Source organism: Pleurodeles waltl, chromosome 6 (genome assembly GCF_031143425.1).
Source record: "Pleurodeles waltl isolate 20211129_DDA chromosome 6, aPleWal1.hap1.20221129, whole genome shotgun sequence".
Classification (NCBI taxonomy): Eukaryota; Metazoa; Chordata; class Amphibia; order Caudata; family Salamandridae; genus Pleurodeles; species Pleurodeles waltl.
Genome location: NC_090445.1, coordinates 939,051,485 through 939,195,663, shown reverse-complemented (window position 1 = coordinate 939,195,663; position 144,179 = coordinate 939,051,485).

The following is a 144,179-nucleotide window of genomic DNA, read 5'->3' as shown; positions in this document are numbered from 1 at the left end:
CACAATGAGTGAAGCTGAGGACTTATGCAAGGCTATGGATCATGTTAGAAATTTTTAAAAGGTTGGCCCAAAGAAATATTGTTATCATCACCCCTCAAACCATATGCTCAAATTGCAAGTGAGTTGACTATTGTAAAAGGCATTTTTTATGTGGGCTGTTGTATGTGTCCCTCCTTTGACAACTCATTTGCTACTCACCAGAACCACCCATGAAGGTCATCTAGGTGTGGGAGGACCTTCAAGAAATTTGAATTATATTTTTTCTGGTCTTCCACTCAAGTATCAACATGGATAGTCAACTGCAACATGTGTCTTTTATCTGATAAACACTGGATGTCAAGTCACACTCCTTTCGGTAATGTGCCATTACCTTGAGAAGATTGGTATAAACTAGCTTTGGACTTTGCAGGACCATTTGATCTTTTACCACATGACAAAAGATACCCCATTGTTTTAATTGACTACTGTTCTAAATAGGTATATTTTGAATTTGTACCTGCTCCAAACACCATGGCTCTCATGACATTTGTAACAAACTTTTGGAATTAGAGTGCCCACCAAAATAATTTGTTACAGAAAATAGAACACACTTTACTTCTTCACAAATGAAACATTTTATTTCATCACACCATATGTAACACTTGCAAGTTGTGCTGTATTCACCTTCCTCCAATGGTCTTGTAGAAAGAATTAACCAGTTCTTGAAGGAAGAAATACAATCTGTACTAGCAACAAGTACCCTGGTTAGAAGACCTTTTGAAACAAAAACCTTTGACATATTTTACTACTCCACACAACACTACTGGCATTTCTACTTTTCGGTTATTAGTACATGTAGAAACAAGATGTTCTCGTAATGTAGCTATGCCTTTAAAGTATCAGGGCTATTTTCTTACTTAACCGAAGTGATGTTTTTAATTTTCTTTTTTTTATGGGGAAAAGGATGTAATGATGTAATATTACTTGGTTCTATGTTTATGTTGCTTATCATCGTATAGCATTGTTATGATTCAATAGTAAGACTAATACCGCTTGTTATCTTTTAAATTCAGGCATGTGCATGCATTCTCACCCTGTGAGTTCCAAACGCTTCTGTTTGACAGTTGCTGCGGGAAGTCGCAGGAGAAGGATCCTCCAGACTGGGCTCCCTTCAATAAACATTCTGGAGGCAAATTTAATCTGTACCTCACAACCAGCCTCTGACTCTCACTCCCAAGCTGTCCACCCACCCCTGCCAGGCCTTCTCTGTCCTCTCTCCCCTCTGCCACTGCCCTCGTTGTTTACCTAGTTTCCCATCAGTCTCTTCATTGCCCTGTGTCTATCTCACCCTGTTTATCCTCTGTCATTCCAGCTTCTTACTATCCCTTTCACACTCTATTACTATTCTTTCAGCCTCTCTCTCACTGTCTTTCAGATCACCCCCCTCTGCCTGTCTCGGTCTCAGCCCTGTAGGCTGAAAGCTTTTTAATGTACGAGCAGCTGGCCTGCTGTTCTCACGTGTTGGTCAAGTGAAGTATGATTGCTAAGGATTCCGCACTTGGATTCTTCCTGAAAGGAACCCCCAGTGGCTGGTTTAATAAAAAATAATCTCTGCCAATTAGACTAAATGGCAAAAACTATTTATTATCAGACCAGTGGCTGGGTGGAGAAACACTTCTATTTGGATATGGCAGTGATTAGTAACAGTTTGTTGAGGGCTATTCAGCCCTGTTACAACAGAGTTCTTTAAAAGGCTGAGAAAGAAAACAATCATGAGCCAAAATTATATGTTTATAATGCCAGAATAAGTGAATCGATACATCAATTACATTTCGGAATATGGCTAAATCATCAGGAGTTGAAAGGTCATGTAGAGCAAGGAATGTCCTGAAAACACCCACTAGTATGAGTCATATGTGTGAATGCTGAATTTTTATTAATTAATTTTTATGTGCTTTGAATTATGAATCTGCATAGAATTTGATTAACCTAGAAAAAAAAGGTGCGGTTTGGAAAACGTGCCCACTCAATTGGCCACTATTAATCACAAATTGTCTTTATTAAACGCTTATTAATATTAGTTGAAGTATTTACATCAAGAAAATGTAGCATTGTGACGTATTACTGAATTTGCATTATGTATTTGTAGCATTGTGACGTATTACTGAATTTGCATTACGTATTTGCTTTATTAATTGTAGGCCTTAAGTTAGCGAGGATTACCACATGACCTGGGACTGCCCCCCAATCCGAACGATATGGAACTACATAATAACACTGCTGACGGAATGGACCGCCAGCGCGCTCCCCACGACACCTGAAATGTGCCTACTGGGTATAGGCCCCTGTCCCAAAAACCGGAAGCATACATTCAGATGCATAGCATTGGCACTGGTCATGTACAGACGCCTCATAGCAATGCACTGGAAAGCCCCGGCCGCACCCCCCTGGGATTGACCTGTGGCGTGCTGAGCTGTTGCGGTGGGACAAAGCCGAGACGCAGATGCTGCAGCTCCTGATAGACAAGGGGATCCCAGCTAAGGGTTTAAACACTTGAAACTCCTTTGTGAAAACCATAGAAAGCAAAGACAACGCACGACCACCATGAATATCTCACGTAAAGTTAACCCCCGAGCGTAGCTGATAACAATTAAGTTAACATAGCTAAACACCAACACAAGAACTACAAGGACGCACCCCGACAGACGAGCTCCCCCCTTTGGTTCCCTGCTGGCCCGAGTCGGCGTGCCGTGCGGCGCGCCCGCTGTCCCCGGGGTCGGCCGTTTGGGAGGCGACTGGGATCAGAGGCCTATTTCCCTCCGTGCTCTCCCCCTGCTTGCCCCTCCCCCTTCCCTCCTGCGCGCACTATTTGGATCCCCGCTCCTCCCTCCCTAGCCCTGGGTCCTCCTAACCCCCCCCTGTTCGTAGATTCTCACTCCTTCAAGGCTGATTAGACTAATGTTCCCCCCGGACCCTGCCCCTCTGGCTCGGCGCGCACCCGTGGGAATGCTGCCGCAGTTACATGGGCGGGCAATAGCGACTACACCTGCTCGAAGATGTTGGGGGTGACAGGCAGGGGCCGTGCAGAATGTGCCTTTACTTGCATTGTAGCATGATCACCTGTATTTCTTCTTTATGTTTATTCGGTGTGCAAGATAACAATAAAAACATATTAAAAAAAAAAAAGTTAGCGAGGATTGGGCCTAGTTTTGCACAGCCTCATGTTAAGCTATACTGTTCAAATAAAATTTGTGAGAATTGTATGTCTAGAGAAATTAGTTCATGTATTGTTTTCACTGAGTTGACCAAACGTTAGCGGATATCTTTAACTTTCTCATGAGAACTGCTTGATAGAAGATCGTGTACTAGTTATTAAAACAATGTATAGTTTAATGCGTGAGAAAGCAATGTTCCCAGGAGCTAACAATGGATCCCCTGACTGGAGTACGGGTGGATACAAAAATGTTACCTGACAAGCCTGGCGGAGGGAACAGGAGAAGAGGAGCCAATCATCGACATGTGAAAGACAGTTTAGTTATATCTTAGATTTAGAAATAAGTCCTTATTGGATTAATTGTAAACGTACGATTCTTTGACCAATGGCAACGTTGAAGTTCTTTAGACAATTTTAACTTAGCCCGACTGCACAGAAGGAAGTGGGCTCATTCCTATTTTTATTTCCTCCATAGAGGCACTTATTCTTTTCTATCTGAGGAGCTGAACAGTTCCTAATGATTTATTTTCTATCTTAACTTTATTGCTTAGACTTCCAATGCTGAATGATGATCCCTAAATGTTGTTTTCCTAATGGTTCAGATAGCTTAGAGGCCCCACTTCTGAACCATTCCCTTTAGTGGCCCGTTGCTGATGCTGACCAAACTGATGTCCAACTGATGAAGATAATCACAGCTCCGTATGATCTGTATGAGGAGAGGTGTAACAAAATGCTATTGTATTTGATGTAAATTGTCTTTTGTTTCTAGGTACCAACTACTATTTTGATAGTGTCTAGTTAGATGTTTTCCAAATTTATGTTGACTAAAATTGTTTTGCATGAAGCCCAAACATGCTATTCTAATCAGAAGTTTAGTAAGGGAAATCCTGATATGTTAACAGGTTGTTAACAAATAATTGATTTTACTCGGTTGCTGAACCTAGATGTATGCTATTTCTATTTTGAAGTTATTCTTGCTATTTATTTGTACTGTGACTCTTGAATGCATAGTAATGCATGCACTAGTCAAACTGAGATTCTTTAGAAGATTTGGTTAACCAGTTTTGTTCATATATGTATACCAGCTCGTTTTGAGACTGATCTACATGATATTAGCATTGTTAATGTAAGGAGCTAAACTTTCTAACTTTACATAAAAGTGACAAATGGATCATGATGTGTGAGGATTATTGACTCCAAAGGTTATTAATATTGTTGATTGATATTGTTGATGATTTTTGTTGCATTTGGGATTTATGGTGGGAATTACTCTAAACGTAGTCAAAAGATCCATCGAAACAAACGCGTCCCCTCATAAATTAAAGATAAGAAACCAAATAAGGTCAGATGTGCTAAAAAATGTGTGTCCTTCTCAAACAAGGTAACAACACAATAGTACAACTGGATCTGCAGAGTTCCAAAACAGAAGTAACTTGACCAAAAACGTTAGTGTTATGGGCCACCATTTTCCTTTCCAGCATCCCAGAAAGGCAACTTTTGCCCTGTGCTCACAACATTTTTTAAAATATGACCAGACAATCCCATCTCATGACCTGTAGGCTAGGCAGAAAGTAATCTAAGCGCAGTTCAGAAGGGGAGTTTGCCAAATCACGCAGTACTTCAAGACCTACTAACAGTGTCATCTTAAAAAATGTTGGGGGCCTGAGCAAGACATATTTTGGGCCCCCTCTGCTTCCTAACGTAGGAGCATGTAAGTGAACATGTACCCGCTAAAAAACACTCTGCCCACAGGAAACAAATGGACAATTGCTGTGCGGTAATCCTCATCCTTAACCATTGACAGACTTCAAATGCTGCAAAAAAACTTGTACTTAACTTGTTGGCACGTGTGACATTTTGGGACTTGAGAAATCAATTGAAATACATAAAAAAATAATTAAATTAACAGCACATGTCTAGAAAAGTGACAGTTTTTGCTTAGAACACTGGAACTAATCCACATTAAAAATAGGTACTCTAAAATTGGTTGGTAATAGAAAAGTAATCTTAGCAGAAGTTAATTTGTACAGAGACTTGTAGGATGGAGGCTTCTCAAGATCCACTGCAAAATGTATACAGCCCAAGGGGATGTTTATCATGCAATTAAAATAATTTGAACTCAGTTTCTGGACATGCCACAGGGGCACCGCTACCATTGGTGCAGAAGGTGCAATGGGAAGAGACACCAGGGAGGATTCTACTTTACCCCAAATTATAGCCATTTTTGAAGAGGACCACATACTCATTTTCAGTTACTGAATTAAAGTCAATAGCACCCTTGCTGTGCCATTGGAATGCGCACACAGGAGTTGAGAAGGACCTCAAAATGCAGAATCACTCAATCAATCAATCAAACAGAATTTATAAAGCACAGCTAATCTCTGGATAGGTTATCCAGGGGTTGCAGCTCTCGGCAGCTCATTGGAACAGGCAGTCCTTGAGGTCCCTAAAGAATTCTGGATGTGAGGTGATGGTCTGGAGTTGCATGGGGTAGCTGTTCCAGGTTCTTGCTGCTTTGTGAAAGAATGATTGTCTTCTGCTTCAGTGGATGCGAGGAGTGTGGGAAAGTGATAAGGAAGCAGAGTGTAGTCTTTTCAATGGTTGATAGAATTTCAGGAGGTGGTTAAGCTGAGCAGCTAAGCTCGGGTCTGCAACTTGAATTAGCATCTCTTCTGCATGGGAAGCCAGTGGAGTTGCCTGTGATATCGGATCATCAGGGAAGGTCAAGGATAAGTCTGGCTGAGTTGTTCTGTATGGTCTGAAGTCTTTGTAAGTGGTGTGTGAGGATTCCTACTTATACGATGTAGCCTTAGTCAAGCTGGCTGGTGATGAGGGCCTGTGTCACGGTGCATCTCATGGGCAGGGGTAGCCACTTGAAGATGTTACGTAGCATGTGCAGAGTGAACAAGCAGACAGAAGAGACGGCATTGAACCGTGACTTCATGGTGAGTCTGTCATCAGTGATGATTCCTAAGTTTCTGGTGTGATCAGATGGAGTAGGTGCAGGTCCTAGTTCTGAAGGTCACCAGGAGTCCTTCCATGTGTTGCTGCTCTTGCCAAAGATCAGAACTTCAAGTTTGTCTGTTTTTAGTTACAGACAGTTGTCTTTCATCCAGTCAGTGATGCCTGTCATGCATCTATGGAAGTTAGTTTCGGTGGTGGTGGGGTCATCGGTGAGTGACAGGATGAGTTGTGTGTTGTCTGCGTAGGAGATTATGTTGAGACCCTGGGATGTGACGATGTTGGCTAGCAGAGTCATATATGAGTTGAAAAGCATGGGGCTGAGGGATGATCCTTGGGGAATCCGCATTTAATATCTTTGGGTTCGGAGGTGAGAGAAGGTAGGTGGATCCTCTGGGTTCTTTAAGTTAGGAAGGATGTGGTCCATTTGAGCACGTTCCCTTGGATGCCAATGTGGTAGAGTCTCCTTATCAGTGTGTGGTGGGACAAGGTGTCGGAGGCTACCGAGAGGCTAAGGAGGATCAGAGCTGCTTTTCCTCTTCAGTCGAGGAGGGTTCGAATGTCATTGGTGACTGTGATCAGGGCAGTCTCAGTGCTGTGATTGCTGCGAAAGCCAGATTGGGAGGTGTTGAGTAGCTGCTTCTTCTCGAGGTATGTCATGAATTGCTTGTTGATTATTTTTTACAGTACCTTAGCTGGGATTGGGAACAGGGAGATTGGCTAGTAGTTTTTGAATACGCTAGGGTCTGCTGAGGGTTTTTGAGGAGTGGTCTGACTTGAGCATGTTTCTAGGCATTGGGAAATGTTGCAGTGGTGAAAGAGGTGTTAAGTAGAGTGGTGAGTTTGTGAGATTGAAAATGTGATGCAGGCAAAGAATTTTGGGGTCTCCTGAGTTAATGAAGTTCATGGTGGAGGCTGTGTCCTGGGTGGAAAAGAGGTTCCAGGTGGAGAGTCTGTGGTTGGTGTTCGTTGTGATGGTGGTGTATCTGTTGATGCTGTCCATAGGTGTATGTTGAGGTTTGAAGTTTCTGTAAATGGTTACAATCTTGTTGTGAAAGAAGTCTGCGAGGTTGTCGTACAAGTCTTGTGAGGGTGTGATGTTGTTTTTGCTAGCAGCCAGGTTAGAGAATTCCTTAACAATGTTAAAAAGTTCCTTGGTGTTGTTGCCGCTGGTTTTGATACGTGTGGCTGAGGCTGCACTTTCTCTTGCTGTCAGCAGGTGGTGGTAGAGGTTGAGGGAGGCTTTGAAGGCTGGCCTGGTGGAGGGGTCTTTGGTGGTGCTTCATTTCCTCTCCAGCAGTTTGCTGTCCCATTTAGCTGTTCTGGGTTCTGGGATGTACCAGCGAACCTTTTGGAAGGGATCGCTCTGGATGCTGCTCTTGATAGGGATGATGCTGTTGGTGCAATTGGTGATCTAGGCATTGAAATTCTTTACTCCCTGTATGAGGTCGGTTGCGGGCTGAAGATGTTGAGGGTATCCATCCAACTGGTCTCCGAAATTTTACTCCACCCCCGGTGGGGGGGTGTTAGTTTCCTTGGGAGTGTAGATGCAGGGGACGGAGATGCTGAAGTGGATGATGGAGTGATCAATCCATATGAGTTCTGTGACATAGCTGTATTTGTGGTGGCTGCTAGGTGTGAAGGTGGGGTCCAGTGATCCCCCCACTGATCAAATCAATTCTTCTACCCTATTAGTTATTCCATCTCCGGAAAGCTCTTGTTCTCAGGCCGATTCTCCTCCTTTGAAGAAGAGGAGAGCTGGGAAAAAGCCTAAAAATATAAAAAAGGCCTTGGGCCCTAAAAAGAGATTACCCACCCTCCCGGCTTTAAGTGACAAAGCCCCAGTCTCCTTGGTTTCCTCCCCTGAATGTCTTCTGAGCAAGGATGCCCCTGAAGACTTTTCAAGTATTATAGACTTGACACTCAAATCCTTTTGTGCAACTTTAGAGGCGAAACTTATCACTTTGATTACTAGGAAGCTTGATTGCTTTTGTAATAATGTGACCAGTACTCTATCTAATTTTTTCAAGCCAGGATTATTAAGTACGGGAATATCTCATAGCCAAGAACCGGATTATCAAACCATCCCTCCTTCTACCTTGGCACCTCAAGGAGCAAGTAATCCTTCGCTTGATCTACAGGCCGTTCCTGGCCAAGAAATTTGAGTTGACGACCCTGCACAAGGGTTGACAAGGGTAGTTCGCTCCTCTAGGTTGCAAGACATGGGTCCAAATAAATTTACAAGCCATGCAAATTCTTTACATTAACCCCCTGATTGCAATCCGTATGTTTTGGTTCTCTCAAATGTTCCCCTTTTGGAGAGTTCTAAACCAGAAGATACTCAATCCCTAATTAGGAAAGCTGGTCACTGGTTGAAATCCAACATTAAATCTAATTTTTATCATAATGACAAGATTCTTATGGCCCGTAGAGTGAGGAGGGTTGGATACTCAAAGAAAATGGAGGAGGGAGATTATGTTGTTTTAAATTTTGCAAACCCTCGTTCAGTGGACTATCTTTTGACCAACTCGGAACAATGTAATAGGTCATGTAATAGGATTCAAATACATCCCCTGTGTCAATTGTATGACCCCGTGCTCCTACCAAATCGCATTGTTACTAATTTAAGAATCCACAGACCGGACCCAGAAAGGTCCCAATTGCAGGTAAATGTACACACTAGCAATCGGTTTTCAGCTCTTAATTATCTTGACGAAAACGATTGACTGACGGCTTTGGTCTACCCCTGTTCCTCTAACATGGAGAGATCAAAAGCTAGGAATGTCTACAATGAATGTACTTGGCACACAGGAAAGCCTGTATTGGACTTGTCAATTCCCATAAATACTAGAGTTTTAACTTTATGTCCTGGGTCTAGACCACTAACCCTGCTTAGCTGGAATATAGCAGGGCTGCGACCCAAAATTGACAATTCAGATTGGAGGAGCTTTATTTCTTCTTACAACATAATTTGCCTACAGGAGACCTGGTCTAAAGGCACGTTCCTTCTGAATGGTTTTACTTCCTTGTGTCAGCCGGCAATAACCTCCCAAATAGGGAAATAGCACGGCCTTTTAGTTCTTGTTTCCTTACATCTCCCGCTTTTAAACGTGTCCTTAATCTGGTCTTCCCCTTATTTCATGGTTATTTTAGTTTCTATTAGCGGACAAAAAGATATCTTAATCTTAAATTTTTATAATAATATCCCTCGGGCCTCCTTATGGGTCAACTGGAGGAGATAACGGACCTCATAGATTCATCAAATGTCTTGCAGAACAGCGACCTAATTACCCTATGGGTGGGCGACTTCAATACTCCTCTGTGTAGCAAGAAACACATGGATCTGTGTGCCTTCCCTGTTGAGGGTAGAGAGTCATTAATCCATTTCAATCATACTCCCGAAGGAGATGCCCTAAATTTTTTTATTTGCAAGTTTGATTTGGTACACGTTACAGAGAAATTGCCTGCTGACGCCTGTAATGTACCAACCTTCACAGGGAATCTGAAGGGGATCATTATTGATTTTATACTTATTGGCTCCTCTGATTATTATTTAATTCAAGAATTTAAGATCACACCTCACTGTGCCAGTGACCATAATCCCCTTAGTATTATTTTGGATTTAAAAATTAACCAGGTTCCTAAGAACAAAAATTTGAGAGCTTCTACTGTCTATAATCCAAATTGTGGTTTACGCTTAAAATGGGACAAAATAGACCCTAAAATCTTTAACCACGAAATTGTAAGAAGTAGGTCTGACTCTATTCATATGTGTTTGTCCCAGCAGCTAGATCCTGAACGTATAGTTCGTGAATTTGAATCTTTAAGTTCTGATATCTCGCGAGCTTTAGTGGTGGATAGGCCCCTGAAGGGGCCCGTGGCCCACAGATGGTTTGACTCTGTGTGCTCATCTGCCCATAAAAAACTTAAGGATGCTCTTAAAGCAGTTCCCCTTTCCCGCCAACTAGTTAAACTAGCTAGAGCCGATTACAAGGCCGCCCTTGAAAAAAGGAAATCTGAAATTAGGTCTAATGCCTCGGATGAATATTTGGCTGCCTCTGAGCTGAAGGATTCTTCTAAATTTTGGAAAGTGATAAATCACTCTTACTTCTAAGATAATAATACTAAGGCTGATGATTGTCATATTGCAGAGGACGTCTGGGTTACTCATTTTAGGAAAGTTTTTTGTCCAGGAAACAACGAGAACCTGCATATAGAAGATAATCCTACTGCATATTCTATTTTAGACCCTAATACTAAGGCCTTAGATATTACCTTTGATCTCCATGAGGTCTTAAGCGCCATCAATCGATCAAGGCAGGGAAAGGCTCCTGGCCCTGACGGGGTTCCCGCTGATCTTTTCAAATCTGAAATTGACCTTTGGGGTCCGCTAGTTACAAATGTGTTGAATAGCGCGGTAAATAGTAACGTACCCATCTCATGGAAATCGGCTATTATTGTTCCCATCTTCAAAAAAGGAAACAGACAAGATCCCTCCTGTTACAGACCCATTTCTCTTATTGATTCGACAGCAAAGATTTTAGGAAGTGTGATCTTATCCCGTTTAGAACACTGGGTGACCGAGGCCCAGATTTTATCCCCTATTCAACTTGGTTTTAGACCCGGTGTAGGCACAGTTGAGCAAGTTTTAAATCTGCATCTGATACTTAGTAAATATGTGATAGTCAAAAAAGAGTACATTCATATGGCATTTATTGATCTAACTAGTGCCTTTGATATGGTTAATAGGTCGAAGCTATGGCAAACTTTGGGAGCTTTAGGCTGTGATACGTCCCTTTTGGAGCTTATTAAACGCCTACACAGATTTAACGGTTTCTGTTCAGTCTGGTTTATATGGGCAGAGCTCTCCCATTCCGTCAACAAGGGGCGTAAGACAGGGATGTATCTTAGCGCCCTTTCTTTTTTTGATATACATAAATGGGCTCTATGATTTACTGGTAAAACATGCAAAGGATGTACCAAAGATGGGCCAGAGACCACTTCCAGTTTTATTATACGCTGATGATGCTGTTTTAATTGCTCGTACCGCAAATGGGTTACAGGGACTTTTGGACCTATTTCAATATTTTATGTCGAACCTTGATCTGAAAGTAAACTACCCCAAGACTTTTGTTATGACATGTGGCCCACGTAATACAAAGTCTAGACAATTTATTATGGGAGGACATATTTTAAACAAGATGAATAATTTTTGTTATTTAGGCATTCGTATGAGTTCCTCTCTGTCTTGGAAGATACACATTAACTTCAAGCTTCAACAATTGACAAGGAATAACGAAGCGATTTTTCGCTTTACTAGTAAATTATGCCACGGACCCCCTGCACAGATGAAAACACTCTATAACTCCAAGTGCGCTGCAGCAGTCCTATACGGGACAGTAGTTTGGGCTACAACAAAATACCCTCTCTCCATAGCGATGAAAATAAATTCCTGCGAAGATTACCGATGGTTCCAAAATGTATAGCAAATATCATCTGCCATGAGGAAATCGGCCAGCGTTTTCTGGAGGACAGGGTCTCCATTGCTCCTCTACTTCTCTGGATTAGATGCTGGCTAAACCCTGCTGCAAAACTTGTTCAAGACTGCATTTCTGATTGCCTACAATTAGATAATTCAAATAGGATTCCCTGGCTTCTGTTTCTGCAAAACTCCTTTGAGAAGCTAGGGCTTAGGTACATGTTTGACGAACCCCATTTGTTAACTACAAATTCTAGGACTGTTATGAACTTAACTCATTCTGAGCACATATCAGAGCTGAGATTTTATAGCTCCTTGAAACTGAAATCCTTCGATCCTTACACTCGGATTGTGACTGCTCCATGCCTTGAACCCTATCTGATTTGGTTTTCAAGTTTTAGAATAATTTCTCTTTTAACACTTTTTGGATTTAATCTAATTCATTTTAAGGTAGCCTTTCCCGAAACATGTTTTTGGAAAAAGGATCTACCACCCTGCCCCTGTGATTCCAAATCAAATCAGAGTACCTCGCATTTTCTTCTTTTTTGCCCTCTTTATGCTGCTCCCAGAAGGGCTTTTATCCTACCCATTTTACGTCACCTTAGACCTATCCACTACAAGGAAGCTCTATTATATTTCCAGAGATTGCCAGATATCCAAACTTGTCATCATGTACTAGATTTTGTTATAGCTTCTTTAAGTATTAGGAAAAGGTATACTCTATTTTAAATTCTTATATGTTTGTGAAAGTCTATTATTTTGAGATAATATCTGTATTTTTTGTGCTTTTGTGATTTTAATAATGTTTAGTATATTTATCCGCTATATGTTAAGGGGTTTTAGATTGGATGTTCATATGGTGTTCTTAGAAATTGTTTTAGAGTTTTAACTGTGTTTTTATATTATTTATAGATCAGTAATATGTGTTCTGGTTTGCACTTTTATGGCAATTGCCGAATAAAGTTATTCGACCGACCGACCAATCTCTTGAGAGGTGCAGCCAGCCTCAGATCGCAAATGTATAACTCTGGTATATTGTCACTAAGGCTCACACCGCCCAAAGGGCGTCGGAGAGCACGCAAAATACTATAGTATTTTCAATAAATCAGCGAGAAAACTCTACAGAGGCCTACTTCTGCCTCCCCCTCCAGTGGCAAATTGCACCTCTTGACTCCAGCATAGTGGCATTGAAACAGCAACTCAGCATGTAGCTAACGATACCAGAAGCTTGCAAACTCCTTAACCAGCTGCACTATCGCCTCCCTCTAAGGGCTGTAGGCAGTTCCTGAGGTGGAGTGAGAACCCTGGGCAGCAGTGGAAGCGGTCTGTGTAGCACAGATGCAGCCTGTTGTACCCTGGCTTCCCACCAGCTCCCTCTTTAATACTTACTGTGGGCAGCATGAAGCCCATTACCCGCGAGGCTTCATCTAAAACCCTTGCAGTCAGCAAATCTCTGAAAGCAAACAGAATGAAAAGTCTGACTCCTTTACTGCCAGGCAAGCAGAAACCAGACTCAAAAAAGGACCATACGGACCATATGGAAAATCCACAGGATAAGTCAAATGCCTCTATGATGCCTATGCCATCCCCTCTAGCAAACTCCTGCACTACTCAACTAAAGACAGTGTCGGCCCGACTACCGGTAAGTCGGGGTCACCCATCACCCTCTTCAGCTCTAATGAGGGGGGATCTCCCTATCTTTCTCTTGACAATGGGACGAGACTTTCATTTACAAATATGGAGATCTCTGTACCTCCTGCTCCGTCTCTTGTCGAGGCTCAGCTTATAGGAAAGCCCTCCTATCCCCTGTTTTCAGTATCTAGTAAAATGGAGGCAAAGAAGAGAAGAGTTCCTCCATGGCTGAGAAAGCACTAAATAAACAAATCACCAACAGCATAACAGCTTCTATTGCGTCAGTCTCTCACGATCCTTCCCCCCCTGGCATCTGAATTATCATTTGATAGGGATGACAGCAATAACAACAGGGCTCTGCTCTGATTTCGAATCGTCTACACTTGGCAATATCGACCACTCCGTCTAGTCCGATGGTCAAAACCATGCCGAATCAGATTTCAAGGGAGTTCCGTGACCTAAAAGTATTGCATGAAAAGGCCCACAAGAAAACCAACAATCAACTAGCCCAACTTAATTCTAACATATCGCATTTGCCGACACAGAACTCTTAAGTGGAACAGAAGGTCTCTGACCTTGAAGACACTCACCATGGACATGCAACGGTGGCAAGTCAGACCCAGGCCGAGCTTGAGGAACTCCAATTTAAACTGGATGACATTGAAAATCGATCTAGGCATTCTAGTTTGAGATTCGTCAGAATATCTGAAGAACTAGAAGCTGCATCCTCAGTTGCAAAGTGATAACAGACTTAGGGGCATATTTATACTCTGTTTGCGCCAAATTTGCATCAACCTTTTTGACGCAAATTCGGCTCAAACCTAGCACTATACTTATACTTTGACGCCCGACCCCGCGAACGTCAAAATTCAACAATGTGCATTATTTCTGGATGCGGGAAACCGCCTTGCGTTAATGACATGAAAGGTAGGCGTTCCCTTCCAAAAAATGACTTTAAGGCATGTGCGCCTTATTTATACTCCTGCGTCATTTTGACGCACAGGAGAGGGGGGGCCTTAAAAAATGGCACTCAGCCTGATTTGCACCGTTTTTTAATGCCTGGGTGAGGTACCATGTAAGCAGTCCATAGGTGCCCTTCCCTGCCCCCAGGGACACCCCCTGCCACCCTCGCCCACCCCTGGAGGACACCCATGGATGGGGGGACCCATCCGATGTAAGTACAGGTAAGTTAAGGTAAGTAATTTTTTTATTTATTTTTTAAGTGGTGTAGGGGGGGCTAACTTGGGCCCACCTACATGCCACTGTGCCCAATGACCATGCCTCTGTACCCATGATGCACAACCCCCAATCTTCCCTACGCCTGTGCTTCCCGGTTAGAGTCATTCTTTTTACTTTATCCAGCCTGCAGCGCCGGCTACCGTCAATCCATAAATAAGGCGCCCGCCTGGTGCATTGGAATGGCATGAGCCGTCAGTAAATTTTTTGACGCAAACCAGCGTAAAATATGGGCCTTAATCCACTAGTTCATTATTCCTGACAAGACCACAGTTTTTCCAGACCTTACCGTCATGCGAGCCCATAGGGTTCCTTCCGCACGGTCCCAGAATTCCAAATATCCATGCACTATCTTTGTCAATTTTGGTGACTACGGGATAAAGGAACAGATTCTATCTCAAGCTATTAAAAAGAGAACATTCAAAGTGGAGAGTGACTTCTCCTTCTGGGTCTTCTCTGACATGTCAATAACTACAGCATGTTGATGCCATGAATTTGTTAGCCTTATTGATGATTTTAAGAAATTGGGGGCCCCTGCTGGCATAGTGCAACTTGCAAAACTGAAGGTTTTTCATAAGGGCCAGGCCCATATTTTTCAAAGTGTTCAACAGGCAAAAGACTTCCTTGCCTCCCTCAAGAAGTAATGTTGGTATTTGGGACATTTTAAGAGCAAGGCAAGATGTTATTAGGTCGTTAGGCAAGAGGTGGCTCATGGTATGGTTAATATTCTCATTGCAGTATTGATCTTGTATGCATTCTCACCGGCCTACACTTGCTATCTTCTCCAGACACAGATCTAATAGGTGACATGTCAGTGCACTCCTATCAGGGGTTCGGAGGGTATTACACTGGGGGGGGGGAGGTTGGGGACACTGGGAGGGCAAGGCTATGACAGGTAGGCCCTGTTTTATTGGGTGGGGAGGTGGGAGCACTTGGTGGCTGGATCCCTGCACTTGGGCGGGTGAAAAGAGCAGGTCACAAAAACAAGGAAACTAGTAACCCATGGTCTAGAATGAGTATGCTGAGAAAATTTGGTATGTTAAGGATAAAAATCATCAAGAGTATGCTTTGCATCCTCATTAATAGGTTGTAAGACCAGGTCCAGTGCCAACAGGCTCTTAAAAACTCCAATCTTCTTACAAAATGAGTGATAGTCAAACCAGTACATTCTCTTCTGGGATTTTCAAAATTGCTCAGGCAATGGGACTGGGCTGAATAATTCACATAAACTTAGAGCAATACTCAGGTGAATTGTACTACAGGAAACTCATTTTAAACAACAGGCAAACTGTCCTAGCATCCCAAACTTCATTCCTCATTCCTTTTTTCCCAGTCGTCCGTGGTGTGGCAGTTCTGTTCACTCAGGACATTCAAGAAGAAGTTCTCGAAGTCCATTGTGATCCTCAACCAAGATGGATGGTAGTTAGCATCAAGGTAGGAAGGCAACTAGTGCATATTACAAGCTCCTATGGCCCCATAGAATTTGAAACTACCTCTCTGCAAAGTCTCTACAACCTTTTGAGCACACTTCCTGGCCTCTTGGTAGTCAGCGGCGATTTTAATGTAATTCAAAATACGAATATTGATGCCTCACACAAAAATCGTTCACAAAACAAGCCGCAAGCACACCGATTTTTGACAAATTGTATCCGCGATCCGGCTCTGCAGAATCCTTGGCGGCTGGACTATCCACAAGATCAATGTTATACCTGTTTTTCAAAAAGCTTTAATTCAGCATCAAGGATCGATTTCTTCTTAGCATCTCATGCCTGGGATAGAGCCCGGCTCTGACATAATCGTCCAACCCCTTTTTGGATCACTCTGTTCCCTTGGTTCAACTATCTTCCTCTGATTGAGAAAGACCCAGGAGGTCTTTAGACAACTTTTATTAACCAATGAAGGAAGGACCTCTACTCTCAAAGCATCAGTTGCCGAGTTTTTCACTAGAAATCAAGCAACTGCATCTATCTTCGCTATGTGGGAGACATGTAAGGCACATATTAGAGGGGAAGCCATTGCTTTTAATGCCTTTCTTAGAAAAGCCCAAAAGGAAAAAATAAACAGCCTCCAGCAGGAACTCAATCACGCCATGCGCCTGCATCAGTCACTCAACGATCACAAGTCGTGGACTCACCTCCATGATGCTAAAACCCAATTGAATAATTTTTTCTTAGAACAAGAGATTGTTAATCATAATACATGTTTTTAGCCATACTACAAAGAGAGTGAGCATGTAGGTACATTTTAGGTGCACTATATGAAAAAAACTTCAGAATGCTTCTTTAATTAAATCAATTTTTGACAAGTCCCAGGGTCACATTGTGGACCAGGCCAATGAGATAGGAAAGGTGTTTCTAGCTCACTTCACAAATATCTATACTCCCAAGTCAGCTTCATGTGAGGAGCTCATTAATGAATATCTCAAATCAGTCTCTGTACCGGGTCTTGACCAAGAGCTACAAACTGCACTGCTGACGCCAATCACTATATTAGAGGTAGCAGAAGCCATTAGAAACTCTCCAAATGGCAAAGCTGCCGGGGAAGATGGTCTTCCAGTGGAGTTGTACAAAATTCTGTCTGAGCAGGTTGCAGCAATACTAGCCGCACTCTTTATTGCAAATACCTAATGGAGAAGAAGTACCTAGTTAATTTACCTGGGAAGTCATTGTCAGCTTCCTTAAGAAAGACATGCCTAGTAAAAAACCTGATTCTTATCGCCCTATTAGTCTTCTTAATAATTACTATAAGAGTCTTATGAAAATTTGGGCAGCTCGCATTACACCCCTACGCCAGGGTCTTATTCACCATGCCCAGTGTGGGTTTCTGCTGGGAAGATTTATCTCCACTAACACAAACGTCCTGCTCCAGGCAATTGACTATTATTCTATGAATTAAATAAAAGCAGCTGTAAAAATGCCCGATGCGGAAAAAGCTTTTGACCTTGTACAATGGAAGCTCCTTTTTGCAATCCTCTGACAATTCAAAGTTCCAATAAAATAGTCAAATTTTTCTCTAACCTTTACCAAGGGGCAGAGGCCAACATCTTAGTCAATTCACAAGTAGTCGCTGAGGTTTCGAAACGGCATGGTTTCCTGCAGGGGTGCCTTTTGTCTCTGGACCTTTTTGCTCTTTTTATCGAGCCATTGGCTTCTGCTTTGAGGCAGGATAACTCTATAAAACCCCCAATGCCAGGTGTGCCCAAGCTAAAACATTTTGCGGATAAGGCATATTTTGTACCTTGCAGCTGATTAGCAGAATATTGAGAAGGCCTTCAGCAAAATCCAAGCATTTTCCAACCTGGGAGGCTCTCGGATTAATAAATCTAAATCTGAGGCATTGCTCTCTAATGCTCAAGACTCAATTTTGACAGCTGAGATGCAAGTTAATTATCGGACTCCCCACCCTATCAGATATCTTGGCATCTATGTCACTCAAAGCATGTCTGACTTTTACTCGATGAACTATCTCCCCACTCTTAAGAATGTACAGACTCTTGTGCTTAAATGGCAGAATTCACCATTAACGATATTTGGCTGCATTACCTTGATCAATCTGATGATACTACCTTTATTCTTATTTATATTTTCTAAAGCTATGATCAAGGCTCCCAATTTTTTTTTCAATGATATTAATCTAATGTTACGGGCATTTATATGGCCAAACAAAAAACCTTGCACTCAGCTGGAGACAGTTCAGTTTGCTAATGAGGTCAGAGGCTTAGCGTTTCCCCATTAAAAAAAATATTATGAGGCGATTGGATGGATTGTAAGTACTGCCTCTACATGTCACATTGACTCGAACTTCTATTTGAAACAGATGCTTCTTGAAAACAATATTCATCTATCTCATTTTCTTAAAATGCCATGGCTCCCAAAAACATACCAGATATAAGATCCCAAACCTTCTCTGGTCTAGAGGTGCAGAACTCCAACAAAGCTATCATTGTACTTGGTTCCATCCAACTATTTCCCTAAGATAAGCTGTTGCATTTGGGCTTCCTCTCGCTACCAAAGTTCTAAACAACTGGGAAAATATGGGGTTGAGAAAGCTCCAGGATTTTCTAGCAGGGGGTAGTGCCATATCATGGCCGCAACTCAAAATTAGCAATCCAGCTTTTCCAGTATGCGTAAGCTTTTCCTATTTCTAGATACTTCACTTCATCCAATCACTTAGTTCTGTAGGCCAGTATTGAACCGAATCATTATCTTTCAGAATTACACTAGCCATGTGGGTTCTGAAATGGACAGGGGTAGGTAACTGGTACAGTATCCTTCTAGAAGAATTGCCAGCTAAAGCTCTCCCTCCTGCACTAGACTAGTAGCTGTTACAGCTTGCATGATTGATCCCCAAACATGGAAGCACTATAATAACTATTCCTCCAAAGCTTAAATTTTAAAAGATGTAATTTTTCACAAAGTGAATGCTCTACTATACTACCGCACAACTTAATAAGATGGTTCCATCGATTTCAAGCAACTGCTCCCAATGCCATTGTGAGGTTGGGGTTTGGCTTCATGTCTGTTATCTTTACCCTGCTGTCACTACTTTTTGGGTAAAAAATTTCCATTCGATTATTTCAAAACCTCAGGTAGTGCTAACACCAGAACAGATGGGGGCACTTTTTGGTATATCTAATCACCCAGGGGTGTCCAAATGGGCAAAGCAATACTTCTTTATTGCAACATTGATTGCAAAATCCCTGATCTTACAACAATGGAAGACCCCCCAACCTCCATCATATGATATCTGGGAAAAGAAAATGAGATCAGTCCAAGCTAAAGAACTTCTATATTCACAAAGAATCGGGGCCACACGGAAATATCATTCTGTATGGGAAAAGACTTCTTCATCCTCAGTTTGATCCAGAATTCAATCCCAATCCAATGTACAATGAATTAACACGACTTCACGAATTTCTAAATTATTATTACTATGTAAAAGAAGCGCATCAAAATTTAGCAGAAACTGCTGCATTGTATTGAGCTTTATGAATATTTCGTAATCTTGATTTGTAATTTTGATGCCTTAATGTCATACTTGCTTGTATATGCCCAATACAAATATTTAAAAAATAAAATAAAAGAATGTGGGGATAGGTAGGAGGCAGGAAAAGCAGATAGCAGGCAGGAGCAGGTAGCTAAGGGGAGCAACAGCGATGAGAAATGAGGGAAACAGAAGAAAAGCAGTGATGAAAAACCAAGCGAAACAAGGTAAAAGCTGTGATGAAACAAGGGCACTAAGAGAAAAGCAATGATGTCAAATGAGGGAAACAAGTTAAAAGCAGTGATAAATAAAACAAAGGAAACAAGAGAAAAGCAGTGATGAAAAACATGGAAACAGGAGCAAGTAGAAATGGATGAGACAGTGAAAAAGGGGAACAAAAGAAAAATGCAAAGTAAGAGCAATGCAGAAGCAGTGGGAGGGCTGGGCCTGGGACCTTCTCACTGGGGTCACACTGCGACCTCCATTATGTAGGACCTGGGAGGAGGGAGGAGCACTAGGATGTGGTGGGTGGGGCTAAACAGGAGGCAGGAAAATAGGTGGCAAGTGGGAGCTGGTGCCAAGGGGAGCAGCAATGATGAAAAATGAGGGAAACAGGGGAATGCAGTGTTGAAAAACAAGGTAAACAATAGAAAAGAAGTAATGAAAAAACAAGGGAAACAAGAGAAAAGCAGTGGGAAACAAACAAGGGGAACAGTGGGAAACAAGAGAAAAGCAGTGGTGAAAAAGCAAAGGAAACAAGAGTAAAGCAGTGATGAAAAACACTGGGAGCATGAGCAAATAGAAATGGATGACACAAGGAGAGAAAATGAAAAGAAGGGAAACAAAAGAAAAATGCAGAGTGAGGGCGATGCAGCAGCAGTGGGAGAGCTGGGCCTGGGGCCTGCACAATGGGGTCCCGCTGCGACCTCCATTAAGTAGGTGCTGGAGGAGGGAGGGGCGCTGGGTTGTGGTGAGTAGGGCTAGCTGGGAGGCAGGAAAAACAGGCAGCAGGTGGGAGTGGGTGGTCAAGGGGAGGAGGAGTGATGAAAACAGTGGGTAACAGGGGGAAGAAGTGATGAAAAAGAAGGGAAACAAGAGAAAAGCTGTGAGAAAAAATGAGGGAAACAAGAGAAAAGCAGTGAGGAGAAATGAGGGAAATGAGAAAAGCAGTGATGAAAAATGAGGGGAAACAGGAGCAAGTAGGAAAGGATAAGACAAGGAGAGAAAACAAAATCAAGAGAAACAAAAGAAAAATGCAGAGTAAAGGCGATGCAGCAGCAATTGGAGAGCTGGACATAGGACCAGCTCAATGGGGTCGCGCTGCGGCCTCCATTAAGTAGGTCCTTGGAGGAGGTAGAGGCTAGGCAGGAAAAACGGGCTGCAGACGGGAGGATGGCGAAGGGGAGCAGCAGTGATATAAATGAGGGAAACGGGAAAGCAGTGATGAAAAACAAGGGAAACAAGAGAAAAGCAGTGATGGGAAAATAAGGGAAACGAGAAGAGCTGTGATGAAAACGAGAGAAAAAAGAGAAAAACAGTGGTGGAAAAATGACAGAAACGAGAAAAGCTGTGATGAAAAAGAGAAAACTAAAACAAGGGAAACACAAGAAAAATGCAGAGTAAGGGCGATGTAGCAGCAATGGGAGAGCTGGGCCTGGGAGGATGTTTTGTAGATGTGCATGGTATGTCCAGGCCATGCTCAATGAAGGAGGTGTGGGTTGAGTCTAGGGACAGTGCAACACAATTATCAATAATATGACTGTCCATTGACAGTTGTATTGATAGAGCGTTACGTCCTAATAAATTACCTGTATCTGGACGCTCTTGGGTCGATGAATCTTTTGACCAAGTGGGGCTCTCTTCACCCGAGAGTAATCAATTTAATCAAATCAATAATCAATAACGAACATAAGCAATGCCCTGATCAACATAACACTTCACAATTAATCCAGAAAACATTTAGACGAACCATGACCTTTCGGCCATGAATAACCACACCAGTTCATTCAAAGTTAATGAATTTATTTCCCTATATTAACAAAGCTAGCACGATATAAATGTGTCTCAACACCAAATGATATATGTAAATGAACATTAATAGCTGTCCATAACGGCGAAAAAGATGCAATCTATGCAGCATTTGAATAACAATGCATTCGATAATAGCAACGCAAACCACTAAAACTATAATCTGTAATGGGCTAATTGCATACATTAGTCAGCATAACAAGGTCTCAAATCGCATCGTGCATCAAATGAATCCTCATCTAACCTCAAATTAGCATCTGCATGTGGGATTTCATGCAAAAACAATTTAGCAACATTAATTTGGAAAACTCCTAACTAGGGCTCTTATCAAAAATCAGCAGTTGGTTACCTAAAAAGAAACACAATGCAATTGTACATTTTCCTTTCATATTTACCAAATTCAATCAGCATTCAAGGAAGTCTTCGTCTCACAGGTACCGGTTTCGATCAGCATGGGACGGGGGCAAAGGGGGCAGGGTGGACGGGGCAATTGCCTCACAGCGGCAGGATAAAAGGACAAAACTACTACTTTATGCAAAGGGGCAAATCAAAGTTAAAGTCTCTAGGGCGAGAATTACTTAAAGTCTCTTTCTCTCGATTAGAGAAAGCATCAAAGTCTCATCGAACATCAATTGGCATCGTAGAAGATGGCAAAGTGACGAGGTCGGCAAGATGGGCCATAATGGCTGCAATGTCCTGCAAATGGCGGGTAATGGCTAATGGCTAATGACTGCAATGGGTAATGTCCGATGGGTAATGTCCGATGGGTAATGTCCGATGGGTAATGTCCGCTTTCTTCTTGTGCACCAGGTTTAAATAAACAACAGTTCAAATCCAGTAGGGTCTTCCATTGGAGGGTTCATAGGTTGGCTTCAAATTGTCCAATCAAAAACAACAATTCACAAGCTTCTACCTAGGCATACATTATCCTTGGAGTCGGGAACGTAAGTTGCAACATATTTTACCAATTAACTCACTTTCAGAGCTTCCATTGTCTGCACCTGCAGATTGACCTTGGAGCAAAGAAGAAGATGCCAGGCTGGCACGAAACCTTAAAGATAAGCATGTGAACCGATCTCACTGGAAAAGTACAGCTTCAAGCAAGAATACACGTTTTATTAGCACATTAGAAAAACACGAGCATCTAAACCGTGAGACAAGGCAACTAGGCCGAAGCCTCCACTAAAGTTATGCTAAGTTAAAACATTTCAAACAAGCAAATCATGGCACACGGTTACGGTTATGTCAGATTAGTACAATTCTAATACATCACGTTATATAAAGCACGCTTATAAATGTTGGCGAACTACTCTGAGGGCACATTTGTCCCCGTACAATCTTTATTAGTTCGGTTAAAGTCACACTTGATTATTGCAGCACTACGTTTATGCGCTAATAAATGTAAAACCTTCATTTCTGCGTCATCAATCCCTCCTCTGATGACTATTTGTCATCACACAAAACTATTCCCACAAATTTTATTCCATTAAAATTCTGTCAGTTCTCTTTGCCTTTTAGTTCCCCTTGTTCTTGCCTTGTATTCTTCTGCCATTCTTTTCATCATTTTCCCTTCCTTCCTTCTCTTAATTCTTGCCATGATCATTAGTATTCCCCTCTTTATTCCCCAAATCCCAAAGATGCAAATTAGTACTATTAGTATTCCCTGTATTATTTTTAGTAATATTCCATTCCAAATGCCACCAAGCCAATTTCCCACTGAAGCAACTCCCTTTCCAACCTTCTCCCAAACTCCTGGTTCTTTCAATTCCTTCAAGTCTGCACTCTCTTTTGTTAGATTTGCAAGCATTGTTTTAATCTTCACACTGTTGTCTGGTATATACGTGCAACAGTGACGCGCACCAAGCATTTTGCAAACGCCGCCATCCTTTGCTAAAAGAATGTCTAGGGCAAGCCTGTTTTGAAGAGTCATAGCTCTTTCTGCTGCAAGTTCAGCATCCATCAGGATTATAGCACCTGAAAACTTTGTCAACATGTTATCCACTATAGTAGACAACTTTCTTATTTTGATGGAATTCAACACAACTCCCAATGAAGGAATCATGGCTCCAAATATATCTCCTACCACAGCAGCTGCGGTCTCTCTTTTCTGGATACGATGAGATCCAGGCGTCTTTGGAATCACCGATAGGTCATCCAGTTGATAAACCTTTGGGAACACTATACCCAAATAACATCTCCCCCACCATCCCTTTGGAAGACGATAATAGGCATTATGCCCACAAATGTAATATACACCAGGTATGACAGGGTCAAGTCCGTTCAACATGAATGTCCATTTGGCCTTAAAGATAAACGTATGTTTACATTCACTCGCTCCCACGAAAATGTTATCATAATAAGATTCACCACGATATATACAAAATTTCCCTACATGCCAAGCGTCTAAAGCTATTTTTCCTTGTGTTTTTATTGCAGCAAAAGCATAATTATCTACTGAAGTCCTCTTACTTAGCTCTTTTTCTAATTTCGCAATCATTTGTGCCCTTCTATCATCTGTGCGATCTAAAAAGCTTATTTCTACTGCTGAGAGCGAGCAGGTAAGGTTTTCCCTATGAGCGTGAGCTGTTTCAAAAGGTTGCATTGGCTCGAAAAATTCCCTCATTATTTTAGCATCCCAATCTTTAGCAATCTGGCTTAGTTGCGTTATTATAGGAACATATGCAAAGGTAACATCATAATTTGAGTAAAAATACTGTATGTTAGTTTGACCATAAAATCTAGAAGTTACTAAACTACATGTAATCCCATATGTAAGAGGCATGTGGTGATAAGTCACCCCTTCCGTTACCGATGTCGGTATCTGTGTACACACATAACAATCTTTCGCATCCATAGTCTCAACATATTCTGTTAGTAGGCGATAGAAAAAATTATACGAAAGTTCCTTCTTATCATGCAAGTGTCTCTCATCTAATTCTAGTCTTTTCAATGCGGTTAGTTCAGTGACAGTAACAGGAGCAGAAGTAGAAGCATCAATTTTCTCATTCTCACCCTTACCACGCGTTGCAAGCACTATTGCCATTATTATTAGTACACATGCAGTTATCAAGCCTATACACGCATATTTACAATATTTCACTCTTCTGTTTTGTGTAGCGTACTTAGGGCCTCATTATGACCCTGGCGGGCGGCGGAGGCCGCCCGCCAGGATCCCGCCCTCCAAATTACCGCGCCGCGGTCAAAAGACCGCGGCGGGTATTACGAGTTTTCCCCTGGGCTGGCGGGCGGTTCCAGTTAAACCGCCCGCCAGCCCAGGGGAAAACGACCTTCCCACGAGGATGCCGGCTCGTAATCGAGCGGGCGAAGTGGGAAGGTGCGACGGGTGCTACTGCACCCGTCGCGTATTTCACTGTCTGCAAGGCAGACAGTGAAATAAATTTTGGGGCCCTCTTACGGGGGCCCCTGCCGTGCCCATGCCATTGGCATGGGCACGGCAGGGGCCCCCAGGGGCCCCGCGACCCCCCCCTACCGCCATCCTGTTCATGGCGGCTTTCCCGCCATGAACTGGATGACGGTAGGGGGGGTCAGAATCCTCCATGGCTGCGGAGCGCGCTCCGCAGCCATGGAGGATTCCAATGAGCAGCGGAAAGTCAGCGGGAGACCGCTGACTTTCCGCTTCTGACCGCGGCTGAACCGCCACGGTCAGAATGCTCATTGGAGCACCGCCAGCCTGTCGGCGGTGCTCCCGTGGTCGGTGGCCCTGGCGGCCACCGGCCGCCAGGGTCAGAATGACCCTCTTAGTCATGATCTGTATAGAATCAGAGAGCTAGAAGCACCTATAAAGAAATGATTTAGCAATTAGTTACAAAGCTGAACGAGCGCAATGTTCACACAGTTTTCTTCAGGAGCCCAGTCACTTATCGGTTAGCAGCATTCGTCTCAATTCGGCAATAACTCAGTCTTTTATCAGTTAGCAACGTTGTCTCAAATCGGGTTTAAGAGTCAATCAGGTTATCAAAGTCTTATCAAGTTAGCAAATGTCTCATCCGGTTTAGCAATGTCTCAGCTGGTTGTATCACGTTAGATTATAGCAAGCAATGTCATTTATCACCTTTTCAATCAATAGTGTCCATAAAACTTTTCTTTTCTATTGGTATCTCTTCTTCTTCGTTCTCGAGGCTAAGAGATACAAATTCGTCGGTCCAATCGTCACTGACTACATATGCTCATTCTGGACCGGAATATCTCCTGTTTGGTATCCTTTTCCTTTTCAATTTTGCATCTCTCTTTGATTCTGCCTCACTGGTACTTTCCTCTTTGGCCAAGTCTTTTTCTTCACTTGATGTTGGTACCACGACAGACACTTCCTTTCTTTTCTCTTTCACTCTTGGCCCTTCACTGTCGTTCAACGTTTCTCTAGTTCTTAGTTTTACTGGTGATATACTTGGTCTTCTCTTTGCACTGTGTCCACTTGATGGACCTGCGATCTCTTCTAAAGAAGTTTGAACAGTTTCGTTCTGTTCTGCCTTGTCCCCTCCTTCTGGGGAGTCAATCAGGTTTTCCTTTTCTTTTTCTGTACCGTCTGCTTCTGGGAAAGCCCTCCTCTGATCAGGCTCTCCTGCTTCTTCACCTCTTTCGAGCCCTTTGTCACCGTTACTTTCTTCAGGCTCTTTGTCACTTTCAGGTGCTTCAGGCTCTTTGTTACCTTCAGCTGCTTCGTCGCTGTCTGAGGTTTCTCCTTGGTCTTCCCCAAGTGAATCGTTTTTTTCGTCCTCAGAGAATATTTCTCTCTCCTCTATTTCTGCCTGTTCGCTTCTAGTTCTGTTTTGCTCTGTCTCAGCGCTCGGCACTTTGTTATCAGGTACTGGCAGTTTCAGCGCTTCAACTTCCTCATCTGTGGGACACAACACTTTCTTTGTGTGACTGGCGTGAATCCAGTTGGGAACTCCTGCACACTTCACAGCGGTAGTGGTCGTCAGGATCACTTGGAAAGGGCCTTTCCAACGGGGTTCCAGACACGACTTCCTCACGTGCTTCTTTATCACGACCCAGTCACCTGCTTTCAGTGTGTGTCCTGGACCTTGGATCGGTGGCAAGGTGGTTGCTTCCACCTGGTGAGAGAAAGAGCGAACCACGTCAGCCAGACCTTTGCAGTAGTCTAACACCATATCATCTGTAATATTCAAAAGCGTGTTTGCGGGAACTGCAGGAAGTCTCATGGCCCTGCCCATGAGAATTTCGTGCGGGGACAATCCAGTCTTTCTGTCAGGGGTGTTTCTCATTGACATTAACACCAAAGGCAATGCGTCAGGCCATTTCAAATTTGTCGATGCACATATTTTCGCCATTCTTGATTTCAGTGTACCATTCATTTGTTCCACCAGTCCTGAGGCTTCAGGGCGATAGCTACAATGCAGTTTTTGCTCAATGTTCAGCGCTGCGCAAAGTAACTTTATCACCTCGTTATTGAAGTGACTTCCTCTATCTGATTCTAAAGAGATCGGGAATCCGAAACGTGGTATCAACTCCCTCAACAATAGTTTTGCAACTGTAAGGCTGTCATTTCTACGTGTGGGGTATGCTTCAATCCAGTGACTAAAAATGCACACAATCACCAACACATACTTCAGACCTCCATGCACAGGCATCTCAATAAAGTCCATCTGCATTCTGCTGAACGGGCCACTCGCCCTGCCAATGTGGCTCATGTTCACAACCGTTCCCTTTCCTGGGTTCATCTGCTGACAAATGACACAACGATGGCAAACTGCTTCTGCAACTTGACGGAATCTGGGGTTAAACCAATCAGTTTTGAACAATCTTATCATGGCATCTCTCCCTAGGTGAGCCTGCCCATGATAGAACCGCGCTAGCTGCGATAAGAGACTATTTGGTAAAACAAATTTTCCTTCATTTGAAACCCATAACTCATCTGGTCTCCTTGTACATTGTGACTTAATCCAGGAAGCTCTTTCATCCTCCCTGACGCTATTCTGTAATGCTTTTAGTTCATCCATTGTATCCACGACCTTCAAGGCAAATGCTTCAGCTGGTTCGAGCTCTGGCTCACTTATCAAATTCCATTCATCCCTGAGCAATATACAGTTCAAGGCACAAAATCTTGCGACTTGATCCGCATATGCATTTCCCAGGGAAACATAGTCCTGTCCTTTTGTATGAGCACTACACTTTACCACTGCAATTTCGGCTGGCATCTGAATGGCGTGTAACAATTCCCTTATTCTCTCCCCGTTTTTCACTGGGGACCCTGAAGAGGTCAGGAAACCTCTCTGTGACCATAATTGCCCAAAGTCGTGCACAATTCCAAACCCGTACTGACTGTCAGTGTAAATGGTAACCTTCATCAATGTAGACAGTTGGCATGCTCTTGTAAGGGCTACAAGCTCTGCTACTTGTGCGGAATAGACTCCTTGGAGCCAGGACGCTTCCACGACACCTGTTACAGTACATACAGCATATCCTGCTTTCAATATTCCCAACCCATCTCTTAGACATGAACCATCAACAAAAACAATTTGGTCATTTTCATCAAGCTTAGTATCCTTAATATCAGGTCGGGGTTTTGTGCAAAATTCAGTCACCTGAAGGCAGTCGTGCTCGACGTCTTCAGCGTTCTCAATTTCAGCATTTTCACCGGGAAGCAAGGTTGCTGGATTCAACGTAGTGCACCTTTTCAGCTGCACATTCGGTGAGCCCAGAATTATTGTTTCATACCTTGTGAGTCTTGCTCCAGTCATGTGTTGCGTTCGGGAGCGGGTCAAAAGTATCTCAACTGAGTGAGGGACCATGACTGTTAATGGGTGTCCCATCACTATTCCTTCACTCTGAGTGAGGCTGATACTAACTGCTGCTACGGCGCGCAAACACCCTGGCAGTGCTGCTGCGACCGGATCCAAAGTAGCTGAAAAATACGCTACTGGTCTGTTTATGCCACCATGGGCTTGGGTCAAGACAGACAAAGAACATACATCACGTTCATGACAAAACAATGTGAAAGGCTTTGTGTAATCAGGCATACCTAAAGCTGGAGCCCTGCACATGCATTCTTTCAATTCAATAAAAGCATCCATCTCATCTCCTTTCAGCTCAATTTCATCCAAGGCATCCTTCTGGGTCAGTTTCAGTAAAGGCTTTGCTAGAGTTGAGAAGTTGGGAATCCACTGGCGACAGTAGCTCACCATCCCCAAAAACTTCCTCACCTCCCTCCTTGTCTTTGGTGGACTCATTTGAAGTACACTTGTTATTCTTTCCTTCATTATTCTCCGTGACCCTTTCTCTATTTGATGACCCAAGTATTTCACTTTCTTCTGACAGAACTGCAACTTTGAAGGAGACACCTTGTGTCCATTCCTTCCCAAATGGTTCAGTAGAGCAATGGTGTCGGCTGTGCAGCCACTTTCTGTCTTAGATGCAATCAGTAAGTCATCAATGTACTGTACTAGGGTTGACTCGAATGGCAATTCTAACGCTTCCAAGTCTTTCTTTAGAATCTGATTGAAAATTGACGGTGACTCCGAAAACCCTTGAGGAATTCGACACCAACTGTAAACTCTGTCTAAGAATTTGAAACAAAAGAGAAATTGGCTGTCCTCATGAAGAGGCACCGAAAAGAATGCTTGTGACAAGTCGATGACTGAGAACCACTCGGCATGGCATGGGACTTGAAACATTATCACAGCTGGATTCGGTACTACAGGGCAGCATTTAATTATGATGTCATTTATTTTCCTCAAGTCCTGCACGATTCGGACCTTTCCACTCTGCTTTATTAGTCCCATGATTGGTGAATTACATGGACTGCTTAACACTTCTTTCAGTACTCCCTGTTTTACAAACTCGTCAATGAGATGGGCGACTTTCATGAGGGTGTCTTGTGCCATGTGGTATTGTGGGGTCTGGGGAAAGGTTACATTGGGTTTTACGGTCACTTTCACTGGTTCCACTCCTTTCACCAATCCCACCTCTTTTCCTGTCATATCCCACACTTCCTTTCCGACTGTTTCCCGTAATTCAGCTGGAATATCTTCTTCAGTTATCATCGGAAAAAGGTTAATCAGAGGATATTCTTCATCGACAGTTTCCATCTCATCCCCTTCTACACTGTCCTCTTCTTCCCCATCACTGCTCGTCTGAATTCTAATTCCATCGTTCGAACACATAATCGAACATCCCAATTTGCACAATAGGTCTCTCCCTAACAGTGCTATCGGGCTTGAGTCACATACCACAAAACTATGTAACCCTTGATAGTTACCAATTCTGACTTGTACTGGATCTGTGATTGGCTTCGTCAGGTGCCTGTTTGCTACTCCCACTACTTGAACTGTTCTCCCTGAGAGTGGCAAATTTGGTACTTCAATGCTCCTAACAGTTGAACGTGTGGCTCCTGTGTCAACCAAGAATGAAACACGATGACCCATAACTCTTCCCTCCACATACAGACCCTTTTGATCAACTTCCAAGGATGCTGCAAGCACACAATTTCCCTCCTCATCTGAACTTTCAATCTCCCATACATTGTTTATTCCATTCTCACTGTGTAATGGGAACTGTTGTACTGTGCCATTTGTATTCATCACCTGACCCGAGACCTGTGGAGGAACCATCACTTGCTGCTGACTCACTGGTGCCAAAGGTATTTGCATTTGCTGATTAGGTACCATGGGAAACTGCTGTTGCATTGGCTGCATTTGCGTCATCTGCATACGGGGCATCTGCATCTGCTGCGGCTGCATGGGCTGTAATCCTTGCAGCTGATTTATGGTCTGAAAATTTGGGTTTGGACCTCTCATTTTCGGTCCCCTCATTGTCTGGAATGCATTGACATCATTGTTTTGCTGACCAACACCTGCACCTTCCTGCACCACTATCGGGCACTCGCGTTTCCAATGGCCGACGATTCCGCACACGTGACACGGCATCACCCTTTTCATTGCCTGCACACCATTCGGAATCGCAACAGTGTTCAAATCCGGACCATTACTCCCAAAGCCTCCTCTGCCTCTGCCTCTCGCCTGTGACTGAAACACCATATATCCCTGCGGCTGCGGCTGCGGTATCTGCTGTTGGAACCCTTGCAACCCTTGCAAACCTGTCTGAGCTGCTTTAAGTTGCATCATCATCACTTTCTCTTTCAACCTTTTCTGTTTCACTTCAATTTCGTCGCTACAGTATTTCGCATAATTCAACACCTCATCAATAGGTTTCGACTGCCAACAAATCAAATGCGTCTTTATCATCTGACTTATCTCTGGTCTCAGCCCTTCCACAAATCTAAACACAAAATGAAGCATGTCCTTCGCCTCTATTGTTTCCGTGCCACTGTAGTTCTTGAACGCCTTCAACAACCTCTCATAGTAACCATGAATCGACTCTTTAGCCTCTTGGGCAGTCCGATCAATCTTCTGCCAATCCACATTTTTCGCGGCAACCTTCGTCTTCAAATGCTCAATCACCTTATAGTACAAGCTCATTACCATAGGTGATGGTGCACCCGTATCCCTGTCTCTCTCTGGTTCACTTGTCGGCCAACCTACAGCCCTTTTGCAGTCTTCCCACAAATCTGCCGGAACCACAATCTCAAAGAGGGTGTTCAGGTCTTCCCAAAGACATTTTGCAAGCTTCACAAACCTATCAGTCTGTTGATACCATTCAATCGGTTTCTCTCTCAGTTTGGGAAAATCATCCGTAAAAGACTGAATGTCGCTCCTGTGCCACGGTACATGTATTAATTTTCCCCCTGCTGTCTCCCTCATTGGTAACATGGTTATTGCATCACTACTCTGTGATCTTTTCTCGTTGTGCTCTGGGACACTGTCTTTCCTCTTTTCCTTTTTCTTTGCCCATCTGCTTTCCCATTTGTCTAAGCACCTCCACACTTGTGCACTCTGCAGCAATTCTCTAAGGTGCGTGTTCATGCCTGCTGACCTCATGTGTTCAAAGTCTGTGGTCCCGAAATCCAATCTATAGCTCCTGCTCAAGTGTTTTGTCTTGTCTATCTCAACCCCGTTTTTGTCAGCTATTTCTTGCAACCTTCTATGTACCTTGTTCACTTCTCTCGTAATCCTGGGACATAGATACCTCAGCTCTTCTTCCGAGTAGGACTCTAACCTATTCAAACCCATAGTCCCTTCCACCAATTCTTCTGCTTCCATGTTCAACCTAACCTTATTCAGATAGTCCTCTCCCTTCCCACTGGCTGAGCTTTGTGTGGAATTCAGACTGTCGAACCACTGTGTTAGCTGTTGCGCATTCAACCCCATCAGTGTAGCATTCACATCGACTGCCATTGATGGTTGCGGCAACTTTTCAGTGTTCGATGATAGCGGTATCATCAGTGGGGGACTCGACCTCACCACTGTTGACTGAGCACATATGGGACTAAACTCCATCAAGGACCCAGATCCAGTTGGCAGAGCCGCTATCGGAGTTGTCTCTGGAGTGTTTTCTATGCACCTCCTTTCCGTCCCATTCTGCACCACTGATCCTTGACCGCTCATACCTGAGTTAGGCTGAATGTACAAAGGTACCGGTGGACCTACAGTAATGGGTAGGGATATCGCATCTGGGTTCTGTCCATTCCCCAGGTTCTGAGGCATGTTCATTCCCACACTATGGGTCATCATTGCCGGCATGCCCGTCTGACTCCCCGTCATCTGAGCATGTGCGGTTCCCCCCTGCATCTGCTTTTGAGGCATCAAAAGCTGGGTTGATTCAGCTTGTGCCAATGTTGGGTTGCGACCATTCTGTACTCCCATTACGGTTGGATCTAGAATCATTCCCGTACTGTTGTCACTGCTGTAGTACCTTGGGACCTGCGGCTGATAATTTTCTGCTGTTTTCAATATAGGCACATCTGGATATATTCTCCTAACCTGCGGTATCTGCGGGGTGAACAGTAAACTCGGGTCCTTAGATCCCAATGGCGTTTCTGAATTCGGAGTTTCATTATTCTGTACCGGTGCCGGAGGGGCAGAACTGGTACTTGGACCTTGTTCACTCTCTGCATAAGGTGGTGGACGGTCGTTCAGCAATTGCATGATGAACTCCTCATCCTCTGACTCGTCTTCTCTCCTTAACTTTTCCTCGTCCTCTCTATCTTTGGAACACCTCCTGTTTGTCTTACAGGTAGCTTTCTTGCCTGTCGCCTCTTCTTCCTTAGCAATTGCGGGAAACAATTTTATCCCCTGCAATATATCTGACCTCCACACCTTCTGTGCATTATCCCACCTAGCGTCCGCTAGTGTCTTTTCTACCTTTCTTATCCTGGCCTCGAACTTCTTTTGCTGTTGCTGTCTAGCCATTAGTTCCCAAACCGCTAGAGCCTCAAACTGTGCTGGCCTTGGAGTTACCTTCATGTCGTACATCGCGAATCTCAAATTCTCTAGGATCCTTATATTGAATGTCCCATGGATCGGGAACGCTACGCTCCCATTTCATTTTCTCATCTTTTATTTCACAAAGTTTGTAATCAATAAGTGACTTTAATTCCCGGAATACTCTTCGCTTGCCTTTCCCCTTCCAATCGAGCCCCACGGACTGCGTCCAATCCGTGCGCGACCCTTCTCTGCAACCAACCTATCCCAGCGCGGCTCCTAGTGACGTCACACTCACACACACTGCGGCTGACAAAGCCTCGCGGCTTGTCCTCCTTCACTCAGCTCCTCTCGTAACAACTTCTGGCATGTATCGCGAGCTACCAAATAATAATAATAAAACAGATCTGTCGGTTTACTACAGGAAGGGTAACACAATCGCTTCAGGACCTTAGGGATTTTTCACTAGCCTCGGCAGTTATTCCATCTTTCTCGGTCCCCACTTTCGCAAGCAAATCTGACCCGCAGACTCTGCTCTCAACTTGTCAGTGATCTATTCTAGTGCACTTAGAATTTGTCAAAGCCCGAAGTCGAAGTTTTCTTTCACTCCCTTAACACACGTACCGACTCGTTGACCACGCCCGGTCAACCTATTAAACCGACCAGACCACAACATAAAACAAGTGTCTCATACACTTTTCAACATACTCCGGAGTCTCTTGACCTTGCAGGGCCCGTCTCAACAACAACAACCACGTGGACCTTTTTCTGCACAAAGCGCCACATGCACATGAAGTTCGACGAGTTCCCTACTCTCACACTCGGAGTCGCACCTCCGCTATTCTCTAAAATCCTCGCAACCTTTCCAAACAATGTGCGGCAATAAGCTGTGCAAGCGCAAAACCCTGACTTCACTCATACCGTCACTAGTACCGCCAACGCCGATTTCACACCTCCATTCTCTCCATTTGCAAGCTCCGAGATCCCGGGAAAGTCGCGGGGGACTTAGGGCATCATCATTCTCTCAATCTGTTTTACCCAAGAAAAGTCTAATTCAACACCATATACTTCTCGAGTGGGGTCTCAAAGAGCGCAACCGTTACCTCTCGAGCGGGGTCCCAAAGGGCGAAACCGTTACCTCTCGAGTGGGGTCCCAAAGGGCGAAACCGTTACCTCTCGAGTGGGGTCCCAAAGGGCGAAACCGTCACCTCTCGAGTGGTGTCCCAAAGGGCGAAACCGTCACCTCTCGAGTGGGGTCCCAAAGGGCAAAACCGTCCTCTGCTACCATCTACTGATAGAGCGTTACGTCCTAATAAATTACCTGTATCTGGACGCTCTTGGGTCGATGAATCTTTTGACCAAGTGGGGCTCTCTTCACCCGAGAGTAATCAATTTAATCAAATCAATAATCAATAACGAACATAAGCAATGCCCTGATCAACATAACACTTCCCAAAACGAAGGGGAGCAGCAGTGATATAAATGAGGGAAACGGGAAAGCAGTGATGAAAAACAAGGGAAACAAGAGAAAAGCAGTGATGGGAAAATAAGGGAAACGAGAAGAGCTGTGATGAAAACGAGAGAAAAAAGAGAAAAACAGTGGTGGAAAAATGACAGAAACGAGAAAAGCTGTGATGAAAAAGAGAAAACTAAAACAAGGGAAACACAAGAAAAATGCAGAGTAAGGGCGATGTAGCAGCAATGGGAGAGCTGGGCCTGGGAGGATGTTTTGTAGATGTGCATGGTATGTCCAGGCCATGCTCAATGAAGGAGGTGTGGGTTGAGTCTAGGGACAGTGCAACACAATTATCAATAATATGACTGTCCATTGACAGTTGTATTGATAGAGCGTTACGTCCTAATAAATTACCTGTATCTGGACGCTCTTGGGTCGATGAATCTTTTGACCAAGTGGGGCTCTCTTCACCCGAGAGTAATCAATTTAATCAAATCAATAATCAATAACGAACATAAGCAATGCCCTGATCAACATAACACTTCACAATTAATCCAGAAAACATTTCGACGAACCATGACCTTTCGGCCATGAATAACCACACCAGTTCATTCAAAGTTAATGAATTTATTTCCCTATATTAACAAAGCTAGCACGATATAAATGTGTCTCAACACCAAATGATATATGTAAATGAACATTAATAGCTGTCCATAACGGCGAAAAAGATGCAATCTATGCAGCATTTGAATAACAATGCATTCGATAATAGCAACGCAAACCACTAAAACTATAATCTGTAATGGGCTAATTGCATACATTAGTCAGCATAACAAGGTCTCAAATCGCATTGTGCATCAAATGAATCCTCATCTAACCTCAAATTAGCATCTGCATGTGGGATTTAATGCAAAAACAATTTAGCAACATTAATTTGGAAAACTCCTAACTAGGGCTCTTATCAAAAATCAGCAGTTGGTTACCTAAAAAGAAACACAATGCAATTGTACATTTTCCTTTCATATTTACCAAATTCAATCAGCATTCAAGGAAGTCTTCGTCTCACAGGTACCGGTTTCGATCAGCATGGGACGGGGACAAAGGGGGCAGTGTGGACGGGGCAATTGCCTCACAGCGGCAGGATAAAAGGACAAAACTACTACTTTATGCAAAGGGGCAAATCAAAGTTAAAGTCTCTAGGGCGAGAATTACTTAAAGTCTCTTTCTCTCGATTAGAGAAAGCATCAAAGTCTCATCGAACATCAATTGGCATCGTAGAAGATGGCAAAGTGACGAGGTCGGCAAGATGGGCTATAATGGCTGCAATGTCCTGCAAATGGCGGGTAATGGCTAATGGCTAATGGCTGCAATGGGTAATGTCCGATGGGTAATGTCCGATGGGTAATGTCCGATGGGTAATGTCCGCTTTCTTCTTGTGCACCAGGTTTAAATAAACAACAGTTCAAATCCTTTAGGGTCTTCCATTGGAGGGTTCATAGGTTGGCTTCAAATTGTCCAATCAAAAACAACAATTCACAAGCTTCTACCTAGGCATACATTATCCTTGGAGTCGGGAACGTAAGTTGCAACATATTTTACCAATTAACTCACTTTCAGAGCTTCCATTGTCTGCACCTGCAGATTGACCTTGGAGCAAAGAAGAAGATGCCAGGCTGGCACGAAACCTTAAAGATAAGCATGTGAACCGATCTCACTGGAAAAGTACAGCTTCAAGCAAGAATACACGTTTTATTAGCACATTAGAAAAACACGAGCATCTAAACCGTGAGACAAGGCAACTAGGCCGAAGCCTCCACTAAAGTTATGCTAAGTTAAAACATTTCAAACAAGCAAATCATGGCACACGGTTACGGTTATGTCAGATTAGTACAATTCTAATACATCACGTTATATAAAGCACGCTTATAAATGTTGGCGAACTACTCTGAGGGCACATTTGTCCCCGTACAATCTTTATTAGTTCGGTTAAAGTCACACTTGATTATTGCAGCACTACGTTTATGCGCTAATAAATGTAAAACCTTCGTTTCTGCGTCATCAGTATATCAAACAACACATTTAATAATATCATAATATATGACATTTATTAACAGTATAAAAACTAATAAGAAAATAAAATGTACGCAGCATCCAATACACAAAGCCCGTATGTTTGTCACGCATGAACTCACAATGAGAACAAGTAGAAACTGATAATCGGGTAAAGTGAATGGTTTTAACACTGCAGCGATAAAACCAGAGAGGCTGGATTGACACTCTAGTTAATGTTCACAAAGCTATAAGGTCAGTGCCATCTTTACGATGCTAGTAAGATATGTTTCATTGAACCCTTTAGATCAACTTTAAATTTACTACCCCTTTTCATGAAAATTCAAGCCCTCATGATGCCATATAATATTGAATTATACATTACATTTTTCAGAAATGGGGAAACACAAAAACAGCTGAAGCCTTAAGCTGTCTGTCATCTGACAGGCAAGTATTACCAACAAAAAAAACTTGAACAACCACCAAAAATTTTTTGTTTTTGTGCCTGTGTTTAGATATGCTGTTTTACATCTCTTGCATCAACACAATTCATCCGCAAGTAAATGTCTAACCAACCTGTTCTTCTCATTATAGGAAAGGTATGTTATGGGTGATGTGAAGGATGCTCAGTGGTATAGTACATTATCTTAAAATTATATGTGCACATACTGTTTGGAACTGTGGTATTAATTACAGGGTATATGTGATCACTATTAATTCCAATTGTATATATGGAATATTTGCTGCACCAAGAAAAATCAAAGTACTGCTCTGAAGATTTTCGGCATTCCATCAAGTGAGATTCGACGATTTGCTCCTTAAATTTCTTCCTCTGCTTTCTTCTGTCTCTTCTCCTTCTAGGTCTAAACGTCTCTGACTAGAAAGAGGCCTCTGAATCTGCTGAGTAAAAGAAATGTGACAGGGCAGTATAAGGACAGAATGATAAAGAGAATGGTATAACAGGAGAGGTGCAGTTGAGGGAGAAGAAAGGTACAGATAGACGTTGAAGTAAGGGGAGATGTTTAGAGAGATGGGAGTTGTTGATGAGGTGGCGTGGTAGAGTGGGGGACATAATAAAAAGACAAGCATTGAAAGAAAGATCGGGATATTAAATATTGAATATTGAAGCAGAGGGAAAGAAGAATATAAAAGAGTGAATGTGGGGAGCAGGTAGAGATAAGTGAGGTAGAGGGATGGACACTGAAATAGGCTGAGTTGAAATGGAGAAGAGGTGCAGAAAGAAGTGAGAGTGGGAGGGAGGGGAATTAATGATAGAGTAAAAGAGGTGGAGAAATACCAGTAGGGAGAAAGAAGTTAGGTAATGAAAGAGGTGAGAAGAAACAGAGGTAGAAAGAAAGAGGGAGAGGTGAAATGATGAGGTACAGAACAAACAATGTGGTAAATTGGAAGGTTAGATAGTAAGAAAGAAAGAGGTGGATAGAGTGAGTAGGTAAGGTATGGAGAGGTAGAGTGTTGAGAGAACTATTTAGAGGTGAGGTGTAGCGAGATGGAGAGAGTAATAGAATGACGAGATAAAGAAAGATGAAGTTGAGAGTGGCAAAGTCAATGGAGGACAGATTCAGGTATGTCAGATGGAAACCGAGCAGTTAGGTGCAGGTAGAGAGATGAGATAGAGAGGTATGAGTTTGACAGAGGGGCTGCTGAAAAGGGGGTGTAGAACTAGGGCGAAGAGAAAGTTAGTAGAAGGTAGAAAAAGAAGTGGAGAGAAAAATAAACACAGAGATACACAAAGCTGAGCAAGGTTAGGACAGAGGTCATAAAGCAAGTGTTAAGTGAGGTAGGTAATAGAGGAAGATGGAAAGGTAGATAATAATAATAATAAGCTAATGAGCTAGGAATAGTAAGAAAAATATTGAGTCAGAGGTAGAACGCGGTTTTTGTCCTGTTCAGTTTACCAGAAGGCCCCTTGAAAGGCGGGGGCACCAGCTGTTGCATGCCATGCCTTAAAACAGCTGTCTATTTTTAACAAAGTTCTAAGGTTTAGGGAAGGGTAATCCTTACAAAGACCAGCACACACGTAGAAAGGAAGAAACACAGTGTGAACACAATGCGGTGTAGAACATTACAGTTACACAGTATTCTCAAATGTTTGGAAAGGCTGATGGACACAAAACGGGATACTAAAACAAAAGCAGATTGTGATGGCCTGGCAAAATTGCTATTTCGTGCAGTTTAGGTAACAGTTAAGATATTCGAGTTTCACGAAAAGCTAAACTGCATAAAGAACATACAACAAACAATGGGAGTCTCTAGAAGTGAATTTTGTAGGGGGGCACACATTGACAAAGGCTCCATATGCATAAATACACACACACACATATATACATACGTTTGCTAAAAAAAGTTTTTAAATCTGACTCTGCATGGATATATATATACAACTCTCCTTTTCTCTTATATATATATATATATATATATATATATATATATATATATACACACATATCTATCTAACACATAATGTAGTGGTGGTCACCACTGGGTAGTTACAGTTAAGATTGTGCTTCCATAGGAAATGCATTTTATGGTTTGCTTATGTATTTTAGCGCCGTTGGACAAATCTTCACAAATGTTTGCCAAGAAAACATTTCACCTCAGCTCCTTCCTGGAAAGTTTCAGGGTGAGCTGTTAAGCAAAGGCTGAGAAAAAGGGGGAGATCCCAAAACATGTTTTCCCCAGTGATGTTTCCTGCAACTGCCGCCGCATAATTCAAGGGGAGGGGATGACCTGGAACTACAGGTGAAACATTTAAAAAAAAGAAAACACTCACCTCCGCCACCCGTCTCCCGCCGCTGTTTTCTGCTGTCTTGCTGCTCTTGGGGTGTTCCAGCATTCGCTGGGACACCACCACAGGCTCCCCAGCAATCCTGCCACTGCTTACATGCTAAACATAGCATGTAAGCAGCTTCAGGATTGGTCTGAGTGACAGTCACTGCCGCTCAGACACAAGCCTCGGGTCTGTGCTGTTTTTCCAGCCCAGCTGTGTATACAGCTGGGTTAGAGAAACCTAAGTGGGCAAGTGTGTTTGGCCAGCCTCAGACAGCTGGCCAAACACAGATGTGCACTCAAGGCACTCTCCCCTCCTCCCTCTCCCACCTCCCCGAGGCCCAGCCCCTCCCTGCACCTGCTAGCTGAGCCAGCAGATGAAAAATTATGATGAAAAATAAAACAATAGCAAGCTATCATTTTATTTTTCATCTGCTGCCTCAGCCAGGGGAGCGATGCCCCTCCACCACTGCGGAGGAGCCGGCCCTGGATGTTTCTATTGGAACTTAGACACAGCTTCAGCCCAAACTATTGAACGGATGTCTACCAAGTTTGGCACAAAGCTAGATGTTGGTCAAGAAAGAATGATTTTTGTGTTTTGGTGTAAATTCATTCAGTAGTTTTTGAGCAATTATTGTTCAAAAATTTCCTATAAATTATGCTGCATGGGATAGTGAGGCAGGCAGATCTTTTGGAGAGATCTGATTGGCTGCCACCAAATCAACAATGTGGTAGCCACCATCTTACGACACAGGACTTAAACCCAAGCTCTAACAAAAATTTAAAAAAATAACAGAAGGGGGCAGAGTAGGGATCCCCTGATCCCCTAGGCCTGGTGCCAAAAATGATTTTGTTTTCAATTTTACCACAAATTCATGGATTATCTGTAAATCAATGGTAAAATAAAAAATAAAAAAATCATGAGCTCCCGCTTTTATTTATAAACTACAACACCCTCGGGGTGGGCCATGACCCGAGGGGGTGGTGTACATGTGAGGGGTTTGGGGGTGTGTGGCTCCCATCCCCAAGACTCTAAGAGGCCCCAGGGACCTCATCTCCCTGTGGCCACCCTCCCAAGCCTAAAAAGACCCCAGGGACTCCATTCCCCATGGCCCTGTCATTTATAAAAGAGAGGGTGTGTGCTGCTCCCCTCCCCAAGCCTAAAAAGGCCCCAGGGACCCCATTCCTTAGCGGGCATAAAACAAATTAAGGTGAGGAACATATGCCCCTCCTCCCCCAATCCTAAAAAGCACTAAGGACACCATCCCTCAATGCTGAGCCATATAATGGCCCAGGACCAGCTCAGGTATGGTGTCCTGCGGTCCCCAACCCCAAGGACACCATCTATTTCCATGTTCAATAGTGCAGACAGGGAAAGTCCAATATTCTCCCACTGGGTGGGAACACAAAGCTGCTCCTGCCTAGTAGAAGAACATATCTTTTCACACACTCTATGGCAGGGAAAAGAGTAAACTGCTCTCACCCCACCATTGGGTGGTAGCAATGCTGGCTCCAGCTGCACCCAGGATGGGTGCAAGCAGGCAAGCTGGCGGGTCTGCAGGGGTTCTCGCCCTTCATCTGTAGCCTCCAAAATGGAGTCAGCTGTAGGGTACCAATTATAAAAAAATAAAAAAAATCCAGCTCCTGCAGGAGTCTGGAACCGGTGGGGCCATGGAGGCCATTGGGCTCCCCCTGCAACGCCCAAGGAACAATAATGGTCAGCAGTGCCCCTTGTGGACAACAGGACAGACCTTATATAAACAAACAATGCCGGCTCCTGCGCGGCCCTGAAACATGGTGCTACTTGGAGAGAGCTGGGTAGGTCGCAGGCGCCCTGGGACTCCCCAGGGGCCCACTCATAAATAAAATAGTGGGTGTACCAGGTGGGATCGGGATACCCAGAAAGTTGTTTTTTTAGGCCGTGTGGGGATGCAGGATGTTCTGCAGCCCTCTAGCAAAATAAATAAAAAATTGTAAGTCTTCTGGAGAACTTACCATACTTTTTAAAGCATTTACCCAGCTGGAGCTCTACAGCTGGGAGTACAGCTCCCTCTAGGAGCTGATATTATGGTTGTGTTTTATTTGGCCTGAAGATGTATAAAAAATACAAGGCTTTCTTGTGGTTGTTTTTATGATTGGTTTTTTTGGGCTGAAAATTGTTAAAAGGAAAATTTAGAGACATGACTCTGATTATTTATTTTCACATTTTTCACCCATGAAAAATAATAATAAAAAGTATGTAAAAAGAAAGAGTCATAGATGTGGTTTAAACAATTATTAAATATTTGTGTGTAATCAATTGTAGTAAACATTGCATTGTGCATATTCTCAAAATCTTCACTTGGTTAGAATTATTGGTGTATTTTTGAAGACGATTGATAGATACGCTTTATATATAAAGGGTTGGAGCAAAGGGTTAGGGAGAAGGAGGTTGACAGGCATCAGGAGGAGAAGGTGGAGGAGGAGGGTTCAGGGAGGGGGATTGGCCCTGCAAGTAACTATAACTCGTTCCCTTAGGCAACTATAACTCATGCCCTTTGCCATGCACTTCTAGTCACCCCACATATTACATCAATCATGACATATTCTATGATATCATTGATAATATCATTGCAAAATTGTCAATTAAATCATTGATAACAACACTGTGCATGATGGGGCATGAGATATAGTTACCTTAGAGAAAGAGTTATAATTACTTTAGCAGGTGAAATTCAGTAGTTTTGCACATTTAAAATGGTATGTTTTAACTGAGGAGGTGAGAAAAAACACTTGAGTACCCAGAGTACAAAAAAAAGTCAGCTTACTGTGCTTCTCCAGAACCAAGAAGAGAAGCAAAGTGCAATGTGCCAGCAGAATATGAAAACAGCACACAACTCTTAAAAATTAAACTTTTCAGGGCCCCCCATAGCAGCGATTCCTACACAAGTATGAAATGAATTTAGGATGCCACAACACAAAAGTCAAGTGGTACGTGCGTGCACAGAGAACCTCAGAATGTAGAAAGGCTATCCGCTACGTGTCCGCACCATTGGCCAGAATGCATAGAGTTGAGGAAAAACACTAGTGCGCCCAGCACAAAAAAATGGCGGCTCTTAGTATGCTTTTCCCAACCCAGGAAGAGAAGCAAAGTGCAATATGCCCATAAAATATTAAAACAGCATAAAACACTTTAAAATTTAACTTTTCAGCTCCCCTCCCCTGAGAAGCGATTCTCACACAGGTATGAAATGTATTTAAGATGTCACAACACAACATTCAAGCGGTACACACACAGAGAACCTCAGAATGTTGAGAGGCTATCTGCAATATTCAGAGGCAAACCTGTTTCTGTCAAAAACAAATACTGAAAATCAATCCAAAAAATGTTATGCCTCCATTCTTTCAGATCACCACAAAAAACATCTATACAGCTCAAGCCACGTCCCTCAATCTCTCTCTGAGGTCAATTGTGAAATCTGTTGTTCCATTTCTTTGCTTTAAGATGTCATTCTTTTATCATAACACTGAAAATTCCTCTTCTTCAAGTAAAGCTGGAAATAAACACCTTTTGAAATGTAATGCATTTTGCTAATGTTTAACCGACTGGTCTTCTTTGACTTTTTAAGTCTAGCTTGAAAGCATAGCTGTTATACCTTATGTAATCAAAAAGGAGCTTTCAGGAGGACTAAAGAGAAGGAATGTGGCCCCGATCAGATGTTGGTTCATCTGAGTACAGCTTTTTGTTTGTCAAAAACTGTGTGCTCTCACAGATGTAGTGCTTACCCTCCGAAAAGCTATAACATTTTTTATTCAACCACTTGAGTCAGCACTTTTTCAAGCAAAGCAATTGTTTGTGACCTTTCATGCTTGCACATGCCACCGTGTTGGATTGGGCTTGCCCTTTAAGGCCAAAGAAATGCCACTACCATGCTATTAAACAACTGAAGATAATTAGACAATTGTGTTGTTTGTTCTTCTCTGGTTGCCATTTGTTACAGCTTATGCTCAATACAGCAGGGCTTTCTCGATTATGGTGGCAAGCCAATCACCAAATGTATAGGCTAGATATGCTGATTATAATTTGTTATGATAAACTCAGTAGGACTTATTTATTGTGAAAAGGATGTGTTAAAGTCAGCAGACATTTAAGGGTGGATTGTTATTACTCTATTAAATTCTACAGAGTGGTATTTTGTTTCACAGAATCTCACAGTTTACCATAGTAAGCAAGGGTTGTGGTATTAGTTACCCCCCTCCGACAAGGTGTGGGGATAGGAGGGTTGCACTGTTATAATACTCACTAGTAGTTTGCTTTGCCAAGTGTAATGATGTTTGCTTTTCTAATTTTTAGACTGCATGCCTGATGGTTGCTTGTTGGAAATTGTACTCTCAATACAGTACAATGCAGTAGGCCTTAGTTGGTTATGGAGACAAGTCAAGGATAAAGGTTATAGGCCTGACTAGTTCACTTGTAAAAGTTACATTGGAAACCATTGGTCTGATTTCTTTATTATAAAGCATTATTACAAAAGCAGTGGCTTATTTATTGTTAAAGCATTTATTAAAGGCAACAGAGATTTAATGGTGGATAGTTACCGTGTTACAGGCTGCAGATGGGCCTTTCGATGCATGCAATCTCATAGATTGCCACAGTAGACTAGGTTCTGGTGTTCATCATCATCCCCTTTGACAAATCAAGGGGGAATAGGATTTTCATTGTGATAATCCTTTTTAGGACCTTTAGAGAAAGGAATTCTATTGCTTTTTCAAATTAAATTTTGTATTAACAAACCATGGAGGAATAAGATTTTCATTATTATAATCCTAGTTACGACCTTTAGAGAATGGATTTATATTGTTTTTTCAAATTTAATTTTGTACATATTTACAATTTTAGAATGGTACACATGATGGTAGCTAGCGTATGCAAACTTCCGAGTGGCTATATTGGTTATAATGTCAAATCAATGGAAAAGGCTATAGTCCTTATTGGTTCATTAGGAAACGTTTTTCAGATTTCAAAGGTTTGATCTGTTTATTATGAAAGGTTATAGGTTAAAAGGAAGTGAGTAGGACTGATGTACTCATAGTAAAAGCATGTGTTAAAGGCAATGGGCTTTTATTGGTGGATTGTTCTTACACTATGGTCAAAACCAGTAAGCAGGTACTTTGCTAGGTGCAATCTCACAGATTACCGTATTAGGCAAAGGTTTTGGTGTTGATGACCTACTCGAACAAAGCATGGGGATAGAACATTTGTAATGTAATAGTCCATGTTAGGCACTTGTGTGAGGGATTTTTTATGTTTGTTTGTAGATTTGCACATAGGCGTAGTTTTATAACTGTGCATTTCATGGTTACCTTGTGGAAAGCTTATGCGCAATTCAGTAAGTCTGCGGTGGTTATAATGCACATTCACCAGAAAATAAGTGCCATTCAATGCCAAGACTGATAGGCCGCTCTGTCACTTTCCTCCTTTTTCTTTCCTTCTCATCTTATTATTTTAAGAGCATACTCCCGCTCCCGAGGCAGTGCTAACAAGCTGCTTGCTTACCCTTCATTATATCTGCAGTGCACCACATCCTACAAGGCCACAGTATTTAGGCCAAGCCTCTGTCATGGAATGGTATTGTAAACATGTTTCCTATTACACTGTTCAAAGATGGCCGAACACATTGGTTCTAAACATGCCTGCTATGCTGAAACCTCTAAACAAAACACCATGTGCAATTCTATTGCAAGACATCCACCTGCTGATTTGTCAAATTGTATTTGTTATTGCAATCATGTGTCTGCCACTTTTAGGTGGAAGCCTGTTTTCTTTCTCTACTTTTATTCTTTTAATTTATCTTGCATATGTTGTTGGGTTTGTGTGTAATGTATTGGGTAAGTGGGTGAATGCAAGCATGAGTCAGTGGGTGGATTAATGGACAGATGAGTGCTAACATGAATGACAGTGTACAAGTATGACGTCTTATTTACTGCCTCCCCCCATCATTGATTAAAAAAAGTGGTTTCATTTAAAGGCCAGAACTACTGTATTGGCATTGCCAGTGCTTATTTAGGGCCTGATTTAGAACTTTGAGGAGGGGACTACTCCGTCACAAACGTGATGGATATCCCGACCACCATATTACAATCCTATTATATCCTATGGGGATCGTAATATGGCAGACAGGATATCCGTCAAGCTTGTAGTATTCTATCCACCAAGATCTAAATCAGGCACTATGATTCATTTATTTATAGCTCATTTTTACAGCAAGTAGACAATAACCCTCAGCCCATAACATCCCTGCTAAATTCAATCTTGGGTTATTTATGAAATGTTGCCTGTGCTATCAGTTTTGTGCTTACAAATTATTCCTAGACTCCTAAACATAGCACTAACACCACAATTAAAGAATGCATCACCTCTGAATACAGCAAACAATTATCCAATGTCATATTTTTAATTCAAAGCAAATTTGCTTTAACAACGGTAGCTATAGTAAATTAAACTTTTAATGGGAAGCAGATGTCTTTCTATTGGGCATTCACCCTACGGACAGCAGGCAGATTAATGTCCTTCACAGAAAGGGAGAAGCAAGAAAAATAAAACACCACCCAACACCCCATCACTGAACCATTTCCTGAGTGCCACTGAGTGAGTGAAGCAAGACAGCCCAGCAATCGTTTGATTGCTTTTCAGAAAAAAATGGTAGGGTTTATTTATCAAGACTTTTTTGGGTACATAAAATAATATTCCTTGAGGACTCATTTATGTACTTGTATATGCTTTTGTGAATTGGTCCCAGAATTTTTAAAATAGGAGAAAAATATTCATAGAATATTTACATAGGTTTAGTACATACAGTAAGGGCTGTACTCTCTTTGCCCTTTTTCTAATATGGGTTTGGAAGTTTAAGGAAGATTTACAAAGTGACAAAGAGTAATCATGTAGTACTACTCCCCATACTCATAAAGGCTTTGGGAATCGGCCCAAATGTGGCCAAATGGTGCTTTTTATACATTAATTCTCAATGAGTTTGGTCATCCATCTATTGATCCTTCTCTACATCCTAAGTTACTTCTCCCATGCATCCTTCCTTCACTTCACCAGTCCATCTCTTTCAATCCTCCTCCATTCCTTTTATCAATCATCCATCCATACATACATCTCTTCTTTTCCCTATCTATAGCTCCATCTTTCTATCTACCCACTCATTCATTCCTCCCTTCTTCTTTCCTTACATACTTGCTTCATTTATTAACCCACCCTTCACTCCATCCTACCATTCTCTAGCAGTACTATTCGTGGGCCTCTGTTTGGAAACAAATGTCTCTAATAAAAGTCAAAGGAGCCAAAAACAACACTTTAAAGGTCTTATTTACACACACTGCCCAGTGGCACCCACCCCCAGGTCAAGCTGCTGATCATGACTCCTATGCATCCTGGTGTCACTAACAAGTGATCTCAGACTAAGAGCAGATAGCGGCAGGTGTTAATATAGACACCTTGGTTAAGATATCATCAACATTTAGGCCCTCATTATAAACTCGGCTGGAAAACCTGCTGAGTTCGGTGCTGGCGGTCAACAAAAGACCGCCAGAATGCAGAACCCCCTGCCGGCCACATAAAGAACATTCAGCTGGGCCGGCAGGCAGAAATAGTGTTTACACCAGCAAGCCAGCTAAATGCAGGGCCCAACATTGATGCTGGTTCCAAATGGAGCCTGCAGCAATGTAGCAGTGCAGCAGGTGCAGCAGCACCCGTCGAGCATTTCACTGCCCACAAATCGGGCAGTGAAGTGCGCAATGGAGCTGTGCATGGAGCCCCAAGTCATCCATTCCGCCAGCCTTTCCCTGGCAGGGTAAACTGCCAGGGAAAGGCTGGTGGAACCTGACACATTATCCGGCTGCCAGCACTGCTTGCAGTGCTGCCCTGTCGGATATGTAACTCCGCCGTCGCCAGGCTGCCTAGTGGCAGAAGCCTGGCGGTGGCGAAGTTACAAAAGTGGCGGTTCTGCCACATTGATTATACCACCACCACCACCTGCATGGCGACTCTGACCGCCATGTTCGTAATGAGGGCCTTAGTGTCATCCATTATCAGGTGATCTGGTACAACACACAATCAGCTTTCAGAGTTTCTTACTGTTGAGGCCACCCATTCTCATTGTAAATATATATTTGCTCTGTGTTGTTTATCATGGTTATTCACAGCTACAACCACTTTTTTCCCCACACTATGACATGGCCATTCACAGTTTGAAGTTTTTACTTGTGTGTTGTAAGTGATTGGTAAACATATTTTACTTTAGCTGGGATAAATGAATCCTGAAGCTGATGTCAATCATACTACTCACCCTCAAGGTAATCATTTTAAACAGAGTTAACAATAATCACCACTGTAGACTGGGCCACGATCAGGGGATATTGCTGCCGAATCAGATGATGTTGCTTGGGAATGTACGGGGGTTATTTACAGTGGCGGATGGTGAGTACTGAAAGCGATGGGACATAAAAGAAATGGACGAGGGTGATGGAGTGAACAATATGAATGAGCCCACCTGCCAAATGAGGAGCGAATCGGTCTTTTGCAAGAAAACATGACAGGAGGGCTTCAGCCACGTTGTAGGGCTTTGGAAAACTAAGACATAAAGCACGGGAAGGAAATGTCATCTATCAGATTCGCTGCACCTTATTAAGCAGCTACAGTTCAACTATAAATAGACAACCTGTCAATAACATTGAGTGCACAGGGGGGTTACACTTTAGAGAACTAATTCGGAAGAGGGTTGCCTACACCCCGGCACCTTGGAAACTGTCAATCTGTGTGATTCGGCTATAAATATTTTAATTTTGACATCGTTTTTTTAATCTGAGTTCACGGATTCTTGAGTCCAGTCTTCACAATCTATCTAGTTACTGTTTTTTTGTACACATGGTTCCTAACAGTTGTGCAGCTTTGAAGAGCTGTGAATGCTGCTATGGCACACTTTAATAGTCCTCATACTGAGTGGCTTTGTGCTAATTTTTGATCACTCCCTATTAAAGATTGAACTGCAGGTGAACACTGCACCCTAGTTACAGTCTACAGTTCGATAACGGCTGATAGCCGCGAGATTTGCCTCCCTCTAATGAATCAGGTTGAGTTCTGAAAATATGTTCACAAACTGAACTACAACTTTGGTATATTTATAAATATTGTATTTAAAAGCCATGTTAGCCATTTAACAAATCTGTTAATCAACAGAGAATGTAAGAAATGTTTATGGCAGAGTTTAGCCTAAAAAGAAAAACTAGAAGGAATCTATTGTAATAAAGAATTATAATGTAATATAACTGCTGCCTACAACTCCCGGCCACATGGAAAGTCAAAGGCCAGTTCTATTTTATGTTCAAAATATTGCAGACACAAAAAAGTTGCATAAGAAGGAAAGGACACAGCTCACCAGAAAATTAAAATCAGGTATATTAGTGAATCTTTATACTACCAGGCACGTTGGAACTCTTCATAAAATGTGCATTGCAGTGTTTATGCATTGAATTTTGTGTCTGTCACTCGGCGCCTTGTGTAACCTTGTGCTGAAGTTCCTCCCCTGCTCTAAGCGCTTAGAAAACTGAATAATGGTATGGATTAAGTGCTATTTAAACATGTGAATATTAACTCACATCCATCCGTCAGTCAAAGGCAGCGTACCCCGGGGCATTCCTCCAGTGAGGGAACATTTGTAACAACATTTCTACATTGTTTAGTGTCAGTAACATAAATGATAGGAACCCAATAATTATTTCTTCTTTTTAGATACAGCATGGGACTCATTAATCAAAATGTGTTAACGCTTCCCAGCAGTTCCCACAAAAAGGGAGGAGGCGTTTAGTCAGAAACAGGATGAAACATCACTATACATAATGCCTTTCAAGAAACTTAACTGAAGTAATAATTTGGACCGCTGGATAAGGTGATGCCTCTGGATAACCTGGCATGGCTGGAAGGTTCATGAGCCATGATTTTCCGAACAATAGATGCTGTACCTCTGCCGGATGGACTGTCTCTCTACTTCATATCCCTGTAAGCTCTATGCTTTCTCTTCCCCCTCCCACCACCACTGACAAAGGCTCAGCACCTCTCCTCGTCTTTACATTAGAGCTGAATCCCTCACTGAGCCTGCACTGTGCACACCGCAGCCAGAAACAGTCAGCTCTCTAGCAGTGCTTTCACTTTATTCTGAGAGAGATTTTTTTAAATTTAATATATTGGTGGCATAGAAGTTAGCATATGGTGACTAATTAACCTAAGTTTACAAGCCCAACAGAGAAAATAACAGGAGTTGTAAAATTTTCACCTTTGAATTATGGTGGACCATGTGGCCGCCATTGGTATTAAGCACTATGTTTTAACATGAAAGGGATTTTGCATTCATATTAAGTGAAGTATTAAAATGAGTTAACGTTAAGAGTGTTTTAAGAATTGAAAGTATTAAATGAACATAAATTAATCATAGTTATATTAAATTAAATTTATTTTATTACTGTGAGTTACAGATGTGTAGAAAAATAAATGCATGTTTAAATTATTCTAACATGTTACAAATGTCTGTGATTAAATCTTTGCTTTGCATATTTGAATTGAATTATAAGGTGTACAATAGGGTTATTGATGTATTAAGGGCCAGATTTATGCAGTCCTTGCACTGTTCCAATGCCACATTAGCATCATTTTTTAGACGCTAATGTGGAGTTGGAAGGGTAAAAACACTGCACCATATTTACAAAGTGGCACAATGCTTGTATTGTGCCACTTTGTAACCCCTTGTGCCACATTATGCCTGTGCCAGGCATAATGTATGCAAGAGGGGCATTCCGACGCTGGTGGGGGGGGGGGCGTAAAAATGGCGCAGTGGAATCTATGAGATTCCATTGCACCATTTTTATCGGCATTTTTTAATGCCTGCTCAAATTATGAAGCTAGTCACCCTAGCTGCCGCAATGGTACACCATAATTTAAATACGGTGCTACCATGGTGGCATTAAGGGCGCACTAGAAAAATGGCGCTGCACAAGGTGCAGTGTCACTTTTCATAAATCTGCCCCTAAGTGTATTAATGTGTATCAAGGCTTTCTTAGCTTGACTAGGCCTGAAAGATTCATTTTGCAGCAGTACTTGAAAATCACTTGTTTATTCAATTCTTTCTGGCCTGAATTCTTATTCTTGGTTGCTGATGTGATGTTGAATGTCCTATTGCATTGAAGGCATAGAATATGTTTCTTATTAACAATGTTGCATTATTTGTTCCAGCTGTTGAACACAACAGAAAACTTATGATTCCCATGTAAAATGTGCTAGTTTGTTTAGTGTACTATGAGAGAAGATCCTGATGTTGCAAACAATGAGATAAAGTAATATTTTGTTTGAACTGTGTGAAATTATTGATATGACAATGCACCTTTGCTGGGAAAATCTGGAATAATTTCATATTTAGTGGTGCCATCGACAGCCATTGGACAAAGAATCTGATGCCTGAATTAGCCCACCTGAAGGACCAATCAAGATGATTGTAGTTATTTTAATTAGTGAGAGACTTTGAAACTTGGAGTTAGTCCACTCCTGCCTGGAAGCTGTCCAGTCCCTGCCAGAGCCCATCTACTCTTGTCTTAATTCTGCTGTCACTCTCTGTTTTCTTCAAGTCTCTTGATGAGTTTTCTCATCTTAGTCTTAATTGCCCAATCTGTTATGGGGTTCAGTACTAATATGCCCAACTAAATCTGAACTGCTGATCTTTCCTATGTCCGGCCTGTGTTCTGCACTGTTCTGATGCTGCTGTCAACTGTCCCAGGAGGAGAGGTATAACTAAATGTGGTTTCCTGCTTCTTTTCAGTTACATAATTACATCAATGTATTTTATAGAGTTGCGCTAGTCAGGTGATTTTCCAAATATATTTTATTTTTTTTTATTTTTTGACCGCATGTGTTAGCCCATTCCCACACATGCAAGTCTAAATTTGTTTTAGTGATAGGAATGACCCAGCCCTGAATTCTGAATGTTAAACTGTATTTTGATGATTTACTGATGCCACCATCAACTGCTTTGAAATCTGATAATAATGTGTATATTGTGTCATTGCTAATCGATATTCTTCTTTTGAAGTGTTTACCAGTATTGATGTTTAGTAGGTTAAATCTTTTTAGGTGCTTTGGTCATCCTATGTTTTTCATGTATATTTGTATCTTACCTTTTCACCCCATATACATGACATTGATTTCTGGGATTCCAGTAAAGCTTTGAAACTTTATTCAGTTTGGAGTTTGATTTGGTATTAAATTGTTCATGGTATCTAGAATTATTTATGGTTTATGTCATTGATTTGTGATCAAACGATTCTGACTACCACACTCTTCTCCAAGTCCAAAGATCTAGTCTACTTCTATTGGTGAGAATAGTAATGATGTCTCACTAGCGCGTTTGTGGTTACTGAACCTGAGGTGGGAAGAAAATCTTCCCGGCACAATGGGCCAACAGTTTTGGAAGCAGAGTTTTGATTTTGTCTTGCAAGGAGGAGAGTCAGAATTTGTTGTTCTTGATGTAGTGCAAGGGTTGATGAAATTCCAGATTTGTCTTACAAGTGTACGGTATGAGTTTAAATAGGGTTTGTGCATGAAATGCTTGGCTAAATCGCAGTGAAGTGTGATGTATGAAGTGATTAGGAAGTTTGCGTACTCCAAGTAATTGAGTAGGGAGTTTGCATCCTACAAATGAAGATAGTGGGGAGTTGACATACTCCAAGTGAATGTTGCACTTTGTGCCCAAAAATTGCCCACATGGTTGTTATTGTTTATGGGTCCTGCACAACCCAAGACTCCAGAGTATTATACTATTGTATGGAAACATTTTCTTAAGATATTGTCTGCAATGAGGTGTTGGTCGATTGAGAGCTGTCAAAAATATCAGTAGAATTTACTTGAGTGTGTGTGTTGTTGGTTGGTATTAGTTGAATCCTGAGTGCACAGGGAGAATCCGTATCAATCGAAATGAGGTTTACGGGTCAAATCTTGCTTGTGAGAAAACCATAGTCCGAGAGTAGCTGTTTGTGTGAAAGGCCACAGTTGAAAGCTCTGGACAGCTTTCAAAGCGTTTGAGTCCTACCCAAAGTGAGGTGACAAGTTTTGGTTTTGTGCTTGTAATATTTCCAGTTAGGTTTTGTGTGAGAGGTATATTAGACGGCTCCATAATGAGTCGCAGATGTTGAGTGAAGTGAGAACGAAAAAATGTGGTTTGCTCTGGGATAGGTTGGTTGGAGAGAAAAGCCATGCACGGATTGGTGGACAAGACAGCGCTGCTATAGGTTGAGAACAGCTTGTGAAAGGAATTGCATGATAGAAAATTGTAGACATTGTGTTTATGAATTAAATCTGTATAAAAATTAAGTTTTTTAAAACTTTAAGGAGCATGTTGAGAGGGGATGTTTTTATTCCAGGTAGAGAGGTTGAGCCTACTCCACCTGAGGGAACACCAGCATTCGAGGTAATGGAGAAGAGAGGAGTTTCAGCATGTCTTTGTATAAATCAATGATGCAAAATAGCTGAAAGGAAGCTACTTTAGCTTTTCCCTGTTATGGATCCTTTAATTTGAAAATATTGGAGAATTTGAGGAGGATGTTGTATGAATCAAAACCGCTTCCTAGACCTGCACAATTTGAAGCACTTTCTTTTTGGGAATTAGTTGCAAGACATAAAGAAGAAATTTGAAAGGAGAATGAGGAAAGCAGAAAAAAAGTTAGTAGAAGCTGGATGGGATGTGGAGCAGAGAATGTGGATAGAAGATATGTTACATGCAGTGAGGCTGTTCCCAGCACTTACACAGGAAGGTGATGGAAATGTTAAACCTAAAACCAAAAAGAAATCTGAGGAAGTTACAGGACAGACATTGATTGAAAATAAAAGGGTAGCAGGCATCAAGAGTGATTCAGATGATGAATTTATAATTCAGTTGTTTCAGAATCGTCCCCCACCATATAATGCAGTTGCATCAGTAAGCCAGAATATAGTCCTGAGTGTTGTCACAGCTTTAGTAGCACAAAGCCAGGTTCAGACAATTTTAGATGTGCCTACTGCTAATGTTGCACAGGTGCCAGTGGTTTCTCTGATAGTTCCAAACGTTAATACAGTTCAGAATGTCCCAGTTCCAGTTATGCCACACCCAATTCAGAATGCAGGAATGACTCAATTTGAGTCCACACCTAATGTAAAGACACCTGCACAATTTATGAACCAGAGACAGACAATGCATATGTATTCTCCAGTAATGACACCACAGAATGTTGCTCCAAATCAGTAAATCAAGCTTTGGGTACATGTTAAATGGCCATAGCAAAGGATTAATGTTCCTGCCCAAGCGGGAAATATCGCATAGTTCAGGATTTGAGAAAGGTAAACAAAATGTGGGCATTTTGTTGTCCCGTAGTGCCAAATCCAGCAGTGATTTTATTTCAGATTCCATGTGAAACGTAATAGTTTTCAGTTATTGATTTGTCACAGCCATTTTTTCAGTGCCTTTGCATGAGGATAGTCAATTCCTCTTTTCATTCCGATTTGGCAACCGTGTGTATTCATGGTGTCGTACTCCACAGGGGTTTTCAGAATCTCTGCCCACTTTTAATCAGATCCTGAAGAATTTAGAGTCTTTGAACATGCCATTTTAGTCTGCTTTAGTGCAGTACTTTGATGACCTGATGGTTGCATCTAATACACGTGAAGCTTGCAGACAAGATACCATAGCGTTATTTAATCATTTGGATGAAAACAGACATAAGGTTTCCCCTTGCTAAGTTACAGTATTGCCAGAAAGAAGTAAAGTATTTGGGTCACCAAATTGAGAAAGGTGCGAGGAAAGTGTCCCGAAGAAGAGTTGCATCAATTACGCAAATCAATTCTCCAGTTACACAGAGAGGTGTCAGAATGGTTTTGGGCATGGTGGGCTACTGCCGCTAGTGGATCCCAAATTTGTCATTAATTTCCAAACCGTTGCAGAAATTGACACACAAAGAAGTCACAGACCCAGTACCCTTTAATAAAGAGTGTATGAAAGCTTTCATTTAGTTGAGAGAGTTTGTGCAGAGCTCCAGCCTTTGGAATGCCTGATTACACAAAATGTTTTGACCTGTTTTGTCATGAACATGAAGGTTATACTCTTTCTGTTTTGACACAGTCACATGGAGAAACAAACAGGCCAGTGGCATATTTTTCTGCCACATTGGATTCTTTCACTGCTGCTTTGCCTGGCTGTTTAAAGGCCATGGCCGCTGCTTGTATAAGTATAGGTCAATGTGAACGCATTGTGATGGGACACCCTTTAACTGTTTATGTCCCACATTTAGTTGAAGTACTTTTGACCAGATCCAAAACCCAATATCTGACCAGTACCCGTCTTACCCATTATGAGTTATTGATCTTTGGATCAGCCAATATGACTGACTTGTGCAATACTAAACCCTGCCACGTTAATGCCTGTCAATAATAAAGATTCAAATTATGTTAATGGAATAGAACATGACTACCTCAATGTCACTGAACTGTGCACCAAACCGAGACCTGATATTCAGGATACTACTTTAGAAGAAAATTACCAAGTTGTATTTGTTGATGGCTCCCGTTTAAGAGACAGTGAATGTACTCTGAAAGCTGGTTATGCAGTTTGCACCCTCTCAGGATTGGTTGAAGCCTCATGGCTTCAAGGAGTTGTTTCTGCCCAAGTAGCCAAATCTTACAAGAACATGCAGCATATTAGAGCAGCTCAAAGTGACAATATTCAGAGATAGTCAATACGGATTTGGTGTTGTGTGTGACTTCAGGCAGTTATGGCACCAGCAAGGCATCATGACCTCGTCAGGATCACCCATTCGAAATGGTGAAATAATTCAGAATTTGTTGAATGCTTTGCAGTTACCTGACGGGATTGTGGTTGGAAAGTGTACAGCCTGCCAGAAGTCGAATGATTATTTATCGGTGGGCATGCCTAAGCCGACCAAATTGCCAGATATTGTGCTCTCCATTGCGTCACCTTCTATGAAGAGTGGGGTGGTGGATGTGACACCAGTGAGATAAATCAAGTTTTCTTGATGTCAGTGGTTGATACCTGGGATAAGATTAAGAGATTGCAGTAAGAGGAAGAAGAAGAACACAGAGGTTGGATAAAAGCAGGTTGGGTTCAAAGATAGGGAGATGATGTCTGGATTTCAAATGAATGGAAAATTGTGTTGACAGATTGTTTGTTGAACTCAATGGCTAGGTATTATCATGTTCTGATTCATCTTGGCAGATATGCATTGTTTCGCACTTTCAAACAGACATGGCACAACCCCGATTTAGGTTGATTGCAGAAGAGGTGTGAGATGTGTTACATGCCAACAAATGAACAGACGGAAACACACAGTGATTAATTTGAGCCACATACGCAGATTCAGAGGTCCATTTAACAGAATGCAACTTGACTTTATTGATATGCCTGCCTGTAATGGATTGAAGTACACATTGGTTGTGGTATGTGTGTTCTCCCACTGGATACAAAGTTATCCAACATGTAGGAATGATAGTCTCACTGTAGATAAGCTGCTGCTCAGGGAACTGATACCCAGTTATGGGTTCCCGACTTCTTTGGAATCAGATCTAAGAAGTAATTTTAAAAATGAGATCTTAAGGTTGCTGTGAGCAGCACTGAACATTGAGCAAAAACTGCACTGCAGTTACAGACCAGAGGCATCTGGATTGGTGGAACAAACAAATGGAGCACTGAAAACTCTATTGGCAAAGGTTTTCCCCTACACAGCATTGAAATGACCTGATGCATTGCCACGTGTCCTGATGAGCATGCATAGCACCTCTGACTGGAAGACAGGACTGTCTCCCCACAAGATTATTATGGGTCGTGCAATGAGGAGACCAGTTGTATCTACAAATGCACTTTTGAACATCACAGGTGACTTAATGCTGGATTACTGCAAAGGTCTGGCTGAAGTGGTTTGTTTTTTGTCTCATCAGGTTGAAGCAGCAACAGTTCAATGGCTCAAGAACAGTGTCACATCTTGAAAGCTGGTGATTGGATTTTAATCAAGAAGCATGTCAGGAAGACCTGCTTAGAGCCAAGGTTGAAAGATCCGTTTCAAGTTATCTTGGTGGTAACAACAACTGTGAAGTGTGCTGGTCTTCCGAACTGGATCCATGCAAGCCATACACGCAAGGTTCTGTGTCTTCCTGAAAAGACAGAGTCTAATCCCACAGGAGCGAATGCTGATGAAGAAGAGGTTCGACTTGACCTAGTTGTGAGGATTGAACAAGTGGCTGAAGCAAAAATCGTGCAAAGTGGTGAAGGTGCAAGCAGCCTGCATGCAGACAAAGGTGCAGGATAGCTAAGTCAAAGTCAATTGATTCCTGCCAGTGTGGCAAATGTTAAAAATGAAGTAGCACCTGAAAAGAGAACTGTTAAAGGAGATAAATTGCCTGCAACTGCATAGAAACTGGTTGCTGATAAACTCCAATCAATAACAGAAGCAGTTGAAGAGTCAAATCAGAGTGAAGATGAAGATGGTGTTGTAAGGAGAACAAAAAGGAAGGCAGTACCAAGTTGCAGATACTGGTCACCTGAATGTATCTACCTTGTCACAAATGAATAGGAGAACAAGTTTATCGCCTTTTGTTTTGATCGTTAGAATTCAGGTGAACATTCTGGAACTTGAAATTGCGTTTGAACTTAGTTTTGAAATAAGCTTTCCAATTGATTAACAAATACATTACGCTCTGGAAGTGACCATAAGAGATCATCAGACTGTATTCTATTGAAACCAGACATTAAACTATTTTTGAGAGCTTTTTAGTTGAATCTTGAAGAACTTTCTTGAAGCTCAAGAACTGCTGTAAATAGTGCAAAGATTTTGAAAAGCTGCTTTGTTTTTGATTTTTGCTCGCTTTTGCTTTTGTATTTTTCTTTTCTTCTCTGATTCTATAGAAGCCATGAACTCTGGACAGGGCAAACACAGTAAATGCAAATATGTGTACATTGGTTTAATTATATTATGTGGGATTGGTTGCATTTTATTGATTGTAGGAATGAGTGTTTCAATGAAAGGAGAGATGCAAAGCACAGCAACTCCAGTGCAAAGAATGACAACATCCAAGCAGGACAAGTTTTATAAGAATGAGGGATTGCTTCATTTAAATGACGCAAAGGGAGATTTGGCTTCCAATGTTTTTTATAGTTTGCTGTATGAGTATGTGGACACAACAAATGTGCGTGACCTTTAAGCGTGTACACAAATTCCTTTTTCAGTGCAAGAAGGGATCACATATCATAGCCTACCACTAGCTTATGGCATTAGTTGTAGTTTATTGTTTACACCAGTGGTTCCCAACCTTTTGACTTCTGTGGAACCCCATTTTATCAATACTGGAGTCCAGGGACCCACACTGACTCATTATTGGAAACCGGGGACCCCCTCTGATTCATTACTGATAGTTGGAACCTAATATTATTACATTTTCTAAGCAGTCATGACCCCCTGAGGAGGCTTCGCGGACCCTCAGGAGTCCCCGGCCCACAGGTTGGGAACCACTGATACACGTTTGCACAACCAAGAGTACACTCAGTACTTCTGTCTAACTATAATTTAGTTTTCTCTTTTGTTCTCATTAATCAGCATTTGAGCAGCATTGTAAAGGCTAAGAACATAGATATAGTAGGATGATTCTCTGAACCTACACTGACCTTTGGCATAGCATATGCACACTGGAATAATTTAACATGTCTTCTTACACAGGCAGAAAAGGAGTTTCTTAATCAAGTAGATGAAAGAAAAGATAGCCAAGGGCTATATTTAGCAAGAAGAAATCAGTTCACAACACACCTGATATACAATGATGCTTAGCTTTATATTGGCAATATGTAGGGAAGCTTTGTATATATATATATTAAAAAATAATATATATATTTATATATATTAAAAAAATAATATATATATATATATATACATGTATATATGCCACAATCAAAAGCTGAAAATGAACAAGGTACAAGCAAATGCAGATGTGTTTGTTTAAATGTGTATGGGATTTTATGCTAAAAGGACAACACCCCACTGCACCTGGTGTCTATTACATCTGTGGTAAGAATGCTTATTACAAGTTGCCGAAAGGCTGGTATGGTACATGCTATTATTTCACACCTGAAAAAATCAGTTGCCATCTCATCTACAATTGTTGATAACTTCCTTATCTTTATCTCATTCAAGATCACACCTACCGATGGAATAAAAACTCCAAAAATATCTCCTGTAATCTCCAAACCACTACTTTACTCCTCTTTTAAGTCTCACGTTGTCTATATAACCCTGCTGGATTGTCAATGTTGTCCACTTGGTATATTTTTGGCACTAACCCTGAACAGTACATAGGGGCCCATTACAAATAATGGTGTGCCCCCTTTTAACACCTGCTCTGAGCAGGCATTAAAAATGCCAAAAAATGGCACAAAGAAATCTTTTAGATTTCTTTGTGCCATTGTTTTGCCCCCTCTAGTGGGGAAACACCCTCCCCTTGCATACATTATGCCTGGCACAGGCATAATGTGGCGCAAGGGGCTTCAAAATGACCCAATGCATGCATTGTGCCACTTTGTAAATCTGACGTGGCGATTTTGACCTTGCTCGGCCACATTAACGTTAAAAAAATAATGCTAATGGTGCACAGGGGAGTGCTAGGCCCTCTTAAATCTGGGCCTGAGTGTATTCATTTGTATTTAGGCTTTCTTAGCTTGACTAGGCCTGAAGGATTTATTTTGCATCAGTAATGAAACATCACTTGTTTATTCTGTTCTCTCTGACCTGAATTATTTTTCTTGGTTGCTGATATGATGATGAATGTCCTATTGTGTTGAAGGCGTAGAACATGCTTATTATTAACCCCTTTGCTGCCAGGCCTTTTACCCCTCAGGTGCCCGGCCATTTTTGGGCTATTTGGGGCAGTCCGCGCTTAGCCCCTCATAACATTTTGTCCACATAAGCTACCCACACCAAATTTACGTCCTTTTTTCCAACATCCTAGGGATTTTAGAGGTACCCTGCGTTTGTGGGTACCCCTGAAGGAGACCAAAAAATTTGCCAAAATACAGCATAAATTTCATTTTAAAAAAATAAATGGGAACAAAGGGTCGCAGATGAAGGCTTTTGTTTTTTTCCTGAAAATGGCATCAACAAAGGGTTTGCGGTGCTAAGATTACCATCTTCCAAGCTTTCAGGAAGACGCAGACTTGAATCAGAAAACCATATTTTTCAACAAAATGTTGCCATTTTACTGGAACATACCCCATTTTTACAATTTTTTGTGCTTTTAGCCTCCTTCCAGTTAGTGACAGAAATGGGTATGAAACCAATGCTGGATGCCGGACAGTTAAACATTTCTGAAAAGTAGACAAAATTCTGAATTCACAAAGAGGTCATTTATGTAGATCCTACAAGGTTTTCCTACAGAAAAAAACAGCTGAAATAAAAAAATATTGAAATTGAGCAAAAAAAACATAAATTTTTCTCCACATTTTACTCTGTAACTTTTTCCTGCAATGTCAGTTTTTTAAAAGCAATATTCCGTTACTTCTGCTGGACTCTTCTAGTTGTGAGGATATATACCGGGTATACAGCAATTCATTTGGTGAAATATAAAGACTGAAAAATAGGTATCAAGGAAACCTTGGTATTTCCAAAATGGGCACAAGATAAGGTGTTGCGAAGCAGTGGTTATTTGCACATCTCTGAATTCCGGGGTCCCCATACTAGCATGTGAATTACAGGGCATTCCTCAAATGGATGTCTTTTTTACACACTGTCTTACATTTGGAAGGAAAAAATGCAGAGAAAGACAAGGGGCAATAACACTTGTTATGCTATTCTGTGTTCCCCCGAGTCTCCCAATAAAAATGGTACCTCACTTGCGTGTATAGGCCTAATGCCTGCGATAGGAAATGCAACATGGATGCATAAAATTTTTACATTCAAAACTGACGTGTGTTTTGCAAAGTGCCTGGCTGTGGATTTTGGCCTCTAGCTCAGCCGGCACCAAGGGAAACCGACCAAACCTGTGCATTTTTTAAAAATAGACACCTACGGGAATGCAACATGGGGTGACTTTTGGGGCTCTCACCAGGTTCTGTTACCGAGACTCCTGTGCAAACTTCAAACTTTGGCAAAAAAAACTATTTTTCCTCACATTTCGATGACAGAAATTTCTGGAATCTGGGAGGAGCCACAAATTTCCTTACACCCAGCATTTCCCCAAGTCTCTGGATAAAAATGGTACCTCACTTGTGTGGTTAGGCCTACCGCCCGTGAAAAGAAATGCCCCAAAACACTATGTGGACACATCAAAATTATCAAATGCAAAACTACCTGTTTTGTGGGGGGAGGGTACCTACTTTTGTTGTCCTGGGCTCAGCAGCCATATAGGGAAACCTACCAAATCCAAACATTTCTGAAAACTAGACACCCAAGGGAGTCCGGGGACTGGCGACTTGCATGGATCCCTCAGTGTTTTCTTACCCAGAATCCTCAGCAAACCTCAAAATGTGGCCAAAAAACTCTATTTCCTCAAGTTTCGGTGACAGAAAGTTCTGGAACCTGAGAGGAGCCATACATTTCCTTCCACCCAGCATTACCCTAAGTCTCCCGATAAAAATGATACCTCACTTTCTGGGTGTCCCAGGTGCCTGCAACAGAAAAGGGACAAAAACCTGTAGAGATTGAGGGGATAGCACAGAGAGTTGATAAGCACATATTTTTCTTTTATACATCTTTAGGCTGACTCTGGTTTGGGACCAACACAAGTGAGGTATCATTTTACTTAGGAGACTGAGGGGAACGCTGGGTGGTAGGAAATTTGTGCTGGAGCGGTGATCCTACAAAAAAAAAGTGAGGACAATATACTTTTTTAAGCACATTTTGAGGTTTGCAGAGGGGTCTGCGTAAGAAACTATTGGGGGATCCACGCAAGCCACACCTCCCTGGACTCCTTGGTGTCTCTAGTTTTAAAAATTGTCTGGGTTTGGTAGGTTTCTCTAGATGAAGGCCGCACCCGGGACCAAAGACATAGGTGCCCCTCCCCCCCAAACACAAGTAGTTTTGTAACAGATCATTTTGATGTGTCCACGTACTTCTGTGATGTTCCAAACACTAAAATTGTGAAAAGAAACACACTTAGGTTATGTTAAAAAGACCCCTCACCCACCAACCAAATTGGTGGCATGCTTCATCCTCGGGGTCCCACCCAAGACATCTAGCGTGTCACGGGTGTGCTGAGACGCCTGATTACGGTGGAGCAGGTTTTGTCATTTTTGCCACACATACTGGTTGGATGTGGCACGAGGGTGAGTGGTGGTTCAGTAGATCAAATTTTATTAACAAGAGATTTCACAAAAATGAAATGCACTGTTAATAATTGAAAGGCCAAAAAACTGAACCAATGACTCACAACTCATGAGTTGTAAAGCCACAACAAGGCTCCAACCACTTTACAGTACTTTCATAAACCTTTCATACATGACATGCACAAGACCATTCACGGGCCCAGCACATTACAACACTTGCATCGAAAGACAGCGCCACCCGAGGGCCCATCACTTACATAGGCCCACATGTCTGATACAGCAATCACACCAGCTGATGGGAATGTGTGGACTGACGTTTGGCTGGCACCGCCAGCCAAGCACCACTCCATGCACACTGCCAGCCAAGCGCCACTCTACTCACACCACCAGCCAAGCGACACCCCATGCACACTGCCAGCCATGCGCCACCCCATGCACACCGCCAGCCAAACGCCACCCCATGCACACCACCAGCCAAGCGCCACTCCACGCACACCACCAGCCAAACACCACCCCATGCACACTGCCAGCCAAGCGCCACTACATGCACAACGCCATCACTTCTTTTTTGTTTTTAAACACCAAAGAAACCACTAACTAATTATAAATAAGTACAAACACAAAAGCTCTAACTGAATACATGACAGAAATGCCAACCGTGAAACAGAACATGAAAATATAAAACAGGCAGTTTATGCTCACGGTATTTCCCAGAATTCTTTTTTGGTGTGGTAACTCCTGAAACAGCCAGCCACACACAGCCCAGACTTTCAAGGGCAATCGGGGCAGTACATCCGGCTCTCCCTCTGGATACCTCTTCGGGCACAGGCTCTACATTTCTTAGTGGGCAAGTCTTTTTTGAGAGAGGGAAGAATGTGATCAGGAAAGTGGTGATCTTTCAATCTAGCCACATCCTCCACCACTGCTACTCTAGGAACTCTTGCCTGTTCCACCACAATAAGGCTCTCTATCACTGACTCCTGAAATTTAAAACAATTAATTCTTGACTCAGAGGAACAATCTCTGAACACATAAAAGCATTAAAAGTTGCCAAATTAAATAAATGTATGGCCAACTTTTTATACCACAAGTAAGACTTATGAAGAGCAGTGTAAGGTTCCAACCTCTGATGAACTCTATCAACACACCCATGTGCTTATTGTAGTCCAAAATGCACGCAGGTTTGGGCACTTGGGCAACCTGACCCCAAACAGTCACAGGTGAAGTACTCTTATCATGGATGGTAGTTAGCATGTACCTCTCCCTCCTGTCTGAAAATTTCAGAGCTAGCAGCTCATCATTCCGCAAGGCCCTGCACTGTCCCCTCTCAAGTTTTTACAGACAAGCTTGCTTGGATAGCCTTTCCGGTTAGAACGGATTGTGCCACAAGCAACAGTGTCCACCCTGAACAACTCCTTGAACAACTGCACTCCAGTGTAGAAATTATCTATGTACAAATGGTGACCTTTGTCAAACAGTCGTCTACCAAGTTCCCACACAATTTTCTCGCTAGCTCCAAAAGTGGGCAGACAATCAGGGAGGTCAATACTGGAATCCCTAACAGTGTAGACCTGGAAATTATACACGTATCCTGTACTACTTTCTGACAGCATACACAATTTTATTCCATACAGTGCCCTCTTACTAGGAATGTACTGCTTAAAAACAAAATGCCCCTTGAACAGGACCAAAGACTCGCCCACACTTATTTCTTTGCCGGGAACATACACCTCTGAAAACCGGTCTACAAAATGATCATGGACCGGCCTAACCTTAAATAAACGGTCACGATCAGGGTGATCTCATGGAAAGGCTAAAGCCTTGTCAACAAAATGCAGCATCCGAAGAAGAAGCAAATAGCGATTATAAGTCATGGTTGCAGGAAATCAAGGGACTAGTAGACCAATATGAAGCCAGTGATGGCTTTCTTATCAACCCCATCAAAAAAGTCAAACCTAGGAACATTTTCATCTCTTCCAGATTTGTGGAACCCACTGGGTAGCTCTAGACTGAGGCCTAAGTCTGGCAGCGTTGTCCCTCAAATACTTCTCCAAATACAAATTAGTCTGCTCAATATTCTCTTCCAAAAATACATTGTCCATAAACAACTCAAGGAAATTGACAGGCAAAAAGTTTTCCGTATTGACTCTACACCCTGGGAGACCAGTAAATGCAGGCAACTGTCACTGCTCCATGTTTGGGGCAACCCAGGTGTCAGGTCTTCCAAAGGGAAACCTTTCATCCGCAGGCTTCTGCACTATTGGCACATCAGTGTCCTCCTCTAAAACAGGCCCGTCATCTGCACTCAGAGTGGCCTCCTCATCAGAAGATTCTTCTCAGACAGAAAACTCAGCCAGAATCTCTCACTTCCTCCTCTGCCACAGATGTAGAGTCAGTCTCATAATCATGGTCAGAAGACAACTCAAAAAGCATGCCAACAACCTGCTGAGTGGTCACTCTGTGGCTAGCCATGATCCTTTCTAACAACAAATGGATTGCCAACAACAACCAGCACTGTCTAAAATAAGTAATAAACAAAGTATGGCTTTATCACAAAGAGTTCTGTACTAAAAAACTATACCACTCACTTGCCTGAAAAAGCTAGACTCACCAGCAACTACTCTGCACAGACACAGCAATCACCAATGATATCCCACTAAAACGTAAATTAGACATAAGACAACACAAATGTAATTGTGCCCAAATCTAAGGACAATTTCTCACACAATCCTGCATTTAGGACACCACCTACAAACATGTCATTCATGCATGTCAACAATACTCCTTTGGAGTCAATTTATTTTTCTTACCGAAAAAATGTAACTATGCAAACCGCAGGTCATCTACGACCAAAACTGCAAGACTCCACAGCAAAGAAAGCAAAAGCTTTGAACTAGAACAAAAATAAGAAATAAACTGTTATAATCACAAATACAAATACTTCGCCAGTTGACAAACACACCGCCACCAAGAATTTACAAATTTTCCCTGGTGCCTGAGTGGATTCTGCCCCCCTTGGAGTCAGATGGGCCAACAAAAATAGGCTGATCTGCCCCAAAGGGGGGCAGAAATGGCCATCAGTAATGTGCCCCCTTTGGGGGGCGACCCTTGCCTAAAGGGCTGCCCCCCACATAATATAAACACGCACACACGCACAAGATCCCTGGTGCCTAAATGGATTCTGCCCCCCTTGGGGGAAGATGGGCCTAAAAAAATAGGTTGATCTGCCCCCAAGGGGGGCAGAAATGGTCAACAGTTCTGTGCCCCCTTTGGGGGGGGGTGACCCTTGCCAAAGGGGGTATCTCCCAGCTCACAAAAAACAAAGGGGAACAAAAAAGAATTCCCTGGCGTCTTGGTGCCTTCTGCCTCCCTTGGGGGTGGATGAGCCTAAAAAAATATAGGCTGATCTGCCCCCAAGGGGTGCCCCCTGACACACAGCACACACACAACACAATCCCTGGGGCCTAGTGGGTTTCGAATCCCCGGGGATGAGATCGGCCAAAAACATTGCTGATCTAGCCCAGGGGGGGTGAAACATATAAAAAAATATTGCCCCGAGTGCAACGGCCCTTGCCTAAGGAGTCGCTGCCCTAAAACATTATTTGAAACTGAATCCCTGGTGTCTAGTGGGTTTTGCCCACCCTGGGGGCAGATCGGGCCAAAAAATGGTTGATCTGCCCCAGGGGGGCCGAAACACTGATATACTTATGCCGCCAGGGGAGCGACCCTTGCCCAACAGGTCGCTCCCCAAAATAAACATAAAACAGTCCCTGGTGTCTAGTGGGTAGATTCCTACTCCATGATCGGGGGCCTCGCCCGCAATCGTGGAGCAGGAATCGACTCAAAACAGGCACAGGGGGAAAAACTCTTTCCTTTCTCCCTGTGTCTGTTCCCCCACCCCCAACCACCCCCTGGAGAATGACTTACCCTAAACACGTCCTATCTCCTAACGCGCTGGAAGCAAATGGCTTCCAGCATGTCCCCAGCAGCATATGATGACGTCGGCGCACTCCCCCGAGGGCCCGGTGCAGGACGAGCTGGTCTTGTCCCTGGCACACGGAAACCGTGTGCGAGGACAAGACCAAATCGCCCCTGGCACCCTACCAGTTAACAATGTTGCATTATTTGTTGAACAAGACAGGAAACTTATGATTCCCATGTGAAATGTATTAGTTTATTTTGTGTACCACGAGAGAAGATCCTGGTGTTGCAAGCAATTACATGATGTAATATTTTGTTGGAACTGTGTGAAAATATTGAAAGACATTGCACTTTTGCTGAGAAAATCCTTTGAAAGACTTTGAAACTTGGAGTTAGACCACTCCCACCTGGAAGCTGCCCAGTCTGGCTACTCGTAAGCGGGCTGTCACCCCCCTGTTTTCTTCAAGTCCCCTGATGAGTTTTCTCATCTTAGTCTTAATTACCCCATCTGTAATGCAGTTCAGCAGTAATATGCCCAACTAATTGTGAACTGCTGATCTGTCCTATGTGCAGCCCGTGTTCTGAATTGTTCTGATGCTGCTGTCATCCGCCGTCGGAAGAAGGTGACTGTTCTGCCTGATGAAGTATTGCTGTCCACTGTCCAATGAGGAGAGAAATCACCAAATGTAGTTTCTTGTTTCCTTTTCCCTTAGATAATTACACCAGCTTATTTTTATAGATAGTTGCCCTAGTTAAATGATTTTCCAAATTATTTTTGTCTTTCTTTTATTTTTTGCTCACATGTGTTAGCTCATTACCACACATGCAAGTCTAAAGTCATGTTAGTGATAGGAATGGCCCAACCCTGAAATTTGAATGTTAAACTGTATTTTGATGATTTTGTGATGTCAACATCATCTGCTTTGAAATCTGATAATGATGTGTACATTATGTTGTTGCTGATCTATATTACTCTTTTGGAGTGTTTAACAGTATTGATGTTTAGTAGGTTAAATCTTTTTAGATGCTTTGTTCACTTATGGTTTTCATGTATGTTTATAACAGCTTTGCACACCATATATGTGACATTGATTCTAGGATTGTAATAAAGCTTTGAAACTTTATTCAGTTTGGAATTTGATTTAGTGCTAAATTGTTCAATTATTCATGGTGTTTGGAATTGTTTTCAGTTTATGTCATTCATTTGTGATCGAATGATTCTGACTACTACACTCTTCGCCAAGTCCAAAGATCTAGCCAACCCCTATTGGTGAGAATAGTAATGGTGTCTCACCAGCGGGTTTGTGGTATCTTCCAGGCACAATGTGCCAACAGTTTCCTCACGCAGTGTCATCAGCTATGCAGCACGATTCTGTGTGAAGGGAAGAAGCACTATAAAGCAGACTACCAGACAATTGGTCAATCAATGTGTGGCTTCAAAATAAAGCCACACAGTGATTGGTCATGTTCTTCATTTCTCCTGCTCCGGAGCTGCCTCTTGTGCATGGGAGTGCAGACGAGCCTTCAGAACCAATCCAGACAATGCTCTCATGCAGTTTATAACAGCAAACAACATGAGAGCAATGGTAGGATTGGTTGGAGCAGGCAAATTATATGCTCCATAGGAAACTGGGGGACTGTGTCTTCGCTCTCCCTGGCTCTTTCTACAGCGAGGATTAGGAAGGCCATGTCGGGCTGGACACAGCAAGGCAACTGTCCAAACTGACATGCACACAACACATGCCCTCCACAAAGTCCATTGTTCTCACTTCTGCCAGGATTGGCCCCGCCTTCAAATACACCAGAACAGGAACATTAGAAAGAGCACCACTATCAGGTAAGGCACTGTGACAAGCCACTTCTTTGTAAATTTGTAAAATGTATGGTAAATTAAAACTATATGAGGTGTTAGCACACTGAAGGGGCAGGGCAACACCCCCATGCCACAAGGAGGAAACCGCCCCTGGTTATTTACAATCTGGCCCATGAGGGGCATCTATTGAGAAGAGGTGAATGCCCCATCTGCTAAACTTATTCTGACCCATTTGGAGGGGTGAAGCACCTGTTTTACACCCACAGAGCCTCTGCTGGCTCTGCTAACAGAAACCTTTGACCAAGGATCCGTCCTCCTCAGGGCAGCTGGCCATTATATGTCAGTGAACCTGTGGTACATTTTTTCTGCTCAGGAATACCAGAAAATTCTGGCAGTCCTGAACAGAAAGCAAAAAAAAATGACTCCCTAGGGTCTGTGTAAACCTCTAAGCTTGTCATGGCCATTGTTGTTTTGTTTTTCAATAAAGAACACCCACTATGGGGAGTTATATATACTGAGAAACTAAATATTTTGCCCAGTGGGCAAATCAAATAATGGTGCCAGCCCAGCAAAGCTTCAGCGCATTCAGTTGCCTGGTGAGAATCACAAATTCTAGTGTTCTGCGGCCTGGTAGTGTGAAAGACTGTTCACAAATGTCTAATCAAAGTCTTTAGTTTCCCATTATTAGGAATTGGTCCATGATACTCCAGCATAGTTCTGTAATGTTCACATACATTTTCTACGTAAGCATTTGTGAAGATATATTTTCATTTTTTGGAATTAGAGTACTTTAGCTATAAACTAAGACTTAATTGACAGCAAGACTACCTGAATATTGACTTTTGAAGTTCTCTCTCAGATGATATACATTAGGCACACCTTTCAATGAAGACAGTAGTTCCTGTAGAGTCCACAAACTATTTATTATTCTAATGCTCATTATGAGATGTGCCATCTTGTAACCTTGCTCAACAAGAAGAAGTGGCACAATTTCCTGAGAAGCAGGAAGCCAGAGAGCATGCTTCAACAAGTTAAAACATAGTAACATGCATATGTAATTTACTTGTAAATCCCTAATAAAATGGCATTATATGTGCCCAGGGCCTGTAAACTAAATGCTACTTGAGGGACTGCAGCACTGATTGTTCCACCCACTTAAGTGTCCCTTTAAACACGCCTGCCATTTCAACCTATGTGTGCAATTTTAAAGTGCCATTTTCACCTGGAAAAGTAAATATTTTGCCAGGCCCAAATCTTGCTTTTTTATTACACACGTCACCACTAGGGTAGGTTTTGGTCAGCCCAGATGGCAGGGTGAAGTGCATTTCAAAAGCTGGACATGAACTTTAATGTTTTCTGTGTCCTACTAGTGAAAACCTCTTAAGTTAATTTTTCAATAATGCAAGGCATACCTCTCCCACAGACTAACATTGAAGTACCTTAATACATTTAATATTCTGTCATTTTCAAATGTGATCTGAATATAAGTTCTTGTTTGATGTTTTGGATTTGTAATGAAAACTCCTAACTTATGGTGAAGTCAGATTTTTATATACAATTCTGAGTATGTCACTTTAAGAAAGTTGGCATTTTCCTGACTCAGCCCTTTAGTGCCTGCAGCCCGTACCTGGGTCACATGACTGGGTGTAGCTAACAGTTGAGCTTTGTGTATTCCTCCTGGATAGTCACACACAATAGGGAGCTTAGGTGTGTCTGGTTGGGCCATCACTGGCAGGATGTGAGGGAGGAGCTCAGTACAGCCCCACTTCAACTTGAATAGGCTATGTCCTGCCTCCACACAAAGGGCTGTATACACCCAGTAGTTAGTCTGGAACTAGAACAGTGAAGGCAGGATAACTTGGGACTTTAAAGGGACAATTGGTTATAAATAGTGGACCTCAGACACCACCACTTCAGTACATTTCTAGACCTGTAAATATTCTGCCAGGAAAAAGTACTGCTGTGCTGCTGAAGAACTGCCACTCAGCTGGCCTGCTGCCATGTTGTGTTGACCTATGCCTGCTGCCCTTTTGCCTGGGTGAGAAGGACTGGACCTGCATCTTTTGAACCACAAACCACAGAGAGACTTTAAGGGCTAGTTGGCTGGCCTCCTGCCTTAGATACAGAAGGCTCTAGCTACCTTGATCCAACACCCAGACTCTTACATCTGTGAGTCTTCCCTACCAAGTGGTGCCACCCCAGTCATGGACCCATGGAAGTGTGTCTAAGGTGCTCTGCCAGCCTCTGTGGATCCAGTGGGACTGACGGCAGATCCAACACATCGCTGCTACTATGTGGATCAAAAACATCACCAAAAAAAACACCGCAGCCCATTTGCCATATCGGAACTGCTGCTGCAGGATGCATCCTCACCACAGGCCCTTGCATTCCTCATCAACAGCAACCTCAACAAGAAGCCTGGACTCAGCTCCTCAGAATTGATGCATCACCCCAACTGCGCAGCGCATCTTTGACTCCGGGCTTCACATCACAAGCCCTAGTCAACGAAATCCACAACATCAGCACAGGACCTAAAACCACAGCCTCGCTGCATCTCGGAACCGAGGCATCGATTTGGCTTCACAACACCATCTTTGATGTGAATCCTCTCAATGCTCCACAAACCAGTATTAAAGGTACTTTGTTCAGCAGGCCTAACTGGGTGCCTGTAGCTGGTCCGCACTCCATCATGGTCGGATGGAACTCATGACTTTGTCCTGGTCCAGCACTACCAGATATTTACAGTTGGTGCTGAACACCTTTTGGTGCTATTTTTACTAACAGCTTTAAATCTAAATATATCTGGTTCTACTAATTGGATTTTTGTCATTTTTGTTTGGTTTTATTTATTAAAATGTACTCTATTTTTCTAAACTAGTGTGGGATGCTTTTGTGTTGTGTTTTCACTGTGTCACTGTTGGAAGTATTACAGAAATACTTTACACATTGCCTCTCGGTTAAGCCTGACTGCTCTGTGCCAAGCTACCCAAGGCATGAGCACAGGGTAATTTAGGTTTGCTTGCAACTTCACCCTGAGAAGAGTTGTGACTGCTGCTTCACTAGGGCTCACACCAGAGTCAACTACCAACCCAATTTTTTACACCCACCCTTGGTGTTACTGCCTTGAGTGCTCCTGAGTGATCACCACTGTGATTATTATCCCTGTGTTATATGTGATATGCAGCAGCTTTGTACCCATTATTTTGTTACTATGTCTACCTTGCCACTAGTCCTTGCCAAAGTCCCTGACAAAGGCCCGACGACGATTAATAAATCCTGAAATATAAAAAATGCTTAATGAGTAACATGTATAAAATGGCCCTATATTGACCCTGTTGTTTATAAAAGTCACCAAACACCTTGATGTTAGTATAGGCCATATTATACCGTCACCTGTTATGTATTCCCTCTCTCCCCCCCCTCTCTCTCTCTCTCTCTCCGTCTCTCTCGCTCTCTCTCTCTCTCTATATATATATATATTGCCAATTGTGTGTCCCGAAATAACAAGGCTCTATTGTGGCGGTCTGACCATGGGATCGGGAAAAGATTTGCATAGCTGGGAGCAAAACATGCGCCCATAGCTGTCCCTTGTATTTGCCTGTATATTTGATTGTCAAATAGAAAAAAGTTATTAGTAAGGCAATACCAGATCATATCACAGATCATTTCATACTGGTGGTGGCCTACCCACAGCTGGATGGGCGCTTGAGGGCATCACAGCAACCACAAGGGGGTGAGTACAGTGGCCACCTGGTGTTAATGCCCTGGTGGTTGGTGTGGTACATTGGCTGTCTATGGGAGTTCTAACTGCCATGGTCATAATTCGGAGATAATTACCACCGGTTGGCGGTATTTCCACCAATTTATCACTCACCGCCAATGTCATCATGAACACCTATGTTTTAACTGACATTTTCACCTAACCATAATGTCCCTTTAACCATTTTTTCAGTGAATTTCTCAGGTTTTTTAAAATTTAAAGTCAGCTATTATTGCCATACCTAACTGTAACGTCACTTTAACTTTTTTTTTTTGAGTGAATTTCTAGGGTTTCCTTAACGTAAAGTGATATTTTATTACCTTATGTAACTCCAACCCCACAGTTTGCCAACCCAAATGTTGTGCTCTTCGTGGGTTTGGCTACAGACCCTAGCCTGCTTCCAACCCCCTACGAACTGCCATCCACACCATGCCCACGGCCAAAGGCCATGACCAGCATGGTGTTGGCCGCAGGTCCTGGCTCCAAAACTATATATAAAATGCCCTAAACACTGTATTATGGTGCACTTCTTGTAAGGAGCAGTACATAATAAATCAGTAGTTCCTGCAGCTCATTTGTTATTCCTTTTGCTTGTTTTTATGTACACTGTTTATATTTTTGGGGGTCCACAGGGGAAATCAGCTCAGGGAGTAAAACCATGCCCCATCCCCATGGTTAAAGAATGAATGTCCTTTGATTCTCGTTTATCAAAGTCAAAGTGGACTGTAGACATTTTACTTGACTGTGCTTTGTAATGTTTAGAAGTGAATTACTATTATATTGCCTAGTATATAGCATTTTGTATATGGATGTGCATGCAAAGTTCTTTTCTGCTTGTTTTGTTGGACTGCAAAACACTGATGCATTGTTTATTGCTCGTTTTGGTGACTGTGCTATAATTCTGTACAGCCCTAGAAGCATCGTCTCTCATCAAATGAGACATTTTCTATATGCCACAAGAGTTTCTGATGTGACAGGCATGTGTCTGGAGGCAGATGAGAAGGCACGGCTTACCACTAAAGGCTCAATGAGTACGATGGTTCAGTATCTCCAACCCACTTGCTCTGTGTCTATTTCAAGTCAGATAGGCTGTGGTGTTCACATTGTGTCAGTGCAGCCTGGCAAAAGGTTTTTCCCTTGTGAAGAGTGCATTACAAAACGATACCCAACAACTTATCTACAATTCCAAGAAGCTTGTATTCTCACAATCTTTGGAGATGACAGTGGCCATCTTAGATTATTGGGAATAACCTCCAGCATTTTTCTTGCCATCCTTGCTAATCAATCACGCTACAATATTGTTGCAGGAATGTCCCTACTTTTTAGTTTCATTACTTGTTTGAAGAGAACGGTTACTTCTTGAACAACTTGTTGAGGAACACCTTGACTATAGAGGAGTAGTCTGAGTCTTGTTGAACCCTAGACCTTACTAGTTTAGGACTTTTAGGATTTATTGCAACTTTGAACTATGGTGTTTTAGAAGTATGTACATATGAACTACACTGAAGGTACAGTGGTGTTTAGTAAGTGAAATATGAGTAGTTAAAAATAGGAATCACTAAATATTAATGCATGTTAATTATTTTTCAGCTTTAGAAGAGGCAACTTAGAATTTACTCCAACTTGTATAACAGGCACCTATTATGATGTCGGAGATAATTATCCTGACAATAGAGAAATGGTGTTGGTGAACTTAAGGGAAGTTGCCTGCATCTTGTTATTCTTCAGTTTCAGAAAACTGGCTTCATATCAAACATAAAGAGTTGTGAAACAGAAATATTGTTGAGATATCTCCTTTCACTATTAAACGTAGATGCAAGATGTTGTCTTTAGAAACACATTTCCACCTGCAGACATCAGTGCCCAGCAGAATGACTAGTCAGATTGTGAAATCCAGTGTCTCTCTTTTCTCTCCTACTCCCTTCTCCAGACCCTTTTTCTAGCTTTGTCCTATATATTATAATGTGTGTGGCCCATAAGGAGGCAGTGTGAGGCAGGACGGTGCATAACTCATATTGGATTCTGATTAGTGCATTCTGACATCGTGTTTTAGCATCTTTGATCCTCAACCCGTTTGCTACTTTTATATGCCTTCTGTCCGTAGAAAATACATGTTTAATCGTAAAAGTTAATTATCCTGTTTTTGTTTGAGCTGAGCATATATAAGGGTAAAAAACATAAATCAAGCTATGTGCATAAATCAACAATGCTTTCAGATCAAGGCCTCCAGGCAAGGAGGTCTATAGATTTGGGGGCCTTAGCCTCCGACTCTTGGCTAGTATAGTAACATTTTGGTTGCGGGATTAGAGCTCAATCCTTTCACAAAATGACCTGTATTGGTTCCTCTGTGAGAGCTGCGTGAAATGCGGATTCTGGTCTTGCAAATTTAAAGACCACACCCAAGGGACAAACTAATACATAACTGACACCCAGATACCTTTGAAAACAAATAATCAGGCTAGCTGCCTCACTAAAGTGTTCTCTTGTGGAAAGTTTAGTGCGGGTGAAGTCCTCCTCTCGTACGCAAAAATCCATAGTTTTGGTTAATTTTAAGGGATTTGAATTACAGGCATGGCATAAGGTGCGATCCAGCATACCCAGCTATACGAGGACAGAAAAACTGGAATTAAAAAGCATGACAAGTGTCTTTCTATTTTGCCTATGTCAACAGAAATGTATCTGGCAGGTGATTTCATTGCAAACGTTGCTCACGATAAAAACCAAGGCTGCTAGAGCACCTCTCTGACCCCTGAGGTGGCAGGCGCACTCACCTTTTTTCAGTACCTTTAAACATCTTTAGGTTTGCATGATCCACTGCTTAAATTCTCTACGTTTATTTTCTCTCGAAAGAAAATCATTCTCTTCTGTGACCACGCTAAAAGTAAACACAGCATTCAAAATATTTCGTAGTGCCTAATGCTCTGCCCTAGTTCAGCCTCGGACACTGTGCTTGGTGATCGTCGTGGGCAAACAGATGGCTTGTGCGAGTTTTTTCACTTGGCTTGTTTCCCAGAATATAAATGCCTTTTTAGTTTCAAAAAGATAAATCTTGTTTTGAAAAAGAGCTTCCGCTGTGGGCTGTAATCCGTTTTGTAAATTAAATAAAGATTGCTTTAGCGAATCAGGAATGTCGTTTACTCGCTTAAATTCAGCTCCTTCAACTATCCCCTTGCAGAGTTGGCAAATTGGATTTTGTCTGATGTATTAAAATAGTAATTATCCATCAGTAAAAGGAAAAGGACAATACTATCTAAGTACCTAAAATATGACTACATCACAATATAATGCTTTCTATAATGATAATTAATTCTCAAAACATACCTGATTAGGAATTAAAACACAAACTGAATTTAAATTTAAGCCATAAGGAAATTGAAACCTGCATTTTTCTTTACTCAAACAGTGACTAAAAACCCATCTCTCTTTTTTCAACAAATTCTGTTTAGTACAATTAGGAAGGAATCAGTGAAGACTTGTGTTGTTTTGTTTTTGAGACGGTTGCCATCAGCCGATTTGAATTCAGAATTGCATTAAATGTTATACAGATCACCGTAATGGTGATTTTCAACGTCTTTCGGCGTTGTGTTATTGACACATTATTTATTATACATTTCTATACTTTTAGGCCCGGATTCCAGGTGCTTTTGACAAGTGTTAAGCCATATTTGGCGGTCACAAAACCTGGCTTTACACTAAAAACAAATGATCTCACAGATCCTTTCTCACTGGAGTAAATATTATACAGTGAGAACTGCGGGCAGAAGAGCACTGGGCAGTTTGGGAGCACCCCAAAAAAAGTAATTGTTTTGTGGTATTCTTAAACTTTTCTGTCGTTCACTCCTGCCCTTGAACTGTCAGAATTTTACTTTTGTCAAGAGCAGGAGTACATCAGTATCAAGACTGGGAATGATTTTTACACGAAGAACATATGTCAGGTTAGTTTTAAAAAGCAAAATCCCACATTATTAAATAAAACAAATGTAAAGAAACAGATCTAACTTACAACCATACAGTTAAGGCTAGTCTCTTACAAAGTAGGTCACTCGCCAACTTCAGTGGCACAGTGAGCATTTGGACTTTCTCCAGGAACATAACATCAACAGTCTAGTTTCAGACCAGCAAGCACCACCAAAACCACACTGATGGATATCTAGGAGGAGCTTTTAACAGCTCTTGACTATGACAAACCAGAAGTTTTAGTCTTACTCATTCTCTAATGGCAATGTAGTTTTAATTCAATGCCTCCATAATTATGTAAGAATAATGGTCCATTTCTGGCAAGCGCCTGGATACCCTCTTGGGTGGTCAGTGTGCTATAAAATTCAATATAACATAACATAATGTGTATTGCTACAAAGCTCATATTCTCAGTCTCTCAGGATCCCAAACTACAGAGATTCATATACTTGCATCAAATGGTTAAAAATACACAATACATATTTATAAAGTTTCATTAGTAAGAGTGAAATGTTCCATTTGCCCATTGGTACCAGAACAAATGTACACCCTTTGCTATTCTTGAAACAATTCTGTAATTTATTATTGTGTGATTTTCGGGCATGACAATATACCCCGTTTTTGTACCTTTTGATTTAACCATCAAGGCAGAAAAACTAAGGTCACCTATTTTTGATTACTAATTGGCTAGTAGTAGTAACGTGTTCATTACAAAATATCAAGTTTGGCTTTTGAGGCATCTAGGTGACTGTAGCAACGTCTGTAGTAAGGACATTTAGAAGTGTTGAGAAAGGTGAGCATTGCTTCTTCTGTGCACAGTTCATTAATGCCTGCAAGCAGTTACAACCCAGTCCTCCATTATAAAGTAGCTACTTCTCATAATCTCAATGGTATGATTTTTTTCAATAGCTGACATTTTAGAGGTTCCCAGAACAGGTGTGTTGTGCACTTCGGCACTGGCTGGGACATCCCAAAAACAGAGGCCTTGTACACGAAGTATCCAACACCTTTCTTTGTGTACTAAGCTACTAATGGTACATGTTTTTTCATACAAGATAAACAGAGAAAGCTGACTCAAAAAACAGTGTGACCCAGTGTCAATGTGGCGAGACAGAATTCTGGCTAGAGAATCTTGGCCCAGCACCCATGTGTATTGTAATTCGATACAGCATGCATTAGTGCAGCAAGTCATACATTTTACTTTATTCTGTGGCACTCAGGCATGATCAAATGATTATGTTCATAAGAGGGCTCTATTAATACTCTAGTTAACTGCAACCATATATTAATGACTAGAGAGCTGCATAACTCTTTCCATTACGTTAATTCCTTTCAGTTCTGAAACCTACCTAGGACAGAAAAGATCTAGGGCCACATGTACAAAGCATTTTTGTGGTCGCAAATACAACCACAAAACTGCTTTTGGCACCCCAATTAGTCCCAACTGAGCTGTCGTAACATTTTACTGACACCTAAGTTAGATTTAGAAAAGGATAAGGTATCGCTATCTGGAAGGGGTGTTTTGCAGAAATAGCACTTCCTAATCATATGTATCTGTGGTTTGGGCCCGAAACAGTGGTTAGAAGCCATGTACATTTTAGCAAACCCAAGTTAGGGTTGTAACCTATTTGCTACCTCATCTGTTTGTGAATCTAAAAATAAAGTTTGTTGTGGAGTAGGCAGTGATCTAGAGAACTAATGCCAACTTATATATAAGCAAAAAACGTAAACTCTTCTTTTTAAATGCAGCCTTGTTTCCTTTTGGGAAAATGGGCTGCCTTTGGGAAAACAAGTTTACTTTATTGGGAGGCGATAACAGACATGGTGGCCTTCTGACCCCAGTAGGCCCAATTCCTGCAATGGCCTTCAATCAAAGTGAGTCACAATTTGTCAACTCTCTGAATTAGAATTTTCCTTACCAACCTATTTGTACATAGGTTGGGTTGTGAACTTATTTGTTTGTCGCAAAATACTAGTTGCAACTTGCGATCAGTATTTTGCAAGCAGTAAAGAGTATATCAGGCCAATAATCCCTTACCATTGGCTTTGCCACAGACAGAAAAAAATTAACAAGCATAAGGGAATGTCTGCAGGCATTATAACACCACTGTAAAAGTTGTATTAATTCCTGTGCGCGTTTAAAGGTCATAGTCATGCGTGGTACTGTTATATGTATTAAATTATAATCCAGGCTTTCCCAAATGCAAAACAATGTGTGTTATGTGTCTGTGTGTGCGAGTCTACACTCTGTGTTTGTCAGAGTGTCACCATGAACATGTGTATGTGTGTGTGTGTGTGTGTGTGTGTACATAAAAGTCTAAACCAGTGGCTTAGTCAGTGCCTGCTCTTAGGGATTGCGAGGTTATGTAGCCTTCTCAAAGAGCAAATGTTCCGTCCACCTGAAAGGTTCTGTCCGGTGCTAAACACAAAATTAAACTGAAGAGTGCAATGGGTTTGTATTTGCCAACAGTACTGAAACACAATTATTGATAGCGGTGTTACTACAACACATTTTAAGTCTGGTATTAGCAAAGACCTTTACACTTTATTAAAATTATATGTAAAATATACTTACTTAAAGGGGTTTCAGCTAGCTCTTTTGAGCAATTAGACTGTTATTTTGTCATTCACATTTTGCTTCCACCCACTACATCATACAGCATAGGTCAGACTACTTCTTCCTCTGGCTAACTTCGCTTTGAGGAACTGCATTTTGCTCTTTAACAAGGAGTACCTCCACAATTAGTTTGCTTCAGTGCCAATTTTTGCTTTTACTTTATTATTATTTTACAGTTGCCTTTCTGTTTAAAGCCTGAAGTGATAGTAGGACAATTTCTATTAGCTTTTCATGTTGATGTGAGCGCAGGGCATGTTCCATTTTCATCAGTTCATGGGCCTCATTTACAAGAATATATGGTGCATAGGCCCAATGCATCAGATTTCTAGTGTGGCCCTATGATCCCCTAATGATGCGCTGGATGCACTGTATTTACAATATAGAGCTCCATGACACATGTTTTCACAGATGCGTCAGAAATTCTGATGCATCTGTTAGAGCTAAACTAGCTCATTGCTGGACTAGCATCAAAAAATGACGCTACTCCAGCAAATTGGACAGGTCTCTATAGAGAAAAGCCCTGCATCATTGGTATGCATGCTGTGAGCAGGCAGTAAAATTCTGACGCAGTGAAGTCGCAGAACAACGTTGTGAAGGTTTGTAAATTTCACTGCAGTTCTGCTTGGCTTTTCCCGTGGGAACGCCTGCCCTGCATACCTTACATCTGGAGCAGGTATCATGTAGCAAAAGGGTTTTCAACTGACGCATCAGGCCCAACGCATCTGCAGGTAAATCTGGAACAGTATAGAGCAATGCTAGTGCCACTGAAGCGTAACAAAAATGACCCAATGGTTGCGCAAATGCCTTGTAAATGAAGCCCCTTGTCTCCTGCTAATACTGTTGTAAATTCCTTTTGGATTGGCCTTTGTATATCTCACTGCTGCTATTTTATAGCACACTAGATAGTATTCGCCTGAAACTGTTCTTTATAAGGTAATAGTCTTTCAAGCATGCACACAATGAAGCACATTAATACCTTCTTTCCTGTTTGTCATTCTGGATTGTATTTTAATCGAGGACTGATTGTTAGGCACAGGTATGACACATTTCTCGGTATAGAATTTTAGAGGCTCTCTGTGCTAGGTATATTGCCATTGGTGGTGAGGTACCTCAATCTGCCAATATATGTGTAACCTGGTACAAATACTGACAGTTCTGGCTCAGTTCACTCAGTGGTTAAGATGCTGATTTGAATAAAACAGTGTGCAATGAATCCCAGTGCTCTCATTGCTGTGATCCCTGGCAAATAATTTCACTTACCTGAGAATCTGTAATTTGACAAAAGTTGAGGCACTGACACAAAGAATAAAGGTTAGTATAAAAAGTGGCAATGCACACACACACACACACACACATATATATTATATATAGATATATATATATATATATATATATATACATGGATAGATAGATAGATAGATGTAGGTATATATATATATATATATATATTTATATATATATATATATATATATACACATACACGTGTGTGTGTATGTGAATAATAACACTGATTATGTGCAGTCCTTGGAATAACTACAACATAACTATTATTTGTATTCTATGTGCTTTTTAGCTGTAAGAGAAGGTGATGGAGTAATATGAACAATTGCAAATTCTCCCTAATAGGAAGAAAACTGGCAATTGTTTTAACACGCTTTGATATTTCTTTACTTCATTTAATGATTCACTTTTACCAAACAATAGCAATGCTATGGTGAACAGACAAAATGGGAAATAATGGCACACAATTTCAAGCAGGATGAAAGGTGTGTTGCAGCACTGATGGGATTCGAACTGTGCAGATCTTTGGTACACACTTAAGTACATGATGTGCTTGAGGGAATGGACCTTTTGTCCTGGACTGAGGTGTGACTCAAATACAGTGAAGAACATTAGGCCCCACAATGTTGAGAGTACTAGATTTGCAAGCCATGAAGCTTTATTAGCAAACTAGCAAAGTTAGTAAAGTATTTAATGTTGTAAAATTCATTAGTCATCACATGAATCTGTCAACTAGCCTAATTCGAAACAATTCAAAACAGCAACTGGAAAGTCAATATGCCTAAAGTTGTTGTGAAGCAAATCAAACAAATTCAGCTACGATGAAGGACAATTCCCTAATTGGCTAAGCTAGAGGAAATCAGAAAAATTGAGAGAGACGTCAGGCAGGAGGTGTCAGCAAGAAAACTCTTTAGAAGGCAGATCAAACAAACATTCAGTCAAGTAAATGAGAATGTATTTTCCCAGGAGTCTAACTCTTCTGACAGAAGCAAAGAAACGTCTCCTCTCTAGAGAGTGAAAAAGTGCATCCGACTCTAACTAGCCCAGCGAAGAACAAATAAAGCACATTTATTTCATCGACAATAAACAACACTCCCTACAGTATCCGTGGAGAGAAAACCACTTTGCATCGCGCATTTACTGATTACTGGTGTCTCTCCTCTTCCCAGCCATCACACAATGAAAGTCTCTGCTGCATAACCTTCAAAAGATACCTCGTAGCAGCATGATACAATGCGGTCAACCTGATCTCAGTGAAGCTGCAGCAATTCATTATTCAGCTGTTCAATAATCAAGAGCTTATACCGTATTGCAATATTACTTGAATAGCCCTCTACAGGCCGTACATGTTAACTCAATATTTTGTTTTCTGATTATCCAGTCCAATAACGGTATCAGCTATTGATGATTGGATCGAGATAGTTATTGAGACTGTAATTAGTCTTCATTAATCGTTATTAATTCTGGGATTAGCGGTATAGATCGTTGATTTGCTTTGGCAAGGCTGCTAGCATAACAAGGTACGCTTACTTTTTTGAATAACCCATATAGTACAGGTCGCATATATATTTCTTGCTATTTAAACCCATAGTTTAGTACAAATTGTTGGAATTACAAACTGTTTGGTTTCCTTTTTGGAAACGTGCTGGCTGTGTTATTTGTTTACATGTTGTTAATGCATTACAAGGCAAAATAGTTTTTTGTTTATGAATTCGGGGGGCTCCGTAATTTTTGACTGTTGCTTAATGTCGGACAAGGTTCATATAACTTGATTATATTACGAACTCTATATATTACTTAGCAAAACCTGGCAGCCTTGTAAGATGCTAACTTGGTACCAATTCTCCAATGCTCAGAAAGGTCGTTTAGTCCTGTTTTTTATTCGATATACTCAGTATAAACATGGCTGCTGAGCAGAAAGCCACCGTGTTGCCTATTTCAATTTTACAGGGTCGCCGTTTACTATGAATTCGAATTACTCCGGTGGGTTTGAGACTCCGATATTCTCTTTGTTCGATACTGAGAGGCATTTTAGTTACATATTTGAACTACTGATAGCGTTCATGTATGGCAGGTTGGATTACAGTGCTGCAGCTTTTTATGAATTCTATTGACATTACGGTTTTTCGTCATATTACTTAGCATGGTATTCAGGCAAGCACTGTACACATACTACCGTGCACTTGGTACTTATTTTGCTATTCATGTTATGTTTGGGGTGTAATTATCGTGCTCCAGTTTTTTTTTCCATTGGTATTAAGATCTTTCTTTGTATTACTTTGAGTGGTATTTGGGTCAGCTAATTTAGGCAAGCATTGTACGCATACTATTGCACATTTGGTACTTATTTTGCCATTCAAGTTGTTATGTTTGAGATACTGTTTGCAGCATGTGTAAAAGTGTGACATTATAATACAAGAAATGTTGCACTACTGCACTTCAAAAAGCTGTGGCGGATATCTGTTTTGCCATTCATTTTGTTGCGTTGCGTTGTGTACAATTGTGACATTATTACCCATGAAACTTTGCACGCCAGGATCTCTTAAAGCATTTGTGAACCACACTAATGCGGTTATAAGATTTCTGCATGTTACAATAAAAAGTAATTTATAATATACAGGCACTTATGATTTCAGTAAACATTACGCAGTATATATTTAATGAACAAGTACTTTTGCTTTGTATATTCAATTGTGACATTTTCAATGTATAAAATATTCTCATGTGCTTGTGATAGAGCGTTCCGACCTAATAAATTACCTGTATTTGGACGCTCTTGGGTCGATGAATCTTTTGACCAAGTGGGGCTCTCTTCACCCGAGAGTAATCAATGTAATCAAATCAATAATCAATAACGAACATAAGCAATGCCCTGATCAACATAACACTTCACAATTAATCCAGAAAACATTTCGGCGAACCATGACCTTTCGGCCATGAATAACCACACCAGTTCATTCAAAGTTAATGAATTTATTTCCCTATATTAACAAAGCTAGCACAATATAAATGTGTCTCAACACCAAATGATATATGTAAATGAACATTAATAGCTGTCCATAACGGCGAAAAAGATGCAATCTATGCAGCATTTGAATAACAATGCATTCGATAATAGCAACGCAAACCACTAAAACTATAATCTGTAATGGGCTAATTGCATACATTAGTCAGCATAACAAGGTCTCAAATTGCATCATGCAACAAATGAATCCTCATCTAACCTCAAATTAGCATCTGCATGTGGGACTTCATGCAAAAACAATTTAGCAACATTGATTTGGAAAACTCCTAACTAGGGCTCTCATCAAAAATCAGCAGTTGGTTACCTAAAAGAAACACAATGCAATTGTACATTTTCCTTTCATATTTACCAAATTCAATCAGCATTCAAGGAAGTCTTCGTCTCACAGGTACCGGTTTCGATCAGCATGGGACGGGGCAAAGGGGCAAGGTGGATGGGGCAATTTGCCTCACAGCGGCAAGATAAAAGGACAAAACTACTACTTCATGCAAAGGGGCAAATCAAAGTTAAAGTCTCTAGGGCGAGAATTACTTAAAGTCTCTTTCTCTCGATTAGAGAAAGCATCAAAGTCTCATTCAAAAGGGCGTCGAACATCACTTGGCATCGTAGAAGATGGCAAGATGACGAGGTCGGCAAGATGGGCCATAATGGCTACAATGTCCTGCAAATGGCGGGTAATGGCTAATGGGCAAATGGCAAAATGTCCGGTAATGGCCAATGTCCGATGGGTAATGTCAAATGTCCGGGTAATGGCCGCCTTCTCCTTGTGCACCAGGTTTAAATAAACAACAGTTCAAATCCAGTAGGGTCTTCCATTGGAGGGTTCATAGGTTGGCTTCAAATTGTCCAATCAAAAACAACAATTCACAAGCTTCTACCTAGGCATACATTATCCTTGGAGTCGGGAACGTAAGTTGCAACATATTTTTGCCAATTAACTCACTTTCAGAGCTTCCATTGTCTGCACCTGCAGATTGACCTTGGAGCAAAGAAGAAGATGCCAGGCTGGCACGAAACCTTAAAGATAAGCATGTGAACCGATCTCACTGGAAAAATACAGCTTCAAGCAAGAATACACGTTTTATTAGCACATTAGAAAAACACGAGCATCTAAACCGTGAGACAAGGCAACTAGGCCGAAGATTCCACTAAAGTTATGCTAAGTTAAAACATTTCAAACAAGCAAATCATAGCACACGTTTACGATTATGTCAGATTAGTACAATTCTAATACATCACGTTATATAAAGCACGCTTATAAATGTTGGCAAACTACTCTGAGGGCACATTTGTCCCCGTACAATCTTTATTAGTTCGGTTAAAGTCACACTTGATTATTGCAGCACTACGTTTATGCGCTAATAAATGTAAAACCTTCGTTTCTGCGTCATCAATCCCTCCTCTGATGACTACTTGTCATCACACAAAACTATTCCCACAAATTTTATTCCATTAAAATTCTGTCAGTTCTCTTTGCCTTTTAGTTCCCCTTGTTCTTGCCTTGTAATCTTCTGCCATTCTTTTCATCATTTTCTCTTCCTTCCTTCTCTTAATTCTTGTCATGATCATTATTATTCCTCTCTTTATTCCCCAAATCCCAAAGATGCAAATTAGTACTATTAGTATTCCCTGTATTATTTTTAGTAATATTCCATTCCAAATGCCACCAAGCCAATTTCCCACTGAAGCAATTCCCTTTCCAACCTTCTCCCAAACTCCTGGTTCTTTCAATTCCTTCAAGTCTGCACTCTCTTTTGTTAGATTTGCAAGCATTGTTTTAATCTTCACACTGTTGTCTGGTATATACGTGCAACAGTGACGCGCACCAAGCATTTTGCAAACGCCGACATCCTTTGCTAAAAGAATGTCTAGGGCAAGCCTGTTTTGAAGAGTCATAGCTCTTTCTGCTGCAAGTTCAGCATCCATCAGGATTATAGCACCTGAAAACTTTGTCAACATGTTATCCACTATAGTAGACAACTTTCTTATTTTGATGGAATTCAACACAACTCCCAATGAAGGAATCATGGCTCCAAATATATCTCCTACCACAGCAGCTGCGGTCTCTCTTTTCTGGATACGATGAGATCCAGGCGTCTTTGGAATCACTGATAGGTCATCCAGTTGATAAACCTTTGGGAACACTATACCCAAATAACATCTCCCCCACCATCCCTTTGGAAGACGATAATAGGCATTATGCCCACAAATGTAATATACACCAGGTATGACAGGGTCAAGTCCGTTCAGCATGAATGTCCATTTGGCCTTAAAGATAAACGTATGTTTACATTCACTCGCTCCCACAAAAATGTTATCATAATAAGATTCACCACGATATATACAAAATTTCCCTACATGCCAAGCGTCTAAAGCTATTTTTCCTTGTATTTTTATTGCGGCAAAAGCATAATTATCTACTGAAGTCCTCTTACTTAGCTCTTTTTCTAATTTCGCATTCATTTGTGCCCTTCTATCATCTGTGCGATCTAAGAAGCTTATTTCTACTGTAGAGAGCGAGCAGGTAATATTTTCCCTATGAGCGTGAGCTGTTTCAAAAGGTTGCATTGGCTCGAAAAATTCCCTCATGATTTTAGCATCCCAATCTTTAGCAATCTGGCTTAATTGCGTTATTATAGGAACATATGCAAAGGTAACATCATAATTTGAATAAAAATACTGTATGTTAGTTTGACCATAAAATCTAGAAGTTACTAAACTACATGTAATCCCATATGTAAGAGGCATGTGGTGATAAGTCACCCCTTCCGTTACCGATGTCGGTATCTGTGTACACACATAACAATCTTTCGCATCCATAGTCTCAACATATTCTGTTAGTAGGCGATAGAAAACATTATACGAAAGTTCCTTCTTATCATGCAAGTGTCTCTCATCTAATTCTAGTCTTTTCAATGCGGTTAGTTCAGTGACAGTAACAGGAGCAGAAGTAGAAGCATCAATTTTCTCATTCTCACCCTTACCACGCGTTGCAAGCACTATTGCCATTATTATTAGTACACATGCAGTTATCAAGCCTATACACGCATATTTACAATATTTCACTCTTCTGTTTTGTGTAGCGTACCTAGTCATGATCTGTATAGAATCAGAGAGCTAGAAGCACTTATAAAAGAAACGATTTAGCAAATAGTTACAAAGCTGAACGAGCGCAATGTTCACACAGTTTTCTTCAGGAGCCCAGTCACTTATCGGTTAGCAGCACTTGTCTCACTTCGGCAATAACTCAGTCTTTTTTTTTTTTTTTCTCAAATTTCAATCAATAACTCAGTCTTTTATCAGTTCAATAACTCAGTCTTTTATCAGTTAGCAACGTTGTCTCAAATCGGGTTTAAGAGTCAATCAGGTTATCAAAGTCTTATCAAGTTAGCAAATGTCTCATCCGGTTTAGCAATGTCTCAGCTGGTTGTATCACGTTAGATTATCATTTATCATTTTTTTTTTTTTTCAATCAATAGTGTCCATAAAACTTTTCTTTTCTATTGGTATCTCTTCTTCTTCGTTCTCGAGGCTAAGAGATACAAATTCGTCAGTCCAATCGTCATTGACTACATATGCCCATTCTGAACCGGAATATCTCCTGTTTGGTATCCTTTTCCTTTTCAATTTTGCATCTCTCTTTGATTCTGCCTCACTGGTACTTTCCTCTTTGGCCAAGTCTTTTTCTTCACTTGATGTTGGTACCACGACAGACACTTCCTTTCTTTTCTCTTTCACTCTTGGCCCTTCACTGTCGTTCAACGTTTCTCTAGTTCTTAGTTTTACTGGTGATATACTTGGCCTTCTCTTTGCACTGTGTCCACTTGATGGACCTGCGATCTCTTCTGAAGAGGATTGAACAGTTTCGTTCTGTTCTGCCTTGTCCCCTTTTTCTGGGGAGTCAATCAGGTTTTCCTTTTCTTTTTCTGTACCGTCTGCTTCTGGGAAAGCCCTCCTCTGATCAGGCTCTCCTGCTTCTTCACCTCTTTCGAGCCCTTTGTCACCGTTACTTTCTTCAGGCTCTTTGTCACTTTCAGCTGCTTCAGGCTCTTTGTTACCTTCAGCTGCTTCGTCGCTGTCTGAGGTTTCTCCTTGGTCTTCCCCAAGTGAATCGGTTGTTTCGTCCTCAGAGAATATTTCTCTCTCCTCTATTTCTGCCTGTTCTCTTCTAGTTCTGTTTTGCTCTGTCTCAGTGCTCGGCACTTTGTTATCAGGTACTGGCAGTTTCAGCGCTTCAACTTCCTCATCTGTGGGACACAACACTTTCTTTGTATGACTGGCGTGAATCCAGTTGGGAACTCCTGCACACTTCACAGCGGTAGTGGTCGTCAGGATCACTTGGAAAGGGCCTTTCCAACGGGGTTCCAGACACGACTTCCTCACGTGCTTCTTTATCACGACCCAGTCACCTGCTTTCAGTGTGTGTCCTGGACCTTGGATCGGTGGCAAGGTGGTTGCTTCCACCTGGTGAGAGAAAGAGCGAACCACGTCAGCCAGACCTTTGCAGTAGTCTAACACCATATCATCTGTAATATTCAAAAGCGCGTTTGCGGGAACTGCAGGAAGTCTCATGGCCCTGCCCATGAGAATTTCGTGCGGGGACAATCCAGTCTTTCTGTCAGGGGTGTTTCTCATTGACATTAACACCAAAGGCAATGCGTCAGGCCATTTCAAATTTGTCGATGCACATATTTTCGCCATTCTTGATTTCAGTGTACCATTCATTTGTTCCACCAGTCCTGAGGCTTCAGGGCGATAGCTACAATGCAGTTTTTGCTCAATGTTCAGCGCTGCGCAAAGTAACTTTATCACCTCGTTATTGAAGTGACTTCCCCTATCTGATTCTAAAGAGATCGGGAATCCGAAACGTGGTATCAACTCCCTCAACAATAGTTTTGCAACTGTAAGGCTGTCATTTCTACGTGTGGGGTATGCTTCAATCCAGTGACTAAAAATGCACACAATCACCAACACATACTTCAGACCTCCATGCACAGGCATCTCAATAAAGTCCATCTGCATTCTGCTGAACGGGCCACCCGCCCTGCCAATGTGGCTCACGTTCACAACCGTTCCCTTTCCTGGGTTCATCTGCTGACAAATGACACAACGATGGCAAACTGCTTCTGCAGCTTGACGGAATCTGGGGTTAAACCAATCAGTTTTGAACAATCTTATCATGGCATCTCTCCCTAGGTGAGCCTGCCCATGATAGAACCGCGCTAGCTGCGATAAGAGACCATTTGGTAAAACAAATTTTCCCTCATTTGAAACCCATAACTCATCTGGTCTCCTTGTACATTGTGACTTAATCCAGGAAGCTCTTTCATCCTCCCTGACGCTATTCTGTAATGCTTTTAGTTCATCCATTGTATCCACGACCTTCAAGGCAAATGCTTCAGCTGGTTCGAGCTCTGGCTCACTTATCAAATTCCATTCATCCCTGAGCAATATACAGTTCAAGGCACAAAATCTTGCGACTTGATCCGCATATGCATTTCCCAAGGAAACATAGTCCTGTCCTTTTGTATGAGCACTACACTTTACCACTGCAATTTCGGCTGGCATCTGAATGGCGTGTAACAATTCCCTTATTCTCTCCCCGTTTTTCACTGGGGACCCTGAAGAGGTCAGGAAACCTCTCTGTGACCATAGTTGCCCAAAGTCGTGCACAATTCCAAACCCGTACTGACTGTCAGTGTAAATGGTAACCTTCATCAATGTAGACAGTTGGCATGCTCTTGTAAGGGCTACAAGCTCTGCTACTTGTGCGGAATAGACTCCTTGAAGCCAGGACGCTTCCAAGACACCTGTTACAGTACATACAGCATATCCTGCTTTCAAAATTCCCAACCCATCTCTTAGACATGAACCATCAACAAAAATAATATGGTCATTTTCATCAAGCTTAGTATCCCTAATATCAGGTCGGGGTTTTGTGCAAAATTCAGTCACCTGAAGGCAGTCGTGCTCGACGTCTTCAGCGTTCTCAATTTCAGCATTTTCACCGGGAAGCAAGGTTGCTGGATTCAACGTAGTGCACCTTTTCAGCTGCACATTCGGTGAGCCCAGAATTATTGTTTCATACCTTGTGAGTCTTGCTCCAGTCATGTGTTGCGTTCGGGAGCGGGTCAAAAGTATCTCAACTGAGTGAGGGACCATGACTGTTAATGGGTGTCCCATCACTATTCCTTCACTCTGAGTGAGGCTGATACCAACTGCTGCTACGGCGCGCAAACACCCTGGCAGTGCTGCTGCGACCGGATCCAAAGTAGCTGAAAAATACGCTACTGGTCTGTTTATGCCACCATGGGCTTGGGTCAAGACAGACAAAGAACATGCATCACGTTCATGACAAAACAATGTGAAAGGCTTTGTGTAATCAGGCATACCTAAAGCTGGAGCCCTGCACATGCATTCTTTCAATTCAATAAAAGCATCCATTTCATCTCCTTTCAGCTCAATTTCATCCAAGGCATCCTTCTGGGTCAGTTTCAGTAAAGGCTTTGCTAAAGTTGAGAAGTTGGGAATCCACTGGCGACAGTAGCTCACCATCCCCAAAAACTTCCTCACCTCCCTCCTTGTCTTAGGTGGACTCATTTGAAGTACACTTGTTATTCTTTCCTTCATTATTCTCCATGACCCTTTCTCTATTTGATGACCCAAGTATTTCACTTTCTTCTGACAGAACTGCAACTTTGAAGGAGACACCTTGTGTCCATTCCTTCCCAAATGGTTCAGTAGAGCAATGGTGTCGGCTGTGCAGCCACTTTCTGTCTTAGATGCAATCAGTAAGTCATCAATGTACTGTACTAGGGTTGACTCGAATGGCAATTCTAACGCTTCCAAGTCTTTCTTTAGAATCTGATTGAAAATTGACGGTGACTCAGAAAACCCTTGAGGAATTCGGCACCAACTGTAAACTCTGTCTAAGAATTTGAAACAAAAGAGAAATTGGCTGTCCTCATGAAGAGGCACCGAAAAGAATGCTTGTGACAAGTCGATGACTGAGAACCACTCGGCATCGCAAGGGATTTGAAACATTATCACAGCTGGATTCGGTACTACAGGGCAGCATTTTATTACGATGTCATTTATTTTCCTCAAGTCCTGCACTATTCGGACCTTTCCACTCGACTTTATTAGTCCCATAATTGGTGAATTACATGGACTGCTTAACACTTCTTTCAACACTCCCTGTTTTACAAACTCGTCAATGAGTTGGGCGACTTTCATGAGGGTGTCTTGTGCCATGTGGTATTGTGGGGTCTGGGGAAAGGTTACATTGAGTTTTACGGTCACTTTCACTGGTTCCACTCCTTTCACCAATCCCACCTCTTTTCCTGTCATATCCCACACTTCCTTTCCGACTGTTTCCCGTAATTCAGCTGGAATATCCTCTTCAGTTATCATCGGAAAAATGTTAATCAGAGGATATTCTTCATCGACAGTTTCCATCTCCTCCCCTTCTACACTGTCCTCTTCTTCCCCATCACTGCTCGTCTGAATTCTAATTCCATCGTCCGAACACATAATCGAACATCCCAATTTGCACAATAGGTCTCTCCCTAACAGTGCTATCGGGCTTGAGTCACATACCACAAAACTATGTGACCCTTGATAGTTACCAATTCTGACTGGTACTGGATCTGTGATTGGGTTCGTCAGGTACCTGTTTGCTACTCCCACTACTTGAACTGTTCTCCCTGAGAGTGGCAAATTTGGTACTTCAATGCTCCTAACAGTTGAACGTGTGGCTCCTGTGTCAACCAAGAATGAAACACGATGACCCGTAACTCTTCCCTCCACATATGGACCCTTATGATCAACTTCCAAGGATGCTGCAAGCACACAATTTCCCTCCTCATCTGAACTTTCACTCTCCCATACATTGTTTATTCCATTCTCACTGTGTAATGGGAACTGTTGCACGGTGCCATTTGTATTCATCACCTGACCCGAGACCTGTGGAGGAACCATCACTTGCTGCTGACTCACTGGTGTCAAAGGTATTTGCATTTGCTGATTAGGTACCATGGGAAACTGCTGTTGCATTGGCTGCATTTGCGTCATCTGCATACGGGGCATCTGCATCTGCTGCGGCTGCATGGGCTGTAATCCCTGCAGCAGATTTATGGTCTGAAAATTTGGGTTTGGACCTCTCATTTTCGGTCCCCTCATTGTCTGGAATGCATTGACATCATTGTTTTGCTGACCAACACCTGCACCTTCCTGCACCACCATCGGGCACTCGCGTTTCCAATGTCCGACGATTCCGCACATGTGACACGGCATCACCCTTTTCATTGCCTGCACACCATTCGGAATCGCAACAGTGTTCAAATCCGGACCATTACTCCCAAAGCCTCCTCTGCCTCTCGCGTGTGGCTGAAACACCATGTTTCCCTGCGGCTGCGGCTGCGGTATCTGCTGTTGGAACCCTTGCAACCCTTGCAAACCTGTCTGAGCTGCTTTAAGTTGCATCACCATCACTTTCTCTTTCAACCTTTTCTGTTTCACTTCAATTTCGTCGCTACAGTATTTCGCATAATTCAACACCTCATCAATAGGTTTCGACTGCCAACAAATCAAATGCGTCTTTATCATCTGACTTATCTCTGGTCTCAGCCCTTCCACAAAATGAAGCATGTCCTTCGCCTCTATTGTTTCCGTGCCACTGTAGTTCTTGAACGCCTTCAACAACCTCTCATAGTAACCATGAATCGACTCTTTAGCCTCTTGGGCAGTTCGATCAATCTTCTGCCAATCCACATTTTTCGCGGGAACCTTCGTCTTCAAATGCTCAATCACCTTATAGTACAAGCTCATTACCATAGGTGATGGTGCACCCGTATCCCTGTCCCTCTCTGGTTCACTTGTCGGCCAACCTACAGCCCTTTTGCAGTCTTCCCACAAATCTGCCGGAACCACAATCTCAAAGAGGGTGTTCAGGTCTTCCCAAAGACATTTTGCAAGCTTCACAAACCTATCAGTCTGTTGATACCATTCAATCGGTTTCTCTCTCAGTTTGGGAAAATCATCCGTAAAAGACTGAATGTCGCTTCTGTGCCACGGTACATGAATTAATTTCCCCCCTTCTGTCTCCCTCATTGGTAACATGGTTATTGCATCACTACTCTGCGGTCTTTTCTCCTTATGCTCTGGGACACTATCTTTCTTCTTTTCCTTTTTCTTTGCCCATCTTCTTTCCCATTTGTCTAAGCACCTCCACACTTGTGCACTCTGCAGCAATTCTCTAAGGTGCGTTTTCATGCCTGCTGACCTCATGTGTTCAAAGTCTGTGGTCCCGAAATCCAATCTATAGCTCCTGCTCAAGTGTTTTGTCTTGTCTATCTCAACCCCATTTTTGTCAGCTATTTCTTGCAACCTTCTATGTACCTTGTTCACTTCTCTCGTAATCCTGGGACATAGATACCTCAGCTCTTCTTCCGAGTAGGACTCTAACCTATTCAAACCCATAGTCCCTTCCACCAATTCTTCTGCTTCCATGTTCAACCTGACCCTATTCAGATAGTCCTCTCCCTTCCCACTGGCTGAGCTTTGTGTGGAATTCAGACTGTTGAACCACTGCGTCAGCTGTTGCGCATTCAACCCCATCAGTGTAGCATTCACATCGACTGCCATTGATGGTTGCGGCAACTTTTCAGTGTTCGATGATAGCGGTATCATCACTGGGGGACTCGACCTCACCACTGTTGACTGAGCACATATGGGACTAAACTCCATCAAGGACCCAGATCCAGTTGGCAGAGCCGCTATCGGAGTTGTCTCTGGAGTGTTTTGTATGCGCCTCCTTTCCGTCCCATTCTGCACCACTGATCCTTGACCGCTCATACCTGAGTTAGGCTGAATGTACAAAGGTACCGGTGGACCTACAGTAATGGGTAGGGATATCACATCTGGGTTCTGTCCATTCCCCAGGTTCTGAGGCATGTTCATTCCCACACTATGGGTCATCATTGCCGGCATGCCCGTCTGACTCCCCGTCATCTGAGCATGTGCGGTTCCCCCCTGCATCTGCTTTTGAGGCATCAAAAGCTGGGTTGATTCAGCTTGTGCCAATGTTGGGTTGCGACCATTCTGTACTCCCATTACGGTTGGATCTAGAATCATTCCCGTACTGTTGTCACTGCTGTAGTACCTTGGGACCTGCGGCTGATAATTTTCTGCTGTTTTCAATATAGGCACATCTGGATATATTCTCCTAACCTGCGGTATCTGCGGGGTGAACAGTAAACTCGGGTCCTTAGATCCCGATGGCGTTTCTGAATTCGGAGTTTCATTATTCTGTACCGGTGCCAGAGGGGCAGAACTGGTACTTGGACCTTGTTCACTCTCTGCATAAGGTGGTGGACGGTCGTTCAGCAATTGCATGATGAACTCCTCATCCTCTGACTCCTCTTCTCTCCTTAACTTTTCCTCGTCCTCTCTATCTTTGGAACACCTCCTGTTTGTCTTACAGGTAGCTTTCTTGCCTGTCGCCTCTTCTTCCTTAGCAATTGCGGGAAACAATTTTATCCCCTGCAATATATCTGACCTCCACACCTTCTGTGCATTATCCCACCTAGCGTCCGCTAGTGTCTTTTCTACCTTTCTTATCCTGGTCTCGAACTTCTTTTGCTGTTGCTGTCTAGCCATTAGTTCCCAAACCGCTAGAGCCTCAAACTGTGCTGGCCTTGGAGGTACCTTCATGTCGTACATCGCGAATCTCAAATTCTCTAGGATCCTTATATTGAATGTCCCATGGATCGGGAACGCTACGCTCCCATGTTTCTCTGTCAGCTTGTGCCATTGCTTTAGCCAAAGGCACGGAGCTACCCCCCTTTCCTCCATTACAATGTAAGCTGGTGTACCTTCGGGTGGCGTCTCCTCTCCTACGCTCGCTTTAATGTAAGACTCCCCCTTCATCGCACTCTTTAATGCTTTAAAAAATTTCATTTTCTCGTCTTTTATTTCACAAAATTTGTAATCAATAAGTGACTTTAATTCCCGGAATACTCTTCGCTTGCCTTTCCCCTTCCAATCGAGCCCCACGGACTGCGTCCAATCCGTGCGCTACCCTTCTCTGCAACCAACCTATCCCAGCGCGGCTCCTAGTGACGTCACACTCACACACACTGCGGCTGACAAAGCCTCGCGGCTTGTCCTCCTTCACTCAGCTCCTCTCGTAACAACTTCTAGCATGTATCGCGAGCAACCAAATAATAATAAAACAGATCTGTCGGTTTACTACAGGAAGGGTAACACAATCGCTTCAGGACCTTAGGGATTTTTCACTAGCCTCGGCAGTTATTCCATCTTTCTCGGTCCCCACTTTCGCAAGCAAATCTGACCCGCAGACTCTGCTCTCAACTTGTCAGTGATCTATTCTAGTGCACTTAGAATTTGTCAAAGCCCGAAGTCGAAGTTTTCTTTCACTCCCTTAACACACGTACCGACTCGTTGACCACGCCCGGTCAACCTATTAAACCGACCAGACCACAACATAAAACAAGTGTCTCATACACTTTTCAACATACTCCGGAGTCTCTTGACCTCGCAGGGCCCGTCTCAACAACAACAACCACGTGGACCTTTTTCTGCACAAAGCGCCACATACACATGAAGTTCGACGACTTCCCTACTCTCACACTCGGAGTCGCACCTCCGCTATTCTCTAAAATCCTCACAACCTTCTCAAACAATCTGCGGCAATAAGCTGTGCAAGCGCAAAATCCTAACTTCACTCATACCGTCACTAGTACCGCCAACGCCGATTTCACACCTCCATTCTTTCCATTCGCAAGCTCCGAGATCCCGGGAAAGTCGCGGGGGACTTAGGGCATCATCATTCTCTCAATCTGTTTTACCCAAGAAAAATCTAATTCAACACCATATACTTCTCGAGTGAGGTCTCAAAGAGCGTAACCTTCAATTCAACACCATATACCTCTCGAGTGGGGTCCCAAAGGGCGAAACCGTAACCTCTCGAGTAGGGTCCCAAAGGGCGAAACCGTTACCTCTCGAGTAGGGTCCCAAAGGGCGAAACCATTACCTCTCGAGTGAGGTCCCAAAGGGCGAAACCGTCCTCTGCTACCATCTACTGATAGAGCGTTCCGACCTAATAAATTACCTGTATTTGGACGCTCTTGGGTCGATGAATCTTTTGACCAAGTGGGGCTCTCTTCACCCGAGAGTAATCAATTTAATCAAATCAATAATCAATAACGAACATAAGCAATGCCCTGATCAACATAACACTTCACAATTAATCCAGAAAACATTTCGGCGAACCATGACCTTTCGGCCATGAATAACCACACCAGTTCATTCAAAGTTAATGAATTTATTTCCCTATATTAACAAAGCTAGCACGATATAAATGTGTCTCAACACCAAATGATATATGTAAATGAACATTAATAGCTGTCCATAACGGCGAAAAAGATGCAATCTATGCAGCATTTGAATAACAATGCATTCGATAATAGCAACGCAAACCACTAAAACTATAATCTGTAATGGGCTAATTGCATACATTAGTCAGCATAACAAGGTCTCAAATTGCATCATGCAACAAATGAATCCTCATCTAACCTCAAATTAGTATCTGCATGTGGGACTTCATGCAAAAACAATTTAGCAACATTGATTTGGAAAACTCCTAACTAGGGCTCTCATCAAAAATCAGCAGTTGGTTACCTAAAAGAAACACAATGCAATTGTACATTTTCCTTTCATATTTACCAAATTCAATCAGCATTCAAGGAAGTCTTCGTCTCACAGGTACCGGTTTCGATCAGCATGGGACGGGGCAAAGGGGCAAGGTGGACGGGGCAATTTGCCTCACAGCGGCAAGATAAAAGGACAAAACTACTACTTCATGCAAAGGGGCAAATCAAAGTTAAAGTCTCTAGGGCGAGAATTACTTAAAGTCTCTTTCTCTCGATTAGAGAAAGCATCAAAGTCTCATTCAAAAGGGCGTCGAACATCACTTGGCATCGTAGAAGATGGCAAGATGACGAGGTCGGCAAGATGGGCCATAATGGCTACAATGTCCTGCAAATGGCGGGTAATGGCTAATGGGCAAATGGCAAAATGTCCGGTAATGGCCAATGTCCGATGGGTAATGTCAAATGTCCGGGTAATGGCCGCCTTCTCCTTGTGCACCAGGTTTAAATAAACAACAGTTCAAATCCAGTAGGGTCTTCCATTGGAGGGTTCATAGGTTGGCTTCAAATTGTCCAATCAAAAACAACAATTCACAAGCTTCTACCTAGGCATACATTATCCTTGGAGTCGGGAACGTAAGTTGCAACATATTTTACCAATTAACTCACTTTCAGAGCTTCCATTGTCTGCACCTGCAGATTGACCTTGGAGCAAAGAAGAAGATGCCAGGCTGGCACGAAACCTTAAAGATAAGCATGTGAACCGATCTCACTGGAAAAATACAGCTTCAAGCAAGAATACACGTTTTATTAGCACATTAGAAAAACACGAGCATCTAAACCGTGAGACAAGGCAACTAGGCCGAAGCCTCCACTAAAGTTATGCTAAGTTAAAACATTTCAAACAAGCAAATCATAGCACACGTTTACGATTATGTCAGATTAGTACAATTCTAATACATCACGTTATATAAAGCACGCTTATAAATGTTGGCAAACTACTCTGAGGGCACATTTGTCCCCGTACAATCTTTATTAGTTCGGTTAAAGTCACACTTGATTATTGCAGCACTACGTTTATGCGCTAATAAATGTAAAACCTTTGTTTCTGCGTCATCACTTGCTATGATATCTTACTTTCGCCTAACTTTGGTTTATATTCAGACTAATATCACCTGATGAAAGTCTACGCCACAAATGCATTGGGACAAAAAAAATTGCATTAAATATTTACAACAGAAATTATGCTATGAATCAATGTTGGAGCCCAATGAGTTATTGGATATCTGCATACTTAGAAACTGAAAATAAAAATCATGAAACTCATGGGAAAACAACTCATTGCTTAATGGTATCAATATGATTAACTTTGGGAGACTCGTAAAATTAATATAATACCCCGAGGTTGGGACATGAGTTGTAGTGCATTCAGGGGACGCTACCCCCAGGACAGGGAAGCGCTACATTTGAGATAATACTTAGGATCAGACGGTGATATCCTGGTGCACACTGCTACGTAGACACTTGAATGAAACTGAGTACATTTTTGGTGTGTGTTGCCCTATATGCATTCTATTGACCAGGAAAGTTAACATCTTGCATGGGACACACCAGGGCTGCCCATTATCTATGTTACTTTTTGATATATATAGAGCCAGTGGTGCAGGCTTTGAGGGAAGATGGGGGATTTATGCCGTTTGAATCCTAGAACTATAAGCTTAAGTTGGGCCTTTATGCAGACTATATTGCTCTGTATACGAATGACCCTCAGAAAACAGTGGGATGCATGGAGGCCATAATTGAAACATTTGTGTGGCCTTTTTGGGCTATTCTATTAATGAGGAGAAGACGGAGGTGATGGTGTGGAATTTAGAAAGCACTGGGATGCACTGTGAAAAAGTGGTTAGGCACCTAGGTATTTCAGTTTTACACAAGCCAGATGGGGGTAACGTAGTACAACTTGAAGAGGGTGAGGAAGGAGAGTGCGGTATTTTTATCTAGATGGGAGTGTCTCCCTCTGATCCTGTAAAGTGGGCAAATTTAGTACAGATGGTGATCCTTCTCAAGCTGAACTACTTGCTTGATAACATGGATTTCTATTCAGAGGAGCACCTTAGCTAAGATACAATGGAGAATAGGGAGCTTTATTTGGGGTTCTAAATGTTCTCGACTGAGTTGGAAAAAGCTAAGAAGGAAGCTGGTTAATGGCGGAGTAGGACTGCCAGACATCTTTCTTTACTACCTCTCTTTCCAATTTAGTAATTGCAGAATGCACTTGGGGAGTCCGGATGATTTTTGCAGGAGTAGAACCTATGGAAGACATTTTAACCTGATTGGGCAGGATGGGCTCCTGTATACGTTCGGGGACCAGAAGTACTTCAAGAAGGTCCAGCCGAAAGTACTGCAGGCCTTCCTCGAAGTTTGATACTGCATGAAGAAAATCCTTGGAATTGATTACTATTCTGAGTTTGCCCTAGTTTGGAATCCCTCAGGTACTCCCTCTTTCTTGTTGGACAAGCTGAGTATTCAATTGATTAGGGTCTTTGATTCAGTTTGTTTCAGTTTCTTCTATTGGATGACTTTCTATCTTCATTATTTCTGTTATTTTTCTTATCCTCTGTCTATTTTTTACTACGTGCTTTCTTCCCAGTGCTTCGATGCTCTTTGAGTAGGAACGCGCTTTATAAATCTCGAATTACATTACATTACATTAAGGTGTGCATTATTACTGGGGAGGCTATGGGAAGGTTTTGGGGTAATTTCGTGGGAGGTTTTTAAGCACAGTAACCAAGGATACCCCATCATGGTACAAGTACATGCAACTGGTCTCCTGGGGGACTAGGCATAGAAGGCCCAGTTGGGGGAAATGGGGGTTAGAGGACAGGTTGCAAGACTCCAAACCGATAAAGAAGGAAATCTCTATTTGGTATTGGGAGCTGGTGAAGGCTGATGATGAGTGATGTAAGATTCCTGTCTTCCCCTAGGATGGATTCAGACAGTAGAAGAGCATCCAGATATTTGTCAGTCCTCTTTATTCCTCCTATATTCCACAGTTACATTAGCGCTGCATGACAGAATAGATTCCACCCACAAGAGATGTGCAAAATAAGTTGTAGCCCCCCACCTCCCTCTGTGCTGCAATCAGCATAGTAAGGAAAAGGCGGACAATATTCACATGTTCATGTCTTGCCTCAGTGTTTTTTGGTAGGGACAGCGGAGAGCGATCTCTGATATTCTGGGAGGTCAAATCATCGCTTGCTTCCTTCTGATCCTATTTGGAACAAACATTCAGTCTTATTGACATACATCACTTAGGCAGAAACCCTTGCTGTTCTACTTGATCTTGTTGGCAAGGAGGGAGATCTGCATGAATTGGCTCAGGCCCACCCCTCAGACTCTCAGTAGCTGGATGAAATCAGTCAACAGACGGTCAACAGAGTTAGTAAACTGGATTTCGGCTGCAGGAAAAGCAGGAAGTCGAGGAAGTTTTGGATAGCTTGCACTGAATGGAGAGTGGGTAATTCCGACTTCGTTCGGTGCATTCCAAAAATGAATGGAATCACTTAAAGTGAATGGGATCGCTTTTTGTCCTGATTAAGAGCATAAAGTGCTATATTAGTTATATTTTAGAATGCAATACTAAAGAATGAATGAACTGATAAGAGGTCGAGGAGGCTGGACGATGGATGCATTTCAGGAGTAGTGAGTGCTGTGTCAGAATAGATAGCCAGGCTATTGACATTCCTGCCAAGTGGCCCTTCATTAGCCATTCCTCGCTTTTGAGCATTACTTTGCATTCTGAGACACGTAGTCCTTTTTTAGTAGGAGTAATATAATAATTCCAACACACAAAGTGCTGCTAGCTAAAAAAAAGACAGCTCTGGATGAATGTGTCACGTGACATAGGGCCACACAACAGCTTTGCATTTATGGACAGTGTGTGACAGACATAGCAGGAGAATTAGACGATCCTGGGTGGGATTATATGAAAGAAGGGTAACTGATCAGAGAGTTATTTCTAGTATTGTAGGGTGGCAATTATACTCTGTATGTTATCATGGACTCTATATCTAATTTTCCGTATTAATTTACAAATCATGTCTATCAGGTGTTTCTGCCTAATTATTTAAAAGGAAGCAAATTTTGAAAGAAGAGACAGAGCAAGGCCAGCTTCTTCTGTAAGACGTGTCACAACTTTCAGAACAAAAAGATAGGTCAATTAAGGAAAGCATTTTCTTATGTGAAGAAATAAATGTGTACTTTGTAGTGTGCTTTAATTGGTGGTGAGATCTTTGCATATGTGCCATTTTTAGAATGTGGCTGTTAGATGGGTAAACTGCACAGAACCTCTGGTTTTGCATGCAAGCCGACTCTTGGAGCAAAAAAGAACTTTTGACTCTGCCTCACCTCTGGCTGGGATCTACTTCCAGGTTTTCTGGCATGTAGAGTCCTCCTCAGCCTGGGTACCCGCCAGTAAATACACCACACATGGAGCTGTACTAAAACATGTCTTTATTCTTCTGCGTGTAACCTCAAACTCTACATTCTACACCAGCATTTACTCTACTACGTTCTAAATGGTTAGGTCACTAATCTATGAAGTCAATCAGGAACAATTATGATCCTGTCGTTCACAACTCAAACAACACCACATTTCCTCATCTGTTAAATTAAAAATTAATTTTTTTTAATATATACATATATACAATTATAGTTAATCGATGAGCCTTCTGGTTGCTTTTATGGCTCTCCCTGATCGCATCTTTAGGAATGGTGAATGATCACCAGTAGTGAACATGACATGAGTTGTTAATGTGGGAGCAACTTCAGTCAGGGTTTCCCCACTGGGTTCTTCAACATCAGCTTCCTTTCCTGAAGAGATGTCTGATGAGCGCTGAACTACATGTTTGAAATGTGAAGAGTCTCATGTAATGGACTTACCAGGGTGTTTGGCAGTCACCATGTGTTCTTTCATAATAGTAACGTGAAAAGGCTCACTATTGAATAACGCACCAGATTTACACTGTCATGACTGAGACAATTAATTGATCTCATGGAGTGAACACAATATTTTTAGCATGCCTTCATCGAACCACATAGGCATCCATTTGTTTATTGTGACTCAAGTATTTTATGTGTACTTCTTTCTTAGAGCAAAAGCGCTGCTTGGTTCATTGAGATAACTTGGTCATCATAGCTGTTCTGAACATCAACGTTGTAGTGCTTTTGCCTGAGTTTGAGCGAGGAGTCGAACGATAAGCTTGCAGGGTAGAATTCAAAACAGTTTTTAGATCAAGCTTTTCTAAAGCAGCACACCGAATAGCTTTCTTTCATATGCTCATTAATCGTTCAACAAGGCCATTGGCCTGGGGTCACAGAGGTGTGATCTTATGATGCTTCACATTTAACTGACTGAGAAAATCTCTGAACTCTTGACTGTTGAAAGGTGGGTCATTGTCAGACTTCAATATTTGCTGCAGTTCCCCATGTCGCAAAGAGAGTGCCAAATCTTTCATTAACTTTTTCTTGTGTAATGGGTGAGAGATCTTCAACCGGGGAAAATTGTAGTATTTATCACCTACTACAATCAGGTGATGTCCATTCTCAAGAGGACCGAAAAAGTCAACAGCAATTCTCTCCCACACATGCTTTGGCAGCTTTGACATGTTTAAGGTGTGTTGACTGGTGTTCAATAATAGGCAGTTACACATATAACCGACTTTTAATTTTTTTTCAGCTCTTTCATCCAGATGAGGGAACTAAACTAGTCTTGGAGAGCTTGTTTGGTGGTAACAATTCCACAATGTCCTTCATGGGCCACTTTAATGTCTCGAACTCTCCGGAATTACAATTGTCAGACCTCTCACCGTTAAGCCTTCTTGAGGTACAGACAGTTCTTGTTTGACATTCTTGAATTTCTGATAATCACTGTCACAGGCATATGTTGATTGTGCTGGTTCCACGGTTGATGTGTTATATTGTCTTTCAGTTTCAACACGTGTCTGTCTTGACTCGTAGCAGAAATAATTTGCTTCAGTGAAATGGCAGCTGGTGCATTCGATTTTACAATGAAGTTTATGTAAGCTTCATTCATTTTGAGAGAGGTACCAAAGCACAACATAGGCACTCTAGAAAAATGGTCAGCAGGATTTTTATCTTTTCCTGGAAAGTGCACAAATGTGTAATTGCACTCATGCAATCGAGGACCCCAACGTTCATTGTGAGCAGACATCTTGGCGCTTGGATTGTCAAAGATGGTTAACAAGGCTTGATGATCTGTGACTAGCATAAAAGGCTTTCAATTCAAGAACACATAGAAATGTTCACAAGCCCACACCACTGCTAGACTTTCTTTCTCAGGTTGAAAATAAGCATATTCCATGTGTGACAAAGTTCAACTTGCATATGCTACAATATGACTTCAAGCATTTGAGTGTCTGCTGTGCAAATACTGGGCCTAGCTCGATGGGGATAACATCAACAACTTCGTTATGAAGCGTTCGATTGAATTATGCCATTTCAGTCACATTCACAATTGTTTTCTTGATTTTCTTAAAGCTTTTTTCACAATCATGTGACCAATCAAATGAAACATTATTTTTCGTCAGCTCTCTCAATGGAGCACTCACAGTGGCAAAGTCTAGCATATATCTGGAATAGTAACTAGCCATGCCAAGCAATGAGCGTAGCATTGAAACATCTTGTAGGAGACTGGCAGATGACAATGCTTGTACTTAGTAGAATCTGGTGTCATAACCCCATCAAAAAAGATATGGCCAAAGAATTTTAGCATTGTTTTGTGGAATTCGCACTTTCAGCATTCGCAATCAAACCTGCATCAGCAAGCAAACAGCAGACTTGCTTGAGACTTTTGTCATGCTCTTTCTTTGGAGCTCCGAAAATCAGTATGTCATCACTATAGATGAAAACATTCATTTCATACATTGTATGACATTTTAAAATAACTCCGCTGCTGATGACACACCAGAACTCTATCTTTTCTATCGAAACAGTCCAATGTGTGTAGAAAAGGTTGTAATGTACCTGTAATTCCCCTTGCGTTCCAACTGATGATATCCTTTATTTAAATCAAGATGAGAGAAGACTTTTGCACCATTCAATCGGGTTATCATGTTAGCAATGAGCAGACCCGGATGTCGTTCTCTTTCAATTGCCTTGTTTGCCTGACGCCTATCCACTCAGATGCATACAGCTCCTTCACTGTCCTTTTTGGGCACTACCACTATGACAGAACCCCATGGTTTAAGTAATGGTTTAAGTTCCTTTTCAACAGCTTCTTGTAAATTAAATGCAATTCTTTGGTGTATTTGAGCTACAGAACAAACATCCTCATTGATGTGTAATTTCACTTTCATAGTCTTTAATTTTCCTAACCCATGAAATAATGAAGGACACTGACCTACTATTTGGTGATGAGCATTCATGTTGTAATTTACTGAAATCAGTCTCATGTCAGCAGCTGTGCTGAACCTGAGTAAACAGGCACTTGACACCGTACCTTGCAATACATGAATAGGTGCTTGCAATAAAGTCTTCTTGTGCTTCACTGTTGCTACAAATGACAAATGAACCATGACTTTTCAAAGGCTTCGATGCAATCCATGTATACACTTTTGCTTTCAATGGCATCAACCATGGCAACGGAGACAGTTCATTATATTTTTCTTCAGGTATAATGTTTACTGATGTGCCATTGTCTAAAATAAAAGGTATCAAAAAATAATTTACTTTCAGTGTAATCTTCGGACAATGTTTGAATGACTTTGGTGCTTTGTCATGTCTACTGTCCTGTGACTGGTATTTTCTTTACAGGCAGCAAGCCCAACATGGGCATGTTTCTCTAAGGTAAACATTGATATCGCACAACCATTTTCTTCACTTTCACTTGAAAAAGATACTAACAAATTATTTGACGAAAATTTAGATGATGGTCAACTTCGTTGGGTGTCGATTTGTCTCAATTGGTCTCGCTTGGCATTGTGGGCATGCGTCAAGATTCGCTTCTGGAATGTTAATTCGCCCATTTTGTCTTCACACTGTGACACACTTACTTTTCCCTCCGCCCTGCAAACTGTGATTAAATGGTTCTACTTCCCACAGCCTTTACATATTTGTTCAAAAGCAGGACATTTACCTTCATGAGGAAATGGAAATGTGCATCTGAAGCACAACTTCTTTTTCTGTGGAAACATCACTTTGCAGCCTTCAGCTTTGTACTTTTTCTTGCTTTTCATGTTCATGACTGACTCACTCTGGGCACCTCCGGCCTCCATGCCAGCAGCTTGTTGATCAGCATGCTCTTCAGCTCTGGCAACCATGAGAACACGATCTAGACTTAGGCCCATATTTATACTTTTTTAGAGCTGCATTTGTGCCGCTTTTTGACGCAAAAACGGCGCAAACTTACAAAATACAATTGTATTTTGCAAGTTTGCGCTACTTTTGCGTAAAAAATTGATGCAAATGCAGTGCTAAAAAAGTATAAATATGGGCCTTAGTTTCTCTCAGCACTCGTCTACAGAATGAGTCTTGTATGAGCTCATCCAGTCTCTCAAGAAATTAATCGAAGGTTTCACCAACTATTTGACATTCTTGACTGAGGATGTATCTTTCGTAACCCTCATTCGGAACTGGATTTAACTTGAGATTCAAAGCATCTTTGATGTGATGTTAAGTGATTTCATCTTGCGCTATTTTCTTTATGACTTCTTTTACATCCTCAGCAGTCAGATTCCTAAGGTACTTGATTATCTTCTCGTTAACTGTTTCTTCCAGTGCATCAAGGATATTTTCAAACGTCTCTCCCCAAGCAGTCCATCTATCCAGTGTTTTGCTTTCTAGCACTGTCAAAGGTTGGTGGCAGTTTCAGAAAAGTGGTGTCATTGTAACCAGTGGTGGAACTTGATGAAGTTGAGAGTAGGGTCTGTTCCTCCATTGTTTGTTGTCCTCTAGGATCTGTCCCATTAATACCATCTCTAAGCCCTTGCGACATATTGGTTTCTGGGTCATCCTTGATAATAACGGAAAGCACAGCCTTTTTCTTTGTCTTCATGGTACTCTCAGGCCCATATTTATTCTTGGTTTGCGCTGAGATCAGGTGGGTACATTGAGATGGTGATTGAAAGTGAGGGAAAACGAGAGGGGTCAGTTAGAGGAAAGAAGATGAAGTGTGTAGGAAAACATCAGAAAGGAAAGAATGATGGGGATGAGAAAGTGAGGTGATACAGATACCTGACATAGATATTCAGAGACAGGAGTAGATTGAGAAGTGCCATAAAGAGAAACATAGGGATTAGTGACTGTCATGTGTTTTTGATGAAGAATATCTACAATAAAGGATTTCCATGCAATAGTAATACCATGGAGACTATATTTTTGTGTATTTGTTTACCCCCCCCCCCCGGGTACGTTGTACATCCGTTTCTCCATCGTGGCATAACAGTCCATTCCCTGTTCCATTCCTCTAGCAATGGAGGTTCAACCCTGCACCAGTCGTGAGCCAAGTCTCTTTTGGCAATCAGTAGACCAACAGCAGAGAGGAAGTGGATATGCCTAGGACCTCCAAAATGATCCATGATTCCTAGGATCACAACCTTAGGATCCAGAGTCAGTCATCGCCCCATCACCTCTCCCAGGATACCGCTCATGCTGCACCAGTATACCTGTATTTGGGGGCATTGTCATATATGGAAGTATGTGCTGCATGGGAAACCATATCTTTGGCAGTTGGGGATCTGGCCCTTCCCATTTTCCATTGCATTGAAGGATTATAGTATTTTCTATGTAAGTATTTCAACTGAATTAGACATAGACAGACCGAAATAGCCAGCTCCCAAGGTACTATCTTCACTTTGATCCAGTCCAGTCCCTAGAACAAGGTCTCCTTAGAACAGGGGAGTAAATAACAAGAGAGCAATATGGTCATGAGATACCTTTTGCCCCTAGGGTCTCACTAGTGAGTATGACCTCTAGGTGGCTAAAGTCCTGTAGTGCTGTCAAATCATCCCCATAGTTCTCAAGTGCATATCTGGCACCAGGTCTAAATGCTAGACCCTCAGAACACCTCCTCAGTACACTCCTGGAGCTGTGGAAGACTTTAGAAGGATTGCTTAGGCCCCTAGAGGACTGTCCTGCTGCTTGAAGGCCTGCCTTTCTGCTTGAATGAGAACTGGACCATCTTCTTGAACCTAGTACTTCCAGAAGTGACTCCACGGGCTAGTGGGCTGGCCTCCTGTATGAGCTACAGAGATATAACAAGTTCCCGAGGCCCTGAACCCCGCACCTGGCCTCTGCTGAGTGAGTCCTGCCCTCCCCCACCCAATTGGTGCTTCTCAGGTCCTGGACCTTTTGACATGGTGTTAGAGGTGCTGCTCCTGCCTAACCCTAAAACTTTGGAAAATGTTTCACCAAAACGTGCCTTGATACCCAACAGAAGACCAGGGCCTACCTGCCAGCCAATCCACCCAAGGTGCATCAGCAGTCAGCCTGACTTTGCAGTAGCTCCCAAGATGTTCTTCTCTGCAGCAGCAAATCCTGTTTAGCAGGACCTCTTGGTGAAGGAATCCGGCCTCGTGCGGCCCTGGTTGACTACAGCCTGCATCTTCATCACACTGGAGATGTTCGACTTCTAAAAAAGTAACTAAGTCTCAAGTTAAAAATATTTACCACAACTTTAAATACACCTTCTCCTCAGACACTGCCTGCTGCCTTGCCCAGCTGAACTCTACCTTCTCATGAACTTTTCTTCATAATGTCTTCTAAGCTTGCAACGTTTCACAGAGACATTTTCTGCTCAAAGCACTCTCCAGTGTGTATCTCATGTAACTTTTTCATGCAAAGTACGTCATCACATGAGATACTGGCAAATAGCATCTCATGCTAAAAGTGCAATTTTACAACATTTCCGTTAAATTTCGCATAAAAAATAAACAATTCCTAACACTCCTACGCCGATGCTGTGCAAAAGCAAACCACTCATCCCACAAAATTTGAGAATCGCTTAATTTATTTAAACGCTGTTTGATACTCTCTCCAGCATAAAAATATAAAACAGGAATTTAGTGGAAGATAATAAAACAGTTCACCTGAAACTCGCTGGCTAAACCACGTTGCAATTAATAAAGTGACAAACTTTTCTATTGCACTGTTCCAAAGTTTCATTTGGTTAATTAAAAAAGCATTCCAGTCAGTTCTGTAGATAAAGTTGTTTTTTTTTAATGACGGATTTAAGTGAAGTGCAATGGAGCTAAACTGCAAACTCGCCAAATCAAATTGTGCGTAATAAGAACGGAATAGCGTCTAAAGCGAAACCCTTACAAACAGCCACCAAGGCTTGTGATTTGTTTACAGCAGAAACTTAAACCTTTGTTTGATTTAATAGACTATAATTTTGTTCCATGTGTAAAAAGAATCAAGCCCACATATAATGAGCGCATGACCCCTGACTTGTCTTTTAGTTTACTAATAGCATTGTCATCAGGTGGGGCAAGTATGTTTCTAAGTTCATGTTTAAACCCCTCACTGTAAATAAATACTTCTGAATCCAGTGAAATAATATGATGTGCTAAGATGCAGCGCAGCAGCGTGATAAGAAAATACACCTTTTTTTGATATTTGAAAATTACTTTTATGTTCTATCATGAATTACATGCAAAATATTTTAAGTCACTGCTCGTGCGTGGGCTCTTAAAGCCAGAGCTGACCCTGGACTCAGCTCTGGCTCAATTCTCCTTGTTAACTTGTTGACTTGCCCACTTCAAGTGCTAAGTTCAAGCAGTACCTGTTTCAAAGTAAAGAACACAACATAATAAAATTAATAAACCCATTTAGAAACATAGAGAGGAATTTAATGAGCAAAAAAGCACAATAATCATTAAAATAGGTTACAGAGAATCGGTGATATGGGTTTATCGTTCTTTTTCTATGAATCTTTTATTGATTTCTTCAACAATAAAACAATGGGAGTCAAAATTGAAGGATCTCCCACTGGCACAAGAGGAAACACTGCAGACAATGAGGGCAATACAGAGTAGTATTGCCATAATGATACAGGTGTATTCATGACAACCAGGTCAGTCATGTGTTTTTGATGAAGAATATCTACAATAAAGGATTTCCATGCAATAGTTCTACCATGGAGACTATATTTTTGTGTATTTGTTTACCCCCCCAGGTACCTTGTACACCTGTTTCTCCATCGTGGCATAACAGTCCATTCCCTGATCAATTCCTCTAGAAATGGAGGTTCCACCCTGCACCAGTCGTGTGCCAAGTCTCTTTTGGCATTCAGTAGACCAACAGCAGTGAGGAAGTGGATATGCCTAGGACCTCCAAAATGATCCATGATTCCTAGGATCACAACCTTAGGATCCAGAGTCAGTGACCATCCCATCACCTCCCCCAGGATACCGCTCATGCTGCACCAGTATACCTGCATTTGGGGGCATTGTCATATATGGAAATATGTGCTGAATGGGAAACCATACCTTTGGCAGTTTGGGATCTGGCCCTTCCCATTTTCCATTGCATTGAAGGATTATAGTATTTTCTATGTAAGTATTTCAACTGAATTAGACATAGACAGACCGAAATAGCCAGCTCCCAAGGTACCATCTTCACTTTGATCCAGTCCAGTCCCTAGAACAAGGTCCCCTTAGAAGTAGGGGAGTAAATAACAAGAGGGCAATATGGTCATGAGATACCCTTTGCCCCTAGGGTCTCACTAGTGAGTATGACCTCTAGGTGGCTAAAGTCCTGTAGTGCAGTCAAATCATCCCCATAGTTCTGAAGTGCATATCTGGCACCAGGTGTAAATACTAGACCCTCAGAACACCTCTTCAGTACACTCCTGGAGCTGTGGTAGACTTTAGAAGGATTGCTTGGGCCCCTAGAGGACTGTCCTGCTGCTTGAATGCCTGCCTTTCTGCTTGAATGAGAACTGGACCATCTTCTTGAACATAGGACTACCAGAAGTGACTCCAAGGGCTAGTGGGCTGGCCTCCTGTATGAGCTACAGAGATATAACAAGTTCCTGAGGCCCTGAACCCCGCACCTGGCCTCTGCTGAGTGAGTCCTGCCCTCCCCCACCCAATTTGTGCTTCTCAGGTCCTGGACCTTTTGACATGGTGTTAGATGTGCTGCTCCTGCCTAACCCTAAAACTTTGGAAAATGTTTCACCAAAAAGGGCCTTGATAACCAACAGAAGACCAGGGCCTACCTGCCAGCCAATCCACCCAAAGTGCATCAGCAGTCAGCCTGACTTTGTAGTAACTCCCACAAGGTTCTTCTCTGCATCAGCAAATCCTGTTTAGCAGGACCTCTTGGTGAAGGTAGCCGGCCTTTCGGGGCCCTGGTTGACTACAGCCTGCATCTTCATCACACTGGAGATGTTCGACTTCTGAAAAAGTAACTAAGTCCCAAGTTAAAAATATTTACCGCAACTTTAAATACACCTTCTCCTCAGACACTGCCTGCTGCCTTGCCCCACTGAACTCTACCTTCTCATGAACTTTTCTTCATAATGTCTTCTAAGCTTGAAGGTAACCTGAGTCCAGGCCCAAGCCAGCTCATACATCTGACCAGTTCTCCATTGCAGCCAGCCTTAACTTTAGACTTTGCCCTTTCGCATAGCTAGATACCCGCGCTTTGATCTTTTAGGTGCTATTTTGCATTAATAACTTTAAAAAATTCATAAATCTGTTTCTACTTATTGGATTAAGTTCATTTTGGTGTCACTGTATTAGATTTAATTTGTTTTTGTGTAAATGTATTTATTAACATTTACTCTATTTTTCTAAATTGTTTTTATGATTTTTTCTTGTGTTGTGTTTTCACTTTATTTCTGTTTCAGTACTGCATAAGTACTTTGCACATTGCCTCTAAATTAAGCCTGACTGCTTTCATCCCAAGCTACCTGAGGATTAAGCACCAGTTAATTTAGTGACTTTTGTGGTGCACCTTGACAAGAGTTGTGGTGTTGACTGTGTAGGGCTTCAACCCCCTCAAACAGTAACCCAGATTATTACATTTGGAGTTTGCGGTGCCAATTTCTCCATGCACTAGCCAGTGATTGGAAAAGACATACCACCCAGTCCTCATTATTTTCTCTCAGTCCCCTACCTCTTTTTGCAGCACATCCTCTTTGTCTTCCTTAAAATTACAAAGGAGCCCCAGTTCAAGATGGCAGAACCCACCTACCACCAGGATGGCCTGCCTTTAGCGTTTTGGCAACTCCAGTACCTGACAGGGTCAAAAGGGGTTTTCTCTCACATTGTGGCTGACTCCTGATTGTCTGGGAGCATCTCCAAGCCTAAAGATGTTATACTAAAGTTGCCCTTTGTTCTGTCAACTGTTCTTATCCACTCCCAGATAGCTAATCTCTGGTAAGTGCTTAGCATTTAGCACCCATTGGTTTTTCTAGGGCCCAAAGGTAAGCTACTGTCCTCTGAGCCAGAGTTGTTAACTCTCCCATTCACAGATCTCTATAGGGGCTCAGAAGACGTGATGAGTGTTAGAACTGGTTTTAAGCTAGTTCTGGCACAGGCAGCCTAAAGTAAATGTTTTCCTTTCTGTTTAGGTTATCAAAATCTGATTCACCATTAAGTCACATTTTTAAAACTAACCTGGAAATAACTTTGAAGCATTTTTCCAGACTTTTCCTAAGATGAGGTTGAAGCAACAATTTTAGTCCCATTTAGACCTAAAAAGTCTAGCTTGGCCTTAGATAATGAAATAGCTTTAGGTTGTCTTTACCTGTAAGGGAACAGTACCCCAATTTGTGATGTGCCATATATGTATATGCTACCAGTCTGCACTCTGGGCTTACAAGGTACTCTTTAGATGTGAATTATGCATATATAAAAACTGGTGCTCCAAGCAGAAACATATTTTTAGCTCACATGTGGGTGGTGTAAATACACACTACAGCCCACATATCTACATATGACATTTAATTTTCCATACCATAAATGTACTTCATGCACCATTTGCAGTGTAAGTACTGGCAAGTTAAATAAACCAAATAAGGAGCTCCAGTGCACAGCACATATTTTCGAAGGGAAGCAAAGGCACTGTACTAATAGTTTGAAGTAGTAAATTGCACGGAGCTCTAAAACCAGCAAATCCAGACATGCCCAAATTGGGCTAACATGACAAAAAGAGGATTATTTCTTACTATTTCCCTGACTACTCACAAAGGGACAGCAGTGCTGACATCAAAGTGAAACTGTATGTGCTTCAGGGTATGTGTTGTCTAAATTCCAAGCATGCACATCCTGCTTCTGCATATTCTTCAGGTATTCTGCTTTAAGAGAAAATGTTTGGAAAAAAATAGTTACTTTTATGATTTGCTTTCTTTTTTTTATGTTCATATGTGTTATTTGTGGATTTCACATTCCTTCCAAGATCTGTGGTCATTTGCTGCTTAGCCTATTTTGCAACTTGATATTTTGAATGTTATTTTTGTGCCTTGATTCGAACCCAGGCGTGATTGCGCATATGGCTGGCCTTCAGTGTCTTTGGCAAAGCTGTGTTGATGGCTGTAATCAGTGATGCGCCTGTTAAACAGTACATGCATCCTCTGCCTGAACTTCAATGGCTGCTTCAAAGCATTTCCTGAGTTTGCCTCTTTGAAGGCCTTTGTGAAGTGATTTCCTGTGCCCTAAACAGCAACGACTAGGAGGACACGTACTCAATGGCAGCCGATTCACTACTGCTTTTACTACAAAATACCGGTATATAGAAGCCTGTTCAAAATTGTTTCCACGTCCAACTACTTTGGTTATTGTGCTCTGCTGTCTTTACAGCTGCAGACAGTTTTCATGTTGCAAGAGAATCAAGATGAAGCAACGGGCAGTTTATGATAATTGCTAGGTCAAGGCCGGGGTAGACGCTTCGTAATACTTTTTAACTGTAATTTCGGTAACGATAATGCAGCGTTTTTAAAAAGATTAAACTAACGGCAGTGTTCTTTCAGACGTTGGGAAATGCAGGCGCGGAACATTTTATCGGAATAGCGCTTCACGGCTACCAAACTGAGTTCCATTGTCAATTCATTATGAAAAATAAACAAGTCTGCCCCAGAAAAGGTGTGTGCGCGTTTGCAATTCGTGCCAACCACGAATCTAGCTTTACAAACTCCTGAAGTGAGCACAGGGCTTGTGAGAGGATTTTAAGTGCCCTGCACAAAATTACCTTTCACGCAGTGGCGTAATAGAGGCCCCCGCAGCTCCCGCCGTGTGGCGGTTGGAAGAGGGAGTGGAAGAGAGGGGGGGGGGGGGGCTCAGCACAGCACCTGGCCGGAGGAAGTCCGGGAGGGGGACCCCATCTATGTTCTTTGCAGGCGGCGGAGGGTGCAGTTTTGTTACGTCGTTGTTTTCACGACTCCCCTCAACTGGCAGTGGCGGTCGGCCTGATGTTTTTAACGACAGCCTGGCTATTCTAGGCGGGCCGGAAGCGACTGTTTCCCACTGTCACAAGACAGCCTCTGCACAGACATGTTTTGATGACCGTGACCCTTGCAGATCTTTGAAGTCGATCGATTGCTTAAAGAATGCTTAGGATTGCTAGCACTTATTCCGCATGACAGGAAGCACAACTGTCCAAATGGCTGCTGTCGCAAAACGATCAAAAGAAGCTCAACTTTAAACTTTGCATTCATAAAAGAGCTGATTTAGAACAAGCGTTTCATATTTTCCTTCATACTGACTAATCCGCGCCTAGCAGAGCACATATTTTATGTACGTCACTCCTTCAACATTTGGGTCCTGGACATTTGGGTCCTGGGTTAAGAGTATTTTGCTGAATACTTTTCATTCATGTTACCCATTTCGGTACAGTGCTGAACGATGTCAAAACTATTTGCTGAATATTTTTACCTAAAAAGTGATAGTTTTAGCTGTTTATTTTTGAATGCAAAAAAGTAGGCCCTGATTAACTTTCAAACACATAAAAGGTAATGGGGGAATTCTTGCAATAAATCTAACCAGTGGCAGATTTAGGGTAGTAATCGAGCCCATTGTTCTTTTAACCACTATGCCACTTCAATTTAGACCCAGCCATACGCGAATCATTCTCAACTCTTCTACAATAGGAGCAGTTCAGCCCGAACTGCCAGGAAAGGTCCTCCCTGAACCGGAAGACAAGTATCCCAAGGCTGGCTTCACCCTTATTAGGAGATTCCAGTCGAATGTAGATTTTCAATCATGTAACCCATTTCGATACAGTTTACAGAGTTGGATGAAGTCAGAAATATTTTCGGATTACTTTTATAAAAAATATACCATTATAGTATTAGCGGTTTATTTTTGTATGCAAAAAACGTGTGCCCAAGATTAACTATCTTTATTCAGCAGAGGCTCCATGAAAAATATCTGCACTGCATTCCCAAAACTATAGAAAAGTGCTTAGCACCAATTTACAAAGAGTAGCCCAACTGCGCCATGCTTCACGTGAAAAATGTCTTTACATGTTGCATACTCGGTTTTGCGCTATGGTGCAAACAGGTGTCAACAGTGTCTCTGGTCAGATCTGCACTTAAAGAAGACACTCCACTACAAGTTCCTCAACAAAGATAATCGCGCAGGGGTCAGTCTTGAATGATGTGTGCTCATTACATAAAGCACACATGTTGGGTGTAGGTATATCAGGTGACCTATTGCTTGACCAATTCCTTCATCCTGTTTCAATTGGCATAAGGATTTAGTCCAAAGCCAGGTAATTCTATTTTTGTTGATCTGGCTTTGCACCAAAATCTAGTGGAGTTTGTTCCGTTCCACCCCCAGATTTTACAGGTGCTGGCACGAAGTGGCTGTGGCACGGGCCGATGGTCAACTTTTGCTACTAAAAATGGCAGCAGCAGAATGCCGATTGATGCTTGCATTTATACTCCATTGTGTTGTGTAAGCACCTGCGTAAACCTATATTTAACAACGGTCAAAATGCGTGAAAGTGTCAAGTAGTCCCATCAAACGTGCCCTTGACCCTGGAGTTGAGTTGCACAAGGTAAAGGTGACACGTCTGTGAAGCCACAGTGCATTTCAGCGAACTAAAATCATCTCTGCAGAGCCGGAGTCTGCAAAGGTGCATCCTAGAGTTGGAGTAATAAGCATTTTGCCATGAAAAACCTCCAAAAGCAGAAGGCTTCATCTGCCGGAAGAGCAGGGTTATGAGGAAAGTAAGCACCGTTAACACTAAATAACAGAGCTGAAGAGAACACATAACTTTAAAGTGGAGCTAACACAAAAAAGGAGAAAAAGGGCTAAAACTTTACACTAAAAGGCTCTGAAGTCGCCAAAAAATACTACAGCTGTGTTGAGACACAGCTAGATTGAAATAACAGCTGCATTTTATAGCAGGAAATCGACATTTCTCAATAGTCACATCATTGAATAGCCATCTCGAATTGGGCAATCAAGAAAATATAACTGTCGACCATTTTGAATCTGTGAAAATAGTTGTACAGAATTCCTTGTCTATGCACCTGGACTACTAATATGTTGGCACGGACACCCCATGTTCCTTAGAAAGAAACCACAGCGGTTGAGGATGCATACTGCCAATCCACTAAGGCCTTCTCGACCACAGAAAAGCACTTGAAGCAGGTCCACCTGCAACACCACACCCTACAAGGTAACAACATCATAAGGGCCAGACTGTGGTGCATGTACTCGAGCACACCAGCTGCTCCAGTAAGAGACAGCAGGCTGACTAGATGCACACTGTCAATGCCCCTGTCAATAGGTAACTGAAGCAGAGCAGAACACCACAAGTCCCCCAACTCTCGGCAGAAGACTTCCCCATAGTCCTCCAACAAGAGCATCCTCACCCAGAGTATGCCGGCAGTGGACAAGAACAACAGTACAAAGTAAACTCACTTCCCCCAGGCAACCAGTTTCCATGGCCAAACAAATAAAAGCAGATTAAAGTATGTCTTTTAATAGGAGATGTGTTAGACCTGACATGCCTTAGGGTGGTCACCCCTAACTTTTTGCCTGCCTCCCTCCACTTTTTGGACTGTTTTTTCTGGCTTTTAGACTCTGCGCACTTTACCACTGCTAACCAGTGCTAATGTGCATATGCTCTCTCCCTTTAAACATGGTAACTTTGGATCATACCCAATTGGACTATTTAATTTACTTATAAGTCCCTAGTAATGTGCACTGTATGTGCCTAGGGCCTGTAGATTAAATGCTACTAGTGGGCCTGCAGCCCTGATTGTGCCACCCACTCCAGTAGCCCCTTTACCTTGTCTCAGGCCTGCCATTGCAAGGCCTGTGTGTGCAGTCTCACTGCCAATTCGACTTGGCATTTAAAAGTACTTGCCAAGCCTAAAACTCCCATTTTTCTACACATAAGTCACCTTTAATGTGTGCCCTAGGTAACCCCTAGAGCAGGGTGCGGTGTGGGTAAAAGGCAGGACATGTACCTATGTAGTTTACATGTCCTGGTAGTGTAAAACTCCTAAATTCGTTTTTACACTACTGTGAGGCCTGCTCCCTTCATAGGCTAACATTGGGGCTGCCCTCATACATTGTTGAAGTGGTAGCTGCTGATCTGAAGGGAGTAGGAAGGATATATTTAGTATGGCCAGAATGGTAATACAAAAGTGAGCATTTCTCTGCACTTAAATCTTTCTGTGCCTTACAATCCATGTCTGGCTAGGTTTAGTTGACAGCTCCTTGTGCATTCACTCAGACACACCCCAAACACAGGGTACTGAGCCTCACTTGCATACATCTGCATTTTGAATGGGTCTTCCTGGGCTGGGAGGGTGGAGGGCCTGCTCTGACACAAAGGACTGCCACACCCCCTTGTGGGACCCTGGCAGACGGGATTGAACTGAAAGGGGACCTGGTGCACTTCTAAGCCACTCTTTGAAGTCTCCCCCACTTCAAAGGCACATTTGGGTATAAAACAGGGCCTCTGCCCTACCACCTCAGACACTTGCTGGAGAAGAAACCTGAACCAGAACCTGCATCCTGCCAAGAAGAACTGCCTGGCTGCTCAAAGGTCTCACCTGACTGCTTTCTACAAAGGACTGCTGCCTTGCTGTTGGCCTGCTGCCTTGCTGAACTCTTGTCTTGCTGCAGAAGTGCTCTCCAAGGGCTTGGATAGAGCTTGCCTCCTGTTCCCTGAAGTCTCAGGACCAAAAAGACTTCTTTCTTTCAACTGGACTCCTTGTGCGCCGAAAAATTTGACGCACAGCTTGTTCCGCGGTGAAAAGTTCACCGCACGCCGATCCGGAAAGACGCCGCTCGACCCTGCAAGGAAAAGATTGACGCGACGCCTGCGGTGCGACCGGAACTTCGACGCACGGCCCGCCTGGACAACGCCGCCTGACTTCCAGAGAGGAAATCGACACAACGCCTGCCGTGAGGGAGAAAATTCCATGCACAGCCCACCGGAATGACGCGCAGCCGGATAACAAGCCCAGGATTCCACGCACAGACCCAGGGACATCTGGTAATCCCGCGACCCACATGAGGAGACTGTCCGTGTGCCGGAAAACGACGCACGTCTTCCCCGCGTGAAAAATAACGACGCAAGTCTGTCTGTGAAGGGGCGAAACCGACGCACACACCACGCATCTCCTCCTCTGCGGCCCTTTGCGGAGATTTTCCACTCCAAACCAGGTACTTTGTGCTTGAAAGAGACTTTGTTTGCTTTTTAAAGACTTAAGACACTTCACATCACTTTTCAGTGATATCTCTACAATTTCTTATTGCATCTTTTATTGTTTTTACCTACAAATACCCAGATAAATATTATATATTTTTCTAAACACTGTGTGGTGTATTTTTGTGGTGCTATATTGTGTTATTGTATGAATTATTGCACAAATACTTTACACATTGCCTTCTAAGTTAAGCCTGACTGCTCAGTGCCAAGCTACCAGAGGGTGGGCACAGGATAATTTGGATTGTGTGTGACTTACCCTGACTAGAGTGGGGTTCCTTGCTTGGACAGGGGGTAACCTAACTGCCAACCAAAGACCCCATTTCTAACAATATTTGAAATACAACATACATTCACTAGGCAGGTAACCTTTACAGTGAACCTGAAAATGTAGCCTGGTCCTGAAACAACAGTCACAAACGACACTTATTTCATATTCAGGATGTCCATCAAGTGCATTTATCTGGGGAAGTGTCAGACAATGAAATGGACCTGTTACATAAGATTTTAATTGGGAAACATGAAGTGTTGGGTGAATCTTTCTGGATGATTGCAAAGTAACCAAAATACCACATTGTGTATTGGTTTAATAATAATAAATGGACCAAAAAATGAATGTAACTGTCAGTTGCTTAGTAAGGAAGAAATTAAGAAGAAAGACAAACTTTCTCTCCCAACTTAAATTCTGGAGCTGGTCTTTCACGTCGTCATAGTCTGTGTATCATGACTTAAATTTTCATTAAGTGACTTTTGTTGAGTTTTCAATTTTTCCAGAACGTTTTTAGCATAAAGAACTGGAGGTGTGATTCACGGAGCAGAAATAAACACCTTTGACAAAAACCTTCATGGCAACAAAGGTGGAACTGTAGATTCAGAGTGAGTTTCATTATTATAAGAAAACTCATCTAATACAGCATTATTATCTTAACTACTGCACCAGACATCAATTCACTGTTTAGGTCTGCCTGTTGGTTTGTGGTGGAAATCATAAGGACAAGGATTGCTGAATGTCAAGAGATGAACACATTATAGTAAAAAAACAAAATATATGTAATATAGAGGACCTTGATTAGAGATTATGGCATGTGGCAACCCATGTACTTGAAAAATACCTCTTAAATATGTTTAGCAATGGATGTTGCTGAATTAATAATTCAGAGATGAAATCATTTAGATGGACACAAATCAACAATACAATAAGCTGATAGTTGATGTAGTAAGCAAGAGTTATGGTGGCAGCAGCAAAACTAGAAGTTACCCAATGAGATATCCATGTGTAGCCTTTTCTTGAGGACAAATCAGGCAGGAGCGAACATACTGTTCTACACCAAGAAGAGCATCTTGCGTTGTAGTTGTTCTAGCGTATCAGAATCATTTGTGCATGAGCATTCCTAATCCACTATAGAAATGAATGAACAAGGCTAATCACACTGTTATCAAGCAAAAGACACAACTTTGTTTCATCTTCCATCACATACCACTATGATAGAGAATCAACCGCAATATTTTATGAACTTGGAATATAAATGATGTAGACCATGCATTTTGTAACAAAATAAGCCCAGCAAGCTTTTAGACAATTCCTTCAATTGCATGATTTGAAGAAGTTGAAAATTTCACTGATCTGTTATAATCTTGAATGGTTCAGATGATCAAGTCAAAATGTGTCTTGATTCAGTAGAAGCATCTTTCATAGCCAGAAGCTCTTCTTTCAAGATTGGCTACATTTATTTACCAGAATTGAAGACAGGGGATAAATAAAAAAATAGAAATTGTAACCCATCATTTTTTTTTTTTTTTAAGCAAACCGGGAACCATTCATTGGCTTGTTTTTGAAGCAAACTGGCGCCAACAGCTGAGTCAAAGCACGTCTCCTGACTATAACATTTTGTGAGGAATACATATGGCACAGAATGGGGACCAAGTTGAAATCCCACTTGAAATTAAGAAAGACTAATTCAACCTTATCTGTCCAGTGGGATCACATAGGAATGTTTTCCTTCTTCAAGAGCTCACTGACTTCATAAGCAAAGTTATTAATGCTGCCAGTAAAAGTTAGATAGACTAAAAAAAACACTGGGGCTCCATTTTAATGTTTATTATTGTGGACATGGAGAACTTCATACAAAAAAGTTAAATAAATCATATAAGATTATATAAAAGTATTATCAAAATGTAAATTTTTCATTATGTTTACAAATACTAGACAAGCAATCAATTAACATTGCATCTTAGTGGAAAAAACACTGTATCTTATCAGATAAGTAATCCTTATGGTTGTGACAAAACAGAGCATATAGCAGTTTGCTCATTTTAACCATTTTATAGCACTATTGTTAAAAAGTAGGGCAGATAGGGAATTTCAATAGAATGGTCATTAGCAAATGGGCAATCACAATAGTTAGAAAAATACGTGAGTTGACTAAGGGCCTCATCATGAGTTTGGCAGTCATGAATCCACCAAACTCGCCGTGGTGGTTGTCGGACCGCAGCGGCTGTGGCTGTCCGACCACTAAATTACTACTTTTGCGGTTGGACTTGCCTTAAGAACGCCTTTCCTGCCAGGATCATAGATCCCGATTGGGTGATGGTTGTCAGGCTTGTAATCAGCTAGCAAAAAGCCTGTGCCGGGGGCCACAGGAGAGTCATGCCTATGGCACGGACAGTGCAGGGTCCCGTAGCCCAGCACCATCGGAGTGCACACTGTCTGCTTTGTAGACAGTGTGCATTCTGAAGGTGCTGGAGTGTTAGGCTATTGGCCTCGGGCTCCCTTATGGGAGCTGAGGCCAATATCCTGGCACTGTTCCCGGCAGACAGCCCGGGAAGGGGGGGAAATGTATTGCAATGTTCCTGCTGGCTCTGGGGGACATCACTGCCATGACGGTGGTGTCCTCCCCACGAGTTTGGTGGTCCTGTGGTGGGACTGCCAAACTTATATTGAGGCCCTAAGTTTTGCTACCACATTTTCATCTAGACCATGGGGATCACTTTTGGGGAAGGTGTAAATTCAACCTCTAATTGTTTACTTAGGAAACCAAAAATGTTAATCCAATATTTAGCAAGGTAGGGACAGTAAAAAAACATATGCTTCCAATTCCTTAGAGGGTTGTTAATACATCTCGGACAAGTGACAGAAAGCTAGGAAAAAATTACTATGTTTCTGAGGAGTGTAATATAGCATCTGTTTATTGAAAATTGCCACGCAATGGAAATTGTAGCCTTGAAGTGCACAATACGAAAAAGTATTAATTCAATTTCCATTTAATCCAGTTAATTTCAGAAGTGGATCTGGTAAGAGTACCTTGTACCAGAGATACAATTTTGGAATTTGCTTGTTCCAGTGTATATTATTTGGGGGTTATTTCTTTTGTTAGTATAATTAATGATATAGGAAGTTGTTTAAACAAGTGATTTAATTGGAAATAAGCAAAGTAAAGATAACTCTATGCTGGAAAGCAGAGCTTATTTTTGAGGCTCTATAAAAAACAGATCACCAATTCTTACAATACCCAATTGGGTCCGGCATCAAGGAAAATTTGGGGTCATGACTGGAAAACATTGAGATAATACACATAGAGGGGTTTTGGCACTAAAATTGGGAATTTGAAGCAATGTATGAATTTGCTTTTTATTCTAACTAAGAATATTAAGGGTCTTACATCATATTTTTACGTAGTTTCCCTATATTAAGAAACAAAGATAAATTTAATATGTAATTTTCAAGCAAATGTTTTACTATCACATTATAAAACATATTAACATTAGTCATAATTCTTATCATTTGGATTGCCACAGAAGCCAGATAATTTAAGCAGAGATCAGGAAAGGCAAGCACTCCTTCATCCTTAGCAAGTTTGAGGATTTTCTTAGAAATTCTTGGTTGACTATTCACAAAGGTAAACTTACACATCTTTTAATCTGCACATGTAAGTTGACTCTTATGCTTTGTAGTAAATTTACTACTTTTGGCTATTTACCATTTCCACATGTAAATTTAATACAAAAAGTAGGATTATATGTCTCCACCTCCTGAATTCAGGGGGTGTTGCCTAATTTACAAGAGTAAAGTTACTGCTTCTAACTGGGTGGAGATCAATTTATGTTATAGTATATGGAAAAGTTTAAAAGTTCATTATTTTATTTAAAGTACAAATATTTTTAAGATAAATATTAATGTAACATATTTATTCTAAATATAGAACAAAATACCATTATTCTACGTAGGTAGGTATGTAATATATATATGGTATTTCAATAGTGTGTCCTTAGCCATAAGGCAACATAGCACTGTTCATGACTAAATGCAAGCTTGAAGTTGGTGAGTAATAAAAGAAGTGTGTACGTTTACTGCACTGTGATGTTTTGTTCTTCAAAAATAAGTGTGACTTTAACTCTTTCCTAATTTAGAGCAGTGTTGGGGCAGTCCTGATCAAAGCAGTGATGGTGTTGCAGATCCTACGTGCATAGATGGGAAAAGCATTGAGTATTGCTTTTTCCTATTCACAACTTGATTGTGCATATGAAGATGGGATGGTCAACCGCGTCGAAGGCAACTGAGAGCTAGCACAATATTAGGAGGCAGGGGTCATCTTCATTTGTGGTGGAGGGCATAATCTGCAAACTGTAAGGTGGCGGTCTTCATATTGCAGCATGATCTGAAGCCAAACTAGCAGTGATTTTGGAGTTTAATGTAGACTGTTTATTCAAAAATCTTGCCAGTGAATGGTAGGTAAGTGATGTGGCAGTTAATTATGAGGTCATCAGGGACAAGGGTAGGGTTCTCTAGGAGTGGAAGGATCTGGCAGTCTTGAGTGCTTCTGAGAATATGACTGAGGCATTAACAGTGGTAAGTGGAGGCAAGAGAGCATCTTTAGAGAGAACTTTTATGAAGGACAATGTTAAAACATCATCTTCTTAACAAGTGGCTTTGAGGGATATGAGTATGTCAGCCGGATCTGGGAGAGAAAGGGCTTTGAAGGCTTTGTGGAATTCTAGGGGAAGGGGTGAGAGATGAAGCAAGCTTGGTATCATCAGTGTGCTTTCATGTCTTCATTTCGCTTTTCAATGAAGAAGAGGTTACATTTGTTTTTTGGAGAAATATAAATGTGGGATTGCAAGTTTCTAGCCATTCAAAACTTCCTGTATGCTTACACATTATTTAGGAAATTTGCATTGAAACTAATGATGTGGCGTGCCGTGGATTATCATTCTAAACAGAAAATACAAGCAATCCAAACAATGTGACATGAGGAAAAAGTCATTCATAACTCACAGGAGCAACTCGTAGACCTAGAAAGGACCCGGGTATAAGCTATTCAAATACAACAAAGTCCTATCAGGTATCACTTAGACACATATTTATAATTTATACAATAACTATTATGTATTGCACATTGCCAGAAAAGGTCAATAAAGACAGAGATAAAGGTACATGAGCAAAAGAAACAACTTATATCACATGATTATCATTTAAATCAATTATATTTAAATGCATCTCATCAAACAAGTACACAAGGTGCTCAAACATATGTGCAAAACAGGGCAAACAATGAAGGTGACAACAATTTAAAAAAACAAGGAATGGCAGAAAGAGCCATACAACAAGTGTAGATTTGAGGATGAATACATTACAGCCCCCAAAAGTGGATTCTTGCACTTTACAGGTCAATCAATTAAAGTCTCTCTCAACCAGAAAGAAAACAAATGGTGTTTTGACACATATATTACTGAAAGGTCATCATCAGGACCCAAAAAATTAAAAACTGAACAAAATCAATCCAAGATGCTGCATAAAAAGAGAACATAATTAGAAATCAATCAAACAGTCTGAAATCAAAGGTCATATCCAAGATACCTGAAATCACTCTTCAAGTACCTACAATTAAAAAACAAAAAAGGAACATTTGAAAAGCAGGTTTATGAGTGCGTGAAAGTGAGTTAAGTGAATTTCTGTTAAAAGAGAAATATGATAACTCACATATAGTAGCAGGAAAGAACAAATTAATCCTGTAAGTAACGGGTAAAAGTTATTCAGTATTTTGCCAATCTGAGTAAGTAAAGTTTTATTTAACAATTTTAAACTCAAACGATATCCACATGATTAATTAGAAAACAGTTATGAGAACATAGTGGTGATATTGTTAAAATTGGAAACCTACACAATAAATGTAATTAGATAATGTGATAAAAGGGACTTTAACAAGTTACTCAATACAAATTTAGGAAGCATTAAAACATGTAAAAACGTGAATACAAAACATTTAATTGGTGGGAGAAAACAGGAAATGAAGGGCTTCAGCAGTTGTTCTTGGATGATATTTTAAAAAGAGTAAACTACAGCAAAGTTTATCGTATAGTTAGTAAAAACCATTACAAAAAGTACCATGCAGTCTAATAAATCATTCCCCAATGACATGCGGAAAATTCAGAAAATAGTAATTAAAAAACAACTTGACGTCTTCTGGATTTATATAATAAAAACAAGTCCGCTGCCTAACTTCACCTTACAGGGAGGGCTTGTTAATCACAAAATGGCTATACCAGCTTTTAAAATAGATGTCAAAGCAGGCCTAAAGAAAACTAATTGTGCACTCCCTATGAAGAGTCAGGTCAAGCTAAATTTAGAACCTACTTGCCCTTTCTGGCAAGTTAACAAAGAACAGGTGTTTTTGTGTTCTGCAAAAGTGAAGAAGCAATTCAATGTCTTTACATCTTTTTTTTAGCTTGTCACATTTGCTCAGTGTTCAGAGAAAGAGGTCAAAAGTCAGTTGACTTCTGACTGCAGAGTTCAAGGATTTTGTAAAGTGAACTGTCTGACCTGCTATACAAAGAGTTTGACATGAGAGGCTGCAGGGTGTCAGAGCTTTCCTAAAGCACATTTAAATAACTAAGTCAACTGTACATACATTTCATAATATATTTCAGTAGTTCTGAGAGCCCATTTTTTGTACTTCTTTGGGATGAAAAAAATATTTTAATAGGTTGAAAAGAAATCAGAACACTTTCTTTGGTGATGTGCAAATGATAAGTGTTCTCTTAATGTTTTCACAGATTCTTCTTAATACACTGTATAATTTTATCAGTAAAGCTGCAAATTTGCGGTAAATTGTTTGGCCATTTCAATGGGAAATTTACTTTCTGTAAATGACATTATTCTGCCCCATCTTATGTTAGTAAAGTATTTATTAAAAGTGAGTTTTTAAACGTGAACTGAGAAGCACTCCTGCCCCCGTCCTGATGGCAATGCTATTAGTAAACTGAGAAGCAAGTCAGGGGTCATATGTACCCTATAAATGAGCTAGATTCTTATTATACATGGAGGAAAGATTTAGGCCCTCATTATGAACACAGCTAAACACTGTACCGCCGGCGGTGGCTGTAACAACTGCCAACAGACGAGCGGTCCGAACTGCCAAATAATGAACCAACTGAAACACAGGCATCCTGAAAACCACTCACTGCCAGCAAAGGAGTGCCGACAATGATGGCAGAGCCCGCCCACAGGCCGGCGGAAAGGTCCTGCCCGCCCATCAAATAATGAAGCACTAGACTGCCATCAGTTCCGGGGCGGGAACCACCGCCACACAAAGCCAGACGGAAACGAAACAAATATAAGGAAAGACTCACCAGAGGCTCACACAACACACTGAAGCAGACATGGAGAGAGAGTTGCAGATCATGCCAGCCCTGCTCCTTGCCATATACCTCCACAACCGAGACCGCTGTTGAAGACAACAACGGTAAGTACCGCAACCTACTAAACAAGGGAAGAAAGGGCACAGTTACATACCCACCCACACCACCCATCCTGCAACGCTCCCACAATGTTTCACAGCAGCACAAGCCATACACCCCACAGCAAGAGGTACTTACCTGACACAAGGCAAATCCAACCTGCCCAAAGTACATACATGTGCCCCACACCCCCAAACAATGAAACAAGAGACCACAGATCCAGAGTGTGCCTAAAACAACACAGGCCACACATTAACCTTTGTTCTGCTCACTGAGCAACAGAAGTGCATAGAAGGCTAATGGCCAGTCCATAGTGCAAGAAGTCCGATGGGCCACAATGACCCCAACTTGACTCCCACAAGTGCAACGATACTCCACCTCATAGAGGCAACAATGGGGCATCCAGGCCCCTCAGTGAACAGGGGTTGTGGGGGTGGGGATTTACGACTGGGGGGCTTAGATTTCCGTTTGGAAGGTGAGGGGATTTGGGTTTCCCTTGGAAGGTCCGGGGGGTGGCAGATGGACCTGGTGCAGCACGGGGCTTCTTCCTCTCTGGGGAAGGGGCACAGGAATGGGAAGGGCGGACAGGGATGGGCTGTGACGTGGGAGGAGTGGACAGGGCAAGGAGGTGAGCACATTTAGGGACGAGACAGGGTGGGCCAGTGGGTTCAAATATGTCAACACAGGATAGGAAAAGTTTCTTAGGTGCAATTAGGGTGGACCTAGAGGAAGGCATGGGAGTGGAGGTGGAGGGAGTTGTCGTGACAGGTGTAGGTGTGCGTGACGTGGCTGCAGGTGACTGGACAGTATGCTGAGGTGTGGTGCATGTGTGATGGGTGGGTGTTTTGGTGTGTTTGAGTGTCTTGGGAGGAGGGTGGGCGGACACAGTGGGACAAGACAGGCTGCCAGTGTAAATGGATGTTGTCTGGGTGTCTGCAAGTCTGGTGAGTGTGCTGCATGTGTCAACTTAAGTTGTGGTGAGTGCAGGTGTGGTGTCTGGGGTGCATGAATGGATGTGTGCTATTCTGGTGACTGCAGGAACAGGGTCAGCAACATTGAATGAGGGTGCAGTGCCTGTGGGTGTGCACGTACAGGGGACAGACAGGGAGGCGGAAGAGGTGGACACACTTGGGGAAATAGATGCGCGTGCATGTGTATGTTGGCTGTGTGTATGCTTGTGGTGGGAGGTGTGGTGCTTGTGCTTTGAAGTGTGCTTCTTGTGTGTTGAGGTGTGTGCCTGCGTGTCAGAATGTGTGCTTTGGACAAGTGAAGGGAGTGGGGTGCTGGAAGGGGTAGAGGTATTTGGAGGGGGAACGGAATGACCAGGGACACTGTCTGCCGTCCAAGAGGAGGCCAGAGCCTGAAAAGATCTCTGTAGGCCAGACACAGCACAGTGAATGCCATGCAGATAGGCATTGGTCTGCTGCACCTCTGATGCTAGCCCCTGGATGGCATTGACAATAGTTGGTCGCCCTACAGAGATGGTTCTCAGGAGATCAATAGCCTCCTCAGTGAGGGCAGCAGGGCTGACTGGGGCAGGGGAGGAGGTGCCTGGGGCGAAGGAGACGCCCACCCTTCTGGGTCAGCGGGCACGAGCAACTTGGTGGGGAAAAGATGGGAGGGCGGTGATGGTATGGGGGTGGCTGAAGATGACACAGTAGGGGTGGGCCCACTAGGGTACGCCACTGCCAGGAAGCTCCCATCGGAGGAGGTATCGGAGTCACTACCTCCAGTGGTAGTTGCCTCCCCCGTGGTACTCCCCTCACCCTCCAACCCACTGGTCCCCTTGGCGTCGGATGACTCTGACTCCGAGGATCCGTGGGCCACTGCCTCCAGACTCACTGGTCCCTCAGCTCCCTCGCCAGATGATGCTAATGTACACAGACAACACAAGAGAACAGGGATGGGGAGACAAGACAGGAGAGACACTTGTAAATAGCTGAATGGAGGTGCATTAGTGGTTCACACATACACCCACCCAGAAAACCTACAGCCATTCCCCAACTAACTTAAGGACCTGACGTACTGCAGACTTGACCCAAACACCCCTACTCCCCACGGCGGCCATTATGTAGATGGACATCAGTCATAGTCCCTGCCACTAGACAGCATAAATACGAATGCACACACACACATCCATTAAGGGGCCAAAATATGGTATATGTACTCACCCCCTTGTGACTGCTGTGCAGCCTTCAAGCGCCCACCGCTAGGATGCGTTGCATATGGGGGGGTCAGTGCCCGACAGGCACCCTTTCCTCGTTGGGAGGGCTTCCCCAGCTGGGCCTCTCAGATCTTCCTCGCCCAGCACCGCAGGTCCTTCCACCTCTTCCTGCAGTGGGTGCTCCGCCGGTTGTAGACCCCTAGGTCCGCACTTCCTTGGCGATGGCATGCCAAAGTGCCCTCTTCTGGTGGGCGCTTACCTATAAGGGACACACAGAAAAGTAACACTGAGGTCAGACACTGGCCAATCATATACAGCTGGCTATACGTCCACCATGGGATGGACATTTCAAACAGCCTAACAGCACACACACATACAGCATGTCAGTATCCCTGGCGATACTGTGTCACCAGGGCACACATTTATGCAGCCAACACCTACAACTACACACATCCATGCCCCCCCAATCCTCGTACTCACCTGTACCACTGTCCAACCGTAGAGCTTGGCGTACAGGGGCAGGACCCCGTCCACGAGCTTCTCCAATTCCTCGTTGGTGAAGGCTGGGGCCCTTTCTCCTGCAACACATGCCATTTCCATGACCAGAGGCAGGACACCGCAGTACACTCAGTGGAGTACCTGCATGCACGAGATCAGGGAGTCAAGTGAAGTTGGGGTGATGAGTTAGTGTACACACCGCGACGGTGTGCACCGTCATCACCGGTGGCGATCATGAGACGCTAAGAATGTCCATTGACAACCATGTTAACCAATGAATTTGCACACGGCGGTAAACACTGCCTTACGCTATTACTTCAACCGCTAGTGGTATGATGTCACTTCCACCACAACACTTCTGGATTACAGGGGGCAGACATTTTGGCCTTAACTACGCAGTTGTAAAACCCTCATCAGCACAATGCAGGCCCTATTGTCCCCTAAACACCCATAGGCATGGAACATTATACATTACCTCACCTGACCCGTCCTGATATATCATTGTGGTCATTTTGCTGTAATTTCACACACACTAAGCATTTGTGTTGTCGACAATCATGCCAGCAGTGCTGAGTGAAAAATAATGTGTGCAGATGTATGTGTGTTCTTCACACGTGTTTTCAACTCCTTCTAGGTATAGACCCTTGTGGCGAGGAAGGGCCCCATGGTGTACAGACTACTTGTAGATTTGCGGACCATAGTGGAGCGTCACATCATTATCAATTACAGACTCGCTTGTGCAATTATTCATGAACTTTGCGCATTACTGGATCCAGCACTGAGACCGGCAAATCGTAATTAGCATGCCATCCCTACTGGAGTGCAGGTGCTCTCTGCACTCCATTTCCTGGCCATGGGCTAATTTCAAGTGACAGTAGGCATGGGTGCAGGTTTTTCACAGCCAATGTTTAGCATTATACTGTCCAGATTCCTGAATGAATTTGTACAACACCTACAGTCCTATGTGAGGTTTCCCCAAAGTGCTGACCTCCCTGCCATCAAGTCAGACTTCTATGCCTTTGCCAACATACCCTATGTGATAGGTGCCATCAATGGCACCCACATAGCTATCATACCCCCAAAAGTCAGTGAACAGGTGTAAAGAAACTGGAAGAACTTTCATTCCATGAACATTCAATTGGTGTGTACTGCAGACCAGTACATCTCACATGTGAATGCCATGTTCCCTGGTTCAGTCCATGATTCCTTTGTGCTGAGGAACAGTAATGTGACACACAAGATGGAACAAATGCAAGAGGATAGAGGGTGGATCATAGGTAGGTGTTTCTGACACTTAGTGGGTCATTACGACCTCAGCGGTCTTTTTGCAAGACCGCCGAGGTACCGCCGCGCTGAAGACCGCCAGTGGTGGCGGTCTTCCGCTCGGCGTATTATGACCGTTGGCTGCTCTCCGTCCTTGTTCTGACGGAGAGCCGCCAACAGCCATACTGGCGGGAGGCGGGGAAGTGGAGGTTGCTCCACCTCCACCGCCACGCCAACAGAACACTGCCCAGCGAATCACGACCTGTGAGTCACCGTGGCGGTGTTCTGTTGGCGGTGTGGTGTTGGCGGAGCTGCCTCCATGGCTCCCGTCCCCTCCCGGAGGATCGTCGGACCAGGTAAGACGATCGTCCGTGAGGGGAGGCGGGTGGGGGGGGTGTTGTGCGTTGTGTGGGTGCATGGGGGTGTGCGTCTCTGTATGTAGAAGGGGTGTGTGAGTGCGTGTATGCCTGCGGGTATGTCTGTATGGATGTATGCGTGTATGTGTGAATGTGGGTGTGCGTGTATGACTGTGTGTGTGGATGTAGGCATGTATGTCGGCGTGTGTGCGTGTAAGTATGTAAGTATGTAGGTGGTGCCTGCGTGCGTGTCGTGTGGGTATGGGTGCAGTGATGTTGGGGGTCGGGGTGGGGAGCGGGGCCCTGCCACCTTTGGGGGGTGCCAGGGGTGGTGGGGGGGTAGGGGAGGGAGTTGGGGTGGGGGAGACCCCTATCAGTGCCAGGGAAGGAATTCCCTGGCACTGATAGTGCTTACCGCCATGGTTTTCATGGTGGTTCAGACCGCTGGAAAAGCCGGGTCCAAATACCGCCGGCGGTATAGTGACAGACGCCGGGCTGGAGACCCAGGTCTCCAGCCCGGCGGTCGTCTCCGCCCTGGCGGGCGGAACGGAGAACTGGCGGATGACCATGGCGGTAACCGCCATGGTCATAATACGGAAAAAAAGATCGCCAGCCTGTTGGCTGTCTTACCGCCGGTTCTCCGCCTTCCGCCAGGGTCGTAATGACCCCCTTATTGCCACATAGCAGACAGCCAGGCTGTCTGCCTCTGAGGGTTGTCAATGACAGTCCTGTTTTGCACCTTTTTCTAGGTGATTTTGGCTATCCCAACTTGCGTTGGCTCCTGACACCAGTGAGGAATCCTGGAACAGATGCAGTGAGGCCCACGGACGTACTAGGAGGGTGATAGAGTGCACAATAGGTCTCCTGAAGGCTAGATTTAGTTGCCTACATATCTCTGGTGGTTCCCTGGCCTATGGGCCTAAAAGGTGTGTAGAATAGTGGGGGCCTGCTGCATGCTGCACAACGTGGCTGTGAGAAATTCTATTCCCCTCTTGGAGGAAGAGGGGGCTGTATATCCAGACCAGCTTCCTCAGAGAGGGGATGAGAGTGATGGAGATGATGAGGAGGGGGAAGATGTAAATACCAGGACCCAACTGATACAACTCTACTTCCAGTAACTTTGTGGGACAATTGGATGAGATTGCTGTCTGTGCATCATACTGTCAGTGTGCCTTGTCATCTAGGGGGGTGTTGGTTCAATACTCATTGCCACTGTGACCAGGTCTGCATAGGACAGGTTACAATATAGTATAATAGTTCAACATATCTGTAGGCACAACATGTAATGCGTGTGGTGCATTTCCTGCTACTGAGATAATAATAAAAGAGTTATCATACAGTTGCATCCATACTTCACTTTGTTTAAACCTAATGACAGGGGACATTGTAACAGGGTGCCAGAGTAACTTCTTTGAGGGGGCCTTGGTCTCGGCAGGTGTTCCTGTGCCATATCTAGGCCTGAGGGTCCGTTTGGGCGCCCGGTGTTGGCCGGTGCAGGTTGAGATTATGTCCCCTGTGTGTCCTGAGAGGGTGGTACATGTGCAGTTGCTGCTGATGCTGTTGTTGTCCGGTCTGTATCTTGGCCTGTTGTGGGGGCTTCCTGGTCTGTGTGGGCCTCAGGCTGTGTTGGGACAAGGTGCAGCAGCACACCTGCTATGCTGGCCCCTGTGGCATTGTGCAGTTTCCACTGCTCCATCGCCTCTTGGTGGTGTGCTAGCTGCATCCTTTGACTCTGCTCCAGGGTGGATACTATCTGGGTCAATCTGTCTTGGGTATTGTGATATGCTCCCAGGACCTCAGAGATCGGCATCCATCTAGTGGCCTCCCCCCTGGGCCACTTATGCCCTCCCACTTGGCCTAGCCCCCTGTGCCTGTGACCCCTGCACAGGTCTGGCGGTACCACTTTACTGGAGCCACCGTCTTCCTGCCTGTTGGTAGAGGGTGACTGTGGCCTCTGTACTTGTGTTCCACCAGTCTGTGACCGGGATATACAGGCGTGGGGACGGTTGCCCTGGACTGATGTTGTTGGCTGGGTGGTAGGGGTGTCAGTGGTATCCTGGGTGGGGCTCCTGGATGGTGACAGTCCAAGACTGTGTGAGGGTCCAGGGTGATCGTCAGTGTCCAGGGTTCCATCACCAGTGTCCTGGGATGTGCCTCTGTCTTCCTGTGGGGCACTGCCACTCCTTGTCCTGTCCATCAGGGTGGCATGGGTGGTGGTGCCTGTGGGGGGGAATGGACATGTCTGTTACATTAGCATAATCGGATGGGGTGCACAGGACTGGGCGGTTTTGTGCAGGTTTTCACACTTTGGGGCCATGCAGGTTGCTTTCGTGAGGTTAGCATTGCTTTTTGCTTAGGATGTGGAGGTGCACTGTGGGTGCTGTAGGCCACTGTGATTCCTTGCAGGGGTGGGTGGCTGTGCACAGGGGGAGGGATGTGGGCCTGTTAGTGGGTTTGTGGGCATGCAGGGCGACTGGGTGTAGTGATTGTGGCCTGGGTGGTTTTGTGGTCCTGGTGGTAGTTGGAGGGGTGAGGTGGTGCATGCATTCCAGGTGTGATGGATATGGGGTAATTGTAGATGACGTACCCAAATCCATTCCTCCAGTGAGTCCAGTGAGTCCCTCAGGGTGCAGGATGGCCAGTACCTTTTCCTCCCAGTCAGTGTAGTCGGGTGATGTTGGTAGAGGTCCTCCCCCAGTCTTCTGGACTGCAATGTGGTGCCTGGATGTCATGGACCTGACCTTCCCGCGCAGGTCGTTCTATCTCTTGCAGATGTTGTCCCTGGTGCGTGGATGGTGTCCCACTGAATTGACCTTGTTCACTATTGTCTGCCATGGCTCCATCTTCCTGGCGATGGGTGTGTGCTGGACCTGTGCCCCAAATAATTGTGGCTCGACCTTCAGGATCTCGTCCACCATGGTCCTTAGCTCCCTTTCTATGAAGCGTGGGTGTTTGGGGGGTGCCATGGTGAGTGTTGTGAATGGTGTCTTGTGTGGATCTAGGTGAGGGTGCTCTTGTGTGGTTGGGTGTCTGTATCGTGTATTGTGGCATTCGGTGTCTGCTTCTGGGGTTCTCTGTATTAGTTGGCCTAATTTCATTGCAAAGGATTGTGGGGTGTGTCTGTGAGTGTTTTATAGGGTTGTGGATGTGTGCCAGGTGTGTGAGTTTCAAACTTGCCAATGTATGCATTTCTTGCTGTTGGGTCCACTTGCCACCCGTGGCAGTCTGTACCGCCAATGGTCGTTCAGCTTCCACTGACCGCCGCAGTGATTTGTGCTTCATTATTTGGAGGGCGGGGTGTTTGTATGCTCGACGGTTGCGGGGTGGGAGGTCCAGCATTTCCGCCAACAAGGTCCTGGTGGTGACTGGTGGCAGGGAGATTTTTGTCGGTTTCTGATTTTTTCATCATTATACGGCGGTCGACGGTGTTTACCGCTGTGTTCATAATGAGGGCCTTAGTCTACTTAATCAGACTAAATAAAATATTTGCCAAGGTTTACACAATTAGAGACCAGTTTACGGGTCAAGTACATTTCATTTAGGTCTAGTAGATTATTCAAGTTACTCAACCTGCAAGTCTAATAACATATTTATGGTTTTTCAAGGGCTGCAAACACAACAAAGCACAGAGGTTTAGTGGTGGTGTACTGTGGATGTGCTAAGGCCATAAGTTGCATATCATGTAATTATTAGTCTGCACATTGTGGGGCCAACAGGAAATATCAAAGGGCAAGTGTGTTTTACCATTTCAAAAAAAAAAAAATGCTTAAGTAAAAGTTTCTAAAGCAGTGGTTGAGCTTCATAAAATCTGCTTGTTTTCCTTGATGACATGTTGCTTTGGTTTTCATCAGTTGTTATATGAATGCTGACTGGTGCCCACAATATCCTCATTGTTTACAGGAGTGTTGTAGAGGCAGAGTGTGCTAAAAATGAAAGAGTCATCATGTTACTAAAAACAGCATACGCAAGGAACCCTAGTACAAAGGATCGTGCAGCGATTTCTTCATCAAGCACAAAGAGTTTGTTCCCTGGAAGGCTAGGGGAATTGGAGCTACATTCAGCCAGGAAATTACAGCTTGTTTGCAGGTACGGATAAGCAGTTGTAAGAATAATAGAGGTCTAATAAACGTACGATGACACAAAAGCCGGGAGGGACAAATGAAAAGTACGAAGCCATGCAGTTCAAATCTTGATCATTACTGTTTCATACATTTACAAATTTGTACCATTTTGCAGTTAAAGCTTTTAGGGGAAACATATGTAAGAGTAATAGAATCCAGAAACGCTTAACCTCATGGACAATAATCCATGTTAGGTACTGCTGTAGTTTTCTCAAAAGAAAATAGTTCATCATCACATCAAATTTATCTTTTTTATCACAACAGTCAATGTCCAAGAGTATGCTTAAATTAAGAGCGATCTACTTACAATCCTATTTTAGCTGAGCTTAAGTCCAACAGCATACTTATGCCTGGTTATCTCAAATAAGCGTAGAGCATAGTTATAATTTCTATAAAACAGAGACTTTTATTTTTTCATTTCAAAGCTCTCGACAAGCATAAAATTCCTTAATGAGTTTGTATCACTTCTCAAGAGTCGATAGCCCCATCAAATCCCTCCCAGAAGACCTTATATAAAAGTGCTTTTTTGACTGGAATATTAATATTTTGGCTGGGGTAAATGACGGGGTATTAAAGCCACAGTGTTTTCTTAAGATTTGCCCTTCGTTTTACCCAGAAAATACCATTTCACCACATCAGTTGATTCTAGTGTGTAGAGTGAAGTGGTGGGTGTTTTAGCCTGATATACAGAAAGGAGATAGGAAAATGCCTTCGCCCAACTGCTTCATAAAGGTCACTCGGCCCCTTACCCTGTAGAATGAGATATATGTTCAGTCAATCTGAGTAGCTTGATATATGATAAGTGGGAGTGCACCCCTCTCACATACCTGAAACATAGGATGTGTCCCAGGGGAAACAACACAGACTGCGTGGAGGCCAGAAACAACAATGCAACCGGGCAAACCCCCCATGTCCCCCCGGTCCTCACTAACTATGCCACTGGTGCCCATCCCTTCCCCATCACCCTCCAAAGATAAAAAGAAAACAATAGAAATAAAAAACATCTTAGTGCCCCAGGTGCCCAGCCCTTCCTGTTATTGTAGCATCAACCATCACCACACATTTGGGTGCCAAGGTGTTGCACCAACGCAAAAGAAAACTGGGAGGGGGGAACACATGGATCCATGGTCCACACTATCCAGGCTTGATATAAACCCTGTGGGAGGGAAGCTACTCCCAGAATCAGCTTGTAGTAGATGCAGGGGAGGAGACTGCTCATTTTCCTGATCGCACGTCTGGGTGGACACAGGGGCTTTGCAAAAGGAAGGAAGGGTTTTGGATTTTAGGAATAAGATGCTCTGCAGGATTGTTTGCAGTAGGCCAAACAAGAGCTGGCCCTGGAGCAAAAAGAGCTTATGTAAAGTCAAGTCAATATTCTTTATTCAGCTTAAAAAGCCATAAAAGATTAAAACAAGATATACATTCCCACTCTTTGATGTTCATCCTCACCATTATCAATAAACTTTATTCAGCCTCATAAATGACCATAAAAGCACAATATTAATAACGGATAAAATCACATCAAGATCATAAAACATCTTAGAATTCATTTCAGCAATTAATTCATGAGTTCATTTTAAATCATGAGACGTACTTCCTCCTTAGTCTCATAGCCTGAATAATTAAATTAAAAACTGCAAAGCATACTTTTAGAGACTCTAACTGCTGTATAACTGTGGAACCTTCATGATATGTTGTAGAGCGTTTCTCTTTAAGATTAGGGCATGAAAACTGTTTCCTAAAAACAGAGTACAATGTACAAAACAGCTTAAAGTGCACAGTGGACTGCTTAGCGACCGCATCACAAAGGCAATAGGGCAATAACAAAAAACATGACCCCATAACTGGAAAAGCACCTATGAATGATTTCTATTGGCTCTAAGCCTTGTTAAGTAAAACCTATGTTCAAGCCCTTTATCCACGTCAAATAGTGCTCCATACCAATACATGTCAAAACACAATTGCACTGAAGACTTGTCAGCTACTTTTGCCATTCTCAATCTATCCATATGGGCCAGATACAGATCCTAAACATGTCCCTTAATGTTCGAGCTAATATTCACAGGGATTTCAAAGAGGTGACTCAGACTTATGTCCTGCAGTGTGCTTTTCACAATAGAAATCCATGAGATAACTAAATGTTTACTTTCTTTAAGGCAGTCCTCCAAGTTCTTACTTGAAAAATTCAGCTCTGGGGAGAACCAAACATTAGACCATAGCACAAGGGGAGGCCATCCCTACCTAATCTTCCAGGAGACCCATTCCCACTTCATGGTGAGAAATACAACTTAAAATGAATCTGGGGAGCCCCAAAAGTCTACTTAAGTACTTGTTTTCTATTTCCTAGAGTGATTTGGGTGGCATGTACCTCCATACTCATGCACCATATATACCTGCAGAAAGACATTTGCTTTTATATAACTGGACCAATTCCTTTGGGGGGTTATGGCCCAACATGTTTGCAAACATAAATAACATTTCACACACTGCCTGCATCATTTGTTACCTCTGACAAAGCAAATGGTCCCAGGATAGGTTTGCATCAAATAAAATTCCCAAATAACTAAAGTGCTTGATTTTGTTAATGGGCTTACCATCCAAATAAAATATTTATGAGCGAGTATTTTTTTGGGCCACAAGTTAAGATATAAGATTTATCATATTTAACCTTCAGATTCAGTCTGTGCATAAAAATGAGATGCCTGTCTAAAAGTGCCTGCAGACCACTGGCTGTGTGGGCTAAAAGAAATGCGTTGTCTGCATAGAGCAGGGTGGAAATTGATCAGGAGACAATTTTGAGCACATCCTACGTGCATGTACTTAAAAAAACGAATCCAAAGCATTAATATAAAACAAAAATAAAAACAGGGCCAGAATACAGCCCTGCCTCATCTCGCAAGTGACTGGACTAGGGGGCATAAAGTCACTTAGCTGGGAATACTGCACCCTCATATAATTATCTTGATTTAGATTTTTCTGAACAGCCAAGAAAGAAGGATCTATACCAGTGAAAATCATAAAGTCCTAAAGTTTTCCCTGTGCACTAAATCAAAAGTACTGGAGAGGTCCATAAAAGCCATATGAAGAGCACCTTACCTGGCGTTTACATATTTACCTAGGATCAGGGAAAGATTTAGGGCTTGTTTTGTTGTACCCCTACCTGGGAGAAACCCATATTTTACATCAGTAAAGAAAGAATTTTCTTCCACCCAGGTTTCCAATTTTCCAAAAATAACCCTACCAAAGATCTTCAGGAAGGAATCACGCAAGGAGATGAAACAATAGTTAGAAGGGACATTTTTATCCCCTTTTTATAAATAGGAACTGTAACTGACTGTTTCCATGACTCCAAGTTTCCCCCAGTTCTCAAAGACCTGAATACATTGGTCAACAGAGGGGCCCACAAAACACGATAATGTTTAAAAAGTTCACATGGAACCCCATCTGGTCCCGCACCTTTTCCTGTCATGGAACATTGAATGGCTGCTCGAACTTCCCCCACTGAAATAGAATTACTAAACTCTTTAAGTTCCACCAATAGAATAGAGCATTCTATGCCTGGGAACATGCAATCAAACCGTACTGCGTTAAATATTTTAGAAAAATGAGCAAGGCACTCCTGTTTCATTATATGACAGTCTATCCATGAGGGGTTCTTTTCTATAGAAAAAGGTTGGTTTACAACCTTTCAAAATAGTCTATTATCTTTCAGAACAACAGCTTGTTCCAATTCCTCCTAAGCATTTTCTCTGAGCTCTCTCTTACGATGCTCAGTAGCCATTCTATATTTTCCTCTGGCTGCTTGCACTGCCACTGGATCTCGTGGTAAAATATGTGTAACTTGTTTTAAAACATTTAAGATGTTTATACATTCGGAATCAAATCAGGCATGGGGGGCTCTGTCCCTAGAAGGGTTCTCTATCGACAAGGAGTCTGAAATAAAAGTTAAAATTTTGGAAAAATTAAAACGGACAATGTCTGGTTTGGGGTCATCCATTAGACGGCATTTCACTGTTCTCAAGTTATTGCCAACCACTTCTATCAATATTTTATTGGCACCAACAAGTTGCCGTTTTCTACAGACCCCTTTGTTCGTAGTAAAAATTAGTGATGGATTTTTCCCTTGGGACAAAGGGGCTCTAAGTGCATTGGTTAGCTCAGTCATGATCGGATAATGATCACTCCACGGGGAATGACACACCTCATACTTTCCCATCCACTGAAGCAGATCTTCCGACAGACAAATATGATCTACTGCACTCCCCTTACCTCTCCCTACAAAAGTTGGATGAAACAGAGTTTCCATTTCTTTGATCTAATGTGAAAATCAAATTATTAACTAGGAATATTCTAGTTAGTGCTTCCCCATAAGCCATATGCTGAAAACGACCCGTATGATCCTCCTGCCCATTTATAATCCCACAGGCATTACTCCCATTGTAACAGCATGTAACGACATTAAAAACACCTGCCCATAATAGAGACACATTAGGATAATTTTCCATAATTTCATTGAATAAAATTCCTAGCTCTTCAACAATACCCACTGGCTGAAACCCCCCCAAAAACATAATAAAAATTAATAAGGTTAATATTAAACATAGCAGGATAAGATAGCTTCAAATGTTGATAATACACATTTACAAAGACTTCCTTAATTGTGAGATTCCCTGCTGCTGTTGAAACAAAGGTTGCAAGTCCACCCTTCCCTCTGCCCACCATAGAAGGGACCGCAGGGGAGCAAAAGATTTTATACTCATTAATGGAAGGACAGTCAAGCAACCATGGCCCTCATTACAACCCTGGCGGTTGGTGTTAAAGTGGCGGTAAATACTGCCAACAGGCCGGCAGTAATTACCACTAAATTATGACCATGGCGGTGTTATCTTCGATAGACAGCCAATGTACCACACCGACCGCCACGGCCGAAACAACAGCCACTACGGCGGTAGCCACCTACAGCCAGGCGGAAGTCAATGTTCCGTCCACCGTATTAAGACACAGGAAACTGCCACCTTTTTCAGGGGTGGTACCAACAACATCAAAAGCGGAAACAGAGCTCAGAAGGGAAATGACTCACTATTGGAGATGCAGGGAACGACCATGCCGCCGTGGAGCCCGAGCTGCATGTCTTCCCCATGATCTTCTACGTGCTGCTCCACCACAACATCAACGCCGGCAAAGACAACGACGGTGAGTACAGCCGCCTAGCACACAAGGGAGAGGGGGAGGAAAAAGAGAATGACACACACACACACAAAATACCCCCCCCACACACACACCATACACACAACCAGATGCATTACAAAAAACAATTTGACCCCGTAACTTGGCTGACTAATGCAAGCACAAAACGATTTCGCAGAAGTGAATGTAATGAGAGCAACACATCAAGATAAATAAGATAGGCAAGATAATATATATTTACATATGTACACAAAAAGGGACACAGCCCAGTCCACAATGTTCGTAGGCCGAATGGCCACAGGCCAAAGTCCAAGGCGACACATGTCACCTGCATCAAAACGCAGAGAACATTGCGTTGGCATCAGATGGTAAATAGGCAGCACCTCAGGGGGCCAGGGGATGGGGGCACCTCAGCCGGGAGATGGAACAACACCACTGGTTCTGGAGGGGGCAACATGCCCTGTGCTTGGTCCTGGTGAGTGCAAGGCCACAGTCTCTCAGGTGGGTGACTTGCCCATTTGCTCTGGAGGGGGCAACAGGCCATGTGCTTGGTCCTGGGGAGTGCAAGGCCACAGTCTCTTGAGTGGGTGACTTGATCACTGGTTCTGGAGGGAGCCTCGTGCCCTTTGCTCTTGATAGAGGTGAGTCTTGGCTACGTGGGTGTCCTACCCACTAGTTCTGGAGGGGGCATTGTGCCCTGTGTTCTTGATCCTGGGGAGTCTTGGTGATGTGGGTGTCATACCCACTGGTTCTGGTGGGGGCATTGTGCCCTGTGTTCTTGATCCTGGAGATTCTTGGCGATGTGGGTGTCATACCCAATGGTTCTGGAGGGGGCATTATGCCCTGTGTTCTTGATCCTAGAGAATGCAAGGTCACAGACTCTTAGGTGGGTGTAATACCCACTGGATTTGCTGGGGGCGGCCGCCCAGCAGGACATAGAGATAGGATTACATTCCGTACGCCGGCGGTGACGGCTGCTCAGTGGAGGTGGTGATGATGTTGAGGGGGGAGGCTCCTGCCCATCCCCTGCAACCTCGGATGGCTGCCCACTGGAGGTGGTGGTGCTGCTGGGGGGGAGGCTCCTGCCCATCCCCTGCAACCTCGGGCGGCTGCTCACAGGAGGTGGTGGTGCTGCTGGGGGGGAAGCCCCTGCCCGTCCCCTGCAACCTCGGACAGCTGCCCACCTGAGGTTGTGGTGCTGCTGGGGGGAGGTTCCTGTCCATACCCTGCAAGCTCAGACGGCTGCCCACTGGAGGTGGTGGTGCTGCTGGAGGGGGGGGGAGGCTCCTGTCCTTCCCCTGCAAGCTCAGATGGCTGCACAACCATGGTTGGTGGTGGGGGCTCTTTCGCAGTTCCTGGCCTAGGCCCCTTGCTCTTCCTTCCTCCTGCCCCAGGCCCCTTCTCTCTCCTGCCTGCTGGTGCAGGCTCCTTGGTCTTCCGGGCAGCTGGGGCAGGCTCCTTTACTTTCTTAGCAACTGCTGGGGCAGGTTCCTTGGTCTTCCTGGCAGCTAGGGCAGCTAGAGCAAGCTTCTTTACCTTCTGTCAGGAATAACACCTTGCGCGGTCCAGGTCCCGCCCAAAACTCCACTGCGCGGCTCTGCAGTACCTTCTGCGCACCACTTGTCATCCCCTCTTGCTCCAAAAGTGGCCATCAGCGTTGTCTGCCCTTTGGCAAAGCTCATAGAGCTGCAGGTTCAGGACATTGGTGGACAAGATGCACTTATCAGTGCTATTCCATGAAGGGACTACAATTCTCATGTTTTTAGAGGCAGCAGCCATCTTGGGGTGTGGCAGGCCTATAAAGCCCAGCCACACCCAAGCACGTTGCTCACTATTTTGAAGACTCTGATGCAGTCAGACCTAGTGGGGGATTCTCTGAAGGAGAGCAGAGTTCCTGCATGAGATCCAAGTATCCTTGTTTCCATGGTGAATTAAAAAACGAGTAGGTCGTACTCGTAGCGGTAATGCCTTGATGACTTCAATTTTGGAGGAAGTCATTACTTCTAGAGGTAAAGCGCCCCTTAGCACAATGAGCAAAGCGTTTCCAGTGTCCAGGTTACAGCGGCCTAGGTGCGATGATCAAAGGCGTTCCAGTCCACAGATGTAAAGCTCACTAGGCACGGCAATTCAAGCGCTTCAGTCCACATATGTAAAGCGCTTTTGGCACAATAATTCAGGCGCTTCAGTCCACATATGTAAAGCGCTCTTGGCACAGCAGTTCAGGCGCTTCAGTCCACAGGTGTAAAGCGCTCTTGGCACGACAATTCGTCGCGCACCAGTCCACAGATGTAAAGCGCTCTTGGCACAACAGTTCAGGCGCTTCAGTCCACAGATGTAAAGCGCTTTTGGCATGGCAGTTCAGGCGCTTCAGTCCACAGATGTAAAGCGCTCTTGGCACGACAATTCAGGTGCTTCAGTCCACAGATGTAAAGCGCTCTTGGCACGCCAGTTCAGGCGCTTCAGTCCACAGGTGTAAAGCGATCTTGGCACGACAATTCAGGCGCTTCAGTCCACAGATGTAAAGCGCTCTTTGCACGGCAATTCAAGCGCTTCAGTCCATAGGTGTAATGTGCTCTTGGCACGGCAATCAAAGCGCTTCAATCCACAGGAGTAAAAGGTTCTTCTTACAACAATCAAAGTGATTCAGGTCACATAAGTAAAGCGCTTCAAGTTCAATGAGTAAAAACCTTTTGGCCTTTATAGTTGTGAATGTGAAAGTATTTCTGGAGATAAGCAAATCATAGTTTTCATTGTTTTTTGGAAAGCATAATATGTGAAAAGCATATTTAATTCTTTGACATTTTCTAGGTCATGATCAAAGGTTTATGTTATAAATGCATAGATGTTACAGGATTGATATTCTGAGTATAATCATAGTCCAAAGCTCTTGCCATCTCTTGATTCTGAGGTCGTAGTTTATTCTTGTTCCATGATTCAAAGAAGGGGCTTTGCCCTCATTTCAAAAGGGGTCTCCATCAGATATCGGAGACGCATTTGAGACAAGAGTCTATTGATGAGTTACATTTCTATGAATGAGTAAATGCATATTTGTTCTAACCTTTTCTTTTCAGATCTCTCTCCCTGCTGTTCCCTACCTAATTCTCTTCCCCCGACTGGCTTCATCATAACTCTGTGCTGTAATAGCTTTCTGAGTTGGTGACGCTGGAAGGTTGGCCTTTTGTTCAGCAACATGCAGATCCCGAGGAAAGGACACAGTGACAGAATAGTGAGCCCATGAGTTTTATACTTTCCTCTTGGTCTGTACGTGAGCTGCGCAAAAGGGCCACCCTAGATACCTTATGCAAGTAGTCACTCAGATGCAAAGGGATTTGACAGACTCAAAAAATGTTGCAGCTGATTTAGTTAATAAAGTAACTCAGTTACAGAGTAAGGTGGATGGTTCTGAATCTGAGTCTCATCCTACGCCTTCAGCACCTACTAACATAGCTGTGAATGTGCCGACACAGATTCCTTTAGCTGCACCAGAGAGATTTTCTGGGGACCCCAATAAGGTTCAAACTTTTCTCACACAGGTGGAACTACATTTTACGTGTCGGCCTAGTACCTTTCCGGACGCACAATCTAGAATTGAATTACTTATATCATATCTGAATGGTGATGCAGCTACTTGGGCAGTGCCATTAGTCCGATTAGACAGTCCTCTTTTATATAACTGGCGTCGTTTTGTAGAGGAATTTGTAAAGGTTTTTGACAGAAGTGCAATAACTATGTCTGCAGACAAAGAGCTGCTGAATTACGTCAAGGAAACAAAGACCTGATAACGTATTTGTCAAATTTCAACCGGTTAGTAGCGGAGACCGCTTGGCCTGAGGAAAAAAGGTCAGCAGTATTTTATCAAGGGCTAAAATATTAACTAAAAGATGTATTGGCCCAAGTTGAACCACAACCAGAAACTTGCACTGATTTAATTAATCTAACCCTATGGATAGATCACAAACTTTCTGAAAGAAAAGGAGTAAGGAAAAAATGGGAAAAACCCAATTGGCGAATGGAAAGATCCAGACACCTTCAATCGTCTTCAGATCCTATGATTGAACCGATGGATATCGTAACTGTCTGCCCACCACTGACCAAAGAGGAGAAAGACATTCAACGAAAAAATGGTCAGTGTCTGTATTGTGGAAAAAAGGGTAATTTCATAAAAAAATGACAAAAGAAACCCAAAGGTAAAATTGATCCAACATTTGTGACTAAGAAAAAGATAGCGGTTGCTTTGGAAAATTCACAGGAAAACTAAAGTGCCCAAGAAAAGACGAAGGGGACCTCTTGGGCAAATTGACAATCCCTTCAGTGTGCTCTTGCACAAATCGTTATGTCAAACATTTTTGAATTTTAGTACAAATGACTGTGCGGGGGAAAAGACATAATGTACACGTTCTAATTGATTTAGGGGCAACATGAAATTTTGTGCACCAACAAACTGTACTAGACTTGCATATACCCAGGGTCAATGTGTATGCAGTTGATGGTAGTGAGTTGGCAGGAGGTCCCTTTACTAAACAAACCTTACAAATACAAATGATTTGCAAAGATGATGAGAATCAGAACCACTATGAGATAATTCGCTTTGATATAATCCGAGCTCCTCTATATGGTTTTAATTTAGGAATGCCATGGTTAATGTTCCATAATCCATACATAGACTGGCGCAACCAGGTTTTGCATTTTTCTTCTTGTACAAAGAAATGTTTTCAATCAAGACGAAACACAGAAGGAAATCTTCAACACTCTATTGCTACTGCAGTTGAGAAGGAAATTGATCTGCCATCACAGTATTCAGAATATACTGATGTTTTCAGTGAAAAAAAAGCAAGCTCATTACCATCTCACAGGCCGTATGATTGTCAGATCGACCTTGTACCTGGTGCCAATATACCAAATTGTAGAATCTTTGCACTATCAGAGAAAGAAAATCAAGTCCTACGAGGATACCTTGATCAATGTTTAGCCCTTGATCAATGTTTAGCCAACAAGCTAATTCGGCCATCACGATCTCCAGCGGCTTCTCCACTGTTTTTCATATCTAAAGCTAATGGCGATTTGAGGCCTTGTATTGACTTTAGAGCAAAAATAGGATCACAGTTAAAAATAAATATCCACTACCTCTCATACCAGTCATGTTAGACCAGGTCAAATCTGCCGTTATCTGTACCAAACTTGACTTACGAGGTGCTTATCACCTATTTCGAATTGAAGAGGGAGATGAGTGGAAAACGGCTTTTAAGACTCTTTATGGCCTCTTTGAGTGTCTAGTGATGCCATTCGGTCTATGTAATGCCCCAGCAGCCTTTCAATATTTCCTAAACAATGTTCTGAGAGAATATCTAGACATCTTTGTCATCGTTTCTATTGATGATATATTAATTTATTCAAATTCTGAAGATATACATGAAGAACATGTTAAAAAGGTATTAAAAACTCAACAAAAACATAGTTTGTTTTGTAAGCTAAGTAAATGCAAATTCCATACCAAAGAAGTTGAATTTCTAGGAGTCATTTTAACACCTGACGGCATGCAAATGACTGAAAGAAAAATTCAAGCTGTATCCAAATGGCCCACACCAAAATCAGTATGTGATATTCAATGTTTTTTGGGTTTTGCAAATTTTTATCGATGCTTCATCCATAACTTATCCCAAAAGGTGGCACCAATCACCAAATTGCTAAGGAAAAAGGCTGTATTCAACTGGTCCCAAGAGACAGAGAAAGCATTTCTAGATTTAAAAAAGGCCATTACTACCGCTCCCATTCTAGCTCCCCCTAATGTGGAGGAACCATCGTGGAAGCCGATGCATCTGATGTTGCTGTTGGGGCCATCCTGTCTCAACATCATCGAGAAACTGGACAATTACACTCGATAGCATATGCATCAAGAAAATTTAATGAAGCAGAAGAGAATTACACCATAGCAGAAAAAGAATTACTAGCAATTGTAATGCATTTAAACAATGGAGACATTATCTATTGGGAGCAAAACACACCATAACTCTATATTCTGATCATATAAATTTATAATTTATGAGTTCTGCCAGACTACTAACTCCTAGACAACTAAGATGGATGCTGTTCTTTGCAGAATTTGATTTCATAGTGACTTTTAGACCAGGAGTAGATAATTGTAAGGCCGATCCATTATCTAGACAAGATTCTTCAATCACACCTACTGAACAAAAACCCATGACTATTATAACGCCTTCAAATGTGTTGTGCTTAGTAGCTGCCGAGAAATTCTTTGATCTCATTCGTAATCATTTTCATATTACTTAGTGGCAAGAGTGGCTACAACACGACACCAAGAGGTCTATTTAACAATGCTTACCTCCACATGAATCTCGAGTATTCCTGCCTACTGAGGAGTTAAGAAAGACAGCTTTTCATTGGTTACACAGTCATCCTCTGGCAGGTCACCCAGGTCCTTAAAAAACAATAGAACTCATGAAAAAGTATTTTTGGTGGCCTACATTCGTTCATGACCTTAAGCAATTGCTACAATCATGTGAAGTATGTGCAAGATGCAAAAGCGAACATAACAAGCCCAAAGGTCTCCTGATACCCCTACCCGTTTCCAATCATCCATGGTAACATATCTCTGTGGATTTTATTACTGGTCTTCCTCAAAAAAAACAATTTACAACCATTCTAGTGGTAGTGGACAGCCTTACCAAGTATGCTCACTTCATTGCCTGTAAAGGACTCCGAAGTTCCGACACCTTAGTGACTATCATCCTAGAAAATATAGTTCATCTTCACGGACTCCCAAGAGTTATCCTCTCTGATAGAGGCACCCAATTTTCTGCACATTTTTGGCAACAATGGTGCAAAGCTTTACAAATTGATTCAACTTTGTCTACTAGTTATCATCCACAAACAAATGGTCAAACAGAGAGACTAAACCAAATTCTTAAACAATATTTACGATGTTACACAACAAAGTCTCCTAAAACCTGGCTGGATCTTTTGTGGCTTGCAGAACTGGCCTACAATAACTCTCACCACTCTTCAATAAACTCAACTCCTTTCTTTGGTTTACATGGGCGTCATCCGCACATTTTACCAGTTACGTCACCTGCCTCTACTCAAACCACTCCAGCAGTCATGGACCTGCTAACACACATAAAAAATGTGCATTCACAATTGCAAGCAAATCTTCATCAAGCAAAGAAAAAATATAAAATGCAATATGACAAAAAACACCAGCCTGGCCCTCAATATACAAACAAAGATAGAGTTTGGTTATCCACGAAAAACTTTGTATTAAAAAATAAAAATGTGTTTCATCCAAAGTTCATAGGGCCCTATGAAGTACTAAGACAAGTAAACCCAGTAACATATAAGCTAAAATTACCGGCATCTTTGAAAATTCATCCGGTGTTTCACACTTCGCTTCTTAAACCTGCTTCGCTCCCAAGCGTCACACAACCTGCTCCTCTGTTAGTCCAAGGTCATTGTGAGTATGAGGTCACATGAGTAAAGTGCTTCAAGTTCATTGAGTAAAAACCTTTTGGCCTTTATAGTTGTGAATGTGAAAGTATTTCTGGAGATAAGCAAATTATAGTTTTCATTGTTTTTTGGAGAGCATAATATGTGAAAAGCCTATTTAATTCCTTGAGATTTTCTAGTTCATGAT